Below are 134886 nucleotides of genomic sequence, written 5' to 3'. Positions count from 1 at the left end.
ACGCTTGTGTGCTAAGATTCCGGTGTCTAAGGCATCTCTGCATTGTAGCGGCTAGAGTAGGGGGTGGCTGAAGTGCCACCTTAGCCCGTTAAGGCTCGGCTTGTTATGGCTCGTCTGACAATGAGCTCCTTCGGCTTGGCTCGTTAAGACTAACAAGCTGAAAATCGAGATTGGCTCGCTTCGTTCAAATAGTTTGTGGTGGTTTATTTGGCTCAGGAGCCGAGTATTGTTCAATATTAATGTTAAGATCAAATGCGATATTAATCAGTATATAATATTTTAAGCAGTAACATGGTATCTAAAAATATTGAGCATAATGCTATTACTCCATAAGTTAATATAGGGCGTGCTCGCTTCGGGGTTTTTTCCTGTGGAGCAAGCAACAGCTACAGTAAATTTTACTTGCTGGATGCTGCAGCCGCAGCTACGGGCAGCTGAAGTGAGCAGGCTCATATTGCAATAACATAGACATTTAAAGACTCAAAATAGATTTAATAATAATACAAATATTTTCATATAATGTAAATTTGATATTATCACATTTATGAGTCTAATGAATTAATCAAACAATTTATGAGTATCAAGGGTTGGCTCTGGTTTTTTAAGAGATCGAGCCGAATCGAAGGAGCCCAACTAGGGATGGCAACATGTTGGATAAGGTGCGAGTAGAGTAAATATGTATCCACGACAACACTCGAAACTCTAAGGTATACCCGTGCCTGCGAAGTGTAGCGGGTAGAATTTTATATTGTACCCATACCCTTTCGGATACCCATCGAATCTATTAATGAGAGCATAAATAACATATATTTGGCCATATAGACTAGCACATTTTGAATTTATCGCCCATACAAGCGAATGCAAAGCATCAGTAAAATAGAGAACTAAACGGTTCATCCTGCAACTTTTTTTTATCTTCAGCATCTATTTTGTAGTTGTACGTAAGTAAATGCATTCAATTCTAGCTAAGTGTTTCATCTTAAAAAAATGCAACAATGATGCATAGACTTCACTACAAATAATAAGCAAAATGTCAATATCACTTCCACATCTGTTACTTCACACAATCTCATTATCAGTCTATGTAGTTCATACAATCATAAGAAAATGGGATATAAAATTTGAGAATGATATGAGTTCACTAGGTTATAATTACTGTATTTCGAGTACCATCGGGTACCCAACGGATACCCGCGGGTAAAAATTTTTACACGTGTTCCTGCGGGTAAAATTCTGTACCCGTACCCATACCACGGGTAAAATTTTATAGTCATACCCTCAGGTCAGGTAGCCGCCGGTAAAATTGTCATGCCTAAGCCCAACCAATAAACGAGTTGAGCCGGCTCACGAGCCTCCAGCTTTTTCTGCCAGCCCTACGCCGGAGAACGGCCACGGCGTAGCGTGCAAGCAGCGCCTGTTCGGCGGCAGAGACAGGCCCGCGATTGCGGCATGACGAGCACGTCGTGAGCTCGGGTTGGAGCAATTTCTCGTAGACCGCAACCGATGCACGACGGCACGCACACGAATCAGCCGAGGGAGGAGGAAGGGATGGGTCGGTCATGGGAGGCACACAGGAAGCAAGACAGAGACCAGATGCAGCCTTCTTCTTCTTCTTTTTTTCTTCAAAAAGTTAGATGCAGCCTTCCAGACTCTTCTTCTTCCTGAGGCCGAAGTCTTTTTTTGGTTTGATTTTTCTGTTTGCGCAAAGAGGTAAAAAGAAAGTTCTTCCACGTATGGGCAAAGGTCATCCTGGTTACGGATCACACAAAGCAATTAAACAAAGGATTATCTCACGTACTGATAAGAGGGAGAGGAACAAACCCGTGCATATTTATTGGACATTTTTGGTAAAATTAAAGAATAAACCTGAAAAAAAATTATTACAACAAAATACAGTTGCATGGATTGAACTACGATTCTAGACACATCCTTTGCTTGAGCTCGGGAGCAGCAGAACTACAGAAGCACAGAACACGCCATGGTGCTGCGGAAAAGAATCCCGTTCCGAACATTAGATTGTGATGACGCGCGAATTGCCAGACTCGAAACTGAAGTTAAACTGAAGTTCGCCATCTCCTCGTCAGCACTCGGCCCACTCGCCTTCGTCCTCGAACGACTTGGCCGGGTTGTCGGGGTCCATGTCGCCGAAGAGCGGCAGGTCGGCCGGCAGCGCCTCCAGGCTGAGGTTGGCGTCCTTGAGCGCGAACACCACCTCCTCGAACAGCACCCGGTTCCCGCGCGGCGTCAGGTGCAGCCCGTCCCTGCCGTCACGCACGCGCCACCCAGGAGAAATGGCGGAAAAGAATTTGAGTTCTCCATCGTGTTTGTCGGCTACTCAGCTCAGCTTCCTCTGGAGGAGCGGCCAGCCGGCCGGACGGAACAGAGTTCACGGGCGCGTACCTGAGGAAGGACTTCTCCCAGCCGGGGAACTTCTGCATCCTGGACCAGATGTCGATGGCCCTGATCCCGCACTGCCGCGCCACCTCCACGCACGCCCGCGCGTACACCCCCGCCGCCGCGTTGGTGCGCTCCGGCAGGCCGGAGTAGTCGTGCGCGTACGGGGGGTACCTGTATTATCGGTTCCGTTCCGATCGTGCGGCGCCATTCGTCAGAGAGTTTCGATAACCGTTGCGAATGCATTGGCTGGCTGGTAGAGCTCACCGGCGGCGGCCGTCCTCGTCGACGGGCGGCGGCGTGACGAGGATGACGACGACCCCGGGCCAGCGCCGCTGCAGCATCGCGCAGATGGCCCGGAGGTTGTCCCGGTACTCGCCGACGGGCACGTGCTGCGCCGCGCTGGCGCGGTCGGGCAGCGCGGCGTCGTTGGCGCCGAAGCAGATGGTGACGGCGGCGACGGCGCCGGCGACGGTGGCCACGGCGCGGCCGGCCACCCGCGCCGCCCAGCGCGTGTTGTACCCGCTGTAGCCGCGCAGCACGACGTCGGCGGAGCGGGAGTAGTGGTTCGCCAGCGACGAGCCCCACCCGCCCTCCCCGAACGCCTCCTCCGTGATGGAGTCCCCGAACAGCACGATCGACGGCCTCACCATCGCGCCGGCGCAAGCTAGCTAGCTAGGTCGCGGTCTGATCTGAGCTGATGATCGGGATCGTCATGGCCGGCGTGGCTTTATATAGAGGGTGGCAGCCGCGCGCATGCACCGTGGGGCGACGCGGCGCTTGGGTTGAGCTGCCCGCAATTGCTGGCGGCGGGCGTCGGTTGCTGGTTCGGGGTCGCGACGGCATGGCGGCAGCGTCCGCTCTGCCCTGCTCTGGCGCGGCTACGATCGACCAATCATGGAGCGCGCTCCCGTCACCCGGTGCGTCGGGGCGACACGCCCCCGCGCGCCCGTGCGTGCCGGCAAGCAGGTGGCGCCACCAATGTCGGCGGCGGCACGGCGTGTTGGGGTGTTCCGGCAAGGGGGCGTCACGCGCGGCCGCGCGCTCGGGTCCCGTGGTCTCCACAGGGCCACGACCACAGCAGGCAGCCGCACAGGCGAGGGCGGGGCGCGTCGCTCCAGGCGCGCGCGGGCAAGGGGGGATCCGGAATCGGGGGAAGGTGCATGCACCGGCGGCCTGGGTGGGCCGGCCCGGCGGAAGGCGGGCGAGGCCGTTCACAACGGTCAAAGAGCCGCGAGCCCCACCTCTCAGCATGTCCGTGACCACGCGCGCGCGCAAGTGGCCTGCCTTGCCTGGGGCGGAGTGCTGGCCGGCGACCAGCCAGCCTTCTTTTCCCCCTGCCGTGGGCGGATGCGCGGCATCTACGTGCCAGCCCGCCGTCCGTCTGTGGCTCTGTGCCGAGCCAGTGTGCCGGCCCGCGGGGGAGGAGAGATTTTTTAGAAAGGGGATAAAAAAATTAAAATTCGAAAAAGGAGCCGGATGGGAGAAATTAGGAAAATGGGTACTTCCCGCCCTTTGAACGGGCGGTAAACGTGGGGCCGGGGACCTCCCGCCCACCCATCGGGCGGGAGATTCCAAAAAAAATTTCAGGGATCTTTTCGCGAATAAGAAAAAAAATTTATTAGCGAAGAGGTCTCTGAAGCAGGCGTCCCGCCCGGCCAGTGGGCGGGAGGCATCCCGCCCGGCCAGTGGGCGGGAGGTCCCCTGGTTATGGTTTTTGTTATATTTTTTTAGAATTTATGTTTCACAAACTATTTTAAATTCAGACTTTTTGCAAATATAAGATTTATTCGCCATACTCTTATGTATGCATATAAAATTTTAATTCAATTTTACGAAGAAGATTACGGTATGTAAAGCTCGTACGAAGATGGTTAAACGATACCGTTTTGCAACGTAGAATCCTAATATTACGATAGTACAATACATGAAGCCATTAAAAATAAAATAATATGATAACAAACAGTACAAACATTACAAATATTACAAATACATGAATCCAAATATTCTGTCTTTAGTCAATGCGGCAAATATTACAAATACGCATCCAGGTCTGATACAATCTCAACGCGGCAAATATTACATATGAGCAAACAAATAAAATTACAACTAAATGATGCCTGATGACGTACTAGCACTCGATCGGCGACGTCTCCCACTCCTTGATGCAACCGGAGGTCTTCCATCTGTAGCATCACCTGTAGCGCCAGCTTCAGCAGAACTGGAGCCAGCATCATTGTTTGGACAACGTTTATACGTATGTCCAATCTGATTACATGCACTGCAGCGCTGTATCCTCGGACGGAGCTCTGACTCATCCATATCATTACGAATACGCCGTGTCTGACGGCGCCCTCTCTGAACCCGTGATGATCTTGGGTCTGGAATATATATAACAGGATTCGCTGTCTTAGTGAACGATCCAACCAAACGGAACCCATAGATCTCATACTGCCAGGTGCTGGCAATTGTCTCCTTTCTGAAGTAATGGGAAACATATATATCGACAGGATGTCGAATATCCGCACAAGCAGCCATTACATGAGAACAAGGTAAAGTGTAGCAACTTGAGCCTCATGCATGAGCAACAACAAGTTCCATCAAACTTGAGAATGGACTCCTTTATAGGAGTTTGACGTCTCATGCCACGTCGCGCTCAGTCTTTAGGAGATACCTCAAACTTGAACTCCTATGTACCACATTACCGTACGTGGTGTAGCCGGGCGCTTTCTGCCTTCTTAGTCATATATTCTGTTATCATTTTTCCAAAATATCTGTCAGGATCTTGCATGAATACCTGATTTTTAGTGAACCGCTCCCTAAAGTAATCGGTACACCCGCGGACGATAAATTCCACAATTGCAACCAGTGGAATCAGCTCCCAGATCAAAGCGTGAGTGGTACGATTTATGACGCACTGAATACTCACAGTGTGTGTCTCCTGATTAATCCTTAATCCCCTCATTAACCAGTTGCATAGGGATTCAAATATCCTCTCGTGCGGTCTGGTAATTCCTCTGACCGCACAGTTGAATTCACTTAAATCTACCCCATTCGGCCCATAAATCATATTTCTTTCTCCGTAATATATACTGAAAATACCTTTCTCAGAAGATATATCTGTCAATAATTAATAAACTAGTTATACTACATATTAATACACAACGACGACCTTAAGTTTCAGCGATTCTCAGATTATATTTTACGGATTCTAAATTATTCAGAATATAAATTATACTAAAAACAAATGAAAATACTAAAAACTATTCAAAATATAACTACTCTAAGAAATATTTCCTACATTATAGTTATTTTCATGTAATTATACGGCTAGAATGAGAATATACCTCCAAATCGACGTGTTAACAGGGCTTCGCCGCTTTCTCTTCTCTCTTCCTCTCCTCTCTTTCTTTTTTTTCTGATTTTTGCTGGATAAAATGAAAATTTTAGGGCAGGTTGGGACTTATATAGCCGGGGGACCTCCCGCCCGACCAAAGGGCGGGATGCCCCTCAGGACCACATCCTGCCCGTTGGGTGGGCGGGATGCCCCGCAGGGACCTCTTCGCGAATTTCTTATTTGTGAAGAGGCCCTCGGGGAACCTCCCGCCCGCTGGATGGGCGGGAGGTCCCCGGCCCCACGCCTCCCGTCCGATCAGCAGGCGGGAGGTACCTATTTTTCAAAATGTTTCCAACCGGCACCCCTTTTCCGAATTTTATTTTATTTTTATCTTTTTTTAAAAAAAAGTCGGGGGAGGAGGCCTGTTCGGGCTGTTTGCTGCTTGAAACCAGGCCCAGGAGTCCAAGATGCGCACGGGATCGCGTTGCTTCTCCGAGCTTATTGGGTTTTTTTACTGGGCCGAGATATACGTACTGCAACCCAACTAGTGATGATGAGGAGTTGAGGACTGCGTCTCCTCGAAGAAAAAAAAACATTGATGAGGACTGAGATCAGGGGACTAAGATTTATTTTTTTAGAAAAAACAAGCATTTGCAGAAGCGGAATGTAGTACATATCTCTACTGTACTACTGCAGATATGTAATATAGCGGTCTTCCTTTTTGCACTTTCGAGTATTCGACTCATATACTCCTATGCTCCTTTTTTTAAAAAAGATCCCTACGGTTCATCCCGAGCGCGAATCGCGAGGTGATCCAGCGGTAGCCATCGGGCTGCTCAACATCTCAGGCAAGAAGAGAGACCCGGGACATCACGCGCATCTAAAGCTTACGCTGCTCCTACGATCCTATCTGTTTAGTACTGACGTGCTGAAAGGAATCGGTGTTTCTAGTTTACAAGAACACACAGTGAATTAGATAATTTTAAAATCTTAGAATAATTAGATGATTCTGAATCTTAACCTATATGTTGGCATAAAATATAGGTAAAACATATTATTTAGATGTGCAACTAGAGTTTAACTAGCGTAAAAATGTCATCCTAAAATTTTTTATAATAATTAATCTTAATAAGATACTACACACTAAAAATGTAAAAGCACATAAAACTGTAAGTAGAAATGCGTAAGCATGTTAAAGCCATGGACACGCACACGGCGGAAGAGGAAAGCCAGACAACTAAACTAGACGAACCAAAAGCTGATGGCTATGTGTGCACGGAAAAGCAGGGCCCGCCCGCTGCTAACCACCCGGAAAACTCCAGCTCGCCAACGCGCTCGCAACCCCGATCTCCAGTGGATTCAGAGCATGCGAGCGTGGTGTACTGGTGTGCGCTCCCTGGTCCTGGCGCAGGTCGCTGAGTGTTCGGAACTGCTCGTCGGCGAGGACGGGTCAGCACGAGGTCAATCAACTTCAGCATCATCATCTTGCAAGGAAGCTTGAGAAGGTATATACCCAGCAGAGTAGGGCCATGGCTCCCTGCAGTTCTGCTTCGGCGGGGAACCATGATCGGCAGCAGGCGGGCACAGATTTTTTTTTTAAGACAATGGAATGGATTATCCGGGCACATTGCCATTTAATCATTGTTAGCCTGTAATTAGCCTGATAAAAAAAGTGGAAATCATACAATGAAAGTGTGTCCCATCGTGCCATCATCAGTCGCGAACTCGTGAAGCCCACGATGCTGACTCGCAAGCCATCCACCGCGAAGATACGTGACGAACTGACGATCCGGTGAAACACAGCCATCGGTCTGCCGGCTCGCCCAATAGCCAGTTCTCTGATACCCTCTGGATCCTCTGAGCCTTGTGTTGCTCCAAGCGAGAAGAGGGCGGACGACGGCAGCGTGCGGGGCCTACTGACCTGAAGACAAGCCACAAGCCAATGACGGGTCGACAGTCTTAGCTTGCACTAATCTTTGCCACCCAACCCAACCCAGACCCTGCAGGTTCAGACGTTCAGAACAGGCTCAGAGTTCGGAGCACCGGAGGAGACGCGCCCTGCTCACTGCTCTGTGCAAAGATTTCTGCTCACTGCACCGGTAGCAGAGGCCAGGGAGCACGGCCGGCGAGCCACCTGGCCGAGCTTCGCTGGGGCTGCACGGAGACGGCGAGCTGCTTCGGAGGCGGTGATGGCGGGGGCGGCGCCTTTATGACGGCGCGGATCGGAGCCGTCGGATGCGGGATCGGACGGCCCGGGTACGGCGAAGACAGGCGGCGTCAGGACCGCTGATCTCGCCGGTGATTCGTCAGAGACAGCACGCTCATCCGGCGGGTCCCAACCTCGAACTGCTGTCCGAAACTGCCCCTTTGTCGGTTCGCTTCGCCGTCCCCATTTTTTGGTTAACATGACTGTGATTCCGATTCAGATGAAGAGAGTTTACTGTTGCCCCATTCAAATCATGAGAGTTACTGATCAAAGATCCCGGAAGCGTCATGATGTTAGGGCGACTGCTTATCATCAGGCTGACGCGGCAGGTGTTGACGTGCCGTTGACCACTCACTGGGGCACGGCTCCACAGTATCTCGTCCCGAAACGTTGCTCCAAAGAGAGTATCTTGTCAGAGGAAGGGGATGCACGTTTGGTTTTCCCTAAGGACAACACGTTTCAGCACGCCGTCGTGGCATAGGCACCGGCAGCAGCTCCGGATAAGAACACACAGAGAGAGAGAGAGAGAGAGAGAGAGAGAGAGAGAGAGAGAGAGAGAGAGAGAGAGAGAGAGAGAGAGAGAGAGAGAGAGAGAGAGAGAGAGAGAGAGGAACGGAACAGAGAAGGTGCCGTTGGGGAAACGGAGCTGTCCGTGACAGGAACATCGTAAGCTGCAGTGCTAGCTAGCCACCGAAATTCCGAGTCCAAGCTGGTCAGCACATGAAGCGTCTAATCGCAAGCACTCACCGTCAGAGCTGTACGGCCGGGGCGATCAGCGTTCAAGCTAACACAAATTATCAGCTGACGTCATCACTCCAGCAGACGATCGAGCTGGTTGTTTATAGGTGGAGCGTTGGTTGCAGTCATGCAAGCACAGCTCTGAACTGACGTGCAAACTGTCTCCTGGCACTTCTACATCGTGCTCCTTTTAACCGTTTTATTTATTTATTTATTCTGATCGCACATTCAGAAGCTGGAACTCCCAGAATTCAGGCTGCAGCCAGTAGTAGCCTCCCGCCCTCCAGTCTCGATCATCAGTTGCGCGCAATCAAGTACCCATGTTTTCATGACGCCAACAGGCCACCGGTTGGATTAGCTAATGGTACAAGTACAGAAAAAACTGGACAACACAGGCGCCTCGTGTTCGTGCATGTTTGGTGAGAAAAATGGGTTAGCACACCTGACGTGTCCTTTTAAGAAAGAATATCAGAAATAGGCCCATGATATTCTGATGCATGAAGCCCCGAGCTCATGTTTCATCAGCTTTTTTTTTAACGAACAGGCATGAAATTGTGAGTATTTCATTGATAAAGAAGGGAGATTACAACCCGGCTAGCCGCTCAAAGAGCAAGTAAACAATTAAACTCGAGCTAACAAGATTATCAACTTATCTTACTCAGATGTTGCTGTGCTAAATCTTCAGAACTACAGTGTCTTTTTACCTGAAGAATTTGAAGCAACTAACAAGATATAGGACCGACATGCACACTGAACTAGCACAGCACTGAATTATTGCGGCAAGCAACGCATTAGCCCATTAGGTACTCTGAAAAACAATCCAGAAGTTAAACCCCATTAAATCACGAACCAGAAAAATTCATTCGCCACACAGTACGCACACCAAACAGGCGACGTTGCTTCCCGGACACTTCAACCCCGGCCCGAACCCGGGCGTTAGAGAGAAAGCGAAACGAATCCGGGCGTTAGCTCGCCGGAGGCTGCGTCGGAAGGTTCGCGCGCTCGCTTGCAGGACACAGCATCGCCGTCACGTCGCCGCCGGTCGACAACGACTGCCGGCGGCCCGCGCCTTTGGCGTTCGCGCGTTAGTCCACGCAGGAGGGCTCGTACTGGAGCGCCCCGTCCTCTTGCAAATCATGGAGAGGGAAGGAGGAAATGCTACCAGCTCCGTGCCCTGGAGCGGCGGCTAGCTCGAGTTGTTGGGGAGGGGGTCTTGATCGTCCGGTGACTTGATTGGTGCGCGAACGCATGTACAGGCTCCAATTATCGATGCCAGAGGTTGCAACCGATTAGATCAAGTACAGCAGGTGATTGTTTAGGAGTAGATGCGGATTCCGCGATGACGCGTATGCAAAGCTTTCTTGGAATGCGCGCGGCGGATGAAGGAGCACGGAACCAGCTGGCCGAGTCCTCAACAAACTGAAAAGACGTGCTTTGACGTCGGTCTCTGTCTCTCCATGGATGATGAGCCAGCCAGTCAGCCATGCGGATAATCTTGTTAAAAACAACTCCAAGTTGCTGAATTTTTTTGTAAAAGATAACTGGTAGTTGCTGAAACTAAATCTGGATACTGATGATTCTAGCTCTCCATTATCTTAAGATTCGTGAGGTTTTCTTTCAAAAAAAAAAAGATTCGTGAGGTTGACAGAGACCAGTCACAGCACTGCGACTGATGACTGAAGATGGTGTGTTCATCCAGAAATTCTCTGAAGAATCAAACAGTCTTCTGCCGACAACGATGTGCTAATCCGTTAGTTTGGTTACAGTTAAGCGCAGTTTTCTCCTCTGGCTCTCTCTGGATAATAACGGACTCGCAACTGCAACCGACATCGGCGTGGCCTACCTGGTGCCAAGTTCGCTGACGAATTGACATGGTATCCGCCTGCCCGCCCGCTGCGAACAGTGGCTAGTGCGTGTCGCTTCCCTCCGTGCTATTGGAGTTGTTGAGCCCTAGCTAGCTTTTGACGTTCAGGTGTAGGTGTCACGGAGATCGATCAGGCACTACCACAAATGTAACCAACAACGATTTCAATGGTTTTTTTTCTTAACTGTAAAGTCATATCAAACGCTTGGTATGGTGTTGGCAGATAGTGCCCAAGATGCTGGCCTCCCTGTCGCTGATAACGCTGCCTGACCTGCTACTTGTTGCCTGAACCGGGAAAGCAGGATGAGAAAGCGACGAGGGTAACGTCTAGTTGACACAAGCGCGAGCACGAGCAGACCCCGGTGCTGTTCAGCTGGCTTGATGGACGTAGTTGTAGCAGTAGTCACTAGCCAACTCTGTTTCGTTTTACGGAGAGTTTTATAGCATTAAATTCTATACCATACCATTAATTTTGCTAACATGATAAGTTACCTAGTTTCCAATTTTGCTAACTATACCATAAAACTGTACATTAAAACTGGCCTAATCAGTGCAACATTTTATGCCATAAACCCTAACAACCACTGCTTGGCTATTGGGAAATGGTACGAAGCCGTGGAATACGAACACGACGGTGCTATCTCCATGACAGACTACGGTTACCTAATCGAGGTCTCGAAAAATCGGTTTGGTAGTTACGTTGAGTCAACAGAAAGTGCCACACCATTTGTGACTAGCTAGCAACTGTTTCTCGCATTGTTGAATTTTTTTTTGAACGTCCAGGAAATACAGGGGGCAGACAGTTTTCATTTCAGAGTTTATAATATCTGTAAAAAAAAAAGAGGATGATTCCCAAGCGGTGTGTATGCTTTATTTGCAAAGAAGTCCAGAATCAAGGGCACAGGAAAGTTGAACCGAGGTGTATGAGGTGTCAGTTGCATAGATTATAGAAAGTTAGTGGAAGATGATTAGGGTAAAGCCAAAGGTGTTAGTCTCAATAATGAAGCACCCCTGCTAGACAAGCATCAAACCCGGCTGGTCCAACTCGAACGGTATACTATACGCGCGCCCATGCTTCATACGCTAATCATTTAGCTTTCATTGGGCAGCATATTAGGAACAGGAGGAAATGAAATACCTATCCCACATTTTCATGCACAGTGGACTAGTCTTTCTTGTAGCACCCATCCATGGCAACTGACCATGTTTAATATGACTCCTTTTCAAACTTATTTTTAGAAAAGATATGCAATACAGGTAGGGGAGGAACGAGATATCTTCCTGCTAAGTCGAAAATGACTCGAACCCGGGTGGTGTTTCGGCGAGCGTATGACAAGAGCTCCAACCACTTGGGCCATCTCAACATCTAGTGCCACGAGTGTACAAGCTTCTCTTGTAAACAAAAGATACATCTCAAAAACAACAGAGTAGTTACCAAAAGAAGAGCAGAGGATTTGATGTAGACATGATAAAACATACTGAGAAGAAAAGGAAAAGAGAGAAGAAAAGCAGCAGAAGTTTCCTCCAAGAAGGAAAAAAAAGAAAAGCAGGCCATGCATGCACAACAACCAAGTGGTAGCAGTAGACTAGTAGTCCTACTAGTTGTTAAGCCCGCCGAAGGAGACTGACACGAGGTGGGCTAATGGCGCAACAGCTACATCCCAACCCACGCCATGGCCGCCCTCTATATAAGCAGCGGAGCCCTGCGAGCCTCCTCACCAGCCGAGCGATCGCAGAGCTCAGAGCACTCGCCTACACACCGGCAATGGCGGCCCGGCTCGTCGTCGCGTTCCTCGCCGTGTCCTCTGGCTTCTTGGCCGTGTCGGGCCAGAAGTTCAACGCCATCTTCAGCTTCGGCGACTCCATGTCCGACACCGGCAACCTCTGCGTGAACGGCCCTCCCGCCGGCCTGACGCTCACCCAGCCGCCCTACGGCGAGACCTTCTTCGGCCGCGCCACCTGCCGCTGCTCCGACGGCCGCCTCGTCGTCGACTTCCTCGGTACTGCTTCGTCTGCCTTTAATCTTGACATGTCCACCTTTTTCAAGACCATCGTTTCCCTCCAAAAAACAGAGCACATTGTGCTCTGCTCGTTCTCTGTCAATGGAGACGTGGCATGCTGATCCGGTGTGGTGTTGTGCAGCCGAGAAGTACGGGCTGCCGCTGCTGAAGCCGTCGAAGCAGGGCGGCGCCGACTTCAAGAAGGGCGCGAACATGGCGATCATCGGCGCGACGACCATGGACTCGAACTTCTTCCAGTCGCTGGGCATCGCCGACAAGATCTGGAACAACGGGCCCCTCAACACCCAGATCCAGTGGTTCAAGCAGCTGATGCCCTCCATCTGCGGCTCCACACAGGGTACGCCATCAACGCCGCTCGCCGCCCTCTGCTGCTCACCATTAAACCCCGCCCTGCGTGAATGCGTGGTCCACCCTTCCAGGGAGGACGACGATGAGGTGGCGGTCGCTCTCGCCGGCCGGCCGGCCGGCCGCCGGCCAGCCATTAACGATGAACGATCTAACGTGACGCTGTTTTGCTTTGATCCTGACGACGACAGCCTGCAAGTCGTACCTGTCCAAGTCCCTGTTCGTGCTCGGCGAGTTCGGCGGCAACGACTACAACGCCCAGATCTTCGGCGGCTACTCCCCGGAGCAGGCGAGCGGGCAGAGCGGCACCATCGTGGACGCCATCGGCAAGGGCGTGGAGCAGCTCATCGCCCTGGGCGCCACGTACGTGGTGGTCCCGGGCGTCCTCCCCGTGGGGTGCTTCCCCATCTACCTGACGCTGTACCAGACCTCCAACGCCGGCGACTACGACCAGTACGGCTGCCTGAAGCGCTTCAACGCGCTGTCCGCCCGCCACAACCAGCTGCTCCAGAGCAAGGTGTCGAGCCTGCAGGGCAGGTACCCCGGCGCCCGGATCATGTACGCCGACTTCTACAGCCACGTCTACGACATGGTCCGGAGCCCCGGCAGCTACGGGTTCAGCACGAACCTGAGGGCCTGCTGCGGCGCCGGCGGCGGCAAGTACAACTACCAGAACGGCGCGCGGTGCGGGATGGCCGGCGCGTCGGCGTGCGGCAACCCGGCGTCGTCGCTGAGCTGGGACGGCATCCACCTGACGGAGGCGGCGTACAAGAAGATCGCCGACGGGTGGGTCAGCGGGGCCTACTGCCACCCGGCCATCGGGGCCTAGACGGGAGCTCCAGAGGAACCAAGGGCTGGCTGGCTGGCTGGTTTGGTGGATGGCTCATTGGCTCCTCAAGTTAGGGGAGGGGGATCGGATGATTAATTGTTTGGTTTCTCTAGCTGGAAAACAAGAAGATGATCTGGGAGAATAATCAATGAAGCATAATTTTCTTGCGTTCATCATGTGACAGCGATGCCAAGACCACTTGCGTAGTGTGCTATTAGGAGGCTGTTTACGTTGTTGGATTTTATTTCTAAATTCGGCTGGAATTCGGGACATGACATGCACAAATCGTACTAAAATCATCCTCATCTTTCCACTTTCTCTACAAGACACCCAAAGTTTTTGCATGTTCGGGGGAAAAAAACTGGCCGGAGACAGTGCACCTGCACCCTATGTTCACTGAAATGAGGAATAGTATGGTCCTGGTTCATGGCAGACCAAATTTGGCGGCAATAACAGAGATCATTAGACCGTGTCAGTACCAAAATGCTCCAACCCTTTTGCTTCAAAGCGTGTTTTGCCCCTGTCCGTACTTCTTGAGTGGAGAGGTTGGACACATGGACCATGTTGGTGTGCTACCCAAACCCAACTGCCAAAAATTTTCCTCCGGATAAGCAGAGTGGGGCGGCCCAGCCGGAGACGATAGTGCCAGAAGTGGTGGGCCTCCCGCACGCGCGCCGCTCCCGCCGGGCCCCCATGCAGGGCGCACGGCTGCGGCACCCACCAACGAACGGGCCTACTCTCATGTCCCACAAAAAGCGGCCCAGCTCAGCACGCGAACAACGGCGGCAAACTCGGGCCGCCCCTCGCGGCCCGCGCGGAGCTGCCTGCTTTCCCGGCGGGGGAGCCCGGAAGGCCGGAACCGACGCAGGAGCTGCGCCTGCGCGTCACCGCGAGCGCGAGAGCGGCCGGCCACCGCGGCGTGCGAGACGTACGCCGCAACTGATACAACTGGTACCCGTCCACCTCACGTTCCTCCCGAGCCCCAAGCCCCCAGCCCGGCCGACTACGGCGAGCTCAGGTGCCTGAAGCCGCTCAACGAGCTCTCCCTCTACCAGAACACCCTGCTCCAGCGCCGGCTCGCCGGGCTCCGCGTCTTGTATATTTCTGCTTGTGCACGTCAGCCAAACTAGCACAGACATATACTTACAGTGGAGCAGTATACGGAGAAAGCAGAGACCAATATCCAATTTCGCCTCCGGCCGTCCCTGCTCCGCGCCAGGCACCCGTTGGCGCGGATCGCGTACGCCGACTACTACTACGCCCATGTCGGGTGAATGGTGTGCAGCCGGCGGGGGTCGGGTTCGGCAGCGCGGCGCCATCCCAGCGTGCGGCGGCGTCGGCGGCGCCGCGGCAGGTACAACTTCGACCTCGACGCGCGATGCGGCATGAGGGCCGCCGGGCCGCCGCGTGCACGCTCCCAGCTGCTCCAACTGATGAACCAATCTCGACCGTCCGTTTTCCTTTCAAAAAAATATATTTATAAATTCTTTTTCAAAAAAAATATCGTCCGTCTGTTCATGACAACAGGATGGAGGACGGATCGGACATCGGAAGGAAGTGTTCGACTCGAGTCCCAGTCTGGAGTTAGGATGTGAAGGTCGGTGACTAGACCGCTGACACATGTGCCCTCGTCGACTCCTTCAAAGGCCCCCCAGGCCGGCCATCAGGCCATCGCGTAGCGTGATACCGTACAGCTCTTTGGACTCACGATCACGTCCATCGTCTCGCCGTCTCCGCTGCTAGGGCGGCGTCGTGTCGACGGGATGGCGAAGAGGAAGGCGCCGAAGCTGGACACGGCGTTCGACTGCCCGTTCTGCAACCACAGGGCCAGCGTGGAGTGCAGCATCGACCTCAAGCACCTGATCGCCGAGGCCTCGTGCGGCGTCTGCAAGGAGTCCTACTCCACCGCGGCCAACGCGCTCACGGAGCCCGTCGATGTCTACATCGAGTGGATCGACGCCTGCGAGAGCGTCAACGAGGGCGTCGACGCCCGCCGCCGCCGGAGTCACTGCACGAAAATAGCTCAATTTCGTTGATTATATTTATTTTCATCAGTCTGTAGCAAGCCGATGAAAATAAGTAAATTACGAAATTACAATTATTTTCGTCGGCCTGGTTAGGGCCGATGAAATTAGACTTAGAGCCGACGAAAATACAGTTGCTTTAAGTATTCAGCGAGCTCAGGTTTTATTTGTTTCACTGCCTCGTCCGAGTATTCCCCTGCCCCGCGCCGCCGCCCCCGCCCAGCCGTCCCCGCCGCTCACGTCATGGGGAGTACGATTGGAGGAGGAGTGATGTGGATGTCGGTGCCTTATACTCAAGCGGGGAAGGGAAGAAATATGGCAAGTTCAGCATGTTGAATGGCGTTATTGATACAAGTGGTGCTTTGAGTGAGGCAAGATCTTCTCAGTCCTCTCGGAGTTCTCGGGGCTACGAAAGGGAAAGTCGACTGCAGGAGGAGATAAGGCAGCATAGAGGTGATGCAGAGGCAAGAGGAGTGGGCAAGACAACAACATGAGTACATGTAAGGTTTTTTCGCTCAGCAACGACATCTTCAGGTGCTATGCAAGTTTGATATCTTTCAAGTCGTTATGCACTTTTCATTGATATAAGATACTTGATCTATTATCGGTTTTTAGGATATGTTAGCGGCTACCCTTGGATCACAATTTAATTTGCCACCTCTTCCTTCGCCTCCTCCACCACCGCCGACTTTTGTACCATACATGTATATGCCATCTCCACAAGTGGTAATTATTTCGTATAACTAGTAATGCTCAAATTTTCTTATACATTTAACTTTATCTATAATCAGGGTTCGACGAGTAGTCATCCTCGAGGAGTTTCTGGCAGCCTGTCCATACCACCATCGACAGCGCATAATATTTGTGGAGGTGACGGTGGCAGCGGACATAATATTACCCCTCATTTGGGTTTGGTTATATATATATATATATATATATGTCATTTAGACTATGGATTTCATGATTGCACTTATGGGATGTATTTCATGATTGCGTGATGATGTATAAATGCTGTGCTTATAGATGACTATTTTTATATTAATTAATTGCTATTTATAATTCTGGAAAACTATTATGCAGCAGGCGCCCAGTATTTTCGTCGGCTAGGGAAGCCGACGAAACGAACTACAACTATTTTCGTCGGTCTTCTCATCGGCTAGGGAAGCCGACGAAACTAGCTACGACTATTTTCGTCGGTCTTCGAGACGCGAAGACCAACGAAACAAACTGTATCTTTTTTATCGGCTGTGCTAGCCGATGAAAATATAGCATGTATTTTCGTCGGCTGCCTTGGCCGACGAAAAGAAATGTATTACCGACGAAAATATTATTTTTGTCGATTTTATTTCCGTCGGTGTATTTTTGTCGGCCGACCGACGAATATATATATTTTCGACAGCTTTCCGGCTATTTTCTACGGTTTCTGGCCGACGAAATTAAGCTATTTTTCTGCGGTGAGCTACGCTCGCCGCCGATGTCTGACTGATCGTGCAGCGCTACCTAGCATCAGTTGCAGGCGGTTGATCTGGGGCATGCTAGATCGTCGTTTCGGTTCTCAAGCTTGCTGCTTTTAGTTGCATCACACTGCTGCTTTTATTTGTCTGCATCACGCTGTTCAGCAGAAACTGTTCATCGATGGAACAGGGACGATCAGTGGAAGATGCATGTAACCTTGTATATCGGTTCGTCCTTGTTCTTGTTGTTTAATAATGTATATGATCGAGAAGTCCACATGACACCGTCCATTAGCTAGCGTTGTGTTCGCCGCTCTGCCGGCTCCGCGAGTCGCCGCTCTCCGGCAAGCCCTAGCTAGTTTTGCATCTGGTTGGTTGTTGGACATTTCGATCACTCGATCCGGCCGGGAAGCCTGCTCGGCGCACGTTTTCCTTTTTTGGCATGTCAAATCATCAGGAACTACCTCCCCGTGTTCTTGGACATTGCCAGATCGTTATCGCGTTCGACAGCTTGGTAATTAAGCAGAAAGCAGCAGTTCGTAGGATTGATGAGCGTTGATTTTCCAGAGGCGCAGCCAAAGTAGATGAAACCGGGGTTCTTACACAGTGATGTTTTGTCGTTGATATGTCCTTTATTGCCCCTCACGTCGTCCAACAAATTAAAACCCTCCTCTACTTACCCGGCCTCCCTCCCCCTCCCCCCTCCCCCTCCTTCTCTAGCTAGCTAGCCTCTAGCAAATTAAAGTCGCACAAACCCCTCGCTCCACGACCACGAGCCCCTGAATTCCCAGCTCCTGTGACATCCAATCGACGACGACGACTGTTGGATTTGATCTTGTTTTTAGTAAGTCGTCTTAGCATATAAGGAAAGGAGTTATACTAGTAGTATTTTTGCATGTGTATGCACGTAGGAAGCAAGGTAGGAAATATAGCTGATTTTTGGTTGGGCAGCGCATAACCATCGAAGACAGATGTCTTCAGGGCGCTGCTCCATTTCATATAAACGGATTCGATGCCTGACATGGAGGATTTCGAAGACGAAGACGAAGACGAAGACGGCGGCGGCAGGGAGATGATCAAGCACTTGCTTGTTGCCGCGGATAGGTACGCCATGGGAAGACTGAAGCGGGTCTGCGAAGCCATTCTTCGCAGGAGTCTTGAGAAACACTGGCTCTGGCTGACCAGCATCACTGCAGCAATCTGAGAAACGCGTGCGTGGAATTTATCGCATCATCGAGCAGGATAGATGATGTGGTGGCTAGCCAGGAGTATGCGCATCTCAAAAGATCATGTCCGGTTGTCCTAGTGGACATGCTGGAGAATGTTACCAGGCGGCTGCAATAGGTGGCTGAGAAGATAAGCTGCCTTGCCCTTTTGTTTGCATAAATCTATCTGTGCGAAGAGATTTTAAGTGAGCAACTAGTTTGTTACTAGTTATCTGTGTGACCACTGTAGTTGTGTGCAACACAATATATTTTCAGAATGTCACCCGGCCCTCGTATTTGTGTTTACTAGCCTATAAATCCGTACTCCCGCACGGGCTAATTAAAATTAATATATAAAAATAAGGTCTCTAGCTAATACTATCTCAAGCCCTCTTCCATCTATTAAATATTCCAACACATACTCTAAAATACATATTTATCATTTTTTAGTTGCATTAGGTTTCATTTTGCATCACACCTCCATATGTGTTTGATATATATTTACTTGAACCATTTGTTTGTAAGTTGGTATTCTTATCTCTTCCATAGTACATGAATACATGGTGACACATATCATGGTGGGTAGTATTTTTATATAAATAATAATATAAATAATGATAAAAATAATAATTTAGAATTCTATATTGGTGCACTTTAGTATTTTTTATAATTATATAATTTAGATTCAGATTTAAGGTTACTTTAACCTTTAATAATGATATAATTGGATAATTCATATGCAAATTTAGGGGGTTATTTGCGTTGTTTTTATAATAGCATAGGTGAGTAATTTATATGAAGATTAGGGGTTACTTTAGTTTTTTATAATGACAGAGGTGGGTAATTTAGATTTTAGGGGTTACTTTAGTTTATTTTTTATAATAGCAGTGGTGGGTAATTCATTAGGAAAGATAACATGTCCAATGACTATTATGATTAGAGTTGTCGGATTGATGTCTAAATGTTTCTGATTTTTGTGAGAATTTCTAGAATTTCTCTATTTTTTTATAGTGTCCACGTAGAATTCTAGGTGGTTTCACGTGAAACTTTGTTGTTGCCTAAAAATACTATTGTTTTTAGTCGATCTCTCATCTTATTGCTTTCAGCCACGTAGCCACATAAGTTAAGAAGAGGCGAAGAGTAGTTCCTCATGGCATGAAGCATCTCGACAACAAGAAATAATAGGCAAATCTTTTCTCTTTGCATAAGTTTTTGCTTGAGCTCAAATTTCACACCGTATCACGGTAGCATGCTCTATGTGCATCCGTAATTTTGCCAGAATTCTTTATGCACTTTTAGAGGTGCATGTTGTGGTTGGTAATCCAATTCCACTTTAATCCGCTGTATAGCACTATATAGAATTCCAAATCCACCATCCATCTGGCCGCTTTAGCGACCATGAACGAACTGACTCGGTGCATGTCTGACTCTACTTGTAACTAGCGGCGGCAGGATCGGTCACACCTAGCGAAGTAGAGACCTGAATCGCCACGCTTCTCCCCGACGCCGTCGTCGATGCTGCACTCGCTGCACAGACGGCGATGCGTGCCTGGACTCTCCCCGCCTCCCCGGCCTGGTCACGAAGTTTCTTCGAACCACACGTGCTGACTTGAGGTTGACGAGGAGCTGGAGCTCTCGCCGCTCTGAAAGATTTTTCTGTCCTCTCATCGTCATCGATCAACGCGGGAAGATTAGTCCGCGGAACGCGATTGCTTGACCTCTCGAAAAACGAAGATTGCGTCGTCTGGAATAAATGAGTTATATAGGATGATATGATTACTGTCCTTTCCAGGCAACTAGAGCCAAGTCATCACTCGAGACATCGAGCTCTGCTCACCGCGCACCGATCGAGTCGCAGATGACGCAGTGCGGCGGCGGCACGGCGAGCATGCTGTCGCCGGTGGTCTCCTGGCAGCTGCGCACCTACCGCGACTCGATCCGGAGAGCCTCCGTCCCCGGCGGCCGGTGCAGGCCGGCGGTGCGGTTCGTCCCCGCGAGCAGCGACTCTGCGGCGGGAGAAGGGGCCTACTGCTGGTCGTCGAGCGCTAGCTCGGCCTCCAGTCCGGCCTTGGACGCGTCGGCCCGCTGCTCGCCCGTGTCCGTGTCCGTGTCCTTCTCCTCCGACGGCGACCTGTGCTTCTCCGGTTGCCTCGATGGAGCCGAGGAGCTCCGCGCCATCGCGCTGCGGATGGTCCACGACGGCTACATGAAGGGCCTCATCCGAGCGTTCGGCGCTGCCGGCGGCTCGTCGTCGGCGCACTGCGGAGGCCTCGGTCTCAGCCCCGGCCCCGAAGAGCTCCTTCTGGGGAGCTGGTTCTCGGAGCTGGACGTGGAGTGGGTTCTCCATGCCAGGGAAGGAGACAAGCTGCGGCCGCACCTGGAGGATGGATGCGCCTCCCTCCTTGATCTGATGGAGAGCTGGATCAAAGCTCTCAAGACCATGGTGCAGGTGCTCTGCATCACGCAGCTGGAGCTACGCGCCAAGTGGCCGGCCGCCGGCGGCGTCAGGAAGGCCGTCAGGTACTTCCTGCTGCTGGCCACCGGGAAAGCGGCGGAGCGCGAGCAGGAGGCGGCCCTGCTCGCGCGGTTCGCGGAGGCGAGCGTCCTCAGGATGCTTGACTTCGTGGACGCCGTCGCCGACGCCGCTCTAATCGACGACGACCAGGCGGCGGCGGAGACGCTCCCGGGGATGCTGCAGGTGTACGCCTGCGTCGTGGATGACTCACCGGCCGTCCTGGCGCTGTTCAAAGAGGCGCCCGGCGCCGCCTCCACGTTCGACGCCATGAACGGCGTCTTCCTGCGGAAGAGGAGCAAGCTGAGCGACGCCGTGTGGAGCATGGTGGAGAAGGTCCGAGCTTCCTTCATGGCGGACGACTGCTGGAGAGTCTCGCCGGCTGAGGCGGGCGGCGTCCACGAGACCGCCAGGCTGATGATGAACTACGCCATGCTGCTATGGCGAAACGAAGGTGCACTCAATTTGGTCCTGCAGGACCAGCAGCACCGCTTCCGAATGTTCTTGTCCGAACACGATGGTCACTGCTCAAGCTCGGTTGCCGACCTCATCAAGAACCTGATCTCATCCTCGGAGAAGCAGCTCGAGAAGGCGTCCAATTTCATCTCCGACCCCGGATTGCGGTACATATTCTTGATGAACAATTGCAGCTTCATTTCAGAGAAGGTTTCATCCTTGCTGCTGCCGCCGTTTGAAGATTGCAAGATCGAGAGGTCCAGGGGTTCCAGGGAAAGACTCCCCCCAATGGAGGATTGTGTTCGCCAGCCTGATCGGAGTATCCGGGCAAAAATAGAAGCGGATTCGAATCTGGATGGCCTTATCAAGATCCAGAGCTTCATGGAAGCTTACCTCGAAGCCTCTTGGGAGCCGGTGATGTCTTGCTTGTACCATGACATACCTCGTGGCTTCTTGAACTGCAGCGGGGCGCTGGATGAATTCGAATCGGAGTTCCAGAGAACATACACCATGCAAAGGATGTGGAAGGTTCCAAACCCTGAGCTTAGGAAGAGATTGCGCGAAGCCGTCACTGAGAAAGTCATCTCGGGGTACAGCAAGTACATGTCGGAGAGGATGGCGAGAGGGAAGACCAACAGACGCCACTCGAGCACTCCCCTTGAACTGGAGGAGCTACTAGAAGAGTTGTTTGAAGGATGAGTGTGTTGGTGACGAGACCATCGATTTCCTTGGTGTATTATATACACGTGTACACTTATATTAGGGGGAGAAACGGAAACAGGGACAAATAATTATGCATTAGACAACGCCCCTACTTGCAAAAATTTCATTTACAATGAGTAAGTTCTTTGATTATTACCATTTAAACAACTTAGTCAGGGAAGCCAATGACAAAACAGTTATTGATCATAACATGTCTGTACCTTTTGCTATGCAATAATAATCTGGGTCACCACTATGACCAAAAAGTACCTTTTTCCTAGCAATGGAGGTTAGAAGCAAGATGGTGAGAGGTCGACTAAAATGAATGATATTTTTGAGCAACTCAACTAATTTATGATATATGAGAGTGAGATGCTGATAATATGTTGGCCTCGTTAGATAATGAACAATTGCATTTGGACCACAATGCTGAGATATTTTGTTTGAGAAAAATGTGCCCGAGTACCATGCAAACATAGTAAAAAGCCTCTTATAGTATTACGGTTATATGCTTCAACCATCTCATCATACATGATAAGCGCAAGCCCATAGCTAGATGGACCTACAAATATCAAGTGATATATGTCGAAGAATGAATCGAGTCGATGAGTCCATATTAGTTGTCCTCGAGGTTAAGGACTTGGGTTGAATTTCAAGGTTGAACCTTGGTCACGTCAACACCTAGTTCAAAGTGGCGTCGAATACTCTGAGTTCAAGAGGCGAAAAGCTAAGATTTTAAGATCTTGAAATTCCTTCGGCCACTGGAGAGCTCATAAAAAAAAACTACTCCGAACTACTCTCTCCATTCTATAAATTATTAGTCACGTTAATTTTTCTAGTTGCATAATTTTTAGAATAAACTATGCCCGTCTTACATAAACTTGTTTGGTTGTATCACTTTAATCTAATAAATTGCAAAATGTACAAATAAACACATAAACTTGTTAATTGTGTGCATATACGGTCACGTGTACTCCACTTATCGTATTTTTCCTTGGTGACAGGCTGCATGGACTTCATCTTGGATCTCAACGATTTGTTTTAAGCAGGTGGAAAGATCAAAATGTAAAATTGACATTCCTAAGCCCTTCCGAGCTCATCCAGTTTCTAGCTCCGCCATCCTACAAAGTCCATCAATAGATGGCAGCCTAACGCCTAACCGTTGACGCAGCGAACCTCCACTCCTCCCGATTTGCTTGAGTTTAAGGGGTATCACAATGTCGACGGAGACTTTGTAGGGTTCTTGCCGTATGCCGATACGGACCATCCACACCGAGCCAACCATTATCGCTTGTCCATCCGGAGCTGCCTTTAGCTCCTTGCTAGCAACTGTTTGTTGGATTATTCTTTTAGAGTAAAATGCACCGCCGGCCCTCTAACTTGGTTCGGGGTGTCATCCCGCTCCCTAAATTTTTAAAATACATATTTAGATCCTCATACTTGCTAATCGTATCATGTGAAGTCCAAATTATTATTTTTAAGTTATAAAATAAAAGTGTTCAACTTATATGAAGATTATATGTGGTTTCAAATTTTATCTTTAAAATTTTCTGCTCAACTCTTATAGTTTTTAAAAAATTCAAAATTTTGTTTTAAAAAATTATACCGAATTTTCTTTGCCAATATTTCCTCCAAAAATTATCATTTTTTTATTTTCTATATTTTACAAATTTTATCATATAATTTTCTTATTTTACAATTTTTCTATATAGATCTTTTGTATTTGAATACATTTGTACAAGTAAATTGGTATGAATTACTTTTATACGTATATAATTTTTTATTTGAATAAATTATATAACTTTTGATTTAACTTAAACAACTAATTTGGACCTCATGTGATACAATTAGTAAGTTTAAGAATCTCAATGTGTATTTTGAAAGTTTGGAGACCGGGATAACACTTCGAGCCAAGTTCGAGGGACGGCGGTGCATTTTACATATTATTTTGTGTTATGTAATGTAAGTTGGTTGGGGCTAGTTGGCCCTGGGGAAAATATGGTTAAAAAAACGTAAGAGCTAGACCAGGCGCTATAATATATATCCATTTATACTTATTTGACCTATATAAGCATAGCTAAATTCAAAAGTTTTAGAGAAAATAGAATGAAATTATTTTTTTCTAACTAGCAGAAATGTTAAAGTCCATGAAACTTCAATAAAATTTCACCGAAAATTTAAAACTCTTGTTGGCACTATGGCAAAATACCCACAAGAGCTACACATGACGTACATGCACACAATTGACGAGTTCATGTATCTGTTTTTTACAGCTTGTTGGACCAAAGTGAGATAACTATACCAGTTTTTTATGGTGGATGCAATTTACTCTAGTTTTTATTATACATCTAGATATATACGATGTCTAAATTCATAATAAAATTTACGTATTTAGAAAAGTTAAAACGACTAATAATTCGGGACGCAGGGAGTATATATTTTTTAAGCTAAAAATCTTGTTTCAAGCATCATGTTTTGATGACCCGTGAACATAAATTAATCTTGACGAATCAAAATGCCCGTTCATAAATCAACTTGCATTAGCCCGTCAAGGACACTTTTGACAAACTTTTTAAAAACCTTGGTACAGTGCTGCCATTCTCTTCGTATTTCCGTACGCCACGCTGATTCCTTGGGCCGGCAGCTGCCCAATAGGATCTGGCACATGGGCCATAGTCCTTTGTCTTCGGCACTTTTGTCCACCCCACGAGGGCCGGCCGCATAAGAAAAACGAGGCGTCGCACCAACCGGGGCCCCACGGCTCGGCTCGACCAACTGGGCTTCCAAACGGCCGTGGCCACCCCCAACCCGCTCCGCCTCCTTCCTTCCCCCACTCCCGACTCCCGAGCTCCGATCCGACCGACGCCGCCCGCCCGTGCCGGCGTCGCGCGCAGGGGAGGAGGACCGGCCGGCCGGCCCCGCCCGCCCGCCGCCATGCCGAGCTCCCCCAAGGTCTTCTTCGCCTCCTCGACCCCCTCCTCGCGCCGCGCGGGGGCGCTGCGCCGGCTGCTCTCCTCGCCGGCCTTCTCCGCGGCCTGCCTCCTCTTCGGCCTCGCCGGCTTCCTCGCCGCCGCCCTTACCCTCTCCGGATCCCCGCCCGCCGCGCGCAGCCGCTGCCCGGACTCCTCCCGCCCGCTCTCCGTCTCCGTCGCGTGGGACCGCCGCCCCGGGGATGTCTCCGCCGCGGGCTCCGCGGAGCTCCCGGCCCACCTCGCCACCGGATCGCGCGGCCGGCACAAGGTCATGGCCTTCGTCGGGATCTTCACCGGGTTCAGCTCCATCGGGCGACGCCGCGCGCTTAGGCGGACGTGGCTCCCCGCGGATCGCCAGGGCCTACTTCGGTTAGTCGCTGGTATCACGGCTTGCTAGTTCGTTTTCTCTTCTGCTGATCGGGATCTAGCTGTTAGGAGCTTGAACTGTTGATGTCGTTGTTTACTGCTACTCTGCTGCTGTTAGTAATGTGGTGTGGGATTTGTTGCAAACTTGTATTAATTGCTTATAAGAGTTGGTTTGGTAGTTTCCATATATTCATTTCTCTTATCTGGAAGTAACTGCGATCCACTCAAATATTCTGTTATTTCCAATTGGTTCTCAGATCATCAAAAAGGCAAATGCTGATGATCTATATATACCGGAACTCCTGATAAATTATTTGCCAATATAGAAATCACTGTATGGCAGTAGAATTGTCTATGCTTGGTGACTATCCACTGTCTTTGATTTTCTCTAATTTCACTTTGCTGTCCAATTGTTCCAACTATGCTTGGTGATTATCCACTGTCTTTGATTTTTTATCATTGTTTTCCCTTTGGTGATGCTTTCTATCCCTTACAATGAATGGTTGTCCTTTCTGTTCTCTGCATTGCAGATTGGAGGAAGCTACTGGTCTGGCATTCCGGTTCGTGATTGGGAAAAGCAACTCAAAGAACAAGATGACCGCTCTTGACAGAGAAGTTGAAGAATTTGATGATTTTGTGCTTTTAGATATTTTGGAGGAGTATAGCAGGCTCCCATACAAAACGTAAGGAAATAGAGCTATTTACATATGATTGTTCTGTATCAATTCAGGATGCTGATTTGTCTTATGTTTTTAGGTTAGCCTTCTTTAAGGCTGCCTATGCATTGTATGATTCTGATTTCTATGTTAAAGCTGATGATGACATTTACCTGCGACCAGGTGAGTGATAATATCCCAATATCTCCTTTTAATGACTGCCTAATAGGCATCCTTCCTTTTGAAATGTTGATGCTTACACCAGTTATTTCTCTTTGTGCAGATAGACTTTCCTTGCTTCTGGCTAAAGAGCGGCCACATCCACAAACATATATTGGATGCATGAAGAAGGGGCCAGTTTTCACTGATCCTAAGTTGAAATGGTTAGTCTTATTATTTAATGTTATAATGAGCTCCTCTTTTCGGAGTGTTTCTATTGGAAAGCTGAATTGATCCCCCCAGAGGAAAAGAAATGCCTAGAGTATCATGCTAACTATGTGTAAAGTAGCCATGAACTGATGATTAATCTGAACTTCCATAGTTGCATTCTTGGACCAAAACTTTTAATTTAATTCATTATGTTTCTGGATACCCAATCTTTCAGCTTGAAATTAAATGTTTTTCTCCATTACTAACTGTTGTGATGTCTGGCTCTAGAGGAAACCAGCCAGGAGCTCTTTTACTTGTCTGGGAGTTGTAGTCGATTGATTGGATAGTTTTGTTAATTAGGAAAGAAGATTTGGGCTAAGGAGTTAGTATATTAGGAATGCTTGATTAAATTAGAAAAGCAGAGCCCTAGGGGTGTTAAGTGTCCTAATTAAACTAGGAGGGGTTGGTGTGCTTACAAATCCTTCATATGTTTGGTTGTGCCTGAGTGCACAACCGTTGCATTGTATTTGCACATAAAGCCCCCTTGGATGGCATCATTTAGATGAATTGCTTGGTTTATCTGCGGGTTCATGCTCATAAGTGATAACTTATGAGCATCTGGGGAATAATAAGACAATAACTAATTATGTTGGTTGGTTCTGTTCTTTTGAGAGATGCAGGTATGAGCCCCAATCCTTCTTACTCGGATCTGAATACTTCCTTCATGCGTACGGGCCAATTTATGCTTTGTCAGCTGACGTGGTGGCTAGCTTGGTTGCCTTGAGAAACAACAGGTGAGTTGCAGTCAATGTCCTGCCCATCTTATCATGAAACAACAACTAAAGTACGTTCTGTTCCAAGTAGTTTCTACTTGCACATGTTCTTAATCTTACTCAGGAAATATGGTGGTTTGTCTTACCAAATTAGTCTTTGCAACACATGCACTAACTTCTGAGAAACTGTACTGGCTGGTATAACTGGGATACATGTACTCAGTACACACGATTACTGGTTTCGTGTCTGCTTAGAATTGAGACACAAATCTTGGTGTGGAGGCATTCCTCTTGCAGGACTGAATTTTGAGATGTTGTGATTGCCTGATGCTAAAAGTGTGCGGCACCACATTCTGTTATTTCAAGCTCACGCGACTAATTTTTAAGGGGTTATTGCGTTTTTACCCTTACTACGAACTACAATTGTGATTTTACCTCGTTTTCGTTCGCTTTGTGATTTTACCCCTACTTTTTAAAATTGAAGACTCCGTTTGCCCCTGTTCTTAACTCCGTTGGTTGCAAACAGAATAAACAAATTAGGGGAAAAAAAGAAAACCCTTCGTAATATGGAAAAAAGATAAGAATGCCCCTCATCTCTTCCTATTCAGCCAAATCACCGTGCTTCCCCTAGCCCCCGACCTCCCTGACCAAGGCAAGTAGGCACGGCGAGCGGCTGGCTGCGGCAGTGCGAGGCAAGGCAGGCTGCGGGGGTGCGGGCGCTCCAGCCGGCCAGGTGGGGCAGGCGCGCCGGTAGAGCGCAGGTGCTGCCGGCCGGCTAGGCATGGCGGGGCCTAGACATGGATGCGGGTGGCCAGTCTGGCGCGGGCGCGGGCACGCGGCCCGAGCAGGCGCGAAGCGAGCCAACCAGGGAGCTGGCGTTCAGGAGCAAGCAAATTAGCTTAAAGGGAGATTGGCTGTATTGTAGGTTGGGAGGAAGAAGAAGAGGAGAAACAGGAAGAGGCAGAAAAGCTTGTTCCGTTTGATCGGCTTTGATTTCGTTTGTCTTGCTTGTTCCCGTCTCGATTTTGATCTCTGTGGAGGCGATGGAGAAGGCGAGGCGAGACGAGAAGCCACCGCGAGCTGAGCCCCCCTGCCTCCTTTTGCTCCAACCGATGGGCTGCTTCCGCATCTGTTGCTTCAGCAGCAACGTCAAAAAGGCGAGAAAAGGCGAGAGCGGCCAGCAGCGCCGGCGTCCCTGGCAGCCGCCTTGTTCCCCTGCACGGTCTCCACGGGCGCGCGCTCCGACCTGTCCTTCTCCACGGCATCATCGGCTGTCGGCACCAGCCTGTCCGAGGACTCGAGCGCGGCGGTGCGGGCTGCGGCGAGCAGGTCGTCGGGCTCAAACATCAGGCTTCTGGCGAGCGCACCTGCACGGCTGCACATGAGTAGTTTTGGCCGGAGGTTAAAATTGGAAGCTGGCAAATTGCTAATCGACAAAAGAAAGGAAAACAGAGGATGCAAGCGACGGAAGGGAACATACTGCTACATATCTGTAACTTTGTGATCTTTTAATGCTTAATATCTACAGGGATGAATCTTTTGATGGTAAATAGCTAAAGGCTTGTTCTTTTAATGGTATGAATCTAATTTTCCCTTGTTATTTTTGTTGGACATATATGATGGGATGTTATTTATCTAGATATGTATGTGGTTTGGGTCTTTGGGACTTACTTTTGTGTTGGGTTGCTGCCAAAAATTTGATAAAATTTATCAATCATTGCTCAGATTCTAAAAATATGCTGGTGGTTGGCAAATTTCTTTTTGGATATGTTGGAGGGTTGTCCAAATATGTGATGTCAAATAGGGGTAAAATCACTAAGTTCTCATAAAAATAGGGTCATATTCGCAAGGGTAAACTTGTCTTTTCTTAGCTTATTTGACATCGTTACATTCTGTTCACAGAGTAGGGGCAAACTCAGTCTTCAATTTCAAAAGGTAGGGTAAAATCACAAAGCGGATGAAAATGAGGGTAAAATTACAATTGCAGTTCGAAGTAAGGGCAAGAATGCAATAACCCCAATTTTTAACTGAAATTTGGACCTGCTAATAATTGGTATGTCATGAGGACGTGCTTCTTTCATCTATAAAACAATGTTCTAGCATTAAGTTAGACCTTTTGTTTCCTATTTTTGGTCAAGTTAGCTGTGGGATCGATCATGAACAGATTGGTAATACTATATTGAAGTCACAAACCCTGGTGCCTGCAGTATAACTTCTACAAGAATAGCAAGTAAACCGACATTTTTAGCTTGAGAAATACCGGAAGATGTTGTGAGACTCAGTTTCTCATGTGGTAGCATTATTGCATCACTGTTGAACCTCTGATCGAGTCATTTTATCTGCTGCTTCGTGCTTACTAGATTCTTACATATGTTTTTGTCCAGTTTCCGTATGTTCAGCAATGAGGATGTTACAATTGGATCCTGGATGCTTGCCATGAATGTCAACCATGAGAACACGCATGCACTTTGTGAACCGGACTGTACAGAGTCTTCAATTGCTGTTTGGGATATTCCAAAATGTTCAGGTTCTTTCTTTTCTTTTCATATTTCTAAATAGTGTAATTAGCAAAAATATGAATTTCTACTACATCTATACATTTTCTTGCCCCTTGAAGTACTTGGCTAGCATGTACATTATCTTTTATCAACTGTACATTTGAAGACCGAAAACAGTGAGCATCAGTAACTTGTAAAGAGGTTCCACAGGTACTAGTGTCTACTGTCTAGTTCATAATAATGGTAAATAATTTTGAGAGATGTTTTTATAAGACTAGAAACTTATAGATGCTGGTCTTCGTATCCTTTCTTGTTAAACCTTTATCAGTTCAAAATGTGTATAGTTTATCATTACAGACCAAGCTGAGCCTTGCTAACATCCAAATCTATGACCCAGGGCTGTGCCACCCAGAGGTAAAAATGCTAGAGCTTCATCAAAGAAAAGAGTGCACGGGTGGTCCCACCGTGGCGGCTGAGGTGTCGGAGTCTGATGACCGATGATTTCTTCATCGGAAAACACCAAACACGAACTGCGGATCTGATAGTTGACATCTGCCCCTAACTCAATAGATGTGCTTGGAGTATTCATTGGATTCGTCAGGTACAATCATTGCGGGAGCACTGTCCAAGAAACCTATACAGGCGGCGTCATAACCTAGCGCTATAGCAGAGGCATCCTCGCTCAGCATTCTTGTCACAGCAGCCTTCATTGCTTTTCCTTTTCACAATGCAACCATGATGGTCGCTTGGAACGTTCATCCTGTCTCGTAGCAGAAGAGGAATTTTGTTGTATAGAAATTAGAGGGAAGAGAATGCATTAGCAGTTGATAGACCACACACACCTTCAGATGCTGTGACACTGGAAGTTAGCGTTTTACACGCTTGATTTTCGCTGATGTGAGTTCATTTTGCCAATGCTGAGTATAATTTCAGGCCGTTGGGTAATTAGGTTGGGATATCTGATCAACTGAACCCCTTGTTATGGGGAGTAATAATGCGGAACGTCATCTCCAGCGGTGTGGCATCGCCATCTGAGATTTGGATAAACATTAAATACGGCGCCAAACTGATTGCGCTCTAGCTGTTTCTGATCTGAAGTCCAGCCAGTCCGTAATAATTCAGGTCCACTTGCATCAGCAGCTTGGACGAACTTGCTCAGACGCAATGAATTTGATCCGGACGCCGCGGCTCGGATTCATACAGTCAAACGGCTTGAATCGTTGTCCGAGCACTGGAAGGTTGGCTGCAGCCATCAGCTCAGCGTATGCATGGACGCTTGTTCTGAATTTGCAGTTTCCTTTTGGTGCCATCCTGAATTGGTCAGGACTTAGGATAGTCATGGCTCGTTGGAGTCTTGTGCAGAGACCCATGTCAGCCAGGGCATCACGGGGTCTGACGCGTGACATGATAGTCTCTCTGACCCTGTCGCCCTGAGACAAGGTTACCGTCAGGGTGCGGCTGGCGCCGAAGCTTTTTCTCAAAAGCCCCGGCCACATGCCCCCCGCACAGGCAAAGCCAAGCGAGCTGCCGCGGCGGCGCCGAGCAAAAACGAGGCTCCTTTTACACAAACCCCACCATGATCGGCAGAAGGAGAGAACCTCCGAACCTATACCATTTCGATCGATTTGTGATTGGAGAACGGGTGACAGGTTACAGCGTGGACGAACGACGAACATGTATAGAGATTGTTATTCCACATGCTGCCGCCGCTGCCGATCGAGACGCCTTTTTCTTCTCTCCGGCAACGCAGACGCAGGTAATTAATAGTGATGATAAAAAATAAAGTATTTTTAATGGGTCGATCTTGATCGTCCTCTTCCTTCCTCGGTGATCCTGCTCAGCTGTGGAGGATTGCCGGGCTGCAGTAGGCGCCGTTGAGCCAGCCGTCGGTGATCTGCTTGTAGGCGGCCTCGGTGAGGTGGATGCCGTCCCAGCTGAGGTGCGCCGCCGGGTTGGAGCACGCCGACGCGCCCGACATCCCGCACCGCGCGCTGTTCTGGTAGTTGTACTTGCCGCCGCCGGAGCCGCAGCACGCCTGGAACGCCGTGCTGAACCCTGCACGCACAGCCAGCCGAAACCCCGGCGAGGGGGGAAAAGAAGAGTCAGACCAGAGATTGGAGATCGCGAGGGCATGGGCATGCCCAAGGTTCAATTCAGTTCGCATGTGTTGGTTGGGGGAGCAAAGCAAGCATGCCCGGCTCGGGGACATGCCCTGCCCGGAGACGCTGGGCACTTGCGACACCGGGCCGGCGCACCCGCCATCACCGTCCCATCATTGGGGGGCCTCTCGGTTGCTCGCCGGCGCGAGGTCCCGGCGCCCAAACAAATGCGCGTCACGAGCGTGAACGAACCCTGTGTTTTTCTATTCGCCGCCCCGGCGCACGACACGCCCACGTTCCCACCCGCGGCGCACGAGCAGCGCGGCAGCAACGGGCATGTCGTCCCGTCGCGGCAGCGACGGGCAGGCACCTCTGACCCCTTGTCGTGCACATGGCATGGTCGCGCTGCCGCTGCTGCCCGTGCACGGGTTTTCAACGCGGGATTCCCATTCCCCTGTCCGGACGGACTGCCAGACTGCCAGGACGGCGCATTGAAGGGGGCTGGCCGGCTGGCTCTGTGACTGTGCACGGGGGGTGGGCCGCCGGAAGAGCCAAGCGCGCCGCTCGAAAGCCGCCGGAAGCCGCCAAGCCGGCGGTCGTCACGGATGCTCGAGGCGCGTGACAACTCGCAGGCAGCCGTCCTGGCCTGACGTTCCCGTCAGCAATCCCCATCCGACCACACACATGCGCGTCGGCAGCGCGGCGGCCGAGACACACGGCACGAGCGCGACGGATGAGCATGAGCTCAACGGTTACGGCTGCCATGGCGGCAGCACGGAACGCCCGAGGAGGAACATGAGGAACGGAACGGAACGCTCACCGTAGCTGCCGGGGCTCTTGACCATGTCGTAGACGCCGGCGTAGAAGTCGGCGTACATGATGCGGGCGGAGGGGTACTTGGTCTGGAGGCTGGCGATCTGGGACTTGAGCTGGTTGTTGTGGTTGGTGGAGAGGTCGTTGAACTTCTTCAGGCAGCCGAGCCCGTCGTAGTCGCCGCTGTTGGAGGTGCCGTAGAGCGTGAGGTAGATGGGGAAGCACCCGATGGGGAGCACCCCGGGCACCACCACGTTCCGCGCCCCCATCGCCACCAGCTTCTCCACGCCGGCGGCGATGGTGCTCACGATCTGCGGTGTGTACGTGCTCGCCTGGTCGGTGTTGTAGTTGCCGAAGAGCATGGCGTTGTAGTCGTTGCCGCCGAACTCGCCAAACACGAACAGGGAGTTGGCCAGGTAGCTCTTGCAGTCTGATGATTTTGCAATTTGGAAAAGATCGCTGGCTCGTCAGGGCAGGCAGGGGCCCAAGGAAAGTAAAGGCTTCGGCAGCAGCAGGGGAGGAGCAGGGGGAGCAAGAAGTGACAGGCTTTCAGAAATTAAAGTCGGGCGCGTTGATGGCTGCGCGCCGGTGACTACTCACCCTGTCCGCAGACGGAGGAGGAGATCTGCTGGAACCACTGGAGCTGGTAGCTGATGGGCCCGTTGTTCCAGATCTTGTCGGAGAGCCCCAGCGAGCGGAAGAAGGGCGCGTCCATGGCGGTGGCGCCGGTGATCGCCATGTTGGCGCCCTTCTTGAAGTCCGCCGACGTCGACTTGGACGGCGGCAGGAACGGCAGCCCGAACTTGTTGCCTGCGTCGTTCGTCCCCGGGGGAGGAAGAAGAAGAAGAAGCCACCGTCAGTATCCACCCAATCCACATCATGAGAGAGTCAGTCAGAGCGAGAGCGTACTGAGGAAGTCGACGATGACGCGCCCGTCGCAGCAGCGGCAGGTGGGCGTGCCGAAGTAGGTCTCGCCGTAGGGCGGCTGCGTGAAGGTGATCTGCGACGGCTTCCCGTTGGTGCAGAGGTTCCCGGTGTCGGTGATGGAGTCGCCGAAGTTGAAGATGGCATTGTACTTCTGCGCCTCCGCCGCCGCCGCCCACGACGCGCACAGCAGCGCCGCCAGCGCCGCCGCGATCCTCATCCTCAGGCTACCTACGCAATCCAAGCACCGGCAGCTCAGACTCAGAGCTTCAGAGCAGAGCGAGCCTCAGTGAGAGTCTTGCGCTTGAACGAAACGGCCTGGCCGAGGCCAAATTTTATAGCCTCGGCCTCGTCAGCTCGGGGCGCCTTTCGCCTCGGCTCGCCAAAACTTTCGCCTCCCGCGCGCGCATACAGGTGTACCGTATGCCATGCCCTCCTCCACCTTTCCACGCCGGGCGGTATTCGGCGACCAGCGTCCCTTCTGGATCCGGGTCCCACCCGCACCGCCCGATCGGCATCGGACGGTCCGGATCACACTCCAACGGGCAAATCCCATCCCTCTAGCGTGATCTGAACCGTCCGCACGTCATCAACCTAATCACATGTCGTTTAAGGCTTTAAGCAAACGGGCACGACCGGATGTCGGTCGCGCCCGTTTTATTCGGCGGTTACTTAGCCCGGGTGGGCACCCTCCCCGGCAAGAAGCAAGAAGGTGCCAGGATTAGCTCATGTCCACGTGATTTTGTGGGGAGCTTTAATTTCCTTTCGGGTTGCCAATAGATGGATCAATGATGGGTCGATGGGTGCCGGTGCCGGAGCGAGGGCCAATCAGGCTCGGGTCTCAGCCGAATGATTGCGAGATGGGGGCGTTTTCCAGCCAGCTAATCGGCGATTAGCCAGCCCGCCGGTGGCTGCGGCGAGTCCCGTGCCGGGAAGGGTTTGCTCCGCCTCCGCTCCGCTCCCCTTTCTCTGAAAGTCCCCGTGGCCGCCCCGCTTTGGGTTGGCAGGTTACTTTCAGTTTCAGACTTTGGGTCTTCCAGGGCAGGAAGAAGAAAGAAAAGAGTTCATTCAGGATTTCAGGCCTGGGGGCTGCAGGCAGCAGCAGCAGACGTGAGCGACCGGCACCCGTCTCTCCCTTCACCTAGCTTGTTGCCTGCGTGGTGTGTGCCGTGGCTTTCCTTCTTCCTTTGCATCTGTAAAGGGGCGCCTACTGTGGCTAGGCTACGCATGGCGTGGCACGGAAAATGTGAGAAAGCTCAAAGATTGCGTGTGGTGATGGTAGATCAGTAGGCTAGATGTTCCAGGAAGCTGAGCACGAGATTTCCCTGCCTGCTCGGTTCTGAAAGCGGCGAGGGCGTCCAGCTCGATCGGTTTTCCTGTCCCTGTGTAGAGCGGTGGTAGACGCCAGCCAACAGTAGCCTACGCCAAAAAAGAAAAGAAAAGCTCTCTTCTTTGTTTCCACCTGTTTATGTCTTTCCTCCTTTCGCCGGTGACGCGTTCATCCGGACCAATGGAATCGGAGGCGAAGCTTGCAAAGGCCAGACCAGGTAGATGTGCGAGTGCTACAGTGCCGTGATGCTGCGCTCTCCAACCAGTACTCCGCTCGCCGATCGGGTTTCATGGCGCTGATGAGCCTATGGGCGTCGTTTGTCCGTGTGATTATTCTTCCTGCAAGTGCCTCCAAACCGAAGCAGCGCAGCACGTAGGTGGGCGCCCAGGGCCCGGCCGGCTTAAACTCGCCTGGTACTACAGTTTGTGCTGCCAGTGGGTGCCATCACGACGGCTTAACTGTGTATAGTAGCTAGCTAGGGCCCCCTTCACCAAGATCGCCACACCACCATTAACCCAAAACCTCACAATTTTTTATTCCTTTTTTTAAAAAGATCAAACCATCTGGCTAGTGTGGTTCTGCTTTGAAGCGTGCACAGGCATCATCGGCGCAGCGAGTGTGCACTAGCACTTGGATGGCTGATGAGAAAGTGATGGAACAAGGCCCAACCCAACCCAACCCAGGCCACTTGATGAGAGAGAGCACACGGCCGGCAGGGACCAGCAGCTAGCACCGCACCAGGATTTGGGGCCCTTATATATAGTATACGCGCATCACAGTGTCGGTGATCACGCTTTGGATGACAAGGTGGTGATTACAAAAGCCATTACCAGTTAGTAGGGAGGGAGGGTCGCTGTCTCGTCAGGGCGACTAAACAACGAGTCCCCTCCATGTCGTTTCGCCGCCCCCGCCGCCACCACCGCACCTGCATGCATAACGGAATACCACTACTCTACGTCTAGGACGTACACGCACCACACCCGCAGCCGATCTATATTTTAATTTTACTAACTCTCCCCGTTTCAAATTGTGGATCGTTTTGACAAATCTAGATGTTATGTCACACCGTATATTTAGATGTATAGCAAAAGCTATGTATTTAGATTTGTCAAAACGACCTGCAATTTGAAACGGATAGAGTAATTTATTAGCATTTCTTTTTTAAAAAATTTAGAAAATGTAATCAGCAAAAACTCTCTGGCTATGTATCGATAGAGGAGGAGGTTTTTAGCACGAAATGGGCCGGCACGGATGTGATCGCTGCTAGCTCCTCGAAGCAAAATAGGATGGGTCATAACAAGTGCTTTGTTGCAGTAGTGTACTGCGAAAACGAACCTAAGCTAGATGGTAGCTTCCACTGCTTTCCTCCAATCATTGCACTGTAATCCACTAATCCTAACGCCACCACCACCACCATCATCGCTCCTAAATGCCGTGAAAACTGAAAAGACGCGCGGCTTTTGTCCACCCATCGGACGCGAAAAGGCCGCAAACTAGACCTCGAGTCCGATCCCATCCGGTTATTCCGATCCTCCCGGGCGGCAGCTGCACTACTGCCCGCGACGATCGACGGCGACGACGACCGGCACCCAGGTCATCACAGGTCGCAAGCCACCCCAGCTGTGGAGACGGCGACACGCACCCGATGCCCGGCCCCCTCGTGGCGCGCCGGCCGCGCCACGCGACGACGCCCCCGTTCCTGCCTCGCCTCACGCCATGTAGCTCCAGCTCCGTCCACGTCTGCAGGCAGGCCCGACCGGCCAGCAGTTCGCCGCCGGCGTCACTCTACCCGGCGACCGGTCAACCCGCCGCCGCCGGCACCAGCCAGTGGCACGGGCATCTGCATGCAGCGCGAGCTGCTCACGGCACTGCGTTCGTTTGGCCCGGCGTTGCTTTCGAACGCGACACCACCACCGGTCCGCCACCGCAGGCGAGCGACGACGCAGACTGCCACTGCTTCCACGCATGAACACATGCATGATTGGGGTGGCGACGGGAGAGCAACTAGCTCGATCGGAGGGCACGGGGCGCTAGGTACTACGTGCTCCGGGGCCCAGGGTGCCGCGCGCGGCTCCCTCGGCAACCGGCTACTACCCTCCTCTCCTCGAGACGTGGCTGATCGATCCGGGGGGGGGGGGGGGGGGGGGCGTGGTTGTTGGGTATGCATCATCAGCTCGATCATGTCGCTGTTGGCACCGTTAAAATATTGTTGCGGGCCGATCGCATGCCGCGCGCGCGCCTACCATCCCGCGCCGAACGTACGGGAGGGATGACGTGCGGGATCGGACTCCATCAATCGGTCGAGTGGTTGGGTTCATGCTGTCAAGTCCCCATGCATGGACGACGATGATGCCATGGGAAACAAGCGAGATGCCGGTCGGGGCACGACGATCGATCCATCGACCTCCTGCATGCTGTCCTGCAACAACTTGCTGTCTCTGATCTCTACCTGCTACGTGCATACTCTCTGGCCTGTAGCGCCACTCGAGCTAGCTCTGAAGCTTCGTCGCCGATCATGTTCTTCTTCTATTTGGCGGTGTGGAACGGCGGCACTAGCACAGATGCTCTTCTTCTTTCATTGTCGTCGTCGTCCCTGCTTGGAAACGCGAGGGAAGTTTTTCTTTAAAAAAAACGGAGGACGATTTATGAATGATGGAGGAGAGGAGGAAGACGATTGCTAGCTGACGATGGTGCTAGTCTTGGACGATCTTTCAAGAGAACAACTCTCTCAACTGACGGTCAGCATATCTGGACCATGCATGTGCGGCGTGTTTTCCAACTGTTTCGCCATCGCCGGACCAGTCCTCACCGAAGGGTATTCAAAAGAGAGAGACTGGCTGGCTACCATCGTCGCTAGGTCGTCGTGAGAGTTAATTAACTCCCACTTGCGTCACGTAAATTCTGAACTTGTCATGTTCTCGACGGCTCTGACGGTGTCCGTATTCTCCCCCGGCCGGTTCGCCGGCGTCATCTGGAGGCTTTGCTTTTGGGCGCGTTCGGGATGGTGGTTTGCATTGGAAGCCAAGAGGGACATGGCCTTGTCACCAGCAAGTGGTGGTTTAGAATGTTCCAAAGGTAGAAAGCAGCCATGATTTTTGACGCGCGCTTCGGTGTGATTGCACCACACTTTCCCTTGTTTGGAGACTATTTGGGGGTAGCTAACTACTCTCCACCGAGAGCAAAACATGGAAATAAAATATCCACCGCACATCATATATAGCAAGCTACTTGTGCTCTCCTATTCACAGTGAAGGTGAGTGAACCCTGATCTCTATGAAAATACTGAAGTAGAGCCAAGAGCAATTTTGCCATACTATGTGCAGTAGTGCTTGTATCATCACAACCATACAATATAAATAGCATACAGAGGAATACATTTAAATAACAATTTTAAAAATATTGCATATACAACCTTTTCAGAAATTTTATATAAATAATATATTTGAAAAATAGTATGCATATTTTTTTTGAAATGTCATTTAAATAGCTTATCCATTTTTTTAAAAAAGCTATTTATTTTTTTGGAGAATTTATTTATACATCTTTTTCTGAAAACTTACTTTTTTATTTGGGGATCACTTTCTTTCTTTTTCTTTTGAAGAGCAGGCGATTACTTTCGTGCATGCAGCTAGGAAATTCACAGAATCTTGGAAAAGTACGAAATTTTGTGTGCTATAGCCGAGATAAAGTTCGTGTGTACACAAGTGTTTAGACCCATTCCTGCACCGTAGCTTTAATGTCCATGCTAATTTTGGATAAAAATTCAAAACATGCATTTTCATATGAACACGCTTTGCGCTGTAGAAAAATAAACCACCTATTACTTCCGTTGCATCAGCAAATCTTATGGTAACACTGAAGTAGTGACGGGACGCATGCGGAGTCGCTTTTTCTAGGGTTGAGAGTAGACGACCTCTGCAAGAAACACGCTCTTGATCAAAAGGTAGGGTGGAGCACATACATAAAGGGGAGAAGAAAACGAAAGGGTCTGTTTCATTTAGTTGTCACCTCACCTAGTCCCCGTCCTGGTACCTAACAGGGGCGTGTTGCATCAACCTGCTGGATAATGCCAGGAAGTAGGAACCTCCTCATTGCAAGTTCTGCGGGCCCACTTGCCAGGGTGATTAAGTCCTGGACAAATAATTCTGGTGGTTGGGGAAACCGGCCAAGGGTGATTATTCCCAATAATTCAGATTTCTAGGTTTCGTCCAATCATCGCTGTGGTTGTTGCACTCGAGGTTTATATAATGGTGACGAGAACTCGAAGAGTGAGCATCACTTTCCGAGTCCATGTAGAGTTGATAGCTCAGTATATTCCACTACAGTATGCATAACGGAACATAGTGGTGTTTGGTACATCCATTTGCCCCAACATGAACCAATTAATTAAAATGAACCCCTAATAACTAACTTCCTAGTGTTAAAAAGCAGCTAAACGATGCCTCAAGCTTGAAAATTACTAGAACTTCCTTTGTACTTGCTACCGTTGTATCTGAGTCAAACTATGAGCTTTAGATTTTTTTTTTTTGAGAGGGACTTTAGAGCCTTTATGGGACGAGGCTTGGGTCTGGGATTACTTGGCCCATGACTAGAGGCATTCATAGAGGCCCAGTCTTGGCTCAGTTACGTTGTACTACAGACCTTAACTTCTTCAAAGTTCTAATTTCATCTCATGCAGCTTAGCACCCATTCTAGGGTGAGAACAACATGGCCTGAGAAATAAACGCACGTGTTGGGGAAATTGATTGACTTTTTTTTACATGAGCTATTAATTTGTTTGTTTTCATATACATATAGTTACATCCACGTTCTAGTAAAAAAGGAAATGAATTACAGTCAACATGCCTCTTGCAGCTGCAAACATTCAAATGCCGATCGATCACTGGCAAAAAATGGTTTAATTTGCTTCTCTGTATAGCAGATGAAATTAAAAAAAAAAGGAGGACGGAAGATAGCACAAGAACATTTGATGGCGCACCGTGTCTGCATGCACGCATGCATGCGCTCATTCACGGGCCGTTCCACGGCCACCACCGTTTCACGTCCTCCTCCTCCGGCGGGAGCATCATCATCGTCGCACCACCGGAACTCACTCCAGAAGTAGTACTCCCGCCGCTCGCGACGGCGGCGCCACCACCCCTCCAGCTCGCGCCGTCGGCCACCACCGCGGCGCGCGCGGCGGCGGAGTCCTTGCCGGTGAGCATCTGCACGACGTCCTTGAAGCTGGCCTGGTCCGTGCTCACCTCCCTCGTGACGATGTGCTTCACCTTCACCTGCTGCTGCTGGTGCGCCGCCCCCGTCCCGGCGGCCCTGGTGGTGGCCTCCGTCGCGGGAGGAGCCGGCGGCCTCGACCAGCCGCCGCCGCCTCTCGGCCGTCCGTCGTCCATATCGATCGAGCAGCTTATTATTACCCTAGCTCCACCTCCTCGCAGCATGTAGCTTCTTAATTTGAGCTCATGGACGGATCGGACCTCCCCAGCAGTGACAAGTAATACGCTTTCATTTATAGGTAGATATAGGGCTAGCTAGCTGTGTGGTATGGTGATCACGATTTGACCAGCGCCACTGGCCTCCTGCGTGGAGTTGTCTTTTGAGCGACAGGGATCCAGCAGGGAGGGAGGGAAAGGTCGCAGCGTGCGGGTGGAAGAACCGGCAAAAATCGCCGTTGAACGGAGACGGATCGGAGGAGCGCGACCGGTCGATCTTCAGAGGACTAGTCGCCCGGCCTGTTCTAGCCAAGTTTCAGGATTTAATTCCGATCCTTCTGATCCATCCATGCAGCTAGCTAGCTAGATCACTGGTAGCTACCAGTAATGTCCTGTCGACCTCCATGAAGATCGGGCGCGTTGCAGGTTGCCTTTTCTAGAGAGCAACACGATACCGGAACTCTGAACCTTCTTCCAAACATTCTCGTGTGGTCGAAGCTGCACGGAAGCTAGCTGTTCCAGTTTCCTGCGCCGGATTGCCGGCTGGACCAGTCGACGGCGACGCAGCTGGCGGCCGGCCGGGTTTCCTCTTGATCGGCACGTCCGTACGGAACACGGTCGCGTGGCGTGGAACCGATCGCTGCACGCGCGGCCGCCGGAGATCTTCTTGTCCCGTCCGGTTCAACATCACCGGGATCCCGTTCCTCATCCGGGCCAGGACTTCTCTGCCTCCGTCGATCTGATCGTCGTGATCGTTGCTGTGACCTGGCACGGCGCGCCCTGATTGCGTCAGGCGCCGGGAGGGATCGACCCACCGTAAGGCGGCGTGCGTTCGTGCGTGGACCTAACGGTGACGACGCTAGCTTGTGAGCGGCCGAGAAAGTAAATCACGGCAGATCTAGGAGGCGGGGAGGCAGACGGTGACCGGCGGCGGCGCGAGTGCCGGGGTCCCCGTCTGGTCTTCTGTCCATCGCTTCCTTCGTCCCAGGTGTCGCCTCCGCGGCCCGTCCGCGTGCCGAGGGCAATTGGGCTCGAATCAAGCCATGCTGGGCTGAATATGCAAGTACGTTAGGCCTTTTCACCAGGCACGGCCTGTTCTTCCCGGTGCTAATTAATTGTGGGCCGGCACACCGTTACTGCCTGCAAAGGAAAGGAAATAGCAAAGGTAATTTCATCTACAAATAAAAGAAAAATGTGATTCACACATTGGCACTTCCACGTCATCGGCATGCCATTGCACATGCTTGATGGCCCGGGTGTGCCCTAAATTCACAGTGCAACTAACACTTGCCTCAGTCTACCAAAAAGATTCTTCTCATCTTTCTGCAATAGTCACCCCCTACCGTACCAATTTTTTTCCTCTTTTTTTGCATGCTGTGTGACTCCATTCTCTGTTTATTTTCTTGATTAACCCCAGAGCTTTGCTCTAGAAGATGATCAATCGCAAGAGCACATGTATTTTGTTAAAAAAAGTTAAAAAAACATCAGATTCATAATGTAGATTCGCAGAGCTAACTCTTCGCTAAAACAAATTTCGCTGGCTACTTTGCATGGCAAATATATTATGTGTGCCACATACACACACCGCATGAAGAATATGCATGACAGCGTACGCCTGCGCTATCATTTCCTGCGAAAAGACTTGCAAGTTGCAAAGAGCATCGCGGACATGCATCTCTACACATCCAGCCTTCCAGGGGCATCTTTTTTTCTCGATCCCCTGAAAGACTAGCTAGCTGGTTGCCATGTGTTCCTTAAAGCTACTAGCAGCTAGCTAGGCACTCGGTCCTCAGTTGGATGCCAGGCAATGAGATCCGATTCTTGGGCTCCCGTCCGGGCCGTCCCTGTCCAACAATGTGCAATGTTTTTTGAACTTTCGGTCTGCTCAGGCCGTCATCAAAATGATTCCTTTTTTTTATCCTCTTGGAAAGTTTGGAATCTCTAGGCCGGGCAAAGAAGACTGCAAGAGGGATAAGGCTGAGGCGCCGGTGCAATTTTTTTTTCCACGAATTGACTACTTAGGATTCCATCCGGCGCGGTTAGTTAGTTAGTACTAGTAAAAAGACACCTCGCTGACGAGATGGGGGATCAGGTTACCTCAGGCATAGCACAAGCTTATCTGTCTAGCTAGGTCTAAACGTACCAGTTCTCACTAAAAAAAGGACTAAAAAGGAGAACAAAAATATAATCATCGCCCACTCATGAAAAAGCCTCAGGCGATCGGGAAAATGAAAATATATTTTTTGTAGAATTTATTTGATATCGGTGCATTTTAGTTTCATAAGAAAACGTACCTTCATATGCATGCCTTTTTGTGTAAAACGAATACTTGCGTATGCATCTCATTCTTCATGAAACCTTGCATGACATGCAGATGGACGCAGCATGGCACATTCATTCGTTCCATCTAGAACAACAAGCAGTGACCCATGATGAAATGCCTTATGCCGCGGCATTCAGTTTCATCCAGCACGTACTGGTGCTGATTTGGCCGGCAGGCTGGGTTCTTTTGGGCGACAAGAACGACTGGTACGCATCCTCCCACGCCAGGTAGCCGTGCTGAACTGCTGTTCCAGCATGGTGGACGCGCCGCGCTGCGACACACACACGGAAGCTCATCGACACACTCCAAGTTGGGCCGGCCGGCCGGTCGGAGCAGGAGAATTCTAAAACGTCATGCGTGTTGTCATTAGAAAGGCACGAGGAAAAAGGGTTATACCTTTTGTTCCTGGGAAATCCATGCACGCACGTATGCTCCGGGGACAACGAACAGTCATGCATGCATATGCTGCTCTTTTTCTCTTTAAGAAAAAATAAAAATGAAAACGAGGTATGAGTAGGATAAATACGATGCTCGATCAGTGCATCTCCAGCGGTTTCTAAATATCAGGTGTGCCCTTTACTATTCACAAGTCAATGCGATTTTACCTCCAGTAAACGGTCAGAACAAGAGCAAATACTCAAAGATCAAAGGAAAAATTGCAATGACTTGTGAAAAATAAAGGGCAAAATTACAAAGTTAAAAAAATGAGGGCAAAACCATAACTGCAGGGGCAAGAACACCAAAAAAACCTTTATTTATTCTTTTAGCCTGTATAATATATTTGGGGTACACCTGATATTGTCTTGTTTGTTTGCTTTTAAACTTCTCTAGTTTTTTAGTAGCAGTGGAATAGACACCCCAAGTCAGGTTCTTTTTTTTTTTTGCGGGTACCCAAGTCAGGTTCTTGGCAAACCAACTTTTGTTCTAAATTTAGTAGCTGAGTCTTTGGTTCAGTGTTTGGCCTACCGTTTCCCAAAAGAAAAAAAGATTAGAGAGGCTCGGTAAAACTGGTAGACCGAAAATTGGCCAAAAGTCTCAAAATTACTAAACGAATTTATCTGAATGAAAACAATTACCGGTCATATGTTTATGTCTAGGGGTTGACCGGTAGAACAGAAAATCACTGATAATTTTCGGCGAATTGTAGCTGAAATTTTGAACCCTGCTTTAGCTACGGACGCGTGTGATGATATTGATGTTGTATAATTGAAAAGGACAAGGCCAGGTGGTAGAAAAAAAGACGGTGAAAAGTAATTGTAAATATTGATTCCCTTGAAACTTTAGCATCACTAGCCAGTTAGCAAGTAGGTGCATCATGCCTCGATAGAAGGAAATGTCGGTACAGGATAAAAGGACTTGACTTTGTGTTTGTGCCGTAGCAAGATAGATGATGCCTTTCTTTTCAAGTCGGTTAAATGTATGCAGACGATTGGATGCTCCATTCACGATCAGATAGGACTCCAACGACTAACGAAAACTGAAAAACAGGCAATAATGATTGGGTTTAATCTTCTACACCTGTACGTCTCTAAGAGACGTCATCAGCCACTTTTCTTCCCACGTGTGATTATACCAGCATCGAGAGACAGGGCGTCTAAAAAAACAAAAAGCAAGAGATATGGGGCACATGTATGGCACTATAGCAGTGCCGTTAACTGTGATCTAGGGGTCTCAAATTAGGTCAGATCATCGGCTTCTAGGCCCATATATACCCTTGAAGGCAAAACAAAAAAAAAAGGCACAGAAAAGTAATGCGATCGAGGAGCCAGTTGATGTAGTTACATGGTTGTTTTGTACTGTGGTCTTAGTCTGTATATCGTGTATTTCTATATATAAAGATTTTTTGGTAGCACTAGCCACTACTACAGAAAAAGACCCTTTAGTCCCGGTTGACTCCAATTAGAACTAAAGATTTTAGACATCAACCGGTACTAAAGAGTGACTTTTAGTTCCAGTTGGAGCCTCCAATTGGAATTAAAGATTCCTACCGCTCCCTAGCCATTGGACCTGAGACTAATACCTATATTAGTTCCGGACTCAAATGTGGCTGAGATAAATCCATGAGATCGATATGGAGTAGTGAGCGCTTCATACATACCTTTTTCTTAGAAATTCATCAAAGGACAAAATATAACTCATTACCCACAATTTTGCAGCTGGTTATTAGCTAGCAAAACGTACTAGCAGAAAGCAGTGTTGGGCACCTCCAAAAAACTGTGGGAAAGTATCAGATCCAAAGTGGAATGAAGCATCTTGTCAGTGTCCTAGGTTCAGCTGCCGACACTGTACTAGCTCGCATGTATGCATTCTCGATCTCTTGCAAACTGCTCCTCCTCTCTGAACCCGTTCGCCGCCCTTGGGATCGACGGTGGCGCGCCATATTCTTGAGGACCGGCCGGGATAAAGATCGGAATGGAGCCTGCTTTTAACCTATTACGGGCGTGCGTCATGTCTACGCCTTACTCAATATGGCAACTGATCTGACATCGCATGTGCTGCGTCGTCTTCATCCTTTCCGACCACGCCCAAGCCATGGCCGCCCCTTGGCACCAAATGATTCTAGCTCCTCCTCTCTCGCTCGTCCTATGACTATCCAAAGTTCAGATCTTGTTCGCCTTTCGACATCGCCACCGTGCACATAAACGGAAGCTTTACGCCACGGATCGATCGACAGCAGGCCAGCCCTGCGCTGAGTAGTGTCGAGCGTACACCGTCTGCAAAGGAGAGACCCTATCCTGCCTGAGCAAATCAGGCGGCTAAGCACAATCACCACCATTAAATCGCCGCGTAATTGGCAGACATTCCCTCGACCATACCGTGCGCCATGGATCGAACATGTTGCTGCTTGTTCGATACATCGAGTCCGAGACGCAACGTATAATGGAGAAGACGGGTCGAGCTGCTGGTCATATGCATAGCATCAGCATCATCATTCATCAGCCAGCACCCAGCAGCAGCAGCTAGCAGCAGCTTGTGTAGAGATGATGGATTTATACGGCAGCTAGCTAGCACTGACGCTGCTGGTGGGTGCACTTGCGATCGATAGATCGATCTCCAATAGGAGCTAGGGAGCTCATCAAGTCGCCACTGCTTTGGCGGGTGCGTCGTCGAAAGCCGCCAGCGATGCCCGACCGGCGAGCGTGCAGTGTCACGTCCACATGAAGATAGAAAGGGACGCGAGATTCTGCTGCTCTGATCAGCAGACCCGGGAAAGCCGTACGCCATGCTCTTGTTCAGCACCCAGCATCGATCAGGCAAGTCGATCGATATATACCGGCCCTGAGCTTGACCGACTCCTATATAAAGTGGGTGAGACACAATGCAAGCATGGACACCAACCAACACAAGCCAGTAGGCCAGATCGAGCTGGCTCGAAGATCTACTAGCTAGGTACTAGCTGCAGCTGCAGGTCTCATCAGCCGGCTGGTACGGTCATCACCCAGCTCGTGCCAAGTAGCTACTAGCACACATCCCTGTTCTTGCGAGTAGAGAACAATACGTTCCTGCTCTCGATGGCCGGCGGCAGGGACAGGGACCCGCTGGTTGTTGGCAGGGTTGTGGGCGACGTGCTGGATCCCTTCGTCCGGACCACCAACCTCAGGGTCAGCTTCGGCTCCCGGACCGTGTCCAACGGCTGCGAGCTCAAGCCGTCCATGGTCGGGCACCAGCCCAGGGTCGAGGTCGGCGGCCTCGACATGAGGACGTTCTACACCCTCGTGCGTACTACACGCCGCACATGCTTTCTTTTCTTTTCTTCTTCTTCTTCTTCTACATTCCAGCAGTGACTGTTTCGTGTAGACTAATGAACCGTGCGTGTGCTTCTTCTTCATCATCAGGTGATGATCGACCCGGATGCTCCGAGCCCAAGCGACCCCAACCTTAGGGAGTATTTGCATTGGTAATAATATAATAAAAAAGAAAGCTTGTTCAGATTAGTTATTCTGTCACTCTTTATGTAGTGTACTAGCTATATGCTAGACAATTACAGGCGCTAGTGCAGCATGTATCTTGTCGTCACGATCGATAGATGATGCATGGTGGCATACGGACCGATTGATCCACACTCTGTCTTCTCATGCAGGCTGGTCACTGACATTCCAGGGACTACCGGGGCAACGTTCGGTGAGCCATCAGCTCCCTGTCTTAATCTGCCGTCTCTACCTCTGTCAGACAAACTTACATTATGACTTTTACTCAGAAAAAAAAACAGAGCAAATAAATCAGATGGGCACGGCACAACACATGTATCGTCTTCACTTGTTGGGTTGCATATATAAATAAAGATGGATTACTACACGCATAAGGTTAATTAGTTAAAAATAAATAAATCCACACATAGTAATTAATAAGGTATATACTATACTTGCTGATAATAATATAATAGTGGTGCATACCATGCATGTGATTATTGACTGGTGGATATCGGAGAGCGCGTGCATGCAGGGCAAGAGGTGATGTGCTACGAGAACCCTCGTCCGACGATGGGGATCCACCGCTTCGTGTTCGTGCTGTTCCAGCAGCTGGGGCGGCAGACGGTGTACGCCCCCGGGTGGCGCCAGAACTTCAACACCAGGGACTTCGCCGAGCTCTACAACCTCGGCCCGCCGGTCGCCGCCGTCTACTTCAACTGCCAGCGCGAGGCCGGCTCCGGCGGAAGGAGGATGTACCCTAACTGATGTATCATCCGACGACCCAAGCAAGATACTAGGGTTGTGTGTGTTTGTGTGGCTTGCCACACCAACACAGCATTTAACGATGGCATAAGTATGATTGCAAGGAAATTGATGATGAACTAGGCAGCAGCTAGAAGCCAAGACGACGAAGCCTAGCTAATTAGCAAATATCAGTACATATAGTGCGGTGTCCACAATAAACGGCTAGTTCTGACATGGCATGCTGGCTGTATTATGTGAATCTTCTTCTGCCTAGTGCTTACACATCTATCTATAGGTACCCATGCTTGTATATATTTATCATATATGCATGGGAGACAAATTATAATTAAGCATGTAAATGGAATGACAGACTGCTTTACGGTACGTACGGTGTATATGCCATGCATGCTCGACGGTGGAAGCAGGAATGTGCAGGAAAGTTGGCGAAGCGAGCACACCGTCACGTGAGGCTGCTGGTGGGCGGCCTTGGCCCTTTTGAAGGGTCAGAGATTCACCGGATGCCGTTGCAAGAACAGCATCGAGCAGGCTTTCCCCGGTGGATCATGTAGGCAGGCAAAGCTCTAAGGATTCATCTTCCTCCTCTGCATACTTGCCTTTGATTTTGTTATTTAATTTCAGTGCAACATGATCGACTGGACTGTGCCCTCCTAGGCCCTAGCTGCCCGCAGTATGCATGAAAAGGAGCAGAGGTCGCCCAACGCGTCGATGATGCATGAGCTCCGGAGGAAGAGCAGATCATATGGCCGGCGTACGTACCTGCTGGTAGTTATTACCTAGTTGCGGGGACTACTAGTGCGCAGGCATTACGCGATCGAGTTCGCCGCCGCCGTCGCCGGCCATCCATCTGGATCTCGCGGCCTGCTCGCCGGTCACAACTCACAAACGACCCACCCATCACACAAGGTGGAATATTATTTTTGTATTGTTCATTTTTTATTCCACGTTAAGAAGATGTTCAAATGACTGGATCACACATGTAAGCTATTTGGACCAGTTTCTTGGGCCTGTCTGTTGGGCCGGTTTCAGGCGCAAACAGAGAGCGCGGGCCGCGGAACATGGAAGCCTTGGGCTGAGCAACGGCGGAGGCCTTCTGTGACGCGACAGCGCGCAGTCGCGCGCGCTGCCCGGAGCAGGCCCCTCTTGGGCCGGGCTGGACGTCGGCCGCAGCCTGGTTCATCATTTCACGCTTTTGCAAGTTGAAGTGAGTGACGACGCAGCAAGGCACGGCACGGCACGGAAATGGTTCGTGCTGCAGTAGGTAGGTTTGGTACCATGACACATTACTGTTTTTGGCCACCTGGCATATCAAATCATTTGATGAGATTAAAATCCTAACAAAATTTGCACCGAGAATGGCCTAGATAGGTCCATCATTTCGCACTCTTTAGTAGAAAACCCGCCTTAGAAGTTAGAACCCTAACTACGATAAACGAAAAACTCGTTGGACTCGACCCGAGTACCAGGTGTTTCCTCCGTTGGGCACCATTGTGCCAATCAAGGAGGCACTTTAGCCTTTACACCCAGTCGAACCCCTTTAACCTCCCAATCTAGCTATCTAGTATGCGTCAAATTCAAAAGAGAAGAAAGGTTTTCTCTGAATGACCAGAGAAGAAAGCAATACACCTACACGTCATCCAGGGTGCGGAGCTAGCCAATGCCGGTGTCATTTCGGTTTATAAATAGGGTGTAACAGTAATTTGCTACTGATTTTGGGTGCGTTTGGTTCAGCTGTGAGCTGTGAAAAAGCTGCTGTCAGATGTCTGCTGTGAAAAAGCTGCCGTAAGATGCATGCTGTGAAAAAATTAAAAGTCGTTTGGTTCAAACTGCTGTGAGTTATCGACCGTGAAAAAGTTATATATTGCCTTTATGCAAATTGATAGTATACAATAACTTTTTGTGATGACAAATTCTTTTTCGTTTAAATCTTTATTTATATATATGAAAATATTTGGAGTTAACTTTTTTGTATTTTTTTATTTTTATTTTCCTATATATGAAAATCTTTATTTTCTTATATATAAAAAAGAATTGAAAGGGTATATATGTGACCAATATTAAGTGTGTAGTTTTCACAAATTCGGAAAAGTTGCAAAAGTAAGGTACAACCTACTTTCAAATTTGTACTATAGAAAAACAGTTTTTTCAAAACAGTTGCAGAAAAGCTGAACCTCTTTAATTCAGCTTCCACTTCTGAAAGCAGAAGCAGGTTCAGAAAGCTCAAGGAAACACACGAATCATCGTTGTCAGCTGACATTCGCGAACAAGTCCTGACTCCGCCCTTGATGTCGCCGACCTCTCCTAGAATAGTATGGGCGAAGGCGAATGGAAGTTGAAAGCACACACCACGTTCACGAGTGTATCCATGTTACCTTATCTTCTGTGGACGCGTGATGCATTGACGAAGACGGTGAGCCCATTGCAGCAGACGACGCAGCCCGTACCACCGGCCGCCGCCCGCCCTCCAGCCGGCCTGCAGCGCGCGCGTCGACCGCCCGCCGAGGTGGCGCTCCTGGACTTCCAACCGGCGGATTGCCGTTCGCCGGCGAGCTCGACGTACTATTCCACCACCAACCTCAGCTCCGCCGGCATGGCATGGCATGCAGCAGCTTCAGTGGCTAAACTACAGGCGGCGGCGAGAGCTCGGTCTTGGCGTCTTGCCGGCGGCCACACCGCGGTTCTTGTCCTGGCCAGCATACCGGCCACATTTATGGGGGGCGTCGGTCGCGCGCTCAACCGGGTAACGCCGATTCGGTGGGTCGTGCCCCAATTGCAGCGCGGATCGATTCTCGCGGTCACTGTCGTGTGCCCTGTGTCCATGCCGCTACGCTCCAAGCAGAGCTCGCGAAAACGCCTGCGCTTGATGTGGACGACGAGGTCTGCGGAAAATCTATGCCTTTATTCCGTCCCATCTCCAAATATGGTCGTCAGGCTATCTCCACCGGCATCCGGTAAAACGACCTGTTCGCTATTTTGGGGAACACTGTAGCGTCCTCCATCGCTCCAGTGGTAACCGCTATACGGTGCGGTAAAATGGAGCACCACCTCTCCGTCCCGCACAGAGGATGCGTCCTCCATCCCGGTCGCGGGGCCCGCATCTTCGCCAGCTTCCGCGCGGGCGCGGGAGAGGCGACGGGCGGAGGGCGCCGAGGCGGAGGGGCGCGGGACGGCAGGCGCGGCGCGGCAGGGGCGAGGCGGAGGGGCGGCGCGCGGGGCCGGGGCGGCGCGGGACGGCGGGCGGCGTGGCAGGGGGCGGCGCGGGCGCGGGAGGGCGCCGGGCGCGTCAGGGGAGCGGCGGGCGGCGCGGCAGGGGAGCGGCGGCCGGCGCAGGAGGCGGAGGAGGGAGGGGCGCGGGGGAGGAGGGGCGGCAGGGGAGGAGGGGCGGCAGGGGAGGCGCGGAGGAGGAGGGGCGCGGAGCGGCAGGGGGGCGGCGGGCGCGGAGGGGGAGGGGGCGCCGGGCGCGGAGGGGGGGCGGAGGAGGAGGGGCGCGGAGGAGGAGGGGGCGGAGGGGGGGCGGAGGAGGAGGGGCGCGGAGGAGGAGGGGCGGCAGGGGAGGCGCGGAGGAGGAGGGGCGCGGAGGGGGAGGGGGCGCCGGGCGGCGGAGGGGGAGGGGGCGGCGGGCGCGGAGGGGGAGGGGGCGGCGGGCGGCGGAGGAGGATGGACGGGCGGAGGAGGAGGGGGGCGGCGGAGGAGGAGGGGCGGGCGGAGGAGGCGGGGCGGGCGGAGGAGGGGCGGGCGGCGGAGGAGGGGGGGAGGAGGGGCCGAGGAGGGGCGGGCGGAGGCGGAGGCGCGGGCGGAGGCGGAGGAGGGAGGCGGAGGAGGGAGGCGGAAGGGCGGCGGGGGCGGAGGGGGGCGCGGAGGAGGAGGGGTGCGGAGGGGGAGGGGGCGGCGGGCGCGGAGGGGCGCGGAGGGGAGGGGGCGGCGGGCGCGGAGGGGCGCGGAGGGGGAGGGGGCACCGGGCGCGGAGGAGGAGGGGCGGCAGGGGAGGCGCGGAGGAGGAGGTGCGCGGAGGGGGAGGGGGCGCCGGGCGGCGGAGGGGGAGGGGGCGGCGGGCGGCGGAGGGGGAGGGGGGGCGGAGGAGGAGGGGCGGGGCGGAGGGGCGCGGGAGGCACGGCGGTTGGGGGTTGGGGAAAGAGCAGTTGGAAGATAGGATAGAAAATTGAGATTGTGGGGTATAGAGGATGTTGATAGAGGATGTTGTTGGAGTAAAAATTGGTATAGAGAATGAAGTTGATATGGAGGATGGAAATAGGGGATGGAATTTAGAGGATATCCCTGGAGATAGCGTCAGAGGCATCCATCCACCCGATCACTGCCGGTGTCTCTCCGTGGGTTGCAGCCGGTGACATTTCAAACGTGGGACCAAAAGTGAGACCGAACGGACGACGAAAACAAAGATTTTTAAAACAGGCCCACCCAAACACTCAGTAATGCTCTCTATTTTTTCAGTTCACAATGACACAAAGGGCTCTCCTTCAGATGGGCTACAGCTGGGCTGAAAACGGGCCACCGCGCCCCGTTTAGTAATGGGCCGGTTAGAACTGGCCCATCTCTTGGACTGGGCCTGAGAGAGCACGAGCCACATTTCACGCACCACGCGCGCGGTGGCGTCCACGGCCCACCACCGCGCACCCCTTCCTTTTCCGATCGCGCACACGAGGCGACGCGAGGGCCGGACGGAGAAAGGGCCGCGTCGCAACTCGCAACAGCACGGCAGCGAAACCATGGCGGCCAACCACTGCTTCCGCCGCCTCGCCTCCGCGTCGGCCTCGGCTCTCTCCCGCCGGTCGCAGAATCCTAGTCCCCCGCCAGCCCTCCTCATCCGCCTCGCGCTCTCCAGCTCCGCGACGGATCCGCCGCCGAAGGCGGAAGGAGAGGAAGCGGCGGGAGACAAGGGCGTTGCCGACGCCGGCGAGCTGAAGGAGAAGGAGGAGGAGGAGGAGGACGAAGACGGCGGCGTGCACGTGAACAAGGCCACCGGCGAGATCGGCGGCCCGCGCGGGCCCGAGCCCACGCGGTACGGCGACTGGGAGCGCGGCGGCCGCTGCTCCGATTTCTGAACTGCTCCTGCTCCGAAGCGATTCCCGCGAGGTGAGACCACGGGCAGCGGGTTATATACACTGTGCTGTTGGATTCGTTCTACGGTGATGCTAATCGTGTTAGTAATCTGTGCAAGGATGGTGTGATATACAACTGTTAAAACTGCCTTTTGCTTTGTTCTCTTGGGAATAAAATGAGTTGACAGTACTCGATTCAGAATGCTCAGAGGATCTCGGTCCTCCAATTTCATGCTGCTAGGATGAACACATGCGGTTATTTGGTTTCTGCATCCTCATTACATGTTCGGCAATTATAAACAGAACAACGGAATGAAGAGCAGATAACTGTGATTTATTGAATTACAAGTGGGGGAATTCCTTCCTCCGGTTTGCGCCTCGTTAAATTGTATTCCTAGTCATGTTTTTCTCTACTGATTTTGCATAGAGCTCCCGTATTCAGAGTTGAGCCTTCTGTTGATAACTGATAAGCTGAGGGTTACTGTTCTTGGAGCGAATTGGGGTCGCTCCTTGTAGCGTGTTTCAGATTGGGGAACTGAAAGCTGTTGATAGTTGAGACTGTAGTGGCAATATGCATCGATGTTTTTATTCGGATCATTCGTCAGTTGGGTGTTGAGCTGTGTTCTGTCTGCAATGGCAAATCTTGGCCAGACGGCCAGCCGGTGATCCTGAAGACTGAAGTCTGAAGTTCAGAGTTTCCCCATGTAGAGCCATATTTGATGCTCGTATGGTCTGTAGCCTGAACCATGAGAGTCCTTGGCTCCTGGCTCGCACCACGGATTGTGGGCAACAAGTGATCCAGGTAGATGGTTATTAGAGTTCAAAGGCTGGCCGCTGCTATCTACCTCATGCTGGAGTACTAAACAGCATGGTCAGTTTCAATTGAATGGACATACCCATACTAGTCACTAGGCATTGCTTATCACTATGAACTTGAGTATACCAAAGCATCGATCTGTGCCACTATCTCAATCTAAATGCTGGTGATATGTGCCATTGATTATCTACTTAATTCGTATGGCCCTTTTGTGCGCCGCGATGTGAGCGCGTTTCTTCAGCAGTTGAGAGCCTTGTCACCTGTCGGGTTGGGTGACTTCTCCCGCTCCGTGCCATGCAGACTAAACACGGAGCTTTTTATCCGTTCCCATAGTGTTGCTAGGAAACAAATGGTTTCCGTTCCAAGAATAGGAAATAATTCAAAGCTTGCAAATTACAGCTGGGAAAGTCCGAAGGAACATTCCATATGTAACCCTGCTGGCGATCTCACTATAAACAGAATATCCAAAGCACCGTCCCATCCTCGTCGACGACTGCGTAGATCTCAAGTCCAATGGCGCCAGCCCGGCACGCGTCGTCGGCGATCATGGCCGCCGCCGCGGTGGCGCTCCTCGCCGTCCTCGCCGCGGCGCGGGACCACGATGCCTGCGAGACGGCGCAGCAGGCCTTCAGCGAGTGCGTGCCGTACGTGGTCGGGCAGGCGCCCGCGGCGTCGCCCCACTGCTGCACGGGCCTCGGCGACCTCCGGGACATGGGCGGCGGCGGCGTGGCGGCGCGCGCTCTGCGCCTGCGTCCTGTCGGAGGTGCAGGCCGCCGGCGAGATGGAACCCCGCCGCGCCGCCGGGCTCGCCGCCGCGTGCAAGGTCCCCGTCGGCTTCGTCCCGACCAAGCCCGACTTCAACTGCTCAGCGTAAGGGCGTCACGGTGTGCTCGCTGCAATTTCCATTTTGTTTGGACGCAAACAATTGGTGTCTCTTATCCTCTTCTCCATTTGATGCAGGGTTCAGTGAGGAGATCGAGGAAGGTTAGTGTACGATTCCACGAAGAACACCAGAGGAGATGGCATGAGAGGGAGAATGACAATGCTGTGTCGATCTGGTTGTTTCAGAATGAAGGCCATTTCGTGTTTTGCCACGTCATTTCAGTACTGCTTCATGTGAAACGTGCTTTCGAGCTCCAACGTGTCCTGCCTTTTCTTTTCCGCAAATGTCCCACTGTGCGTGAACACTTGCCCATTTCCTCTTTTTTTTTGTTAGAAGAAAGGAAAAGGCCTGCCGTCCAACAGCTTCATATAGGAAATCACGAAGGTTGTGTGCTCGTCTGGTTGCAGTCCTGAGCCAGGCAGCGATCCTGGCTCCAGGCCGACGAAATCAAGCGCCCGGATGCGGTGCCTGGCACAGGCAGCTTTCCTAGGGCTTGATCCAAACAAGGCCTACGTGCAAACAGAAATAGTCTCCAGACAGTAAATCAACACGTACGACACGTATTGCAAGCTCTTTTTTTTTGCGAGCTGGCCTGTCCTGTGATCCGTACGCACACGTAGGCATTGAATCTTCTTCCCAGACTCTGGTTGTTGTTCCCAAAGTCCAAGGTGTTTATCCGTTCATCAGCATCCATCAGGTCAGCTCTCGCACTGCAAGCCATCATATTACGTGTTACAGTGTATAACAAGCAGCAGGGAGTCATCAGCCTCTCCCTCCATGTATTTCGGCACCATATTAAGCTCGTCCATACGAACATAACTCCTCCTGCGTGTTCAGGAAAAAAAATTAATACGACCTTTCGGTCAGAACAAGCTCTGTTCTGCTTCTGCATGACAAGTCGACATTGCCCAAGTCAAGAGGCCGTTTGCTTGGGTAACAGCCCTGAGCAATTTCTTTCTCCCCAAGCCCATGTGAGCAGTGACGGATAGGGAGGGAAGGTCAACGGTCAGCGCAAAACGCAGGGGACATCGCCGTCGCCTGGGTGGCTATATCGCCCTGCTCAGGCCTCTCGCACTGGGTAGCTAGCGAGCAAGGTAACACGGCAGCCTCCACGACCCATCCCTCCTCCTCCTCCTCCTCCTCTCTCGTCTGATCGGAGAAGATGAAGCACCTGGTGGAGGTGGAGCCGGCGACGGAGACCGCCGGGCCGGCGTACCGGAACGCGCGGGCCAAGGACGGCCTCCTGCAGCCCCCGCCGGGGCTCAACAGCTGCTGGGACATCTTCCGGTGAGTGATGGATCGCCGATCGGCATATTCCAGCTCTTCGTTCGCCGCTCTCTCGGCCTTGTCAATCGATATCCCCCGTCAGCTCGCCGGCCGGCGAACCAATTTTACGCCGGAATGCACTCCGGCCGCCGTGCGTGTGGCATGCTTGGTTGATCAATCGCGATGCGGATGCGGATCGATCATCTTGTTTGCGCCGACCATACCCATACCATACGCATGCGTGGTCTGCTCCGTACGGCCACTGTTGGTCTTGGTTGTTGATCGGGTTCTGATCAGTTCTGACTTGGCACGCAGGACGGCCGTGGAGAAGTACCCCAACAACCCGATGCTCGGTCGCCGGAGCGTCGTCGATGGCAAGGTGAGAACGAAGCACTGCGAGCAGCTTCCCGTTTCACATTTCTTTCCTTCTTTCTGACCATTTGCTTCACGCTCTAGAAGGATAAGCTGTAGCTATCTAGAAAGTACCACCAGTATTATTCGATTGGAAGGTTGAAAGTTATCACCGAAAGTGACTTCCTCCTCTCCGTTTAGTACGAGTCAAACACAGGAAAATGGACGGTCGTCTATGCAGACGGTCGATATGATGATTGTGTAGTTCCGTACGTGTCATGGCGTAGAACAAGTCAAGAGCTCGTTTAATTTGAATTCGCCCATATATATGTATGCTCATATCTGATGTCAAAACCAAGAAAGCAAGCAAATATAGAATGAATAGTTTACTGGAAAAATATTTCTTTTTTTGATTTTTTTTAAAAAATGATGGGCTTAAAACTGATGCAGTGGTTTCTGAAACAAACTGCAGGCAGGTGAGTACACCTGGGTGACTTACAAGCAAGTCTACGATGTCGTGATGAAGCTTGCAGCCTCCATCAGCAAGTCCGGAATCAAGCAGGTAACTGACAACACTGCATGTTCTCTCATCCACTATCTCTGCACAGCGATGCACTTGCACACGCAGCAGCGACGCGCGCATCTGGTCATTAGCTAGTTCGTCGGATGCATGACTCTGCTATGATGATGAGCTGCCGAGTGCCAGCCCAAGTCCAAGCTGTTCGATACCGGGGGCGTTGCAATAGTGGTGGCTCTTCACCATCAACTCTGCAGGCAGGACATGATGGAATTGTTTACAGGGGATGGACGGGTTCAGAGATCTGAGTTGGTTGACCCAGTTGGTAAGGCAGCCTCATACTGCTGTCCGAGTTCATCATCAGAGATGTCAGAGCTCGATCATAAAGTCACTTCTACCTTGCTGAGATCACGACGAACTGACCGAGTATCACACTAGAGATTAACAAGTTCCGACCCTCTTTAGTATAGAGTTACAGTTTAACCTCCGTCAGGTTGACGTACAGGGGTGCATGCGTGAGCTAGCTGACTTGTGTGCTTGTTCCGCAGCTGAGAAAGTCCACTCTTGGAATCGTTTGACCGTGAGCTGCAGGCTGGCATATCGATCTCATCCCTTGATCTGTTCGGCCGGAGATATCATATTGCAATCGGCAAATCAGATTGCACAAGCCGCTCCATGATCCTTTCGAATCACACAGAATCCAAACCTGATCACGTCAAATGTAATTAAATATATATCTGAAGTGGCTTATTACCAATTTGTTCAGGGTGAATGCTGCGGCATATACGGCGCGAACTGCCCGGAATGGATCATCAGCATGGAGGTAACTACGTTCCAGTTTTTTTTTTACCTTTTCTTTTTTTTTTCCTGCAGCGACTGAAAAGAGCTTTTTCTTTTTTTAAAAAAAAAACTAGCTAGCTTCTGATTTTACATGTTCAATCTTGTTCTGCAGGCTTGCAATGCGCTTGGGGTTTGCTGCGTGCCGCTCTACGATTCCCTCGGTAAAAATGCTCACCGGCAGATCAACTGGACGGCAAAATCATTAGCAAATCAAGATGAGGCTGCGACTTATTAATTGTCAGTTGCAAGTACTAATCATCTGCTCCGATGGGACCCTCTATGTGCAGGTGCTGGGGCAGTAGAGTTTATCATATGCCATGCCGAAATCCAGGTCGTATTTGTGGAGGAGAAGAAGATCGCAGAGGTATGGCAGCTTGCCCCATCATCATACATCCCTTATCCAACAAGTTAAATTCCTCGGGAAACATCTTCAAACTAGCTGTGAAAACTTCTCCAGCTCAAACCAAGCCTTGGCATTTTGCGAGTTTCCTCCGAGAGAGGACAAATTTAGCTTTTACTTTTACTTCAAAAATTATTTTTTTATTTTACATTTTATAGACGATTTTCTTTATATTTGGATTTTCTTTATTTTTTTTTGCGCTTCGAAGGGGAAACAACGTAGTAGCTTTTCTCCTGTTCGGATCAGCCCAAAATGGGCCCAACAAAAACGATCCAGGCTATATGCATGCCACGGCTTGGTCGGGCCGAAATTAGATGGCCCAACAAAAGCTTTAGCCTTATGCTGCCGATCAGGCCGTGATTAGTGCCGGGCGGCGCCGCAGAAGGTGCCGCAGGAGTCTGCTCTGTGCCTCTGTCCTACGAGGAAGGCGAGGACGGCAAGCTCTGCCTACCGGCGGTCTCCGCGATGGCGAATCCTCCGGGTCGATGAACTGAAGCGTCGGGGTGAACTCTGATTTCCAGGTGTTGGTTTTGCCCCGTTCCTACTCCGATAGCCGAATAGCCCACCCTACAGATCGAAAAATGGATTCACGAAATTTGTTTCGAGGAAATGTGCCTGACTGCCTGCAGTATAGTGATTGTTGCAGTGCAGTACTACTGTTTTCTGGACTAGCTTTATAAGTATTTGACAGTTGTTTGTTTAATTCTTGTAATGGTGGCAGCTCCTGAAAACTTGCCATGCCACCTCAAAGTATCTGAAAAGTAAGTTCCTCCATAACATGATGTTGATTTTTTTATAACTAACATAATATTATTGGTTAGATGGTTAATCAATGTGGGCCTCATATGATTTTTCTCTTGCTTTATTTGCCAGCAATCATAAGCTTTGGAGGAGTCACTAATGACCATAAAGAGGAAGCTAAAAACCATGGCCTGTCCATTTTCTCTTGGGAGGAATTCCTGATCACGGTAAGCATAGGGCTTCTTTGGCCTATGTTGTAGATTACTAAGGTGTCCCAGTAGAACCTCATGGGTTGTTTGGATACTTTATTTTACAGAAACCGGTTTCCATTAGATCTCCGTTCTAACTGTCGGAAACTGTTTTATGTGAGGATAAAACCTGGATAAGGATTCCTATTTTTCCAAAGACTAAAAATAAGTTTTGTGACAAAAGTTTCCGAGTTTTTTATGTAAAATTAGATGATGGAAATGTAACCCACCCTCTGCAAAACAAGGTACTCATTAAGCGAGATCGTGACTAACTAACAAATCAAAATCGATTTTCCTAGAACCGAGAAAAAACATTTTTATTTAAGCTGATCTATAAACTCTTGTTCCAAAGAACCACTTAATAAGTACCTCAGGGTACATTTTTTCTGTTAAAAAAGTTGATATTACTCTCAATAAATTGGCAAAGAAAAAGTTATTTGCCTTATTTATACCTGAATCATGGATGCTTAATTTCCTATGTACTAAAGGTATGTGCAAACAAGTGATGTGTGAAGAACCACATCCCAAATAGTGAGTGGAAATTCAACATATCAGCAAAAAAATAAACTAGTACATGCCAAGAGCAAAGACTAGCACGTGGTCATAGTAGCAAACCTTTTCCAAATTTGTGTAGGTACATCATATCTTTCACTTAATCCAAACATAGATGTGCCTTTTATTTTACCAAGAACTCTCTAGTAGTTACTTAATCCTTGTTGCAAAGGCCCATACTAATTTTATCTAACTCGTGTTAGATATTGTATAATAGAAGTTTGTTTAGAGTCCATAATTTTACCATCATATTGTACTATGGAAAAAGATAAATTTGTGCAAGTGCTTGGTGCTTTGTGTTGATCAAGCTCAAGATTATCTTGACTCCTTGCACAAAATCTTGACTCCTTGCACGCTTATAGGGTGGCTCTCATCAAGTTGATCTGCCTGAAAAAAAGAGATCTGACATCTGTACCATAATGTACACAAGTGGCACAACAGGAGACCCTAAAGGAGTTATGTTATCAAATGAAAGCCTTGTTGTAAACGTTGTGGGCCCTGATTCTGTACTTCAGTATGTTGGTGAAGTTGTAAGTACATAATTGCAAATTTTCATTGTGAAAGAATTCATGGTGTCTTCTTGCATAGAATTCATGTTGGTTGCTCTCATTCTCTTATTGCAGTTTGATCAAGACGATGTTTATTTGTCATATCTTCCACTAGCTCATGTCTTTGATAGAATGTTTGAGGAAGTGTTCATTTATCATGGGTCGAAAATTGGATTTTGGCGTGGGGTATGATTCCTGAGTTCTCCTTGTCGACATTTAGGAAAAATGCATATTGATATCAGTGTTATACATATGTAGGATGTCAAACTATTGGTTGATGACATTGCAGCCCTAAAACCAACAGTATTCTGTGCTGTTCCACGTGTACTTGACCGGATATATTCAGGTAAATTCCAGATGTCAAGTGTTAACAATGAATGTTTAGCTATTCAATTGTTTTGTCAATGAATTGGTTCTAATTGATCATACATTGCCTATGAAGTAAACAGGATGATACTATTTTTCTGGGAATAAAATACCCTCTAACTGATTCAATTCAATACCCTGATATATCTGAGTCTAACAGTCTGTGATGTCAACATGTTTATACTACAGTTTTCTTATGATTTCCCAATGTCCAAAGCCATTCATAAAATTCATGCTTCAGTTGATTCATAATAGACGTAAACTCCAACTTAGGCTGCAATAGACCATTTTAGGTTGATAATGAGTTTATTTGTAGCACAGATAGTTGCAGCTATTATGAATATCATACTTGAATATCTGTCACAATTATATTTCAAGTTTAAAAACTGATAAGCATTAATCATTCAACTATTGAAGTCCTAAGGTCGTAGGTAATTTATTCCTGTGCTGGCTCCATCCTATTGAATTAAATAACGTTTGATGCATTTATTATGTTTACGTAGGTCTTACAGCCAAGATCTCTGCTGGTGGTATACTGAAGAAGACTTTATTCAACATTGCTTACAAGATGTAAGTTTGCATATAATTAGTACTGACACTGCTATTTCTTTTGTGAGGAGCGCTCAAAGCTTGCTGGATGGCCACTTAATATCTTATGGTGTTCTTCTTATGTTATTTTCACATTCTTTGTGGTTTTATTTTTTTAATTTAACCGTTGTCATGCCTGTGCATAAGTGCATCCAGTAAACTTTGTTACATGCATGATACAATTTCTGAGTTACTATAAATTAGCATATCATCAGGAAACTGGACAGCATGAGGAAAGGAATTAAACATGAGAAAGCGGCTCCATTCTTTGATAAATTAGTTTTCAGCAAGGTACAAGTTGATAATTCGATAGCAATCTTTTAGTAACTCACCAGATGTAATTGAAATTGTCGATGCAGCTTTGACAGTACATTGTTATGCTAACTCAATTCTTATCTTTAAGGTGAAAGAAAGGCTTGGTGGAAGATTAAGAGTTATTGTGTCTGGTGGTGCCCCTTTAGCTGTACCCGTGGAAGAATTTTTAAGGGTTGTGACTTGTGCTTATGTTGTTCAAGGCTATGGTATGCGTTTTTCAGTTTCTTTACTTAGTTAAGCACCTGAGGAGATAAATGTTTTCTTATTACAAATTGATGTTTTTAGATAATGCTATGCACGTTTTGATGTTTAGGACTGACGGAAACTTGTGCGGGCTCTATAGTTTCAATACCAAATGAATTCTCAACGGTTGGGACTGTTGGTCCACCAGTCCAACATGTAGATGTACGCCTCGAGTCAGTTTCAGAGATGGGTTATGATGCTTTGTCCAGCATCCCACGTGGAGAGATATGCATAAGGGGAAGTGTTCTATTCTCTGGATACTACAAAAGAGAGGACCTCTCACAGGAAGTCATGATTGACGGATGGTTTCACACAGGTTAGTTATTTCCATAACTTCAATATAATGTGTCAGTTAAAATTCTTACGCAGCTGGATATCATGAGCTTTTCTTTTAGATAATGTTTCTAAGTAAAACATCATTTGTTATGCAGGAGATGTTGGTGAGTGGCAACCAGATGGGTCCTTGAAAGTCATTGATAGAAAGAAGAATATATTCAAGCTTTCTCAGGGAGAATACGTTGCGGTGGAAAATCTAGAGAATGTGTATGGTGTTCTTCAAGAGATAGATTCGGTAAATAACATACTCAATCTCTCAAAAAGGCACCACCCTATTTTTTCAACTACATGATGAAATTTACATCTTCATTTGCTTTGTATGTTTATGGCACTTACTGAAAACTGTCAAGGTCATCTGATTAGGAAATTTCTAGAAACTACTAAAGGGTGTTATTTGGTTAGAATAAGCTCATTATAAGGCTAATAATTGTTGATGCACATACTGATTTTAAATAAGTTTCTGATCACTATAAATATTTGCTATTTCAGATCATTGCTCTATATGTTAGTATCGAAACTCTTACTCTCATCGAGAGGATGACACCACGAGTTGGTGCAATTTTCTGGTTTACTTCTCACACAATACCATACCAACCTGAGGGGTTGGATTACATATTTATAGCTGGTCAAGACAGCTAAGCATATGCCGAGATGCTAGTCTAAGATGCTAGTCTTAAAGCCAGTGATGCTTAGTCTAAGATGCTGCCCTAAAAGCTAGTGATGTTTAGTCTAAGATGCTGTCCTAAAAGCTAGTCTAAGATGCTAAATGCTGTCTTGGTTGGGGCAGCAAGACCACCATACCGGGGATCACAAAGACCAACGGTACAAAGACTTATCCCATCACTGTAATGTTTATCTAAAGCGAGATTATACTGAAATACAGTCCTACAATAGTAGTTTGTTGGAGCATCCAAGTCAAATGTGGAGTTATATTGTCCTAAATCTGTGAAGCAGGAAATTAATTCTCTTGTGTGGCTGTCTCCCATGTCCTTTTTCTTCCAACCATTTGATAGACATCCAAGGATTAATTTATTCTTCGGTATCTCTTGTATCCACTTTACCATATGCTCCACTTTTTTATGATTCTATTAATCTATTTCAGATATGGGTATACGGGAATAGTTTTGAATCGTGTCTCGTTGCCGTTGTCAATCCGAACCAACAAGTTCTTGAGCATTGGGCTGAACAACACGGTATTACTGGAAATTTTGCTGAGCTATGCAAAAATTCAAGAGCTAAAGAGCATATTCTCACAGAACTCACAAAGATTGCGAAGGAAAAGAAGGTAAACTATCTTGATTAAGATTAATACTATTGTTATGCATCTAGATTTCTAATATGCAAACAATATTTTAAATGATTGGCGTGCAATTTTTGCCTTGCCAGCTGAAAGGCTTTGAGTTCATAAAAGCTATACATCTCGACCCGTTACCATTTGATATCGAGCGTGACCTCATCACCCCAACATACAAGAAAAAACGGCCACAGATGCTCAAGTACTACCAGGTTAGATACCATGTCTAATTGTTCCACGCCCTAATTTTAGATTCGTCTTCTTGTTTCTTAATTTATAACCTTCTGGGTTCAAGTAAGACAAATCTCTACCCGCTAGGCGCTACTAATTTTTGTTTTAACATTTTTCAGGGGGAGATTGATGCGCTTTACAAGGGCTTGAAGTAAGGTGGCGGCATTGCTAGGCTGTCGATGGCTTTCATGTGATCCACCAATTTGCATTCATGTTATTTCAGCAGTGTATATTCATATTTGTGATTGTATGGAATGATATCCATGTGTTATGTTTGTGTGTACATGTAAACCTTACAAGACTATGCATTTCATACGCTTGGAATTAATGAGTGCAGTTGAATGTTTTGAATTACTTTGATTCTTCCCTGACCTTTGATCGCTTTACAATTCGACACAATTTACTATCAATTAGACTCGCTGGCATAGCGCTTATTTCCAAGTTCAAACACCGTTTATCTTTAGTGCCATGACCCTAATTGATGTAGTTGATAGCAAGGTGGAGAAGAAATGATTTTTAACCAATGAAGAAACGATTTTTCACGAACATGTAGTCCTGCCCCTTCACTAGACTGGGGGTATTTAACTATTTATCATCCTGACATCTCTTCGAAAACTATTTTTATTTTGGTTTACATATTTAACACTCATCTACGCGTGAAAATATTTAACACTCATCTACGCGCGAAGCTAATAATTTACTAATTTTGTTGACGTGGCATGACAAATTAGCTAAGCCAGTACGAAGGGGGTATGCGAAAAGACCCCACTCCAACATTGAAAGTGGGGTGCGCCTTTCTTCTACCTCCGGCTCTCTCTTTGTTCTCGCCTCCGCCTCCCTCTCCCCAACGACGCGTGCCAGCCACGAGCGCCTCCTGGACGAGTACCGCGGCCGCCCGTCGGGGCCCCTTAGAACAGCATCGTGGCCGCGGCTCGAGTGGGCAGCTGCTCGAGTGTCTCGGAGTAAAGGACGGGGGCGCGGTCGCCTACTCGCCTGTGCCCGCCTCAGGCCTCCCTCTCCCGCTCCTCGCGGCGGCCGCCCGGCCGGCGTTCGTGGCCGTCCAGTCCACCGTGCTGGAGGGGTACGACCAGGCCAGGTCCAACGGCTACGAGGACTACCGCAAGGACAAGCTACGGCGGAGCCCCTCGGCGATCGCAGCGTCGGGAACATCTGCTGCTCGACAATCACGCCGGGCAAGATCCCCGTCGACCATATCGGCAGCACACGGATGACGGCCTTCGTGTCCTCCACCTGCTGCACCGTGCACAGCCTCCACGGGTCGCACGCCTTCAGATATGATGGCGCTTACATCCTTGCCGGGTTCGTAAGCACGTAGGCCCGGTTCAAGTACCTGCGCCGTGAGCACAACCATATTAATTAATGCCACGCTTCACAATTAGCATCATGAAGAAGAATTCGGTTTTGTGCAGTGCCTCAGGGTCAGATTTTTGTTTGTAATAGTGTACCGTACCTTAGCTTGTTAGTGGGAGTCCTGGGCTTGGAGCCGGCCTTGTTGTAGAAGCTCGAGGCGTCGGCCGTCTCCGGCGGCATGGGCTCGTGGCGGTTCTTGTAGCTGGCGACGAGCACCTGCACGAGGCCGACGATGGCGCTCCTGTCGGCCGCCGCCTTGAGGTAGAAGGGCGAGCCGAGGAGGAACAGCGTGAGCGCGGTGACCATGAGCACGACGGGCACGGAGAAGCCGACGACCCAGCCCCTGGCATGCTGGATGTAGACGATGACGGTGGCCGCGAATACGATGGAGAGGCCCAGCACCGTGTAGTACTGATCTCCGCGCCCCCGCGGCCGCCAGGACGCCCAGCGCGCGGCGCAGGCCCTCGCGCATGTCCTCAGTGGCGGATCTAGGGGGTGGGCCGGCCCACCCTAACATTGGCGAGACAGCGAGCTGCGCTGCTGCGACTGCTGCGGAGGCACAGCGGACGGCGGCAAGCAGAGACTGAGACCACATCATTTGTCTGGAGATGGTCGCACACTTCCATAGGCCCGATCTGCGCTGCTGCAATTGCGAAGAACGTGTGGCCCGGCGGGCACCATAATCCATATCCCCGCGGCGGCGCTTAGAGATTGCGTTCAAAGCAATCGAGCATCCTCACCGCTTCACCGCAATTTGCTTATTTGCAAGCACCCAGCAGCAAGTTAACGGTAATTTGGGAATTTACGTTGCAATTTGGTAGCTTGCACATCGGTAGCAAGTTTGCGAAAACTTATGCCATTCGGTCAAATATGATTGCTGAAAATTTTTAACTTGTGTCATTGCAATGCATAATTGTTGTGAAACATGAAGAAATATGAAGGCACGTGATTTTTTTCTTTTATTGGACCACCCTAACTTAAAATTCTAAATTCGCCACTGCATATCCTTCCATCCCGGTCCATCACATCGAGGTGGGACGCGATCCGCCGGTGGTGAACTTCGGCCATCTCTCTCAAATTCCTCGCACCCATGGCAACACAACCTCCCTAGCTCACTCCCCGACGCCTTCCGCCTCCAACTCAGCCACTCCTTTACCGGTAATTTCAGATAGTGCAGCGCCATTGCCATCCAAGCCGAGCTCCATTTACCACCGATGCAGGACACCTCCAGCCCTCGTCCTCATCATCCAACCCCTCAAATGGAACCCAGTGAGCTCCTATTTCTCATGACTTCGCTAACTCGCAACGTTCGCCGCCATAGCACCGGGATCGCGGCCGTGCTGCCATGGCCGGGCAGTTCGAGCGCACGGCATTAGCCATGGGATCAGACGCGGGCATACCAATAGCGGGGTGCCGGATCCCAGCCCGTCGGCATCGGCGTCACCGTCGTGGCAATCCAATCCGTGCCGCTTCCACCCTTCCCCTTACTGGTCATCGTCGTCGCTCTTGGTTGGAGGTGGAAGAAGATGGGCGGGTCCCACCAGTCATAGAGATAGAGAGAGCGAGAGAGCACTGTTCTAAGGGTGTGATAAAAGATGCAGGGGCAGTCTGGTCATTTTATGTAGTTGATCCACGCATAAGGAGGCGGCTTGCCATGTCAGCAAAATTGGTAAATCGCACATAGAGTAGTGGTAAATATATAATGGTAAATATGTAAAAGGTGCCGCTTGTAAGGATGACAAGTATGTAAATACCTGTGGACCGAGTCGTCAAACGGAAATAAAAAACGACCTGCACTGTGAATCCGAGCCGTAGGCTCAAAACGACCTGCACTGTAAATATATAATGGTAAATCTCTGCCTCACCTCCCTAACGACGGACGTTTTGCAGCACGGCCCCCGGCAAGAAACCCCCGACTCCTTCCCCTAATCAAATCAAGGCCCTTCGTCTTCTTCCCCAAATCGCATCCCTCCGACTCTCCCCGTCTCCCCCACCCAAGCAGCCAAACCCTAGGTAGGGCGCGATGCTGGGCGGCCTGTACGGCGACCTCCCGCCGCCGTCGTCGGCCGGCGACGACGACAAGGCCTCCACGGCCTCCGTCTGGTCCAGCGCCACCAAGATGGCGCCGCCCACCCTCCGCAAGCCGCCCACCACCTTCGCCCCGCCCCCGTCGCTCCTCCGCAACCAGCACCTGCGCCCGCCCAAGGCGGCCTCCGCATCCACCTCCGCGGCTCCCGCCACGGCTCCCCCCGTCGTTACCGTCGAGCCCGCCCCCGCCGCGTCCTTCCAGCCGGCGTTCGTGGCCGTCCAGTCCACCGTGCTGGAGGAGTACGACCCGGCCAAGCCCAACGACTACGAGGACTACCGCAAGGACAAGCTCCGGCGGGCCAAGGAGGCCGAGCTGAGCAAGGAGCTCGAGCGCCGCCGCCGCGAGGAGCAGGAGCGGGAGAGGGAGCGCGAGCAGCGGGAGAGGGAGGCCCGCGAGCGCGAGGAGAGGGACTACCAGTCCAGGGCATCCTCCCTCAACATATCTGGCGAGGAGGCCTGGAAGCGGAGGGCGGCAATGAGCGGTGGCGGCGGAGCTGCTGCTGCGCAGAGGACCCCCTCGTCCCCGCCGCACGGGGATGGGTTTGCCATCGGGAGCTCATCTTCCGCTGGGTTGGGCCTGGGTGCCGGCGGACAGATGACTGCTGCCCAGCGGATGATGGCCAAGATGGGGTGGAAGGAAGGTCAGGGGCTTGGCAAGCAAGAGCAGGGGATCACTGCTCCTCTAGTGGCCAAGAAGACCGATAGGAGGGGAGGGGTTATTGTTGATGAGAGCAGTTCAAGGCCACCAGAAAAGAAGCCGAAATCCGTCAACTTTGATGGGCCGCCAACACGAGTTTTGCTGCTACGCAACATGGTAAATACCTTTTTCAGTAGTGCTACATCAATTCCACCATAGACTACATTTTGTTAGTGCATTGTTTTGTATGGATTTTTAGCTAGCATGATGATATTCCTTTCTAAGGATTTGGATCAGCCGATGAGTTTCAGAACGTGTGCTGGTCCTGGAATTATTATGCACACTTCTAAGCTTGCTGAGCAATTATATCACATCTACTACTGTCTGCATGTATGGTTTACTAGTAAACTATGTGTGCATAGGTAATCCTTTCCCATGATTTGGATCAGTCGATGAGTTGCAGAATGTGTGCTGGTCCTGGAATTAGTGTGCACACTTCTAAGAATGAATTAGCTTGTGGAGCCATTATATCACCTGTACTACTGTCTGCCTGTAGTGCCATAGTTACTTTTCTCTTGTATATCACTAGCCCTTTCCTTATCCTTGCCAAGTATTGAATGTGTTGATATCTTAAGTTTGTAGTTGAGAACTCTGTTTCAAACGATAATTAAAATAGTTTGGATTACATGATTTGCTTGGTCCATTAGCTTATAAACACAGCCAAGAGTAGCAATGTAAGATACCAGGCTTATATGTGAATCTGTCTGCATGGTTTCCCAAACTTTTTGTTTACAGTAAATGATTATTTAGACGCATTATTGGGGTTTTAATTCAACTTATTTCAAAGTTTCCAATTTGAGATCCCCACAGGAAGAAAGCCTAGTGCATAATGAATTCCATGTAGGATTTGACTGTAGCACTGCAATACACCATCTGATATTTGGATTTGGCAGTTGTCATGAAACCTGATTTACATGATTGAGGCTAATTCTGGAATGACTTCATTATCGAGCACACAGTGCTCACTCAAGATCATGGTAAATGAATTGATTAATCTGATAATAAATACTTGATTGTACATGATTGGTAGAATTCTATCTTGGTGTGACCCTAAAAGAAGTCTGAACTGTATGTCTGTTTTTACTGTATGAGTACTTGTGAAGTTATCTTGTTGAACTGTATGTCTGTTTTAACTGTGTGAGTACTTATATCACGACACTGCTTAAAGTCGGTGTGAAGCATTTTTTTGTGACTGCAGTAGAGGGGTGATACGTTAAAGTCTGAATTATTATTCATTTCCACTTACTTGAGTGGGCCTGAAATTGTCCTGCAGTATCTTAAACAAAATGCAAACTATTCTTATGCATGAGGATGAAACATGTGCAGGTTGGTCCTGGTGAGGTTGATGACGAGTTGGAAGATGAGGTGGCATCTGAGTGTGCCAATTATGGGACAGTGACTCGCGTACTGATATTTGAGATCACACAGACAGGCTTCCCAGCTGAGGAGGCTGTGAGGATATTTATACAGTTTGAGCGAGCAGAAGAAGCAACAAAGGCGATGATTGATCTGCAAGGGCGGTTCTTTGGTGGGCGTGTGGTGCAGGCATCCTTCTTTGATGAGGAAAGGTTTGGGAGGAACGAACTTGCTCCTATGCCAGGGGAAGTACCAGGGTTTTTCGACTAAAGTAAGAAATGCCGATGCGGTATCAGATCAGAGGTTCACAATTCTTTCTCGCCCCCAAGATGGATGGACCATACCAGTTGGATAGTTGTAGTTTTGTAGTAGCTAGTGCAGAGATGTACGCGAACTATTTTTGATACAAGCTGTTGCGTTTTTTGTGTATGTCATCGGCTACTGAACTTACGTGTGTTTGTACATGACCTTTTTGACAGCTTTCTCGTGCTTTACAGTGCAGTTATCATGGTTTTGATCTTTTTGAAATGCAGAAATCTCACGTCTTCGTGGTACTTTCAGTAGTATGCTGTCTGGTGGAGATGTAATTATAGCTCCTGACTATATTCTGAAATAATCGCTGGTATTCTGCAGAGCATGAAAAGGATCCCCATTCCGTGCGACCGACCGGTTTCTGTCTCCTGCCAGGTCGGCAGTCAGCGCTTCAGGCTCTGTGTCGACAAGGCACGAACATTCCTGTTCCAACTGAAAATTGGATTGTTCCTCGCGAGATCCCTACCTGTTCTCGCACGAGAATTGAATCGTTCCACCAAGATGTGCATCGAATCACAAGAAGGCTAGTCGCATGCTCATCCGAGGTAAGAGTGCAAGACAAGTTCGTCTGATCGATCCATCCCTACTCTGAATTTCTGCACAAAGTTCCTGGGAAGGAATCGTATTCGGCACTACCAGAAGAGCATTTTCAGACTGGCAACCTTACAGAAACTGTTCCCTGTGCGGCTGGCTGCCTCCTCTCATCCGGTCAAGCACCCGGGCGTAAGCACACGCTCCGACACTTGCGTCACTGTCGCCTGCTCTTACTCCCAGTCCAATACGCGGAAACGGGTCTGAAGATTCGATGCCAGTTCGTGTTCGTCCACCCTTCGCCGTTGACCTCCCCCCCCCCCCCCCCCCCCTCTCTCTCTGCCAACACGTACCATTCGTGGTCTCTCCTGCGGGGTCCTTTTGGGTACTCTGGACCAGTAGGATTGCAGGGTTGAACGGTCAGCACCCGGTCGGCACTGCCTGGTTTTGAATGTTCCTAGGTCTTCGTCTACCGAACTTTCCAAAAGCGATCCCTGGTGAGGTGAGTGAGTGCCACCACAGACCGCACGCAGGGATCGGAGAACACGGCGTCCCTGTCTCAGTGAGAATGGGCGTACCAGTAGCAGTTCAGGGGTACTAGCAGCAACAAGTGAAATATGTGTGCGTGTCAGTGTGCACTCGTCCGTTCCAAATTATAGGTTATCTTGATTCTAAACATAACGTATATATTTAGAAAAGTTAAAACGGTCTATAATTTGTAATGGAAGAAGTATATGCGATACAACTGGGAAATAAGGAAATAAAGCAGCACAACGATGCTTGAGATTTCTTTCTGAATTTTTCGATTGGGACGTGTCTGGTCTGAAATTTTCATTGTACTATGCGCGTGCTTTCAGATAGAGCAGGAGACAGCCGGCCAACTTCAGTTTCTTCATCCTATCCAGGTGTTGTTGAGCGAATGATCCCATGGCTACTTGGATGAGCGCCGGCTCCGATTCTTTAAGCTCCAGAAGTTTCTCAAGAAAGTTGGCTCTGGTGGAGGTGTTACCATCAGAATACATGGTTATTCTCTCTGTGGTTCATTTTCGTGCTTTGACTAGAGATTCTACTCGGATGCAATGAATTTTCCCCCCAAAACCTCCAACACGAAGATGGTACAATTTTGTATTCTTCCACTTTTTTCCCACGGTCATGGTAAAACTTTACTTTACCTGCTGCTCTTCATACTAAAATTGCCTCTATGGAAGCCACAGATCCAAAGCAAAGCTAGCAACAAAAACTCAACTTGGGAACTCAAAAATTCTAACTTTTACACTGATGTGTCAAAAGTAAAAATAAATAATTAAATCATAAGAGTTTACCAGGCAAAGGAAATTAAAGCAGGTCACCGCGCCCCGAATTTCCTGCTCCACTAAAAAAGCTGCCAAAATTTTTCGGCAGCGGCCTTCTCCTTTTCCCTTGCCAAGTAGTGGCCGTAGCAATTTCTCCCCCAGCTCCTCAAGTACGACGGCGAGGGTCTGACCAAAGACCGGTCAATGGACGGACGAGAGCACCCAAAACGGAGAAAAAAATAGGCCGGGATTTCACTCGGTTTCCCCCGGTCAAACGTGCTCCCTCTCACCAACATCTAGAAGACCAGAGGTGTAGCAGCAGCCCAGCCTGCACAGCACCAGAAACCAGCTTGGGCTCATGGCCTTAAAGCCCCAGGCATGCATCGTTCTGCAACTGCAATCCTTTCTCTGAAACAAGCATTGCTTCCTTTCGTTTCGATCGTCTTCTCCGTTACTCTCTTACCTACCTGGCTACCCTGCAAGCTTGCGCGCTCGTCGTTGCCGCCATTGTTGGGACAGACCGACAGAGAGGCCGGCTTCAAGAAGGTGGCCATACTGCCACCTGTTCGTAGAGATCTTTCCTGTGTTCATATTGCCATCTTGGCCGGCTCTTGAGTTTCTCCTCTGTTTCGCTGAACTTGTCATGGTCCTTCCGTTGCTCCTCCCTGCTAGCCTCGCTCTTCAAATCGGCCATCAGTGCTATACTGTGTCGCATCATCCGAGCTGTTCTTCTCTGTCTCCGACAGTTCATCCTTGCTGCTGAATTGTTCACAGATTAGTCAGCTGATCGTCCAAGAACCGGAGGTCGCTGCATAGTGCCGATCGGATCAGTGGCCGTTGCGCAGATCGAGGTGCGAGCTCGATCCTGCAGCTCTCGTACGCTTTGCAGCGGCGCAGGAGAGCCATGCTGGACGGTGCGGGAGCAGAAGGGGGCATCCAGCTGCTCCTGACGATCCTCGCCGACGGCGAGGAGCAGGCGCGGCAGCTCGGGGAGCTGGCGGAGGACCCGCGGTCCCGGGCGGAGCACTACCGGGGCGCGGCGCGGCGGCTGCAGTGCACGCTCGGGAAGGCGGTGGCCGTCGCCAAGGCCGTCGAGGCCGCGCCGGGGTCGTCGCGGGGCACCGACCGCTCCGACTCGCCGCGGTCGGCCGACGAGAGCTCGGGCGGGACGGCCGCGGTGGAGGCGCCGGAGCGCCAAAACCTGGTGTGCAACAAGAGAAGGTGCGTTCACTTTGAAGTTTAAACTCGAAAATACTCACATCACATCGTGGTACGTCCGTACGTGCCGCCAAATGAGGTGCCACACGCTTCTACGGTGAAAACTGAAAGTGACACAAAATTTCGATAACCATCGAAATTCACCGAAAACATTCTTAGAAATAATTTTTTAAAACTTTGTACAACTCTAGTATATATGGTCGTGTTCGATGTCCACGCAAATATGCAAGTTCAGACTCGATTAGAAAACAAATATCAGGAATAAATAGAACTAGTAGCATGACTAGCGTACGTTTTTCTTTTTCATCTCTCTCAAAAACTTGGTCATCTTTGAACTTGAGATTTTACCTACATATAGAACACGACCTCACCTAGATCTGCACAAGTTCATATTATTTAAAGGCCTTTGCATATGTTTTTTCAACAAATTTGCTCATATTTCAACAATTACACTATTTTTCATCTGCATCCACCCGAGGTTTGGCAACGAAACAAATATTATTCATTCATTCTTCAACCTTTTAATAGATGCGCATATATCATACGTCTAGTGACTATTGGTAGCTAGTCCAGCGATGAGGCACACGTATCTAAGGCTATCAACTTGCGTCGACTGACACAAACAACACGTCTTGTGCGTCTCTAAACCAAATTACTACTACTTATTATGCGATCACACACACTCACTGCCAGAGGCACCGGCGATCATAACATTCTAACATCATCTGTATGTTCAGTTCAGATAGATACATGTAGCTGTCGATTGTCCTCGTAAAAAAAAAGATGTTGCTGTCAACCGCTGTCTAGTTCAGCTTCGTGTGAAACCCGTTTCCAGATATCATTTTTCACAACAAGAGAGGCTTCAAGTTTCATTTTTTAAAAAAACAACAAACAGAAAACAGAGGCTTATGGATGTACAATAAGCACCTAGCTATAGAGGTATATTGTACCCATTAAAAAAAGATGAAAGAAGTATCTGAACAAAATTTCTGTACTAATCTGTCACATATAAGCAGTAAGTCCACATACTAATATTACTCCTCAGTAAACCTACTATAGACTACTGTAGATTGGTAGTAGCATTCTTCTTAGACTCATAGGCGATGGTCATTTGGTCAAAAAGAATGGCATTTTTTGATCATAGGCAGCACACTCAGTCAAACATCATCATTTTCAAGTCAACGCAAAAAAAAGGAGATCTGAACATCTGGCCCCTCATCTTCTTGGTCATGAACCATACAGGAAAGGTCTGCCGAGATGGACCGCGAAATTCCGAGTCCCAGACGCAAACTTGGAGGCCACACCTGACGATGGCTTCAGCTGGAGGAAGTACGGCCAGAAGGACATCCTCGGCGCCAAGTTTCCCAGGTAAAAACCACTTCAGACATCAACATCCAAAATCCGCATAAATTTCATACAAGATTACAGGTTACAGTACATGAAGTTTGAATAGCATATGGATCTCACAAATTTTGCGCAAAATTTCGTAGGAAACAACTCAGTTCCCATCACCAAAGTTTCGAATTGAGCAGCTTCATTTGTAGTGTCTCACACTGACAGTAGTGTGGCGTGTTCTCGCAGGGGTTACTACCGGTGCACGTACCGCGCCGCCCAGGGGTGCCCGGCCACGAAGCAGGTGCAGCGCTCGGACACCGACCTGTGCGTGTTCGACGTCACGTACCAGGGCGAGCACACCTGCCACCAGAGGCAGCGCCACGCCGCCGCGGTGACCGCGCACGGCGGCGGCGGGAGCCAGTCGCCGCCGCCGCCGTCGCATCACGAGCAGCAGGACCCGAGCATGCAGCTGGTGGTCATGGGGTTCAAGGACGCCCTGAAGGTGGAGACGGAGGCCCCGCTTTATCACCAGGACCACGACTACTACGACCACGGCCCGGCCTCCGCGCCCGCCGCGCTGCCCTTCTCCTTCCCCTCCGTGCCATTCCACCACCACCACGCCGGCGAGCTCGAGGCGCCCGACAACAATCCCGCCGCCGCCGCTGCGGCCGCCTTCTCGCCGCCCGGGTCGTCGAGCTACTTCTCCGCGCCGCCGCATCACTGCCCGGCGGTCGCCGGGAGCTACGACGTCTACGACTACGAGTCACCGGGTGCGCGCATGCGCGGGGCGGAGTCGTCGGAGCTCGGCGAGGTCGTCTCCCGGGCGACCGGGCTCGACTACTCGTCGCTCTACCACCACACCGAGCTCGACCCGCACCTGCCGTTCCCGCCATTTGGCGGGTCGTCCCGTGGCCCATACCAGTAGGAGGAGGTCAAAACATGGAAAGTGAACTGATCAGAACTGGCGGCTCGTAGGACACGTCTCGCTTCGTTCCTCTTGAGGATTTTGCTTTTGCGGCCAGTAGTTTTCACTGTCTTTTGCCACCTTAACACGGCAGGTAGTAGTAGACGTACCTTAGTTCAGTGTCCTCAGCAGTCAGCGCTTGTTTCTTTTAGTTTTGTTGATCATTTACTTGGAGCATGGCGGTTTCTGTAAGAGGATTGATGGATCAGTTTTATCTGTAAATCTGCGATCTAGGTTGTAAGAATCTTAAATGAGTCCATACAATAGCACTATACTACTCCCTCTGTTCTAAATTATAATTTATTTTGTCTTTATTAGATACATAGTTTTTCTATGCATGTAGATAAAGTGTATATATAAGTTTATAGTACAATATATATATGTAGAAAAGTTAAAATAAATTGTAACGAAGGTAGTATTAGTAGGAGGGAACTTATTGTTTGGATTATTCCAAACAAGACGTATAAACTTTAAGGGCTAATTAAGAATTGCTGAAAGAGGATTCTAGTCAGTTAAAGTATCTGTTAAATGCTCAAATGAAATATGGGTTTGACCGCTGGTAACGGCGCTGTCACCGAATGGCCGCTCGTCAGATTCATCCCCTCTCCTACCAGGTGACTGATGGCGACGAGAATGATTCAGAGATGCTGTTGAGTGGTAGAACGAACAAAGGCATGCAGGCTGACTAGACTGGCAATAAGGATAACAGTATATTACTATTATATCGTGCTGCATGCCGTCTCAAAAACTATTATATTGTGCCGTCGCAGTGGCAGACTGGCTGGCCGTTTTTCTGGTTCGTGTGTTTCAGTATTTGTTCCTACCTGTAGTTTTTGGGAGCATGTTTTGTAGACTGCAAAAGAAATGGATCTAAAAACAAAAGACTGCTAAAACACTACTCCAGTCCCAGATACAATTGTTGCTTAAAACACACACCAATGAACTACTCTTCCCAATTCCACAATACTAACTTAGAGTGAAAAAACAACCAACCAATTCTGAATGGCATCAGCATCACACTGCTCACGCGAACTTCTGAAACTTAAACTGGAAAAAATTCAGCCCATCCTCCATTATCAAACCGACCGATACTTCAATTAAAAAAGCTTTCATTTCTCGAGAAAAAAGGATGTATAAAAAGGTTGCATCAGAACATGGACGCGCACCAGTTTTATTATCTTTCTCCAATGCAGCAGCAGCAGGACACCGATGACACCACAAAGTTGCGGGACAGGAGCCCTGATTGGTGGGTAACCATCGGATCCATGGATCCTCCGTCCACCGGACGGCACCAGGCAGGCAGGCAGCGAGAGCCTGAATCCGGCAGCTCTGCTTCCACAAAGCGCCCACTCACTTCCTGCGCCAACCAACAACCAACCACATGCGGCGAGGCAAAGGCCGCCCATCACGAGCTGCAAGCAGGATTGCGGCTCAACAAACAACCAAGAGCTGGAGGATTATCGTAAGCTCCAGGGTAAAGGCACCGGTCACATGTTAAATCCCATGGAGGAGAGAGGACATGGCGACCGTGGATCTCCATGTCTGTGAGTGTGTCAACTGTCAAAGGCAGGCGTCTGACCCAGGTGGTTTATCCTCACCTAGTTCGGTTGGAAACCAAGTCTTTGATATTTTTTCTTTTTGAAACTAGTCTTTGACATTTGTTTGGTACCGAAATCTTGTAGAGCTGACTGTTGGCAAGAAAAAAAATAGATTTTGCAGGGCTGACGGACGTTCTGTTTGTTTGTAGGAACGGGTTAGGCATGCCAAACTTGTTGCTTTCAGGTTGGCCCCGTGCATCAGGAAGTGAAGAAACTCAATGGCAAGATTGCCTGGGGAGCAATCTTGTCTCTGTACTTTTCTTTTCTTTTCTTTTTTGATAAGTTTGGCTCTGTACTTGTGGTTGTGGGTACCTTACCAAAGCTGAAGTTCCAGTTTTTCACCATGATCTTAGATTAGGCTCGTAGTACAGTAACATAGAGAGAGAGGACACGCGCACCAACCAATCGTTGCACGAAACGGGGGAGTACCGCCGGCACGGCGAGATCCACCGCCGTATGGGGCTGCGCTGCGAATCTCGGAGGCCGACCCCGCCGGCCGAGGCCGGACCGGCAAGTGGCTAGGAAAAACTGCCGTTCCCGCCGCGCTTTCCCACCACCACCACCACCGGCCGCCGCTGCCCACTATTTACGCCCGCCTCGGCCCCGGCCCCGAGAGCGACCGGCACTAGCGCAGCTGCGCGTGCGACCGAAATAAACTACACGGCCCGAGCCGCGGCGCGCGCGAGGGAGGGAGAGCAGAGTCGGGCGCGCACGGGGACCGAGAGGAAAGCGGCGGGTGCCGGGCCGCCCGCGCCGGTGCCGAGGCAGGCAGGCCTGCCGGATGCCGCGGCGCGCGGAGCTGAGCTGAGCTGTGCTGCCGCCGCCGCCGCCGCCCCCTCGCGATCCTTCCGTTTCCTCCTCCCTCCCACCCACCAGTCCACCGCACACACCGTTTATAACGCCCGCCTCCGTCCTCGCTCTCCTCCACTTCCGTCGCCGCGGCGGTCTCGTGCCCGCCCGCCCTCGCGCCCTCCTCACGTGCCCCACCAGCGCCGCGCTCGCCCGCTGGATCTGGGCGCCCCTGGCGAATCGATGGCGGGGGCGGCGCTCGGATTGTTGGGCGTCGGCGCGGTCGCGCTCCTAGCCGTCGCGTCAGGTACGCCGCGCCCTTCCGTCTCGGCTCCTGCTCTAACCCCCCGGCGCGTCTGAATTCTGCTGCGCGCTGTGTTGATTGGATGCTTCGTCCGATCGGATCGTCTCGGCGTGTGTCGTGTTGCCTCGTCCAGCTGGGGGAACGCACTCGCTCTGATTCCCGATGGTTATGGGCTAAGTAATCGCTCGTTCTGGTGATGCAGTGGCGCTGCTTCCACTCGTCAGCTCCGACGACGGGTACAGGCACTGCGAGGGGGTCGTCAGGGGCTGGGCGGATTCCTCTACTGGGCGGGAGAAGGATGGGGACAAGCTGAGCCTCAAGGATTTGCTCTTCTTCCTCCACATTCCTAGGACTGGAGGACGCACCTACTTTCACTGGTACGTTCGCTGGACTAAACAACAGTTTGGTTAGGCGTGTCCTGTAATCCTGCTGACGCTTCATGTCTTGGCAGCTTCCTGAAAAAGCTGTATACAAATGCGCAGGAATGCCCGCGGTCTTACGATAAGCTACGGTTCGACCCAAGGTGAGCAAAGTTAGTACTCTGCTCTGATCAACTGCATTGTCATGTTGATCGGGCGATTCGATAAAACATACCTGTTTCACGAGCACTTCTTCTGAGTTCTGAACTGTCTGAATCAGTAAAAAAAAGTGCCTTCTTTGAATGTTGACTGGCATTTGAATGTTGGCTGGCATTTTCCCCGATTGGTTAATTCTATTTCCTTTATAGAAAAGTACTGGGGAATTGATTGCTATGGAAATCATCTTCTTTTTCTCAAATTTAGATAATCTATTCACTGCACTTTCTGTCTAGTGAAATTGTATTGTTAGTGCTTATCTTTCTTGGAACTTGGAAGTCGTTAATATGTGTTTTTGGATGGTCTCCCTTTATGCTAATTACTGCATTCTAGTATACGCATAGCAACTAAATCTTGAAATCTGTACATGACATTTTTACATGGATGTTGTTGCCTGTCTATGGGCATGCCAACAATTTTAGGTAATTAAGGTGCAGTTTTCAGTTTCAATTCCTTAGGAATTAACTGTTGGCCAGTATTTATCCTGAGTTCAGTTCTAAGATTTTTCTCAAGATAATTTGCTTAGAATTACTAATGACATTTATGCTGTCTTATCAGCCATCCTGACTGCAAGCTGGTTGTTACTCATGATGACTATAGCTTAACTTCCAAGCTACCAAGGGAGAGAACTTCTGTTGTAACGATACTGAGAAATCCAGTTGATCGTGTATTTAGCACATATGAGTTCTCAGTTGAAGTTGCAGCTAGATTCCTTGTGCACCCAAACCTAACTTCTGCAAAGTTAATGACTACCCGTGTGTTAACAAAGTCTCGTGCTGTGAGTACTTTGGACATCTGGCCTTGGAAGTACTTGGTTCCATGGATGAGAGAAGATCTGTTTGCCAGGGTATGCCTATTCACTTCAATTCAACCTTTTGCTTTGATTCATACTTCATAGTGGTAGTAACATATGATGGATACTGTTGGGGCTCAAATTGCAGTTGTTCAAATGCAACAGTTTTGACAAAATGCTCTGTCGTATACTTATTTTCTAAAATCTGTACCTTGTAATTTGGGATCTTGTGTTTTATATTCAACATTGAACACAATCTTGGATAGATTTCTGTATCCGGTATTCACATAAAGCAAACACCAATTGTAATAGATATAAATCAGTTGATCCACTAGATTTTCCTTAAATTGGTAGGGAGCTTCTGGATATTACTGTTTCCCTACCATCCATTACATTTTTAGTGTCCCAAGGTAGTGATTCAACATCCCAGTTTTGTCAGTACAAGTGTTTCAAGTGTGACCCTTTTAGCTTCAATAGTAGTTACACTTAATCTGAACTTTTTAGGCATGTTTGATTTGCACAACCAGGAGCATAGATTCCAAATTATCTTGGGATCAGTGAACTTATAATTATGATTCTTCCATTGCCTGTATTAGAATATTCCTTCAATAAGTGCAACATCTGCTGTAATTTTCCAGAGAGTTGCCAGGGGGTTTGACAAAGTGCATAGTACCAAGAAGGTTAATGCATATGATGTGGAGGATATGGTTATGCCATTACACGAGTACATCAATGATCCAGTTGCCCATGAAATCATTCATAATGGCGCTACCTTTCAGGTATGATGACTTGTCCTTTAACTTCTGTTGTACTATTCCTGCATGGCTTCCTGTGATTGAAAACTGTAAATTGTCCTCCATGCATTTTAGCTGGCCTCTCTGAGGATTAATATTCTACATGGTAGCAAATTACATTTGCTGTGGTGGTGATTTGTGATTTCCACCCACTTTGTCAATTTTGTATATTTTAAAATTTTTAATTATTTTCTGAAGATGATACATTTACATGTGTAGATCTGTGATGAAGTGCATATCTTGCTACTAATTTTCATGGATATGTGATCATTCCCTACTTGAACTGTCTGGATAGGTCATGCGATACATCCAGTCAATAGTAAACAGATGCGTGCATACTTTTAATAATTTTATTACTGCAAATATGTTCTGACTTGAAAAGGCCATTTATTGCCTTCAATAAAGGCTGGGGATAATTGCCCAGAACTGCATCGTACAAAGATGCTATTTGTTACTCAGAACTCAGACGACGATGATAGATACTGAATAGACCAAGGAAAAGTTATCCATTATTTTGAGCTACAGAATGTCAAACATACTTCATTCTTACTAGCACACAGTTATACTGTATATGATATACCCACCATAGTTAAACTTCTATTCATCACCATGTGCTCTCTACCCATGACAAGTATATCAGTTCTTTTTCATGTTCCTGCATAGCATCAGAAAGTTGACAAGAACTGTTGGGAGATTGACCTGAAATTATAGTGTATTTTTCCGTATCAATTTGCCAGTACACATTTTCCTGTCAAAACTGATCAACTTGTTTGTTCAGTAATTCTGTTGCAAGTCTGCACAAGTACTGTGTTGTGTCCCAGGCATATTTATGTGTTGTATCTTCTTTCACAGGAAGAAGCTGTAGTAAACATCTGCCTGCAGATGATTTCCCAGTCAGCTTCAGTGATCTGGTTTCTAATTTGTTTGTGTACTCATGTTGTCTTGGCAGATTACTGGGCTAACAAACAATTCATACTTTGATGGAGCACATGAGGTTCGACATTGTGTCAGACAGCATCCAGATCTTGGTCATATTGTGCTTGAAGTTGCTAAGGTATGTACCAAAGAGATGAACATCATGATAGACTGTTTTCGATGTGCATTCCAATGGCCAAAGCACATGATACTTTATTGCTTTCTCTGACATGCAAAACACCAGCATTGACTATACTGTCATGCAGAAGGAATTTACAGTAGATAAATGCATTATGCCAATACAAACATATCATTCACTATACAAAGGTGGGTCTGGAATTTCTTATATACTTCCCTCCCAAAAGTGATGCCATCATTTTCAATTACAGAATAGGCTGGACCAAATGCTGTATGTAGGACTTACGGAGGATCATGAAGAATCCGCGAGGTTGTTTGCTCATATGGTAGGAGCACAGGTGCTTTCACAATCAGGGACATTGAACTTAGATCTGAAGGAAGATCTACCCAGTGAGAATGGTAAAAATATGTTACAATCTGGTGTTCCTAACTTATAATCATGCCTTCCGTAGTTGTATTTATGTTACTTTAGACCGAAGGGCAACAAATCCTCAACTTTTTTATTGAAACAGAAAGATATTATGCCTTTTTGGTTCAGACATTCCCTAACAAATTATGCATACCTGGAATTCTAGAATCCCAAGCATAGAATCATACAGCAATACAGAGGCACAGTATGTGCATCCCTCGTATCAAAAAACCAATTACTTTGAACTTGCACGACATTCAGCAAAGTTCGAACTAGTGGAATGAAACTGCTCATCGACCGCTAAATGCATAAGCAGCACTAATTGTGGCTGGTGTAGCTGTTGAAGTGGCAAACTTTTGCGCTGTGCATGATTTGCTGCACATTGAAAACATTGGGGCAGGAAATCAACATGTCTGGGAGAAGGTGACTTTAAAAAAATTAACTGCATAAAGAAATCTTATGTTTATTCTGGTTATATAGTTCTCCACTATATACTTTTTGCCAGCGCAAAAATGATAAATGAGGATCTAATCTCATACTTCTGTTCGCAGACTCTCACCCATCCATGGTGGAGCCGGAGGAAGAAGCAAGAAATGAACATCTGGTATTAGGGTGGTTAAATCTTATATTGCATTATTTAGCTTTGTGTGATTAGATTGTAGAATCTGTACAGTTGCCCCATCTCATATTTCTGTTTTCTTGATAGAATAGCACCCATGGTTGGCAAAATAATGAAGCCCTGAACTCCACGAGCGATGAACAAGGAAATGGAAATGTAATACACTACCTGAAGTGCTCAATTCTTTGTGTAGAGTTTTCTATTATTATCTTGTGATCAAAATGTTAATTTATTGCTGATGCCAGATGACTGTTGGTAAACTGATGGAAGCTTATGAAACTTGCATTGCTAAACTGCGAAAGTCTCAATCTAACCGTCGTAAAATATCCCTAAAGAAAGTTGCGGAAGCAAACTTTTCAAAAGAGGTAAGATTGTGAGGTTTATGCACACTGAAGATTGTTCTTGATTTATTTTCTGTTTTTCTAGTGATACAAATTTGCACCATATGTGGACACCCGATTCATTTCTATCAATATTGAGCACTAACTGAGGCCAAGAAAAAAGAAATAGGATACAAGTGCTAAGGCTGACGTGCTCAAAACTTCACAATCATGCATGTGCTTATTTTTTTTTTGTCCTAACAGAAAACTCCAATAATAGTTAGAAATTTCTGCTTGTGTTTCTATGGAGCACTTTCATGTTAGAATGTTTCAGCAATGACATAGGAAGTTCGTTTGCAGGCACGGAAGCTGGTACCTGAGGCAATATTGAAGCAAATTATCTCGTTGAACAGCCTTGACATGGAACTTTATGATCATGCTAAGAAAATTTTTACCCAGGAACATTTGATGCTTAAAGCTCAACAATCTGTGGTGGGACATCACAGACAGCTGGCAGAACAAAAGGTATGTTTAAACTCGAAAAAACAATTTTTTGTTATTTGGTTCATTTTAGTTTTACAACCTTTCCTGTCAGAATTCAGACCCTCAGTTATTTGTGTTGGAGAGCAATGGCTATACATGTTAACTGTTGCATGTAGTTTTGTTAAAAGCATTGCAGTACTATCTTGATAACTCTAGAAAAATAAGGGAGTCAGGTTCATTCATATTAACAATCACCAAGCACTTGATCATGTTAGTTCAGTTGATTTGATATAACATGAACATTTCAAATTTGCCTGTAGAATATAAGATTGACCTTTCTCGTGCGCAGGGAAAGGTGGAAGAATTACTACTACTGCTATAGCTGTGCTAAGATTAGCAAGCCTCATGCGCCTTGGCTTATCTCTTTCAGGGCTGGACAGACATCATCTGCGGCGACGGGATTTGCTCTCCTTGGATGGTGGTCATGCTTGGCCTAGGGATCGCAGCGATCATAGCTTTACTCTCATTTGCTGTAACGACGAGAAGAAGAACGTCAAAACTTAAGGTCTAACAATGATTCGTGAGTCGGTCTCTAGATTTTTGATGTACAGTCTGATGATGCCCCCCCCCCCCCAAGACGTTGCCCTTGGCATTCTTTGGGGGCAAAGATGTTAACATCCACAGAATCATCATGTATACAAGTATGGGTGTTAACGATTTAACATGCCTCGTTGATAGGATGGCTGGAAGGCTCCAAGGATTATAGAATGATCGAGGATCCCTTACAAAAATGTCTCAAAGTGAAGACATTTGAATATGATGCTATGGAAACTGAATGCATATCGAGTTATTCCGCTGTAGATATTGGTGAACTCCAAATTATCAGTCCATTTTCTCAAATTGATCCCGCTCCATCCGGTGATGTGGATTTTAACTGGAAAGAAACTTCCATTAGCCATTGGTGCTACACAAATCACTAGCAACCAGATTACGTGCTACATTCTCTAGACAGCCATGAGCGGCTGGGTCATGCGATGCGACACCGTATTACATCTCTAAAGCATTAAGTAGTCTTCCAGTCGCTAAAGTCTAGAGCTAATAACTGCAGGTGTTTGATCTCACAAATGACATTTCCAGTTGCAGACAAAACATAACCTTGCTTCACCATGGTAGCATCAGTTTCCAATTTTCCATTGTATGATATGATCCTGCCCCTTCCAGATTCCCCTGCAGCCTGAACTCCCTGCAGAAAAGCCACCTGGGATCTTTCCTGCATCTGAGAGCACCACATCACCCACATCAACTCTTGCACAAGACCCCCCAAACTCCCTGTATTGATGCTAGCATGAAAAATGGACACGGATCTGCCCCCCTGCAGTTGAAATAGCGTCGGTTTTGGTCTTTATCGCTTCTCCCTGCATTTTTGAAGGTGTTGACAAGCAAAGGAGACTAACAGACCTAATAAGACAGTAGGACATGCTCTCTTGAGGTGCAAATACTCCTGGCTTGCTACACAATTATCTGCTCTGCTCAATTAGGAGATGAATGCAGCACAAGCACTCCTGAAGAATTGGCAACCTCAGTTCCATTAGATTTGTTTTACTTTTTGCTCGAGCTCGCGGAAGGCGTCGCAGTGGCATCCGTGCCGTGAGCCGGCGTCGGGCGGCGCCTCAAGCAGGGCCCTTGACCGCCGGCGCGAGTCCCGGCCCGTCCGGAGCCTTCTCCACGGCCGCGGCGTCGACGGCGTCACGCACGCTGATCGAACCCTCATCGGCAGCCGATGCGCACGCTTATCGCAGAGAGCTCCGAAACTTTTCGACGGCCATCTCGTGTTGCCTTGGTCGACGTCGCCGTGGCGGAACGGAGCACCGGGATCTCGCCGCGGATAAGGTGCGCGTGGCGCGCCCCCATCCGGCGAGCAGCGCTGGGAACGCGGCGGCGCTCTGGCAAGCCGAGGAGCTGCGTGCCCATGTTCAGGGTGGACGGCCCTGGCCTGGGGTCACCGAGAGCCGTCCGATCGGATATCTGTGGCCCGGATTTGACAGAGCAGCGGTCGGACAAGCTCGTTTTCTGGAACGGGAGCCGCAGGGCCATGGCGGGAGGGGAGGTCCGAGGCCGCGGCCCAGGTTGGGTGAACATGGAACGCGCGGCGGCACGAGCACGGCGTAGCGGCAGCGGAGCTCGACAGAGACGATCTTTCGGCCTCGTGTGTTAGCAACCTAGATCGGAGGAAGAAGAAGCAAGGGGATCGAGGAAGAGATAGGTCGGAGGACAGATTCAATTCATCAGGAATTATCTCAGTTCATACATGATGCGTTCCTCTTCTCCTGCAAGCCGAGCACACACACGGGCCGCACCCACTCTTGGCCCGACACACGTACGTTGGGGACTCTGGGCCGAGACGACTGGCGAGGCCCAGCTGGTGTAGCATGTCCTGTGTTGGCGATGGTAACATCGTGCTAGCAGCAGATGCTCGCGGCGCGCCTGGCGACCGCGCTGGTGACGCCGTCGCCCGGCCGGAACTTGATCGAGGCATCGAGCCGCCGGCCTCGGCCAGCGAAAGGCGGAATGGGCTGGCTGGGCTGTAGCACCGCCGCGATCTCGTGGTAGATAACGTGGCGTGGAGCGCTGCGATCCGGCGAGCAGCGCCGGGAACGCGGCCGTGATCTGGCGAGCCGAGAAGCGAAGCAGAGGCCGCGCGCCCGCGGACATGCCTAGGCTGGGTCCCTGCGAGCCGTCGGATCGCGCACCTGTGGCCTGGATCTGGCAGAGCAGCGACCGGACTCGTTCGTTTTCTCGGTCAGGAGAGGAGGGCGGTGCCGCGGTGGTCTTGAGTCCCAGGTGGTGCGCGCGGTTCGCGCGAGCGTGGCGCAGCGGCGGAGGTCCACGGCGACGGCTCTGCTCGAGGACGCCGGAACCCTCGCCGCCGCTTCCTCCGATGGCAGCTCGCTTTTGGTGGTGCTTTCAAAACGCCGCGCCGCAGCGGCAGGAGGAACTCGAGCCGGTGCGGGGCGTGAACGCGGTCGGTGATCGAACGACGCGCGGCGCCGCCAGCGCCTCCCTTGTCCGCGAGCACGCATACCCCAGAAAGGCGATGTCGACGGCGTCGCGGGCGCGCGGCGCCGGCGAGGCCTCGTTGGCCGGTAGCCGACGCGCCCGCGAGATCGTCGCTTGGTCGATGCTGAGGGCCTACGTGCCGGTGCGCTCGAGTCTCGACCTGGGGCCCCAGGACGTACGACGACCTCAACGGCTGCGGCGTCGAGGGCACCAAGACCGGCGAGCTTGCTTGGTTCCTCAAGGCGGAAGTCTCCTCCTCGGCGATGACCAATTGACCATGACGTCGTCAGCTGCAGCTGCATGTCTCTCCTACTCGAAATTTCAAGTAAGATTTCCAAGTAAGACGCTGGGGCTAACTTTACTGTATAGTTGACAGCAACTGGCGTTGGCAATGACATCCTTGTGGTCAGTATCTGGTGGAACAGGGGTTGCACGAGATTCGACAAAAGAAACAAAGACACAAGAACTGAAGAACACTGACGCTGAGACACCGAATTATTCCATGAAAGACCCAGTCAAATCTGGATGGTATTTCAACATCAGGTGCCTCACCAGCAGAATGGTCATAACATTGCATGAATTTCATGCACCAACCACTGCGTAAAAGAACCTAGAATAATAATCATGCGCCAGCAGGGTAGCCACTTCGTCTTACACGCAAATAAGTATGATGGCTACAGGCTAAAAGCAATATAAAGTGGCAATTTGACTGACAGATGATCAGGCCAGAGATGTCTATGAGTTGCTCTAATAACCACGAAACAAGACTAGTACACTTTAAGAGTATCATGGTACGTAGATGAAATGGAGAAGACTGCAGCAATTCACTTCAAATCATACAAATAGTATTGAAATTTCACCTGCCAAAGATGTACATTAACCTTGCTGCAAGCTAACTCATACACTGCAATAGAATATAGAATGGATGATGGAACTGACTTCAGTACATTCTACAGTACAGCAATTGTTTGCCCAACTGGCAACTAAAGATTAAAATGAACGATTTCTGTCGAGCCTTAGCTACTTAGGCATACTCAGTTACAATATTCCATTTGTCACCTATAACTCTCGGATGATTTGGATGTGTCTTCACGCATGATACCACTTTGCTCACCACAGATGATATGATGTTACCAAAGAACTCTATCTCCTTCAGCTTCTGGAGATATTTGAGACCGGAGATCCCGTCCTTTGGTTCTTGTAGGAATGACAGTGTCAGTTTCTCAAGATTCGGCAATGAACCTTTCTCACAGTGCACTCTATCAATACTATCCAGATTATCAATCACCAGCAAGCTAAGTTTTGTAAATTTCCCGAGGGGAAACACTATGCAGTCGTCAGCATACGACTTGTGATAGAGCTTGAGGCAGAGTAGGTTTGGCAGGTCTCCAAGAACTTCTATGGCCTCGGCATGGAGTCCAGTGTTACGAAGACTAAACCTGGACACGCTTCGAAGCGACGATATCCAAGGAGGTAGATTGCCCAACTTGCCCGTCAGGCTAAAATTAGTGACGAGTAGGGGAGGTGACTCTACAAAAGCTAGAATGTCCAGTGATGAACCATACTCCTTTCCATCTACAATGTGAATAGTGAGTGAGCTTAGAAAGATTGCCAACTTCCCCAAAGACCCAACAAACTCCTTCCAGTTAACTTCCACATTACGGATGAGGACTTTAAGCTTCCTTAGATTTTGCAACAGACCAATGTCCCGTAGAACCAAGGGCTGGTCTTTGACCACTATATGGGCAAGTGATTGCAGGGACGTCATATTCTTGACCACCCCAGGAGCCACCTCCAAACCTGAGCAATGTTTTAAGAACTTGACGCTGCCTGTTCTTGTAAGTTGTTCCTTGTGCCCAACTAACAGATGCTTCATACAACTGAGGTTTTTTGCACTGGTCGGTAGTTTATTGATGAGTGTTGATCTAATGTCCAGCGTCTCCAAGTGTTTCAGATTTCCTAGTCGCCGTGGCAACTTGGAGATATTAGTCTTTCTGAGGCTTAGGTACTTGAGCTGGAAAAAATTGCAGATACAGTTCAAGGCGTTGTTGCTCAAGCAAATGCAACCTTCCATGTCAAGTACTCTTAGCAGATGTAGCCGTGGAAAGAAGACTGGGACTTCTTCGACAGAAGCTGACATTGTGAAGGAGCGAACATGAGATACACTGGTACTTGTATTTTGCACCAGGTTTTGACTACTGTGGATGGATAAGCGCCGAATTTTATCATGGGACACTAATAAGCTTCCATTATCACGTAAGAACGATGCAAAGTTCTCCTCAAGTGACTTGGAGATGATGACTTCTAGCATTATATCATGTACTCTGCAGCTCCTCACTTTGCCATTCCAGTCGATTCTTACAGGCTGCACAATGCTTCTGGCAACAAACTCATCAAAGTAACTTTCAGCGATCTGCTCCATGCTTAATCCATACCTTTGACTGACAAAACCTTCTGCTATCCACCTTCTCACCAAAGGCCCCCGCTTGATCTCGTAATTTTCAGGGAAGATACTTAGATATAAGAAGCAAGCCTTCAGATGGTAAGGTAGATCATCATAGCTCAAGGTCAAGACTTGCTTTGCACATTCCAGAGTAGGATTACTTTCAAGTTCAGAGCCCAAGTTGTCGCAGACCTTCTGCCACTCTTGCTTGGTTCTATTTGTCTTACTTGCAAGAAGGCTGCCAATGCTCAGTATTGCTAAAGGCAAACCCCCGCATTTCTTCAAAATAGAATTTGATACTTCCTCCAACTCATCATTTGGTAATTCATCTTCAGAGCCAAAGATCCTCTTGAAGAATAGTTCTCGTGATGTAGCATCTGATAGTCGCTGGATCTTGTATATCCAATCTTGGGGATGAGAACAACATGTTTTGGCCACATCTTCATTCCTCGTGGTTACTATTACCCTGCTACCCTTCTTGTTGTCAGGCAATGCACATCTGATGCTCTCCCATGATGATATGGACCATATGTCATCGAGGATTATAATGTACCTAAAAGAAAATAAATAAAAAATATAAGGGAACTCAACAAGCCAATGGAACAGCTACAAACCTGATATTTATAAGGTTCCTTATGTAATTAATGTGTGCCTATGGCATCATGGCAATGATGGTAGACTAAGAACACTGCTATTAGTGCAGTGATTAACTCATACCTGTGCCTTTTTCAGTCAAAAGAGGAAAGAATTGTAAGCAAAAAAGTTGACACTCCTTTGTTATTCTGCGTGCAGGTTTTCTGCTCATACTAGACGTTGTCACTTTTTACATTCCAGTCTCCAGAGAGTGAACCTTTGTTAGCTCGTAACTCATAACTATAGTAGAAGTGTATTAAATCTTGTGCTTAATTTCAAGGGGAAGAAAGCATGTGATCTTTGGTGTTATACTTGGATACTAGGACTTGTTTTTTTAATTGGGGGGGGGGGAGGAAAATAATCACAAGAATCCTTTTCTTTTGACCAGACAGTAAAATGTTTCACATCAAATGTCCCGACAGTTTAATTACAGTCAACGACCACCTGAAAGTGCTAGCAGGCAGTGTGCAACTGCAAGTCGTACTATCTTCAGAAAAGAACAAGGTCGCAGTTCACTTTTCCAAATCAATTCCAGGATTCAAGAGCGCAGTACAGGGAAACATAGATACCTTTTGCCAATTTTCAGACAGGTATTAAACTAGATTTAAGAGAAAAGGACCAAATTCCTAGGCATAGCTGAACTAAAAGTAACTTTATATAGGTAGAAAAGTTATAAGTGAACTATTTATGTTGCATGTTTCGCAATAATATGTTGATATTCGATTATTCTCCAGATCAAAAAAAATACTGGTTCATTACAAGAAGCAATATAACAAAAATTGCTGATGTACCTTTTGTCTTGTAAATATCTCCTAAGCATTTCAGCCAGTACTGCAACCTCCAGCCTTTCGATTCCCTCCAAGTTTTCCTCTGTGAAATGGCCGTACTTGCCTCCTGCTATTGCCATGGCCTTGTGAGGTCGCTGGATCAACTCCCTTATCATATGCTGAAACAGGGTCCTGATGTTGAAGGTCTGTGACACAATGAACAATGGACAGCACTGAAAATCAGCCCCTTTCACAACTGGGCTCTCGCACACCATCCGTGCCAGTGTGGTCTTGCCTAGGCCACCAAATCCAACTATGGCTAGCACGCGAAGCTGGGGATCATCTTCCATTAGCCATCTTACAAGCGTGTTCCTCGGTTCATCAATGCCTACAAGCTGTGCCTCCTCTGTAAAGAGAGCATGCAGCTGTGGGTCAAGATGAAGAGAGGCATGCTTCAAAAGTTGCGAGCCGGATTCCCGAATTAGGGCCTTTGCAAGCATCACCCCGTAACGTGAGCGCCGCTCACCAACATCCCGAGCACGGGTCTTCAATTCTTGCAGCTGGATGGCAATGCGACGACGGCAACCAAGCAGGTCAAGAATGCACATTAACCAACGACGTAAGCCCAATCCTGATGAGTCACCAAAGTGATGTATGAACTCATCAATGCAGTCCTCAGCATCATAGGCAATCTCCCTCACTTGCTTCATCCAGATTCTCACTTGATCATCATGGCCCTCTAACATGGTGAGGGTGCGCAGGAAAGCATTCATACTCTCAAGCTCATCTTTGATGAACTGCATGTCTCCATACACACCTTGTACCAACCACCTCTCCTGGGAAAGAAGGCAGCCAAGCTTGCACAGAAGACTCCTCACTGCACCCTCAGTCAAACTGAAGATAGTGGCTTCCATGTCTTACTATGGAGAATGGAAATGCAAATGCTTCTTTTGTTGGAGTCTGGTTGCTTAGGCTACATATATAGGACATTTAATTGGATAAACTCTGATATGTTCAACTCAGTCAAACTGAAGATCGTTTTCAACCACAATTTCCTGATAATTTCAAGCTCTGAATCGCTTCACTTGGAAGCCATGATAGTAAATTGCATAAAGGGGAATTGTACTGATTGCAGTCTAAGTTGATGACAGGGCAATGAAATGACATAGACTTCCAGTTCATGGCAGATTGCCTGCAGAATCCCAACAATAGTCAGGAACTTGAGTTATGTGCAACTTTGTTTATAACCTACTCAGCAAAACATATTATTTTTGTAGTCCCAAAAGATGTCAGTATACAAAAGATCCCATTCACATTCCAGCTAACTGACAAATGCTTTAGTCAATGGTGAGCTTGACAACAATACTGAAACACTGGTACCTTAAGTCTGTTAAATATACACAACGATGGAAGAGTGACTCAAAAGATACACTTCCAAACAAAACATCGACAAACAATATCACCCAGTCAACAAGACAAGCTAGCAAAGTGGCAATAATGAATGAAATTCAGCATGGAAAAGGTGAAAAGCAAAGGTTGATGTCAAATATACACACTCATGGAAGCATGAGGTAGTGTAACCAATAAGATACACATCCAAAGACAATGCTGTCATTCAACATGAAAAGGTAAACACCATATCTCCTGATATACTAAAAGTAATGCCAAAAGACTGATACCCTTCAGTCTGTTAAATATAGATGATTATGGAAGAGTAACGCAAAATTTACACATCCTAACTAAAACATATGTAAACAAAGTCACTGAATAAGAAAGGGCGAGAAAAGATGACTGGCACCCACTACGAAATCAGCATACTGCAATTCAACATTATTTAGTCAATTTTGAAGAAAAGTAAGCATACAGTGATGATGAATTACCTGCTACTTGAGGTTCTCAAGAATTCAAACCTGGACAACCAGGAGAGCAACCAACTATTGAGTCAAAGTTCTCCATACTTGTATGTCTGCACCCAATCAGATTAGCAGTGCTTACTAACCTAGAAGGAGAAGAATCATTCACACACAAAATACAGAGCTAACAAAAGATGTCACTAGCAGTAAGCGTAGTTGCACACTATATAAAAAAGGGTTGAAGCGTGGTAGTTCCATTTGTATCTAGTTGCCAACTTGACATACATTATAAGAAAATTGCCAGCCAAGAAAAATACATATATAGACAAATCAAGAGGATCTTTGGAAATAAAGGAACATTTTCTTAAACTTAAGACGAGGCCCATTCCTTTACTTACTATTAATCTCGAGACCAGGTGTCAGGTGATGTCCGTTCTTGCATTGAACTTTGAACATACAAACAAACTCAGTGGCACCTGGATTGTTTGTGAAGTTGACAACTTGACATCACTCCTTCGGGAACTTAAAAGAGAATTTCAAGAGTAAGTGGCAACAAAGAAGATAAGTACCTGTCTTACGAGGCATTTCATCAAGTGACACGCGGCTTTGGAGTGCCGGTCTGTTGGATGGAAAGCTCGTCCGACAACACAACTAGCTGATGCCATCAGCTCGTCTTCTATATGATGATGGAAAGCCCTCACTTAAACCATCCACGCCCAGCTGCTCACCATCAGCTCTGTTGCTTCCCATGCCTACAGCAGTCTGAGACCACGCCATGCGCTCACGGAGGCATTTCGTCGAACAACAGGAGCGCGTCGCCCAGAGCTTATTTGCCAGGAGAAGAAGCCACCATGCCTCTCCAAGTGAAATTAACCCTCCTTTCTCCGGCTGCCGCGCACCATCGGGACTTGATCCTTGATCAGAAGGCTGTGCTCGAGAAAAGGCGGGGTCTCCTTGATGTGCCTTCCTAAAGCCGGCGCGCTCCGTAGCCCGTAGGCAGGCGGTCGCCGCCTCGCCGGGGCCCCTGCGGCGCTGCTGCTTGCGCGGCCGCGCGGGCCGCCGGGCCGGGTAGTTTGTCCGAAACCGGGCCCCACATGTGCTACAGGCCAACCAACGCAGCTCTACCGGGCTGCTCTCTCTCAGAGGTTCCCTTCTGGCCCATTCTGAAAAGAATGGCGCGTTATCCGTCGCGACGATAAATTGCATGGTGGAGTCTTCGCTAAAATGACCCTCAATTTAAAAGAGGCATGCATCACAAACAGAATCAATGTTCCTCTCAAAAAAATTTAGAAAAGAAAAGATAATTGAAGTCACCCCCAATTTCAGTTTTGAATTTCTGTCATTGATAAACCAACTACATCTACAACTAAGGCAGCTTGATACACCAGCAGAGCAGAGCAGCAACTTCATACAGACCGGGAAACAAAGCATATTTGCTGAAGTGGCAATACACTGAGGTGTGAATTTCATTGATCAGGTCAGGTCAGTAATGTTCATGAGGTTGCTAACATGACCCTCAGACAATGTGAAACTACTTTTAAGTCTTAATTGGGATTTCAAGATGAAACGGGAAAGACCGCTGTTCACTTCAAAGCATAAAACTACCATCAACTTTCACTTGCTAGAAAGGTACACTACTGGTGGTGCAAAGTAACTCATATAACACTTTAGTATCATATAATACAATGAACTATACTGCAGATTAGCTTACATAATTCTATTGCTTAGAGCAATAAACTACTTCTATGAATAGGGCGCGTAATGCCAAATTATATGCTACTGGGTTTGCCACTTAAGTGTATTCAGTTACAATATTCCACTTGTCACCGATAACTCTTGGATGGTTTGGATGTGTCTTCACACATGACACCACTTTGTTCATCACAGATAATATGATGCTACCAAAGAACTCAATCTCCTTGAGCTTTTGGAGGTTCTGAAGACCTGAAATCCCATCTTTAGGTTCCCGTAGGAATGATAAAGTCAGCCTCTCAAGATTCGGCACTGAACCTTCCTCGAAGTGCACCGTGTCTGTGTTCTCCAAATTATCAATAACCAACATGCAGAGCTTTGTAAATTTACCTCTGCAAAAGACTATGCAGTCATCAACATACGAGTTGTGATAGAGCTTGAGGTAGAGTAGATTTGGAAGGTCTCCAAGAACTTCTATAGCCCCGGCATGGAGTTGGGTCTTTCGAACAGTAAACCTGGACACGTTTTGAAGCGATGATATCCAAGGAGGTAGACTCTTCAACTTGCCCGTGAGACTAAAATTGGTGAGAAGTAGTGGAGGTGACTCGACATAAGCTAGAATGTCCAGAGATGAGTTATGCTCCTTTTCATCTAGAATGTGAATGGAGAGTGAGCGAAGGGAGCTTGCCAATTTCCCCAGTGACTCGACAAAAGCTTTCCAATTCACTTCCACATTGCGGAAGAGAACATTGAGCTTCCTTAGCCTTTGCAGCAAACCGATCTCTCGCAGCACCAATGATTGCTCCTTGACCATTATATGGACAAGTGATTGGAGAGCTGCCATATTCTTGACCACCCCAGGAGACATCTCCACGCCTGAGCATGGTTTTAAATACTTGACACTGGCTGTCCTTGTAAGTTGCTCCTTGTGCCCAAACAATAGATGCTTCATGCAACTGAGATTTTTTGCACTGGCTGGTAGTTTCTTGACGAGTGTCGCCCTAATGTCCAGCGTTTCCAGGAGCTTCAGATTTCCTAGTAGCCGTGGTAACTTGCAGACCTTAGTATTTCTGAGGCTTAGGTACTTAAGCTGAAAAAATCTGCAGATACACTCCAATGTGCTTATGCTCAAGTAACTGCAGCCTTGCATGTCAAGTACTCGTAGCAGCTGTAGCTGTGGAAAAAAGAATGGGACTTCCTCGACAGAAGCCGACATTGTGAAGGAGCGAACATGAGATACACTGACACTAGTTGTCTGAACCAACTTGTGACTACTATGGATGGAGAGGCGACGAATCTTGTCGTGAGAGACCAATAAGCTTGTGTTATCCCATAAGAATGATGCAAAGTTCTCCTCAAGTGACTTGGAGACGATAACTTCTAACATTATATCATGAACTCTGCAGCTCCTCACCTTCCCATTCCAATCAATTCTCACAGGCTGTACAATGCTTCTAGCCACAAACTCATCAAAGTAATTTTCTGCAACCTGCTCCATGCTTAATCCATGCCTTTGACTGACAAAACCTTCAGCTATCCACCTTCTCACCAAAGGTCCCCTCTTGATCACATAATTTTCAGGGAAAATACTTAGATATAAGAAGCAAGCCTTCAGATGATAGGGTAGATCATCATAACTCAAGGTCAAGACTTGCTTCGCGCCTTCCAGAGTAGGATTACTTTCAAGTTCAGAGCCTAAGTTGTCACAAACCTTCTGCCACTCCTGCTTGGATCTATTTATCTTGCTTGCAAGAAGGCTGCCAATGCTCTCTATTGCCAAAGGCAACCCTCCACATTTCTTCAAAATGGAGTTTGATACTTCCTCAAACTCATCAGTTGGTAGTTTATCTGCCGAGCCAAAGATCTTTTTGAAGAATAGTTCACGTGATGTAGCATCAGATAATCTCTGGATTTTGTAAATCCAATCTTGGGGATGAGAACAGCATGTTTTGGCCACATCTTCATTCCTTGTGGTTACAATTACCCTGCTACCCTTCTTATTTTCAGGCAGTGCACATCTGATGCTCTCCCATGCTGATATAGTCCATATGTCATCAAGGATCATAATGTACCTACAAGAGAAGCGTATAGGAGGAAAGTTGGATTTGAAGGCATGATATTCAATTCCTCGGCCATCGCCAAACTGAAAGTAAATTTTTTACAAATGAAAAACTAGAAGAGTGCCTTCACATGATATTCTGTTCTAGACCATCCCTAAACTGAAAGTAAGTTTTTTCAAAAGAAAAATTAGAATTAAGTATGCCTTCGAAAGGCGCATTATTATTTTTGTTTCAGTTTCCACAAGAATATACTAATAATTTGGGATTTTCGCAAAACAACAAAATTATAATGGTCCATTACTGGGGAAGAAATATAACAATAACTCTGATGTACCTTTTGTCTTGTAAATATCGCCTGAGCTTCTCAGCCAATACTGCAACCTCCCACCTTTCAATTCCCTTAAAGTTTTCTTCTGTTAAATGGCCATGCTTGCCTCCAGCTATTGCCATTGCCTTTTGTGGGCGCTGGATCAGCTCCCTTATCATGTGCTGAAACAGGGTCCTGATGTTGAAGGTCTGCGACACAATGAACAACGGACTGCACTGAAAATCAGCGCCTTTAATCATTGGGCTTTCACACACCATCCTTGCCAACGTGGTCTTGCCGAGGCCACCGAATCCAACAATGGCTAGCACGCGAAGCCGGGGATCATCTTCCATAAGCCAACTTACGAGTGCATCCCTTGGTTCATCAATGCCTACCATCTCAGCCTCTTCTGTAAACAGAGCATGCAGCTGTGGATCAAGGTGAAGAGATGCATGCTTGCTGAGTTGTCGGCTACCTCCTCTACGCACAGTCCTTGGAAGCACCACACCGTAACGTGATCGCCGCTCACCAACATCCCGGGCACGGACCTTCAGTTCTTGTAGCTGGATGGAAATGCGGCGGCGACAGACTAGTGTACCAGGTATACAGATTAATTGTCGAAGGAACCCCATTCCTGATGGCTCACCTAGATGATGGATGAACTCATCAATGCAGTCCTCGGCATCATAGGCAATCTCCCTCACTTGCTTCATCCAGGTTCTCACTTGGTCGTCATGGCCCTCTGATGTGGTGAGGGTGCGAAGGAAGGCATTCATGCTCTCGAGCTCATCCTTGATGTATTGCATATCTCCATGGACGCCCTGAACCAACCAACTTTCCTGGGAGAGAAGGCAACCCAGTTTGCACAAGAGACTTCTCACCGCACCCTCAGTTAAACTGAAGATAATGCCTTCCATATCTTACTTTTGCGAATGGAACAGCTGTTCGAGTTATGTTGCATGCTATACATATATATTGGTCTGCTAAACTCTAATAACAGAATAAGAGTGTTTCAGACCAAACTTTCCTAATTATTTCTTGTCCCCAATAGGCTTCACATGGAAGCCAGAATAGTATAATTGCAGAAAAGCAAATGACACAGGTTGCAATGTTAGCTGATGACAAGACAATGACACAAAACTGAGACTTTGTCCATGTCTGATGGCCAACAGATTCCCAAAACATGCTGACGTGGAAACTTGGATGATATTCAACTTTGTTTACTATAATCTTTTCAGCTAAACATACTATTTGTAGAGTGCATAGCAATGTCCCTTTCCAGCAGATCCAATTCACTTATCATGTCAGGACAAGTAATTGCTCTATCTAGATATATAAGCCATCATGGTTTAGTCAACTGTACTCTAAAATCAATACTTGAAGAGTGATACCTGTAAGTCTGTTAAACATACAAAATGGTGGAAGAGTGACATAAGATACACCTCCAAACTAAACAAATACAAACAGAATCGTCCCCATTAAGTAACACCAGGTAGGAAAGTGGCACTACTGCAATTCAACAATAAAAGGAGAGAGAGCCCAGGTTGACTTTATAATACATGATGATGGATGAGTGAATAAAAATATATACATCCAAATCAAACTAAAGAAACAAAACTACTCAATAAGTTAGAGCAAGAAAAGAGAACAGGGAGAAAGGCAAGGTAACAGCTACAGAATTGGCCATGCTGCAATTCAATGTGAAAAGGAGAAAGCCTACGTCGTGTGTAAACATAACGCTGAGGGAGTGGTGCACTGTCACCCTCAACTCTGCTAGATATACAGGATTATGGAATGGTGACACAAATGATACACGTACCAAACGTATAAACGCGCAAAAAAAACATTGCAAGCAAGGCCAAGAAAATTTAACCAAAAAGAGCTAAAAAGATGGCAATTGTCTGATTCTGACATATTTTAGTCAGCTCTAAGCAAATTACAATAAAGAATAAACTGATATTAAGGCTGGCAAAATGGAAAAAAAAAAGAAAATAACTCCAGACTATAAGGACAGACACCAACTACCTACAGAGATGTTCTCCATGATAGTATGTAGCCCCAAACAGATCAGCAGTGGAAGTGCTTCTCATTTTTAATAGTATGAACCTCAGGTAACTTCGTATATAAATAGTACCAGGCAGAAAAACATGCAACAACACAAAAATTATAACTAGCAGAAAATTCTGCTAGATAAGAAGGCTTACTAATAGCATACGTGGCAATAACAAGATAAGACGTAAGTATTCAAGAAGAGAAAGAAAACACAGTATCGAACATTGACTATATGACGTGGACAGGTAATGTAAACCCTAAATGATTGTCTAGCTTGACATTGAGACCACAGATTGGTTCAGACTGAAAGAAAGTTGAGTGCGGGACACTGTAAACCAGAAGAGCAATGGACACTAGGCTACTTGAAGGGGTTCCATGTACTTAAAAGCTTAACGAGCACTAAAAACAAAGGAACGGATGAGCGTGACTATTTCATTGTATATAGTATTTTCCCTTGTATAAGAAATATGGCTGCCCACCCTAAGAAAAGAAATACGTCTGCCCACAGAATTAGATAAAAAATGAACTTTAGACAAGGACCATTTCAGTATTGAACTTTCAATGCAGCATTTGACTGATTTGCTTAAAGGTAACACCAAAGATGGTGACATAACATGATTCGAGAATAGACAGGAGATGTATCTTTGCATTAAGAAGAAAGTTCGTGGTGAGTTGGTGAATTACTCCATTCTAGAGTCTCGACAAACATTTGGGTGTATTTGCCACGAAAGCAGACAGTTACCTGATTATTGAAGCGTTCCAACTGGTCAGACTGTTGCACGGAAAGCCATCCCAAACCGTGCCGGCGGGCTTTGTCTTCGACGTCATCTCTTCCTACACACTGAACCATCCTCTCCCAGCTCTGCGTGTCACTAACCACTCGTGAACGAAATGTCGACAACCTTCGCACGCCCGCCTGCATCCGAGCCACGCTCTCGGCGAGGCATTTCATCGAACACCTGGAGCACGGTGCCTCTGGGACGGAGGAGCTCGCTTACTTCGCGGTCCGAAATTTACCCGGCGCTTCTCCGCCTGCTGCATACGATAAGGACTTGATCGGCAAGGGCGTGGCGCTCCGGAGGCAGGCCATCGCCGGCGCCAAGGAAAGAGCTACTCGCGCTGCTGGTATGCTGTTGGATTTGGAGCCCGTGGCATGGGAAGCTACAGCAGAATTCACTTGTGAGTTGTGATGCTTGGGCTTGTGGCCCGGCCGGCGGAGCATGGATCAGAGGTTGCGGGCGCTGGCACAACGCCTGGGTGTGTTCGGTCTACGGGAATTGCTCAAGGCGCGTAGCGATGGGGTTGCCGGCGTCCGGCGCCCGCCAATGCCAGTGGGACGCCGGGATCTCGTCCACCGCCGTGCCGCCGGACAGGAGACTTGACCCCAAAAAAAAACTATTTTTCAAAAACCCCCTGTTTAGGATCGCGATTAATAATCGCGATCCGGTATTATACAAATGCACCCATAACTTTTACAAAATAGCCCGTATTTTGGATCGTGATTAATAATCGCGATCCGAGGTTTTTCAAACAAACCCCTACATTTTGCAAAATACTCCCTAATTTGGATTGCCATTATTATTAGTAACGATCTAGTTTTTTAGCAGATAAGCCCTCTTCCACCTCCGTCATTTGGCTCCCGCCTCTCATGACGGCGCGCCGCCCCGCACCTCCCGTCCAGCAGAAGCGCGCGACCATCAAAGGAAAAGACTCCTGCAATGGGGGCCGAAGATGCGCGATTAGCCGGCGGCTCCGACGTGCGCGCTGCCAATTCGCCGCCCGCGTGGGACGAGATGGGGGCCTCTCCCGGCGCCCAACGGCGTCGTGTTTGCCGGCGACGTACGGCGGGCGGCGTGGGCTTAAGGGCTAAGGGGACGAGCCAGTTTTGAACTCTAAATAAGAATTTGCATTTGCAAGACCTGTGCTCTTGCGCCCAGCGTGTACCATGCTTTGCATTGCTTGCACTGCCCGAATCTGTGCTTGTTCCATGGCTCCAATGGCATCAGGCTAAAGAGGCAGATCCTGAGATCAGGTAAAAACAAGGCAGGCTGTAATTATAAAGTGAACCTGGCACCAGGCTAAAGAGTTCAACAACCAAAAATACAAGGGAGGGTAATGGAGATGAGGAAACAATTTCATTCAACTCCAGCTCAGAGCACGAACTGATCATGATGCCACATGGCAAGGAGGATGAAAACAAACTCACGTTCTCTGACATTATAAAAGCTACAAATAACTTCAACAAGGAACACATCATCGGGTGTGGACGTGTGGTAGTTACGGGGCTAGTCTACAAAGCTGAGCTGCCTGATGGCTGCAAGCTCTGAAGCTCGCCATCAGGAAGCTCAATGGTGAAATGTGCAGAGGTTGAAATGCTGTCCACCATGGCTCAACATGACCATCTGATCTAGTGCCGTTGTGGGGATACTGTATTCAGGGAAACTCCTGGTTCCTCATATATTCTTTCATGGAGAAAAGTGATCTCGATGATTGGCTTCACAACAGGGATGATGATGCGACACATTTCTTGACTGGCCGACACGTCTAAAGATAGCAAAAGGAGCAAGCCACGGCCTTTCTTACATCCATAATGTCTGGAAACCTCACATTGTCCACCGGGATATCAAATCCTACTTGACAAAGAATTCAAAGCTCATCTTGCAGATTTTGGGCTATCAAAGATTGATCCTTCCCAACAAAACACCCATTATGACCGAGTTGGTTGGCACTCTCGGCTACATCCCCCCTGAGTATGGGCAAGGCTCGGTGGCCACTCTGAGAGGTGGTATGTACAGCTTCTGAGTTGTCCTGCTTGAGCTGCTCACAGGACTGCGATATCAACATCAAAGGAACTTGTCCCACGGGTGCTAAGATGAGGTCTCAATGGCAGCAGATTGAGGTCCTGGATCCAACACTCTATGGCACAAGGAATGAAGAGCAAATGCCGAAGGTGCTTGAGGATGCTTGAAAGTGTGTGAACCATAACCCTCCTATGAGCAGGGGCGGAGCTTAGTGCAGGTCATACTGGGCACCGCCCCCCCCCCCCCCCCCCCCCCCGATTTAATAGCGCATTCATAGTCAGAACCCTCCAGTTCCTTTGAAGCACCATCCCATATCTCATTTTTACTTTGTAAACTGCGTTTGTATGGTTTGATGGTTCATTTGCCCCCTGCCCCCCGGGTTTCAAGTCACGCTCCGCCACTGCCCTATGAGGCCACCTTTCATGCAAGTAGTGTCATGACTGGAAAGCGTCGATGATAGCCTGGAGATAAAAAAAAAAGTCAGTCAAGACATAGTCAAGCATTGCAAGTAGCCAATTAAACATGGTAATTTCGTAGTTCAGTGCATAAAATAGATGTATTTTCAGTAGAGGTACTAATTTTGAGTTTGGCTAGTGTCACAGTGCACTGTATAGTTGCTTCCGCATTTTCAAACTACTTTTGAGAAGAGTATTCATCCTCCAAGCCTTTTTTTCCCTCGAAGTACTATGTAACATATATAATCAGACCAGTTTCTAGAACACTCTGGCAAAGCAAAAAAAATGTGAAAAATGGTTGTGTCCGTTGAGTTCCTTACTAGCTCAAGTAGTGATACTAATGCATTGACCTGCTGTAACTCACGTCTTCGCACTGATCGGTAAGTTTCAGAAACCATTGGAGCTAAGAGTAAAGAAAAGATGCAGAGCACGGATGCAAACAAATGTTTGGTTCTATGAAATAGTGTGGCAGTGATATACTTACATTGTTTACGACCTCAGCCTGGCCGGCTAGCCATCTCGCACGAGCCTTTCGACAGCCACTGTCTCAGTCAAACTAACGAGCCCAACTGACGGGAACTGCCAGCGGCATTTCGTCGAACAGCCTGAGCACGAAACTTCCGAGACGGCGGCGTCGCGTTCCGCGCCCCCAAGATCGGCATCGCGTCGCGGAGCACTGGGCTCCGAGGAAGCGCGCGCACGCGGGCATGAGCACGCGATGCTAGGGTCTTCTCTGATCCTCTGAAGCATGATTTCCTCAAGGAAATACTTAGACTTCTCTGACCATTTGAAGCATCCAAACCGTGCGTTTAATACTGTGTTACTCTCAATTTACCGGCTTTTATATGGCTGACTGCATTCCGGTTCGTGATCTTGCTTATATATTATGGAAAAAAAATCTGGTCTTTGATCAAGCCATCACCTACATTTGCTCGCGACGCCGTCCAGGTTCCTGGCCTGATCTGGGATGCTGCTGCTGCTGCTGAGTCTCTGAGCGTTAGGGACTCGAGATAAATTGGAAACCCCGCAAAATGCACCAGCGAGCTGAATACCCGACGAGCATGCTGAGCACTTCTTCTGTCAACCTGACCTCGCCAATAGCAACTATGGCATCACACTTTCCAATCTGTATGCTAAATTTTCCTTCTTTTTTCCAAACAGGTTAGACCTCGAGACTCGGATCATACACGGAGCTCAGAGCCTCTGAACATGTTAAGAAAGAAGAAAGCTACAGCACCAACAGATACAACTGGGCAGCCAAGCCAACGGCGGAAACAGAACAGCTAGTAAATTACTCTAAAAATTTGGGAAACACTGTAAACAGAAACTATTACATTTCAATGATAACAATAGTAACATCATCGGCTGGTGCAAGACTTATATGTTGTTACAGCAAGCTCAACAAGCACAGCAGCATTCTTGTCCATGATTCCATCATCAGTGCAAGCGGCAGCTTCAGGCAAAAACAGTGACAACATGAACAAGCACCGAGTGCGACAGTGAAGTTCACCATATCATGTTTATGCTCATCAGATTCTTGGCGCTGCAACAGGTACCGACACATGGATCAGAATATTGCTAACTTATATAGTTATGATACAGAAGGAAAACACAAAATATCTAACACAGGAACATATTGCATACCTCCACCAACTGTGGCTTCAGGGAGCCGTTCTATCGAGTACCTGTGTCGAGTAATATACATGATTGGAACACCAGGAACCTGCGAAATTAAAAAAATGCAAGTCAACATGCAAAGCTTCTGCCAAATCATGACCAAGTCCTGAGCTGCAAGCAGTAAACGCTCCACGTACCTTCCTTATCCTCCTTTTCAAATCTCTATCACATGTGGCAACAATGTAGCATTTGTGCTGTCATATAAAATGCACGGTTTAGAACAAATGAATCAAATACTTAAGACACAAGGTAACATAAATAAAAACTATCATGGGAGCTATTGCGAAGATTAACTATATAATCCAATGCAATTGAAATGCATGATGAGATAGAAAAGAGGCCACCAGATTCCAACATGTTAACACAATATGCACATCAGACTAACCAAAGCTAAATAATAATCAGTACCCAGTAATTTTATACCATGTATATACATGATATTTTGAGAATAAAATAAAAGGAAGTTCCAAGGGGATGTAAAGAGACAAGTACCCTTTTTGTTCAATTTGGAACAGATACAGTATAGTCTTCAACTTCAACACTCCCACCATTCTTAAATATATGATGTTTAGCACAAGCTAATTAGTTCAATTTTTTTTAACTTATGAGCTTGCCCTAAACATCATATATTAAAAAACGGAGGTAGTAACAAGCCAAAATGCATCTTTCAATTATTAGCTAAAATGTAAATATTAGTAAAAAGAAAAGGTAAAATATGCTTAGCCAGAAGTTTCTAATTTCAGAAGGATACAGGCATACAGCCTATATTTGGGGGTCTGTTTGTTTGCCTTCTAGATTAATCTAGCTTATGGTCCAAGGACAATATGGTAAAAGGCCACCATCGACCACCAAAACAATCTGAAATAAGCTTAATCTTGGGAGTAAACAAATGGGTCCTTAATAACTCGCACATATCTCTAAGAACATACAAAAAGGAACTAGCAAGGTACATTACAATAATATACAACATTACTTAACTTCTCTACTCAATGTCCATATTAAGCATACACAATATTTCACTAAAGTACATTATATGGAGATTATACAGGAAAAAGTCACAAATCCCCTAACAGTTGATATCCTCCTAATCTCCCATAAAAGTTAGCCCTTAACAGGGTAGCCCTCAAACTCCAACAGGAAAAAAAATGATTCAGGAAGATCATGTTTTACTTGAGTAACCCTCTCCACAATGCAGTCATCAGCATAAGTTCCCTTGTGTGTGCATGCTAATCTTTGGAACCTAGGGTCCTTGGCAATTCTGTAAGAAAGGTAAACTAGGTTATACAAACAGATGAAAGCACGGAACGTACCATGTAACCACAGGAAAATGCAATAAACACTTGTGTGAGTGGAAGATGAAGAGTACAATAGAATGAAAAAACTAGATTAAACCCTTTTTTATGGCAATAAAGCTAAAAATGCATTAAACACAGTATGTCCACAGAATTGAGCACACCTCAAGGCCACGCGATACTTCTGTCCAAGCTTTTCAAGCTCAGCCATAACACAATCAGTGATACACGGAGTGCCTTCATAACAAGACATCAGAATTTGTTACCAAAGGCATATGAAGTCAATAATATGTTAAAGGGATATGAGGGGTCGAGGATAGATCAAGTCACTAGAGAAATGATGGGAAGCAAGGTAACAGAGTTGCATGCTTACATTTTGCATAAAGGCAGTCCATCATTCCTTTCTCCAAATCCAGCTGCATAGGGGAAATGAAGGATTTAGTCACACAAATGAGTGTTTATGCTCTGACAGTTAGGTTCTTTATCATGTGTGCTAAAGAATACAGTGCCAACTTCCCCTTCTCTACGCGTATCTTGTTCGTTCTGGAAACACGTCTTCCTATTCCATCTTTTCCCGTCCCTTAACGGTCGAGACTTATCGGGAACAGTTGTAGACTCAGAGATGTAAGTTATGGTTGTTGTTTTGTTCCTTTTTTTTTTGGCTAAAACTGGTCATTGTTTGTGCCCTAAATTAATAGCCACCCTAACAATTTGCTCCAGGATTACCTATGGATAAATCCTTCGCTGAAGGAAGCAAATATGCATCCATATATACTAAGCACATGTACACCGTAGTGGAGTTTTCATAGAGTAGAGGGGGAATGACCCACCCTGGCTTCCATGAAACTGCACCGCTATATTTACTTTCATGGTCAATAAGGTTTCAGACTTTCAGTATCTTGCAGGAATAAATATCCATGTCAGTGTTGCTTCTACTCACGTAGACATATGAATTTATTTACTTCTACATGCTATAACCAGGCAAAATTGTGTGCCACCGTTCTTATGAAAGCCTAGCATAGAGCTCAGCTAATGTTCCTACAAGTAATCCAACTTAGGTTTGGAAAACATTACATGTAACTTGATTGCTCAAATTGTCTACTGACCAAATGAGGAAGTTGGCAAAAATCTCTGATAAAATACTAATTGATGGGAGACAGCAATTATGCTGAGCTCACGGAACCAATTAGAAGAAAAGGAATCAGCTAATTCAACAGCAAACCTTGTTCTGGATGGAGAAGTTGATGAAGTTGGTGTCCACAATCACCCGATAAGGTGGCCCGAGCGCCGTGTTGTAGCTGAAGAAAAGAGCCGACGAGACCTGCGGCCTGCGCACCACAAACCGAAACGGCATAACCAACCCAAACTAGCATACGAAACACAGACCCAAAATCAGAACGAAGACAGGCACTCACACATTCCGGCCGAGCTTCTCCTTCTCCGCGTCCTTCTTGTTGGGGTTCAGCACATCCTGCTTGTACCTGGCACACACACAGACAAATTAGGGTTTTGGGTGGCAAAAACCGAACTGCAGAGGAGCGGATGCGGAGGGGGGAGATGGCTGCCTTACTTGTTGACGGTCTTCTTGGTGATCATCTTCTTCACCACCGCGAACTTGGGGCCCTTGCTCTTCGACCTCCCCATCTCAACCCAAACCCTAACAACCGCAGGTACCTCGCTCTCGTCACTGCACCCGGCGGCGGCGCCTCCTTCTGAAACCTCTCGAGGACGGCGAGCGAGAAAGGGTTTACGGCTTTGCGCCTCTGCGAGGAAGAAAGGCGGCTGATGGTGGGCCTAGTTGTCATAGACGCTCTTATTGGGCCTTTGCTGCTCAGCCCGGCCCAAGGAGATGTTCTTTTGGGCCGTTGATGCGAAGGAGGCTGTGCGCACTGGTCTTGGATCTGAGAGTGTTGTTGTGTGCGTCGTCGTCTCGTCGGCAAGCGGAGAGGTGGCGGCCGCGGATGGCGGCGGGGGCCGCGACGGCGACGCTCCGGTGGGTGCTGCAGCTGCACAGGGACGTGCCGCGGGCGGCGCGGTTCTACGCGGAGGGGCTCGATTTCAGCGTCAACGTCTGCACGCTCCGCTGGGCCGAGCTCCAGTCGGGGCCGCTCAAGCTCGCGCTCATGCACACCAACGACAGGTTCGATTGCCGCTCCGCGCTCTTCTCGGCGTGTTCTCTTGTTCGTAACAGTTCGGTGTTGGGGGTTAATTGACAAAATGCGGCTGAGGGGGTCCGATCAAGTTGCATTTTGCCGCGGTGGAGCTACGTGCTATGAGTTTGATGTGTTCGATGAAATGCGTATGTGGAGCACTCGCTTTTGGTCAGATGCTGTGAACGTTGGTGATGGCATCTGAGAAATGCGCACTATGAGATGCTAGGGGTAGTGGGTTCAAGGAGAAATGCAGTCAATTTTCATCTGAGCCAGCCGTGGAAATTTCGTTCTGGGATTCTTTCTTATCCTTTGCATACAAACTGGTATTCAAAATTCCTTCTTTTCCACCTTATTTGTCATCGGCCCCTTGCAGCTTAGATGAGTAGCTTGGCAGGTTAGATGGAGTAAGCACTAAGTGATTGTTCTCTTGCACGCTTGTCCCCCCTTGAAAAAGTGGTAAATTGGTCTCCTTTCAGTGTGCAGGAGTGCTTGACAAATGTCAATGGACCCTTCGTTTCTGGGCAATGATTTGCACTTTACAGGTTATTATTGCACTTCACAGGTTGAGCCTTTTGGAGTAAAAGGATCTTTTTATTGATGTGCTTGATTAAACACTTAGCTGTCCATAGGATGTGTGCCTGAGTCCAATACATGTTGCACATTGCAACCCTAGCTCTAAAGTCTATGGAAGGAGTGTTGGATCTGTGAGGTTGCCAATTCTGGAGAAAACAATGACCAAGCTGGGTGATCACCTTACATTCCAAAATATACTTCAATCCATTTTTTTGGGAACAATTACTTAAACGTATTTTCATAGTGCTTCTTGCAGTCTTGCTAGATCAAGAACAGTTATGGTACGCAGGTAGTGTATGAAAACTAATAATTACTTATTGAAATATTTTTTCCTCCTTGAAGCTTTTACCAGTTTTTCTCATGAACTTAAAAGTTTTTCATCATATGGATATAAATAGGCAAACATCTTATTCATATGGAGTATGGGGCACTTATATGTTAAGAAAGAGAAATTTTCAATTGCAAAATCTATGTTCTTTAGAGTTGACTAGTGTATGAAATTGTAATGGTGTCCATGGTTTTCATGGCGTCGCCTAGGCGACAAGGCGCTCTCCTTGTTTTGGGCTAAGGCGTCACCTTAGCCCGCCTAGGCGTCGCCTTAGCCCGCCTAGGCGGCTGGGCGGTGGTGACTCGCCACGCCTCGCCTTACCGCCGTAAGAACCATGACTGTGTCTAATGTTTCATACATATTTGCAGTAATATTGCATCGCAGAGAGTATATTCTTCCATGCTATCGTTCACTGTACCAGACATTAACAGTACAGTTTCAAAACTAATGGCACTGGGAGCTGAGTTGGATGGACCAATCAAATATGAGATCCATGGAAAGGTATTGTGCCTATATGCCCATAATTCCCCTATCTGATTAATTTCCTTGAGAACATCTTCTGGCATTATATTTACTTGGAATTCCTATTTGTTTCTTTGCAGGTTGCAGCCTTACGATGCATCGATGGGCACATGCTAGGTCTTTACGAGCCAGCTTGAAGAACTCATGCCACAATGAAAGTAACGAAAAGCTCCTTCAATCACTTGCACATGACTGATGTGAATGTTCATTTGTTCCCGACAAAAGGTCTTTTGACACATGTCTACTGACTGAACCTGATGTTTCTGAAGTGCCAGGGCTCCTTAATTAGCAAAATCATGTGAGAGACATTGTAGATAATTTACAGGAACAGAGCATGTATCATTCTCTGCCTTGTATTGCTGGTTGTGATGCACATGTCCTCGAACTGAATGCACCTAACAGTTGAGGACTATCAGTTGGTTGAAGCTAAGTCCATCCAAAGTAGCATATCCAGTGGCTCTGCTTGTTCATGACCTTGGCTGGTCGATGCGGCAATGCATGTAATTCAACGTTCAATCTAGTGCAGGAGTGTTCTGTCCATGTTCATTAGTGCAATGTATCACCTTTGGATATCATGTAATTGGAAATCTGATACGAGCACTTTGACAATTATGCGCCGAATAATTGCTTTTCACTTCAGTCATCCTTTCCGCATCTAATTAAACATGCAATCTAGTGCACTGGTCTTTTTTTTTCCCACTTCAGTCATCTTGGGTGAATGGGTGACCTTTTCGCTTGAGGTTGCCAGAACAGAAAGTGTGGCTCTGCAGATAAAACGCATCAATCCATGTGTCTGCTCTTCTGTTCTTGGTCTCGAGAGCATCATGGCTGTACGAGCATGCCACCCTTCTCATGTCATCAGAAACCTTGGGTGTGTGCTGTGTAGGTTGCGGCCAAACACAAACGGGCACAAGTATTTGCAGGGTACGCGCTCCGGGATTGCAGCTGACCCCAACCTCTGTCCACGCAGAAAACAATCACAAATCCGGGCTCCAAGGCATCGGCATCGAGCAGCCAACCTGCTCCCACTCGCATCCCATCCCATCGTCAACGGAGCGCCGACCAGCAAATGCCAATCACTTTTACCTTGGTCCATGGCCGTCATCTCACATAAACAAAGCTGCCGCGTCCCAATCATTCTGCTGCCTCCTACTGCACCTGCTAGGCTGCTGCAAATGATCGCAAAGTTGGAGGAGCATAGAGGAGTAGCATCAACTACTCCTCAATAGAACAAAAAAAAAAGAATAGGTGGTTGTCTTGTCGTCAGATAGGCTCCCCATACTAGCTGAAGACAACGGGGTTGTGTCGCTCGCTACCGGAATCGGCGGCTGGTTTGGCCACTTGTTGCCGGAGGGAAAAGCTAGTTTGATCAACGCGCCCGCCTCTGTATCTGGTGAGGCCAAGCACCAGCTCTCCTGCTCCTTGCTGCTCAGCGAGCATGAGAAGCTCAGATGAAACCAAGCCGGGCTGCGTGCATTGACACTAATCGTCCAGGGCCATTGGCACCCATGGCCTCCTAAATAAAGCAAACTCAATTCCCTCCTCTGCCCGGCTTGGCCACCTCCTCTCCTCTCCAACCACCACCACTCGATTCCTCGCCGTCGGGATGGCGGCTTCCTGCCGCCGCCGTCGTCACACACCGCCGCGGAGCTAGCCGTCGAGGAAGACGAGGCGCGCCTGGGGGGCGTCGATGGCCGCGACGTCCTTGTTGCCGTCGGTGATTGTGCACGTCGTCGTCGTCGCCGCCGCCGCCGCGCTCTTCCTGCGTCCCTGCGCTGCCCAGAGCCGCGCCGCGAACATCTCGGCCGTCGAGGCCGCCGTCCGGGACCGCGCGCTCGAGCTGCTCCGCGGCGCGGGACATCTCGTGGACGTGCCCCTCCCGGCGAACCTCTCCGACGCGGGCGTCCAGGCCTCGGCGCTGCGCATGCGCAGCAACGCGCTCTGGGCCGACGGCGTCAGCGCCGCCGCCGGCTCGTCCGGGGTCGTGTTCGCCATCCCGCCGCGCGTCGTCCCGGCCCCGTTCGCGCGCCGCGTCGCCATCGTCTTCGAGCGCTTCGCCGGCGACGGCGGCACGACAGCCGGAGCGGCGCTCTTCGCCGCGCCGCGCGGGTACGCGCTGGCCGCGCCCGTGGTCGGTCTCCTCGCGTACGACGCGTTGGCGGGCCACGACGCCCGGGTCTCGCTCCGGGCGCTCGGCGCGCCGGTGCGCGTCGAGTTCAAGAACCTGTCGTCGCCAGCGGCGGGGAATGGGTTCAACGCCAGCACCGCGCGGTGCGTGACGTTCGCGGCCAGCGGGGAGGTCGCTGCCACGCACTCCGTGGCGTCGGGCCCGGCGTGCGCGGTGACCGGCACGGGCCACTTCGGCATAGCGGTGCGGGTGCCTGAGACGCCGCCGGCAGCCTCGGCCTCGATGTTGAGGGCGAGGTGGTGGGCGTGGGCGGTGGGCGTCGGCGCCGGCGGCGTGCTGGGAGCCAGCGTCTTGGTGCTCGCCGTGGCCGGCGCGGTGAGCTGGAGCAGGAGGCGCCGGAGGGAGGAGATGGAGCTGCGGGCAATGGCCGGGGAGGAGCTGGGGAGGATGGCGGTGCGTGGGAGCACGATGCCGTCCGGGAAGGTGATGAGGACGCGGCCGGAGATGGTGGAGAGTCCGTCGTGGCGGTAGGCGTACCTGAGCGGCTGAGCTCCTCTCCGAGTTGCACCGGCCGGCGCCAGCTCGTGACCGTGGGAGATCTTGCAACGTTCTGCTTCGTGTTTAGGTGTGTTTTTCAGCAGCACAACAGCATGAGATACTTGTATAGCACAATGAACTTCATCCCAACTTCCATTCCGATTGGAATGGAGATTTTGAAGTAAGATAGAGATTCTTCAGTACACTGCAATACTTCAGTCGTCCCATCAATGGCATAAAGCTCTTCTCAAAAAGGATGAACACTTAAGAAGAAAATAATTACCGCCATAGAAATATCATGCATCATATGGCTCCAGTCACTGAAGGCATAAAAACTGAACACGGGGGAGCTGAGAAGCCTTTGTTGCAAATATATATACACACACACACACACACACACCGTGATTTATTAGAAGCCATAGCTGCAGACTTGATGATGGCCTCTCATCAGCCTTTAGAAGCTTACTATTAGCTCAGGTTTCGTTTTGTTTTGAACGAAGCGAGGACCACTGAAACAAGCTGAGCGCACGCTGCGCAAAATTTCAGGCACAAATTTCTGTACCTCTTTCTAGAGACTCAGGGAGTAAACATGCATAATCGATAACTTTAAATGTTTCCGTTTGATGTGTATGACCAGTATTCTTTGACAAGCTCACGGAAGAGAGATCCTTCGGTTTCCATGAGCTTCATGGGGTTGTCATACTCCACTACTTTCCCTGAAAGTAAATTAAACTCATTAGTATGAATGGTTATGTATAAATATGCTGCATTACTGTCTTGAGAAAGACTGTTTTCATGACCGATACAATGGAGAAGAAAAGCATAAAAAGTCCATCTCTTGCTTCCAAGAAAATAAAAAAAGATATTTCAGTGGGCAGCTGCTGCAGCCGAATTAGTGAAGAAAAGGCTAAATTAGTGAAGAGGAAAGGGTTTTTTTTCACTTATACCAACAATTTATTTGGTTTCAGCCATACTCTAGACTTTGAGTTGTCCTGGTTCAGTACACAATTACTACAATGGGATCATTGTATTTCTACTAAATTGTTGAGAAGAAAACATACCGTCACTCATTGCAAGTACCATGGAGCAGTCCATAACGGTTGGTATACGATGTGCGACCGTGATAACAGTGCAATCTTTGAATTCTGTCCTGATTGTTTTCTGAAGTATAGCATCAGTTGCATTGTCTATAGAAGCTGTGGCCTCATCGAGAACTAAGACACGACATCTTCTCAAAAGTGCACGTCCCAAACAGAACAGCTGCCTTTGACCCATGCTCCAGTTCGACCCATCTTCGACAACTATACAGCAAGATGTCTGTTAGTACAGCATCAAAGATAATTGCAGGTATCATGTTACTCGAGGAAAAAAGACACCATCCCTAAAAACTTGCCAAATATATTGTGTCATTTAACCAGAAGTTCTTTATACCACTTCTAAATCATCAATACAGACATTTGCCTGTTCTACAATTCTTCCCCCAAATGAAATGACGGCTCTCTGCATGTGCCTTATAAAGGATGTTCAAAGCAGATTATAAAGCAAAAGGTTCACAATTTTTGTGGCATATGTAATTTCACCCCCTAGTCTGGATCTAAATATTCGTATAAATATAGGGTAAGGACATCCATTTTCAGTTTGATAATGGAGCAGACACCACGGCACAATTTGTTAAGGACTCGAGAAACTGAAGTACAAAATTACAGAGGAAACAAGGTCTCCTACCAAGTGAATCCAATCCATGTTCCTTCTCCTGGACAGCCTCAAGCAACTGACATTTGTCGAGAACCTGTATCAGAGTAGCAACTAACCACTTTAGTGATCGCTTTGAAGTTTGAAGTTGTACAGATGTCAATCAGAAGATGTACACATGCCACAACTCAGTTTATTCACCCCATTTCGATAGTAATTTTTGAAATTTCGGGATTGTTGACCATCATCTCACAGTAACTGAACTAAATTGTCTAGGGCAACAATAGAGGAAGTGACCTCACTATTTCAACATTACATACGGTTCTATCAAAGTAATTCTTTATCACTGTAACTTATCTGAACAGCTAGTATGCTGAGAGGAAAAAATACAAACAAGCAAGAAAATAACATGTTACCTCCCATATTTGCTGGTCCGAGAACTGCCCAAGTGGATCTAGATTATATCTTATGGTGCCGTGAAAAAGTGTTGGGTCTTGTGGAATGATGCCCAAACGAGAACGCAGATCGTGTAACCCTATTGTTGTGATATCTACAGAGTCTATTATTATTTTGCCTCCAGCTGGCTCAACTAGACGAAACAATGCGCCAATTAAAGTTGTCTTGCCACTTCCTGTTCGTCCAACTATGCCAATCTTATCCCCACCTTCAAATGTGCAAGTGATTCCATGCAAGACAAGAGGAGCATCTTGCCTATACCTAATCTGTCGAGTGAAAATAGTTCATGTTAATTTGCTGGAACCTGAACTCATAAAGTGCTTTGCTATATGAGGCATACATATAAATATTTATCTTTCTGTTACCTTCAAATCTCTAAGCTCCACCCTGCCAGCTTGGGGCCAGTCTGGTGATGGTCGATTTTCTTCAATAGTCTCTGCCGCTTCACTTGGTATATCCATGTACTGGTTCACCCTTTCCACAGAGATGATTTGATTTGCAAGCTGGCACTGATTTTGGATGGAGAAAACAAAGGACATATTTAAGGACAGGCCATACGACAATGCCATTCCTACAAAGCCTGCACAAGTTCAAATTGGAATAATTAATATTTCTAGTGGCAATACTGCAATCTTCATAACATGAATAATACAAGTGCCTATAGTTTTGTATTTGCCAATTCGTGCATAATGTTTTGGCATTTTGTACTTCTTGGGCCTGAATGTTAATGAGACAAATCCAGTCAGAAGAGGGAAAACACTTGCTCGTGATTCGGCATTATCAAGCACAGATAGAAAGATCTTGATATTCATGGCTTGCTTCCAGGAAGCTATTGAGAGTCAGAAAAAAAATGCAGTGCATCTAAAATTTCGTTGCAGATCAAATCTAAGAATGAAAGGCTAGGCTTGCTGTTTTTTTCACACACACAAGAAAAAATTACAGCGCATCTAACAATTTGTTGCAGATAGATGCGAGAATGAAAGGTTAGGCTTGCTGTTATAGTTGCTCACCAGGTCCAAAAGTTCCGGGAGGAAGAAGAGCCATGACAAAGGCAGAAAAGGAAAGAACTGCAGCACTCATTATCTCCAGACGTTGAATCAGCCATTCAGTTGCTGCAAAGTTATAGAAGTATGGACCAGCATTCTTGTCTACAAGCTCCAAATTTTTCTGAAAGAAACGATCCTCTTCCTCAAAGGCCCTTATAGTTATAGCCCCTGCAACCGATTCGCCCAAGTGATTAGCCAGAGCAGATTTGGTAGTGCCATTGATCCTCATCAATTCCTTAGCTGAAGCTAAATAGTACCTCTGCATGATCAAAACCAAGATATTTCAGTCAATTGCAATTGTGAATAGTAAACTGTTCACCTTTTGGACGAAAATAGCAGCAAATAGCACTAATTGATAAATGGTATATGAATGAAGTAACCACGAAATTTTAGCCAAACAAACCACACAAATTTACCTGCAGCCTGATTGCCAAAATTATCATTGGCACTGAGATGAACAGAACTTGCCAGGTAACAACAGCCAGTACCCCCAGATTGCTATATGCATTTAAGCTGGCACTAATGCTAAACATGAAGGCAAATGGAACATCAAGGTCAACAATACTCAAATCTGAAGAAACCTGCATGGCAAAATAGCAAGTCAACCAATGAATAGAAAATTTCCAAATGTAAATAGAAGTTGTCTTTCCAATTCATTTCAGGATTCTTACCCTACTCAGTACCCTTCCTAAAGGGGTAGAATCAAAAAAGGACATCGGTGCTCGAAATAATGAGTTGAGTAGCTGGGCAAATAAGGACCTTGATGTCCGAACCCCAAGAAGAACCATCGCTAAAGATCTAGATAGCAAGAAGAACATCGTACAAACTCCGATAGCGATGTAAACAGAAATCAACTTCAGTGTACTAACATCAGTACTCTGGACATTAGCTGCCATCCATGAGTTTTGTGATATTTGCCCAGCTATGAAAATCATGTGGGAAATAACACAAAGAGAGGCATATAGGTAGCCTTTACTCTGACACAGGTAGAGGATATAAGGCTTCAGACCTGTATCACCAATTTCCCTTTCTTCTGTCTTGATGAGTTGATCAGCTGGTGATGGCTTCACAGTCTCTCTATATCTACTTCCATGAGTATCATTTGTCTCCTTGATTGAAATTTCCTTTGCTCTGTTGGTGGGTACTTTGTTAAGATCTGAGCCACCAATAGTATCTTTGTGGGCATTTACAAGGTTTTGAAATTCTTGACAGTATGCCAATAGATCTTGATAAGGTGCAGATCTAATGATTTCACCATCTGACATTAACTGCCAAAAAGCAACACTAGTTTTAGATGACATCAACAAACACAAGTAGTTGATAAAATAAATATAAATCATGGTCCCGTGGAGGGACTGAAATTATCTTGCTATACTTTTTTCCTCTAAGTGTTTATTGGTTCTGAAATTCATCTCATCATGCTTAATGCTGATATTTCTATTATTGTTCAGTTATTAGCCAGAAAGTTGAACCAATAAATTCAGCTTAGGTATGAAAACTTGCTTCCTGCAAAAATGCACATCCACACACAAACTGATCAGGATAACATGCGAAAGCATACCAGAATGGAATCAAACACAGGTAGAAAATCGACTTGGTGCGTCACCAGAAGAACAGTCTTGTCAGATAGAGCTCCCATGACATATTCCTATAAAAAGGGTCAACATTTTAAAACAGTCTACAGTCAAATAGTATATTGCAATTCATAATTATTCTGTGGTCCTTACATTAAAAAGACTTGTTGCTGTATGGGCATCAACAGCACTGAAAGGGTCATCAAGAAGATAGATGTCTGCATTTTGATATAACGCACGAGCAAGCTGTACACGCTGCTTCTGGCCACCACTGAGATTTACCCCTCTCTCCCCAATTTGAGTAAGGTCTCCATATGGCAACATTTCAAGGTCCTTTACTAAAGAGCACCTCTCAAGCGTTTCTTGGTATCTTTGCTTGTCTATTGAAGATCCAAAGAGAATATTGTCTTGCACAGTTCCTGTTTGGATCCATGCATTCTGAGAAACATATGCAATTTTTCCACAAACTTGAATCTGAAATATGTGACAACAATTAACCAGTTTGAGTTTAAGTTGCTAGGAAAAGGGAAAAAGAATTAACATCTGCTAGCACTATTATCGAGCAAAATAATTGTAACTACTGAGCCAAACTTATGATGCTGTTGTCATGTTATATATTTTGAGAAAGAAATTAGCAGCTAAGGTTCTGAAGTGCACTCTGATAAAGTAACATATGTTGGCACTAATATCAAGCAAAATGTTTATTGCTCAGTTATATGGAAATGTTGTACTTGCAATTGAGTGGTAAAGCATATAAATAAATTTGCACTATGACAAAAAGGAACTCAATAAAGTGTCATTTTCTTGGAGGAAGCGAACTATATCATAAAATTCAAAAACATCTAGCATTTTCTATTTCATAAATATGAAGGTAACGGAAAAGCATACCGTGCCTTCAGTTTTTGGGACCTCTCCGAGAACTGCAGCCAAAAGTGTTGACTTTCCTGATCCTACCTCGCCACAGATTGCAACCTTCTCTCCAGCTTTGACTACCAAATTTATATTCTTTAGAGTTGGTTTTGATGGGTTCTCGTCCCATGAGAAACTGCAGGAGTTCATCACTATTGGAAACTCAGTGCCCACACAGTATTTCTTCCTTACTTGTCCATTCAGCTCAGGTGCATCAAGAAACTTTATTATCCTAGTGAAAGCAACTTTAGCTTGTATCACAACCCCAATAACATCAGGTATCTGCCTAATTGGATCTTGAACAAGGCGGAGAGTTGCTACAAAGGTGAAGACGTTGCTAGCATCAAGAGGAATGTTCAACAGATAGCACGCCAAGAATGTTGCAGCCGAAACCAAAACTGGTGATGACCAGAAGAGGAAACTGTTGTATGCTCTCCTAAGCTGGAATGCTGACAGCCACTTGTATTCAACCTCTCTTAATCCTTCAATGACCTTCTTAAAATGAGCTTCCCATGCATAAAGTTTCAAGACCTTCATATGAATTAAGGACTCTGTCATTGCCTTCAGTCTCACGTCTTGTGCTTCCATAAGTCTACTCTGAAATTTGTGTTGCAGCTTGGCCAGTGGAGCATTGCAAAGTACAGTGATGATGATGACAGCAAGTGATGCAATCATAGCAAGACCAACTGCATTATATAGAATTGCTAGAGCAATGCAAAGTTGGACACTTGTTGACCATGTCTGATGGAACCAGTATGGGAATTCCCCAATCCGGTAGGCGTCGACCGTGACATAGTTCATGATCTCTCCAGAAGAATGTTTCATTTTCGCTGAGTTTGATAGCTTCTGTTGTTTCTTATAGATAGCAGCTGATAGGAATGATCTCACTTGAAGTCCTAACCTTCGAGTACGGAAGTACCACTGCCGTTGTGACAAAGATTCACAACACTTGCAAACGAACATTGTAGCAGCCAACACATAGCCTTCATATTTAAAGGACCCTTTCCCAAGTGAAACGTTAATGAATGCTTTCAGAAGCAATGGACCTGAAGATATTGTGAGGACCTTAAGCAATGCAAACAAACCTGAGACTATGATCCCACTTCTGTGACAAGAAATGATGGTCCAAAATACTGACGGAGTGCCATGTGGCTGCAACTGCTTCTTCTTGTTCAGCTTCTCCAGAAACATCACGTACTGATTATATGCTCGATCTGAAGCACCTAAAAGTGGCATGTCTTCCTCCTCAAGGGGTTTCTCATAACCCATCTTCATCAAAGGATTTAACCACCAAAACGTCATAACACTGAAAAACCCAGCTTTAGCAAAAGGGGTTACATGAGTCCCAGAATCATCTGTACCATCAACTGCCTCCGCATTCAGGGGCTTATATAAAGCACTTCCAATTCTTCCATTACCATCTTCCCTGCTGATGTGCCGAATTCCATAGACAAGGAGTACCAATGCGCCTGGAAGCAATAGAACATCTAAACAACCCTTCATGGTGACAACCTTTTCTGCAACCATGTTAACAACTGAGGAGCAGCAAATAAATGCAGCATATATGGTAAGCAGAACTGACCAAATCCGAACAGATGTGGCTCCAAGGAATTGTGCTTTGATGCTGAAAGCGATGCTGATAAGTATCAAACTGAATCCCTGAGACAATGCTACCAACCACCAATGTGGCAGGTAAACAGCGGCATCCTGACTGAAGTTCCTCCCCAGCATCCACAATCCAAGGCCAAGATAAACCAGACCCAAGCAACAATTGAACACCACACCCACCAACTGCAGGGGAGAACTGTGGGCGACAAGCTGCCGCGCAGATGCTGTGCTCTTTGGAATTCTAACAAGTAGCTGGACTGCAAGTACAATGGCGATCAGAGCAGCAACGCCAAACACCAGAATATGATTCATGCAAGTGGAGGCGTCGAATAGTTCCTTCCACGCGCAGGAGAGTGCAGCCTGCTTGGAGCATAATGGGCTCCCGCACAAGTCCACCATCCAAGTACCTGACAAACAATTTCAAACAAACCCCTCAGAATAATCATTTTAAATAATCAGTATGGCATCGCTGTCTTGCAGAGGTTCTTAACAGCTACCAGCACAATGATCATGTAATAATTATGTAGTAAGAAGAGAAAGGAGAGAAGAGGACTAACTCGTTCGGGAACCCATGTGTGATGCGTCCAATACTCCAATCTTTATCGCTCTGTCTCGTGTGTTAGGTCCCCTTCAAGCCCTGCTGCGATCATGATGAACAGGAGTGCAGTTAGGGGGAGAAGTGGAGAACAGATAAAAAGATTTCAGATTCATGCGAGGCAACTTGCTTTGCGGCACACAAGACATGAGGGACGCGTGCAAGAGATTCGCAGTAAACGGGGCAGCAACTTCAGGGTACTGAACTCACGACTGCAGCGTTCTTCGCAATCCATTATCACAAGGAAAAAGAAAGAGAGAGAAATACATGCACCATGCATCAGAGATGATCGATCTGCCTCGCGAAGAAAAAAAAACCCGGTAATGCTAGCACTAAGACTTCCGACACATTAATTAAATATCGGGCGCTACGTGTTTTCTTCCCGTGTGGACTGCTCTATTTTAAACTCTCCTGCGTCCTTATCCTATCCTGCTCCTCTCATCGCTCAACCACCCATCCCCATTCTCTCTCTCACGTGGCTCTACACTCCATTAACACAGCTCTCTCTCTCTCGCTCGCCGGGCATTGCTGAGCGCGCCGAGGCACGGGTGCCGGGCCCGGCGCGGTCTCTGGCGAAGCGGCAGGCGCAGGCGTGTCGCGCAGGCGGGAGGCGGTGGTGGTGGTGGTGGTGGAGATGGAGGTGGAGGTGCGGCGGGGCCGGTGGCGCCGGGAATTTTTTCTTTGCATGTTGCATGCAATATGGGATGCATGTTGCAGCGCAATTTTTTCTTTCCAACCGTTCGACGCCGGCGCCCTGGATCGGACGTCCGGACGCTGGCAATTCCAAAAAAAACACGGGGTATCGCCTCGCCGCCCTCAGCGGCCGCTGGCGGATCCCAACTGGAAACTGTGAATCGAAGGCAAAAAAATGCGCGAGCACCTGACGCGGAGGAAAACCCCAGCCCAAAACCCCGACTCCCCGAGATGCCGCAGCACGACGACGGGAGCGGGGAGCACGACGAAGTAACCTGTACCTGCGCCGCCGCCAGGAACAGGCCATCTGCGTGGACGGATGACCCAGGATGCCGTCCACGCTTGTGTCGTCGACGGCGTCGGGAACTCTCGCGCGGTCGCTGCGCGACCGGAACCCGGACTTGCCAGGCTATAGGCTATCGACATCGGGCCGTCGAGGCGCGCGGCGTGCATCGTCTGGGCGGCAACACGACCCCCCACGTCTGCGTGGCTGCTCGGCGGGGACCAAAGCCACCGTGGCGGCCTCGTCTCCGGACCTTGTTGCGGCGCATCCCTTGGTCGCTGCAAGGCAAGCCGGGGGCTGGGCGCCCCCCGCCCAGCGCACGGGGTGGACGGTATTTCATCTACCGTCCACCCCTTGGGTCCTCGACCGCCGTCCGATCGGCCGTGGCCGGCCCAGATTTGGCAAGAAAGCAGCCGGGCTTGGCTTTTCCTAGCTCGGGCGACAACTCGACCCGGCGGCGGTGTCCCCGACGGTGTACCTCACCTCAACGCGGCGCCGCCTGGTGCATCGGTAGCCGGCGCGTTGGCAAGGCCGCTCGACGGCCACCGTGCTGCCTCGCCGCTCGAGGACTCCGGCTTGCCTGGGCGGTGCTTTCCTTCACGTGCTGTCTTTTGGTCGGCCGTGGATGGCATCGCCGCTCGATATCCCCGCCCCCCCCCCCACCCCCCCCTCCTGACCGGGAGCCCCCGGCCCGCCGCCGCTACGAAGACGATCCAAACGAAGCAGCGGCCGATCAACGATCGGAACGAAGGGGGGGAAAATCATTCCCAAATCCTGAAGCTTCCAACGGCATTTATACCCTTATGAACCAAACACGAATCCCAAAAAACCGCTTACTTTTTATGTCGTCGACTCGTCGTCGTCCTCGTCGTGGCGGGGAGACGTCCCCCCGCGTGCTCTTCCTCGTGCGCGATATTGTATTCGCGACGACGGTGGTGGTGGGGTCGAACGCCGCCTCGTCGGGCTCGCCCGCCCTCGAGGTGTTCGGGCTTGGGTTGTCTTCTCTCTCACGGTCTGGTCCGGCTCACTGGACCAGTGGGGAGTGGAGCTCGGCTGCTTTATTATAGGGTAGGAGGAGGAGGAGCGGTTGTCCCCGGCTGGTTATTCCCGGAGACGACGCGACGCCGGCCGGAGGTACGGTGCGCCGTGGCCCGCGTCACCGCTCACGTCGCCGCGGCTGGTGGTGGAGGGGGGACAGGGCAGGGCCGGGGGGGGGCCTCGTCGCTTTATTCATCCGCGCGGCCGATGCGATGCGATGCGACGACGCCGACGCCGACGTGCCGTGCCCCGCATCGCTTCCCCTCCCCCTTCCCCGCATCGCCGTCCGTCCAATAGCGGCGGGGTTCATGGCCTCGCCGCGCGTTCTGGTAGCTGGCAGCGCCCGGGCACGTGCTTTCCCGGTGGCCCTCGCGTGCCGGTGTTAGGTTCGGCTGGCTACGGGTTCGAGCCGGCCGGGGCTGCGTACGACTGGCCGGTCGCGTGCCGGCCGTGCCAGTGTCACGTACAGCCCATTGCAGGACGGCAAGTGGGTTCGTGGCAGCCTTGACCTCCGTACGTGCGCTGCGACACTGCAGCGTCGTGACTCGTGACTGCTGACTACTCGGGAGCGGCTGCTGCTACGAACAGAGTTTTTGTCCCTTGGGTCGGAGCGCGGCGTGGATGACTGGCAACGGCGTGGCACGCGTGTGCAACCGTGCGTGGCGTGGGGTGTGGGTCAGTGGGTGTGGCTGGGTGCCGTGGGCCACGCGTGCTGGTGGTTCTAGATTCGGTCGCACGCGCACGATCGATGAGATTCGGTGAACGGGTGGTCCGGTCTAGAGGAAAATTTTGCTCTACGTAGTGATGAGGTTGGTAGCGATGCATGTGTTCATGAGATCAACGAACGTATCATTTTGGGGAAAGAAATATTGTTCCGTCAGCAGGGAACAAATGTTTTGATGATCGAGAAATAAAAACTATCTGGGGTATTATTAACATGAGTCTACGTCTAATACACTTGTATAATAACCTATCATACTTTATTATTGGCAGTAGACGACGGAACTGCCCATCCTCCAACGGAGGAAACGTATTTGGCCAAAATTACGTGCCGTGTAGGATCGGAGTGCCAAGTTCCTGCACCGCTCCTCTCCTCCCGGCGGCCATCGTCATCCACCGCCGCCGCCGCCGTCGTCTTCCCGGTGTAGCAACCGTCGTCCCAACCATTTCTCTAGCCGGAGGATAAACAACAACTGCGACCGAGGGCGGCGACAAACACTGGATCCGACAGTCAACCCCACCCGCGTCAGGGCTGAGGGCAGCAGCGACCACGACAGCGACCACGAGGTGGCAGCTCCAAAGCGCTGGCCGCCGCCGCGGCGTCGTCGTCTCGCCATGCATGCGCGCGTTTTCCGGGGCGAAAGGAACCCCACGCCGCGCGCGAGTTCCACGCGGCCAGCCGCGCACCCCACCCCCACCCCACGCAGCGTCAGGGTACGCGCCCGGCCGGAGGCCAGGCGCCACGCCCCCACGGGCCGCGGCGGCGATCCGGCACGGCGGCACGCCACGCGCAGGTGGCGGCCCCCGCCGTGGGCCGCGCCGTAACCACCTGGCCGTTAGTCAGTTTACGTAGCCCGGTGGTGTGCCGTCTCCCAAGAAAAATCGCATCGGAGGAGTTCGACCATGGACCAAGCACATTCGCGGGGATCTATACGAGCGAGGCACTCACCTTGGGGGAAGTGTGTCGGAGTGGAGACCTCAGGTGCTGACGAGAAGGCCGGGCAGAGACGACCTGCGCGGCTGATGCTGTGGGTGCCGCGACCGGGCCGGCGGGAGGTTGTGCGCTCTAGGAGCCTGCTGGGCGGGCGCTCCTGGGAAGACACAGACGGAGGCGCGCCATTATCAAGCTCAGAAGCTGCCGTGCGTACTTGAGGAATGAGGACGACGGGTCACATTGGGATGGGATCATTACTGCTGCGTTGGGGCTTTAAAACCCGAGTCAAAATATGAGAGGCTTTAAAACCTGCTTGGTTGGGTTCCGATAATATCTTGGTTTTGGCTGGACAAAAATTGGAATCCAACTAAACAGGCTCTTAATTTCGTAAAAAGAAATGTTATTTTCTCTAACTTCGGTCAAGTTGGCGGAAAAGTATACTACCATATAGTACAAAACAAATAAATATATCATCAAGGCATAGTTCGTGAGTAATTTAATATGATATTATAGATGTCAGTGTATTGTCCGTAGACCTTACCAAAGTTAGTGATGACGTGTACATGGGTCACTGGTCGAGATGCAAGCGTCAGCCTCAACCAACCGAATTCAATGGAGCAGCTGCCACTGCTTTGCCCATATCTGTTTGTCTTATCTGCTCCATGCTAGCAAGACAGCGAAACCCAAACCATCAGCCACTACAAAGGTTTCTTTTTTCTCTCCCCGAGAACTAGGTTTCCCTTTTGTTTATTTTTCTTCAGGGCTGGTTGAGCTTTGACTTTGGAGTGAGCAACGATCAAGTGCTTTCATATTATTTATTTCTTGAATGAAGCTTTAGCTACCACCACACCACTATAAATCTATGGTATTTGACTACCCACAATATATACGGATGTCTGTAGTATATTCGCAACCATATATACTACCGATGCTGAATACCCTATTTATATTTAAAAAGATACCGAATACCAACAATGCCCACGATACACACGGGCGTCACGAATACGTATTTGTGTAAAAGAAATGCAGATTCAAAAGGTTAAGAACCATGATACGGCTCCATGATGCGAGCTAGGTAGCTATAGCACAGAGAAGATCGTTGATGGCGTGCAGTACCCAACTTGATGTGAACGGTGTCTCTAGGTGGATCAATATTATAGTACCACGTGGGAATCCGAACATGACAGTGCTTTAGAGGGTGTTTGATATTCTAGATTAAACTTTAGTCACTGTCACATTAGATATCTATACACTAATTAGGAGTATTAAGTATAAGCCAATTATAAAGCAATTACATAAATTTCTATTATTACTAAAGCAAGCAATTATTCCTTGGTCCAGAGTCCTGATCGGATTTTGAGTTAAGAGTTTGAGACCGTTTAAAATTAGTGTTTGGTGGGTAAAATAGAAAAAGACTGAAGCCCTACACATACTACATGCTATGCTAATCAATATATTTATATAACTTCCCGTAGCAACGTATGGACATATTAGCTAGTGGAGATTAATCTGTGAGATGAATCCATTAAACTTAATTAGTCTATAATTTAGCAATATTGTACTATAGTAAATACGTGCTAATGATAGATTAATTAGACTTAATAGATTCGTATCGTGAAATAGTCTTCATCCATATAATTAGTTTTATAGTTAGACTATATTTAATATTTTTAATTAATATCTAAACATCACATCAATGTGACGGAAGTAAAGTTAGTCGTATGGATCTTGGACCACAATAATTAGAGCCTGGCCCGGCGTCCCCATAGACTAGGAGAGTTCAATTAATCCTGTGTCCGGTCGATCTCCCTATCATTTACAGCGGGCAGTCCCGCAATCATCAGTATATGCTCTTGTAAGATGTAAGAATCTGCTTCCAACGACAAGAAAATTCTGCTTCCTATGGTGATGATAACGGATCTACTTATTTTTCGCAATACGATGCAAGCACTCACAGTCTCACATACACGTACATACACTTACCTCTATAAACATACACGTATGTGTACATACTTTACCTCTATAAATAGCTCTAGACCAGACCGGTAGATTTTAATACAAAGAGTGGATATTATGAGGAAACAGGTATGATCTTATTTTGGCAATTCGACGCAAACTCTTACGTACACGTACATACATTCACCTCTATAAACATACACGTATATGCACATACTTTTACTTTTATAAATAACTCTAGACTGGACCGGTAGATTTTAATACGAAGAGTGGATATTACGAGGAAACAGGTCGGATCTGATTCAGCTACTCTCTTTATTATCAGGGAAGCAGGTTGTGCAATAATTCACATATGCATGCGTCTAAGGACCAAGCGAAGGCCAGTAAAGAGAAGCATCGCTGTCGAGCTCAGCTACCCTTACCAGTGCCACATACTAGCAACGTGTGAAGGAACACCAGCGGTCGGTCGTCCGTGGCTAGGCGACCCTGCAACTGCAAGTGGCTGGCACCGGAGCTGGCCCTCGGCGCAAAGCCATAATGCATGCGAATGGGGCTGGCAGACGAAAAGCGACGCGTCGGGACCAAGTGGCACCAGGTGTGACATGTTCCGCGTCAGCTTCATCCGGCAGCCGTACGTACGTGCAGACACAAGGCTGATGGGTCTCTGCGCGGCGTCGTTAGCTACCGCCCGCTGATTGCCTCGAGTGATCGGCATCGCGTTATTAATTACTCGCCGACGCCAAGCCGATCGGCGCACGCGCGTACGTACGCGTTGCCCCCATCAAGCTGGTCGTCGTCGTCGCGAACACCAAAAGCCCGACGGGGACGCGCGGCCGGGGAGTGCTTGCGACGATTCCCCGGCCGGCGCGGTGGGAGCGAGGCTGCTGGGAGCGGGCAGCGGGCCGCCACCGCTGTCTATCTCACCGCGTCGATCACCAATAATTCACCACCGCGCGTAGTTTGGTGGTTTCATTTCACGGTGGTGCGCCGCCCGGCGGGGGGGGGGGGGGGGGGGGGGAGGTCCGGGGCGAAAGGAACCCCGGCCCTCGCCGTTGCGCGGCGCGCGGGGGCGCCAGACGCAACGTTCCCAGGGCCCCCAGCCAACTGCCACCGTCGGCAAGGCCGGAACGCTCGCCGGCGGCGGTATGCAGCTTCCGCGCGGCTGGACCCGGACCGTGCTTCGTAGCCGTAAGCGTACCGGTCTCTCGCCGGCGACACTCTGCCCGGCCGGCCGGCCCCGTTGTTCCGGAGGAGGACGGAGAGGTTCTTGTTGCACGAAACAGCAGCGGTCCGAAAAGCACACGTGTCAGAGCTGAGAACGCCGTCGGCGTATGGGCAGTTTCAGGCGCGCGCAGCACGTGGCTCGGACTACCTGCCTGCCTGCCTTCACGAAATAGCGCGCATGAGCAGAGTTCATTTCTTCGGTTCTTCTTCTCTGCACCGATCGACATGATCGGGACCGAAAAAACACTATTTGAACATGAATAATAATAATAATAATAATAATAATAATAATAATAATAATAATAATAATAATAATAATAAAAAAAAAAAAGAGAACTTCACCACCACCACCACCATAATCATAATAATAATAATAATAATAATAATATTATGACGAGGAGGAGGAGGAGGAGGAGAAGAATTATTGTATTAATGAGCCTGCCTATTGGAGATGCTCGGCAAGACCGGGACAACTCTCTCCCTGTCATCAGTAGCTAGCGAACAACCTGAGGTTTGGGTGATTGGATCTCATTCGTACAAGCGGTCGAATCTATTTTGGTATCATCTGTAACACATCACGGCCTTTAATAAAACAAAGCGAATGCGACAGTTCATCAGCAGCAGACATATACCCGGCTCATCAGCTGATAATCTACGACGGCCTGATTGGATCCGGATGGAAACAAACCCTGCCACGGCGAGGCTTGTTCGGTTACGTGCGATTTATTCCGGATAGAGAATGATAGGTTATAGATATAAACTTATGATAGGTACAACAAGATATCAGAATTTATTTCCAATCAGTAATTTTGTTGCAATTAGTTCTTAATTTAAAATAAATTCCCATCTGTTGTTGTACCTGAGTCTTCTGTCGTATCTCTGTATCTGCCGGAATGAATTCTGTATAAGCAAACAAAACCTAAAAAGAATTAGCGGCAGCCCTTATCCTGTCGTTTCCTCGTCAGTCGTGCGAAAGGAGCCACCAGGCGCCAGCAGATCCAATCACCTCACGTTGGATGAAAATGCAGTTGGTTTTCTATCAGCGCCCAGGTACTGTGCGGAATTATTCCCACACAGGATGCGTCCAAACAGAAAGCCTACTAGGCAGCAGTCAATCAAGCCAACCCTACCGAGTAGTCCAGCAAGATCCAAATTTTGTCGAACGGGCAATGAGGGGGCCGGCTCACGAAAATACCCAATCTATGTCGGGGCATTGTATCCGCTGCGCACGAGCAGAAAGTGCTCAAATGCGCACATTGCTATCCCGCCGTCCAACTCCCATCCAAAGGTGCGAGCCGTTTTTTCATTTTAGCCCTCCCGCACACAGGGACCGAACCAAAACTCTGGGGCTTCTCGTCTCCCGCGAAGCATGTGGCTTGTCGTAGAAGGATCTCCCGTTCCCGCGCAAGAACGGAGCGGCGCGCGGGATGACGGGGGCCAAGCGCGACCGGCGGGGGAAAGAGCCGCGCGCCGACGGCAGGCGAGCGTGAGCGGCACGGCGCGCCGGGCGGACGGCGGGGGGGGCGGCGGGCGGACTGCGCGGCTACGGAAAGAGCGGCACACCAGCGGGGGGGCGGCGGGCGGACGGCGGACGGTGCGGCGGACGGTGGGGGAGGGCGGGCGGACGGCGCGGCAGGCGGACGGCGGACGGTGGGGCGGACGGTGGGGGGGCGAGCGCGAGCGGCGCGCCGGCGGGGGGCGAGCGCGAGCGGACGGCGCGGCGGGCGGTCGGCGGGGCGGATGGCGGGCGGCGGCGGCTCTGTTCCTAGGCGGCGACACTGGGCATCAGGGGCGGTCTGCAAGGGGAGGGCGTGGCGCGGGCGAGCGACGGGCGAGCGGCACGGCACGGCGCGGGTGGCGGCGGGCGAGCGGCACGGCGCGGGCGGCGGGCGAGCGGACATCTTCTGTGTCCGAGCTCACTCGCTGAGAAGAGCTCAGATAATCAGGATGCTTCACTTCTGTTCAGAGATCCAATAAAACTGCGACAGATTTGTATCATAGCAAGGAAACAATCGATACAAATAGAAATAGGAAACCTGTTTTGATCTGATTGATTATCTGAATGGCTGGATGAAGGCGTTACACCACCAGTGTGTTCAGATGTTTGCTCAGTAAAACATTCAGATGCATCCAATTTCTTCAGATCCTTCTTCTGCGTGAGACTTGGGACAAAAAGCATCAGCACAACATGGTTTTCCTGGCTAAAAAAGGATTACACTGTACATCAATGCACAATGCAGCTATGTTCCTCATATCGAAGGTTTGGTCATGAGGGTGCACAAAATACATAGGATAAGCATCAAACCTTGAGACCTCTCGAGGTCAGTTCTTGTTCATCCATCAGAATGAACATTGGACAAAAGGCTAAGGCTCTAAACTATTTCATGATGAAGTTAAACTCTGAATTTTTTCAAACATGAACAAAAGGCTAAGGCTCTGAACTATTTTCATTCTTGCACAAAATGCAGCAACCTACTGAGCTGGTGGCTCCTGTTTGACATTCTTCCGCTTCCGTGGCTTGGGCAATTCTTTAGCTTTCTTGATTCTTTTACAACTTCCCTTGGACCGAACTTTAGTTGGTGGATGTATCTCTATTTTTTCTGGAATTTGGCATCCAATGAAACCCTCGAACTCTTGTTGTCTAGTTTGAACTACGTTAGGTATAATGGAACCAAGAGAAGCTTCTATGTTCATCACACTTGAAACTAAAAAATCCATACCTTCTTTTGAACTCTTCGCGTGTTGAATCAAATCTTCCACTTTATTTCGCACCGTGGCTATCTTTTTTCTTTTCTCCAATTCATCAACATCTATGGGCTTCTCATCCAAAAGGTTGCCTTCCTCATCGTACACGTCATCTCTAAAAGAACAAGTAAATAATAAGCTTTAGAATGGTAGTAAAATAATATGACGACATGAAAAGAATAATATTTTTACCTTTTGCATCTTTTTTGAAATCTCTTTAGAATGTAAGCTTCAGGAAGTTTATGAAGCTTTTCACCTCTCGCCACTGAAATGAAATAACGACATGGAATTCCCATCGTCTCAAATAACATGCATGAGCAATTACCAAATATACTTGTTGTGCACCAGCGAACCACCCTATCCCTTTTACTCTCATCATTAATGAACACCATTTTTATACTCTCAAATGGTGTTATACTTACAACAGAGCAGCGGTCTCTAGCAGCTATCACCTCTGTTTGGAATCTTTTAAACACATTACGTGTGTATAGAATGCTACCTTGTTTCTCCATAGGCCACGGTGTAATCCATTGAGGTGTGGTATGTAGGCTCACATGATCCTCCTTTAACTCCTCTTGCCGTTGGCATTCCAAGGCTGTATCAAACCTAAGCCAAAACTCAACCAAAGACAACTTACGATGGATAAAGCGTTTGAAAAATGAATTTGCGCTTTTAGATCTCGAGGTGGTCCTGAGGATTCCTGAAAGCGGTATATGTTTCAAGTATGCTGGAACCCATGACTCACGGATGGCATACCTATTAGCCATCCACTCATTCCTCTCGAGAGCATACTTAGCTGTGAAAGCATTCCATCGCGTCTCAAATTCATCTTCATTTTCTGAACCCCACACACATGCATTCAGAAGAGGCCAAAATTCCTCTTGATTACTTGTTGCATGCCCAACCTTTTCAGAAACCTTCTCCAATATGTGCCACATGCATAACCTGTGAACTGTTTCCGGAAAAATAGAGGCAATTGCTACTTTCATGCTTGCATCTTCATCAGTCACAATAAGGCTCGGTGCTTTGCCCCCCATTGCCGAGAGAAATGTTTTGAACAACCACTCATAGGACTCGATCTTCTCATTCAATAGAAATCCAGCTCCAAAGAAGACACTTTGCGTATGATGATTCATACCAATAAAAGGTGTAAACTTCATGCCATATTGATTTGTGCTATATGTTGCATCAAATGATACTAGATCACCAAAATGACTGTAGTTTTTCCTACTTGTTGCATCAGCCCAAAATACATAAACCAACTTTCCCTCCTCATCCACAACAAAATCATAGAAAAAGGCTGAGTTTGCTTCTTTTTTTCTCTCAAGCTGTGCAATGAATAATTGTGCATCTGCATCCTTTATCTTCTCCCTAAGTCCTCAATAGTAGTTCTGAAAGTCACGTTTTGTGCATCCAATAGTGTTGAATCCACCGTCCGTGACTTGTAGAAGTCTATATGCAAGAGAGGTTCCTATGCTTGCTTTATGGCATGTAAACAATGTATTCTTGGCTCTTTGACTCACTGATCGGTTTGAATGAAGAAAATGTGTTTTACTAGGCGAGGCGAGTGCATGATTATGTTCTTCCACCATTGAAGAGATATAATATTTCTTATATGCACCTAACTTCACGTATATATGCGCATCGCATCCACATCTTTTCACCACACGCTTCTTTTTCTTTATAGAGGGCTCATCTGTCTCGTTGTCTTTGCTCTTGTTGAAACCGTTCCTCGAGCACAAAAACCTCTTATTTGTAATTTGACCATCAAGTGACAGATTACGAAAACCAACGCGAACTTCAAACCCTCCATCATGTGCATATGCCTTATAAAACTTTTCCACATCATCCATATTATCAAATGACATTCCAACAACAGGCTTCATTTCATCCGCACATATAGGCTTAAACGGCGAGTACTGCAATATAAGATAATGAATAATTATTATACACTAGCTTACAATCCTTTCAAAAATGAAAAATTCAAGCTTACCGTTGGAGGAATGTATGGTTTCTTTGTTGGTGTACTGAAACTAACAGAGGATGATCCAACCGGTTGCCCATATCCATGACCATCGTGCCCCTGCAGAAGGGGATCCTCGCCACTGCCAAATGCTCCCTGTGTAAATAAAAGACATCACAATGCATGGCCGAGTTTCCATCGTGGTGTTCAAGAGGAGAAGGGATCGTCGTACCATGGAGAGGAGGACACTGTGAGCCTCTTCCCATTGTGGAGAGGCCGAGATGTCGACGGCAGCCATACTGTGGTCGGCAGCCGCGCCCTCCTCTAGCTTGCCCTCCTCTTTCCGTAGCCGCGCCGTCCGCCCGCCGCCCCCCCCCCCCCCCCCGCCGTCCGCCCGGCGCGCCGCTCTTTCCCCCGCCGGTCGCGCTCGGCCCCCGTCGTCCCGCTGTAAGCATCTAGGCCCTTAAGGTATGTTTCGGTGATTAATGACAACCATTATTGTGACTAATGAGTTTGTGCAGCTTTATAAATCATTATTGCTCATTTGGTTATATGTCAAAAGAGGCCCCTAACTTTCATTATTCAAAAAGGCGATCTCGGCATTCAACTCTATAACATGTCAAGACTAAAGATCTTTCTAGTCCTAAGTGTCATAAGGTTGAGAAGGACACTTAGGTTAGTATAGGTTTTATAGTTTTGTAGTGATCGCACTATTAAGAGGGGTTTAGGCTTAGTAACTTGAGCATGGACATGGTCATTTGAAAATGGATGCACACAATGGTCACTCAGGTTTCTAGAAGCTCAAATAAGTGGTTCTCAACTTATATCTCAAAAATATTTGGATTTCATTCAAGACTCAAGTCAGAAAAGACAAAACCAGAAAAATCCTTATCACCGGATTAACCGACGCTCAATTTTCTATACGTCGGTTAAACGAGGTCAGCTGGTCTGGACAAGTCAATACCCGGTTAAACCGACGTTATTTGAAATTGGACGTCGGTGCAGTTGTCCAGAGACTCGGTTTTCAGTTGATCATTGGACAAATAGACTCACCGGTTAAACCGACGCTATTTGAAATTTGACGTCGGTGCAGTTGTCCAGTGACTTGGTATTTCTGTTGATCAATGGATGATTACACTCACCGGTTAAACCGATGCAACGACGGTTAATCTTCCCAAACAGTAACGGCTAGTTTTTCAAAAGGGGAGTTTTACATTCACCGGTTAAACCGACGATGACTATTGGAGGGACGTCGGATTAACCGGCGCTACGCAGTTTTTCTGGCAGCTTTTTCTCCAACGGCTCTATTCGTGTGAGCTGCTATATATACCCCTCCAATGGGTCATTCTACTACTCTTGACACTAGGCAACATCCAAACACACATACTATAGTCAAGAGCCACCTTGAGCTTCAACATTTCATACACTTGTTCATTCAATCATTCAAGAAGCAAGATTAAGGACTTGAGTAGAGAGAAGCTTGTGTGCATCCATTCTTGTGATTGGGTTCTTGCTCAAGTGAAGGCCTTAGCTTGTTACTCTTGGTGATTGGCATCACCTAGGCGATCTTGGTGATCGAGGTGATTCTCGCGGAGCTTGCCAAGATTGTGGAAGCCCGGAGATAAGATTTGTACGTGGCTTGATCTCCACCACACCGGGATGGTGAACGGAGACTCTTAGTGAGCGCCCTCGTCTTGGTGACTTGGGAGGTGACAATACTCTTTGAGAGTGTCACAACGTGGATTAGGGGTGTGTGCCAACACATCGATACCACGGGAAAAATCCGGTTGTCCCTTGTCCACTTTACCTTTTCAAGCATTATCTTTCATGCAATTCGTTCATGTGCTTGATTTAGGGATCACTAGTTAGCTCTACCTTGCTAGGCTTTATCTCTTTTCATCTTATCTAGCTTGTATAGGTTGTTTAGTTATCCGGTTGGTGAATTGGTGCCTTTCTAGTTTTGCATAGGTTAAGGTTGCTTTATCTTGTTTTAGAAATTGAAAAAGGCCCAATTCACCCCCCCCCTCTTGGTCCATCGATCCTTTCAATTGGTATCAGAGCCTCGTTGCTCATTTGGATCATTAGGCTTCACCGCCTAGAGCTATGGCCAAGATGGGTGGTTCGCCGCCTCACTTCGAGGGCAAGAACTTTGCCTATTGGAAAGTTCGCATGGCCGCATACCTTGATGCGATTGCCCCCGAAGTATGGTTGGCAACTAAAGTCGGATTCACCGGAGAACCCACCCCCGACCAATTAAAATGGAATGCTAGAGCTAGAAATGCAATTTTCGAAGCTATTAGTGAGGAGGTCTTTGCTAGAGTTAATGGCATGGACCTAGCAAGTGATATTTGGAAGGAACTCATTGAAATACATGAAGGCTCCACCAAAGTTCGTGAACAAAAATATCACTTGTTTAGAGCTAAGTATGATTCCTTCAAAATGCTAGCTCATGAAAATTGCAATGATATGTATTCTCGCTTAAACGTCATTGTCAAGGACATTAATGCACTTGAAATATCCAAAATTGACAGTGCATCCATCAACCGCAAGATCCTCATGCTCCTCCCAAAGCCCAAGTATAACATTATCAATGCTATGCTTCAAAAGGAGGATCTCGCCACAATGGAAGTAGGAGAACTTGTGGGGGAAATTCGCGCTCATGAAATGAGCATTCTTGGTATGACCGAAGAGCCAACATCAAGCAAGTCAATTGCTCTAAAAACCAAGACAAACAAATCCCGCAAGCTCAAGATGGTCAAACAAGACTCAAGCTCAAGCAATGAAGAAGATGATCATCATGAGAGCTCATCCGATATTGAAGATGATGGAGAACTTGCTCTCATGATGAGAAAGTTCACACGCTTGAATGAGAAGATCAACAAGAAAGGTTTCAACTTTGACTCCAAGAAGGGAATGTTCCGGCCAATGGATGTCAAGAACAAGATTTGCTACAATTGTGGCGAAAATAGACACATCCGTCCAAATTGCCCCAAGCCGGACAAAAGAAGCAAGGACAACAAGAGTAAGCATCGCCATGATTCAAGCGATGATGAAGAAGAGGAGAGGAAGAACAAAAACAAGAGATTTGGGAAGAAGAAGACCCATGACAAGAAGACCAAGCTCTTCCCAAAGAAGAAAGGGCACACCAAGAAAAGTTTCTTGGTGGAGAAACAAGAATGGGTGACCGATGTCTCATCAAGCGAAGACTCAAGTGATGAAGAAGACATTGTCACCATCGCCCTCACCAATGAAGAATCATCTCTACCTCCGCCTCCTATGTGCCTCATGGCAAAAGGTAACACCAAAGTATGTGAGGTAGATAGTGAAGATGATAGTGATGAAGAGCTTGATCCTAATGAATTTAGTAACCTCATCAATGAGTACACATCCGTCATCAAGAGGGAAAAGGGCAAAGTTAAAGTTCTTGAGAGCACTCATGCTAAGTTAGAGCTTGCCCACTCCGACTTACTTAGTAAGTACAATGACTTGCTCAAAAAGCACAATGAGTCACTTGTACTTGCTAAGCAAGTTGAAGAGAGCCACAAAAAGCTTAAACAAGAGCATAGAGAGTTGGCTCACAAGTATCAAGAACTCGAATTTGCTTATGAAGTAATTGACCCAAGTCTTGAGAAAGTTGTAAATGAAACGGTCAATGCTTCTACTTCATGTGATGACCTACTCATTGATGCATATGCCACTAATGTTGTGCCCGAGCTTGCCTCTTCTAGGGAAAAGGAATTGATGGATCAAGTGGCAAGCCTCAAGAGTAGTGTGGAGAAACTCTCAAGGGGAGAATACATCCACAAGGAGATTCTCTTCAACAATGCCCGTGACTATGGTAAGAGAGGTCTTGGTTCATTTCCGGAGCCAAACATGGCTACAACTCCTTCTCCGGAGATCAAGACAAGCTTCATCAAGGAAGTTGGTTCATATTGCCAACATTGCCAAGTCACCGGGCACCACACTAGGTAGTGCACTTTACCATCACGTCCTCTTCCTAAATTACCCAAGAATTACTCATCAATGTTTCAAAATAATCATTTTCTCTTGAGTAAAGTGAAGGGCAAGGTGAAGGCCAAGTTCATTGGCAAAATTGCTAAGGAGTCAAAGAAGAAGCTCCCCAAGCAACTTTGGGTCCCAAAAGCTCTTGTCACACATGTGCAAGGCCCAAAGCTTGTTTGGGTTCCGAAAACTCAAAAATAAATTCTCATGTGTGTAGGTGAACTACAAAGCCGGTGGAAAACATTGGGTACTTGATAGCGGTTGCTCTCAACATATGACCGGCAATGATAGCATGTTCACCTCACTTGAAGACCCCGGCGATCATGAACATGTCACTTATGGTGATAACTCTAAGGGGAAAGTCTTAGGTTTGGGTAGAATTGCAATTTCAAAAGATTTATCCATTTCAAATGTTTTGTTTGTAGAAGCACTTAGTTTTAACCTCATTTCTATTGCACAATTGTGTGATCTTGGACTAACGTGCACCTTTGATAAGAATGGTGTTGTAGTGACTTATGAAAAAGACAAGTCATTGGTATTCATGGGGTTTAGGCATGGCAATATTTATTTGGTGGATTTCTCTTCAAAGCAAACAAGCACCATGACTTGCCTCTTCACCAAGTCGTCTCTTGGGTGGCTTTGGCATAGAAGAATTGCTCATATTGGCATGAGCAACCTCAAGAAAGCCCACAAGAGAGGGATGATCACCGGCATAAAGGACGTCACTTTTGACAAGAACAAGCTATGCAAAGCATGTCAAGCCGGGAAGCAAGTAGCAACTCATCATCCTATCAAGACGATGTTGTCTACCTCCAAGCCGCTCGAGCTACTACACATGGATCTCTTTGGTCCAACTTCATACAAGAGCATTGGTGGTAACCTCTATTGCCTAGTAATCGTTGATGATTTTTCACGTTACACTTGGGTCATGTTTCTAGGCGATAAGGGTGAAACTCCGGAAATCTTCAAGACATTTGCAAGAAAAGCTCAAAGGGAATACAATTCCCCAATCGTGAAGATTCGGAGTGACAACGGCACCGAGTTCAAAAACATGAAGATTGAAGAATGGTGCGATGAAGAAGGAGTCAAACATGAGTTTTCCGCCACCTACACGCCCCAACAAAATGGTGTGGTGGAAAGAAAGAACAAGACACTCATCACCCTAGCAAGAGCAATGTTGGATGATTATGGCACGTCCGAGAAGTTTTGGGCGGAAGCAATCAACACGGCGTGTCATGCATCCAACCGTGTGTATCCTCACCGACTCCTCAAGAAAACTCCATATGAGCTCATCACCGGGAAGAAACCAAATGTATCATACTTTCGGGTCTTTGGTTGCAAATGCTTCATTTATAAGAAGAAAAGGCTCGGTAAGTTTGAAAGTAGATGTGATGAAGGTTTCTTTCTTGGTTATGCATCAAACTCCAAAGCATATAGAGTATTCAATCAAACCTCCGGGTTAGTTGAAGAAACATGTGATGTGGAGTTTGATGAATCTAATGGCTCCCAAGAGGAGGTTGTTGGCTATGAGAATGTAGGGGATGAAGAGATTGAAGAAGCCTTGAAGAAGATGTCCATTGGGGATATCAAGCCGGAAGAGATGCATGAAGGCAATGATCAAGGGGGAGGACCTTCCTCATCTACACCAAGCACCTCCACGGCACCCCTAGTGGATGAAGATCAAGATAAAATTGATCCACTACCTCAAGAAAATGTGTCAACGCCAACACCCCAAGTCCAAGAACAAGAAGAGCAAAATGTTCCACCACAAGCACAAGTCACTCATGATCCACCCCAACAAGCATCCACGCAAATACCGCTAGTGAAGCATGGTCGCATCTCCAAGGATCATCCAATTGGTCAAATCATTGGTAGTCCTTCCAAAGGAGTAAGAACTCGTTCTAAGCATGCTTCATTTTGCGAACATCACTCGTTTGTTTCTTGTATTGAACCCACTAGCATAGAGGAAGCACTTGAGGACTCGGATTGGGTGATGGCCATGCAAGAAGAGTTGAACAATTTCACCCGCAATGAAGTTTGGGTCCTCGAAGCTCCTCCGAAAGACAAGAACATCATCGGCACAAAGTGGGTCTTTCGAAACAAGCAAGATGAACATGGGGTGGTGGTACGCAACAAAGCAAGACTTGTGGCAAAAGGGTTTTCTCAAGTCGAAGGTTTGGATTTCGGTGAAATTTTTGCTCCGGTCGCAAGACTTGAAGCTATCCGCATCCTTCTTGCTTACTCTTCACATCATAATATTAAGTTATATCAAATGGATGTGAAAAGTGCGTTCTTAAATGGCTTTATTAACGAAC

At 48.3% G+C, this 134886-nt stretch overlaps 18 protein-coding genes and 2 pseudogenes across 25 annotated transcripts; 13 read left to right on the top strand and 7 right to left on the bottom strand.

The window, feature by feature from the left end:
* Positions 1-1808: 1808 nt before the first annotated feature.
* Positions 1809-3444, bottom strand: LOC112889803 (GDSL esterase/lipase At5g45920-like). The gene is made up of 3 exons (XM_025956572.1): positions 2662-3444; positions 2401-2568; positions 1809-2261 (listed from the first exon to the last, which is right to left on the bottom strand). The coding sequence occupies exons 1-3, from the start codon at positions 3045-3047 to the stop codon at positions 2081-2083; spliced, it is 735 nt and encodes a 244-aa protein (XP_025812357.1). The 5' UTR covers positions 3048-3444; the 3' UTR covers positions 1809-2080.
* An 8728-nt stretch (positions 3445-12172) lies between these two features.
* Positions 12173-14039, top strand: LOC112890983 (GDSL esterase/lipase At5g45910-like). The gene is made up of 3 exons (XM_025957872.1): positions 12173-12539; positions 12682-12897; positions 13097-14039. Exons 1-3 carry the CDS (start codon positions 12182-12184, stop codon positions 13732-13734), a joined length of 1212 nt encoding a protein of 403 aa, XP_025813657.1. The 5' UTR covers positions 12173-12181; the 3' UTR covers positions 13735-14039.
* A 5884-nt stretch (positions 14040-19923) lies between these two features.
* On the top strand, positions 19924-22214 carry LOC112891155 (exocyst complex component EXO70E2-like). The gene has a single exon (XM_025958089.1). The coding sequence runs from the start codon at positions 20276-20278 to the stop codon at positions 22082-22084; it is 1809 nt and encodes a 602-aa protein (XP_025813874.1). The 5' UTR covers positions 19924-20275; the 3' UTR covers positions 22085-22214.
* Positions 22215-24854: 2640 nt separating this feature from the next.
* On the top strand, positions 24855-30666 carry LOC112888751 (probable beta-1,3-galactosyltransferase 14). 2 transcript variants are annotated; one of them, XM_025955073.1, is made up of 7 exons: positions 24855-25428; positions 25956-26108; positions 26182-26264; positions 26365-26464; positions 27131-27244; positions 29608-29750; positions 30119-30666. In XM_025955073.1, the coding sequence occupies exons 1-7, from the start codon at positions 25022-25024 to the stop codon at positions 30220-30222; spliced, it is 1104 nt and encodes a 367-aa protein (XP_025810858.1). In that variant the 5' UTR covers positions 24855-25021; the 3' UTR covers positions 30223-30666. The 2 variants fall into 2 exon arrangements, with proteins under 2 accessions (XP_025810858.1, XP_025810859.1); XM_025955074.1 differs by lacking the exons at positions 29608-29750; positions 30119-30666 and adding an exon at positions 28149-28796.
* A 632-nt stretch (positions 30667-31298) lies between these two features.
* LOC112888753 (GDSL esterase/lipase At5g45910-like) lies at positions 31299-33915 on the bottom strand. Its single transcript, XM_025955075.1, has 4 exons — positions 33543-33915; positions 33234-33443; positions 32641-33063; positions 31299-31776 (listed from the first exon to the last, which is right to left on the bottom strand). Exons 1-4 carry the CDS (start codon positions 33775-33777, stop codon positions 31559-31561), a joined length of 1086 nt encoding a protein of 361 aa, XP_025810860.1. The 5' UTR covers positions 33778-33915; the 3' UTR covers positions 31299-31558.
* A 12190-nt stretch (positions 33916-46105) lies between these two features.
* Positions 46106-47541, top strand: LOC112889541 (protein HEADING DATE 3A). Its single transcript, XM_025956239.1, has 4 exons — positions 46106-46352; positions 46473-46534; positions 46718-46758; positions 47080-47541. The coding sequence occupies exons 1-4, from the start codon at positions 46149-46151 to the stop codon at positions 47310-47312; spliced, it is 540 nt and encodes a 179-aa protein (XP_025812024.1). The 5' UTR covers positions 46106-46148; the 3' UTR covers positions 47313-47541.
* A 4422-nt stretch (positions 47542-51963) lies between these two features.
* On the top strand, positions 51964-52574 carry LOC112889606 (flagellar radial spoke protein 2). Its single transcript, XM_025956328.1, has one exon. The coding sequence runs from the start codon at positions 52034-52036 to the stop codon at positions 52367-52369; it is 336 nt and encodes a 111-aa protein (XP_025812113.1). The 5' UTR covers positions 51964-52033; the 3' UTR covers positions 52370-52574.
* A 950-nt stretch (positions 52575-53524) lies between these two features.
* LOC112889605 lies at positions 53525-54697 on the top strand (annotated as a pseudogene).
* A 450-nt stretch (positions 54698-55147) lies between these two features.
* LOC112889019 (long chain acyl-CoA synthetase 4-like) lies at positions 55148-63257 on the top strand. Its single transcript, XM_025955477.1, has 19 exons — positions 55148-55353; positions 55648-55711; positions 56156-56245; positions 56967-57023; positions 57153-57201; positions 57328-57404; positions 58162-58201; positions 58314-58408; positions 59344-59511; positions 59605-59715; positions 59788-59875; positions 60399-60465; positions 60699-60774; positions 60887-61004; positions 61112-61357; positions 61473-61612; positions 62480-62662; positions 62764-62883; positions 63022-63257. Exons 1-19 carry the CDS (start codon positions 55229-55231, stop codon positions 63055-63057), a joined length of 1950 nt encoding a protein of 649 aa, XP_025811262.1. The 5' UTR covers positions 55148-55228; the 3' UTR covers positions 63058-63257.
* Positions 63258-64207: 950 nt separating this feature from the next.
* LOC112890632 (protein NRT1/ PTR FAMILY 1.2-like) lies at positions 64208-65456 on the bottom strand. Its single transcript, XM_025957486.1, has 3 exons — positions 65430-65456; positions 64374-64783; positions 64208-64253 (listed from the first exon to the last, which is right to left on the bottom strand). Exons 1-3 carry the CDS (start codon positions 65454-65456, stop codon positions 64208-64210), a joined length of 483 nt encoding a protein of 160 aa, XP_025813271.1.
* A 760-nt stretch (positions 65457-66216) lies between these two features.
* LOC112889020 (DNA-damage-repair/toleration protein DRT111, chloroplastic) lies at positions 66217-68942 on the top strand. The gene is made up of 2 exons (XM_025955478.1): positions 66217-67175; positions 68385-68942. Exons 1-2 carry the CDS (start codon positions 66297-66299, stop codon positions 68682-68684), a joined length of 1179 nt encoding a protein of 392 aa, XP_025811263.1. The 5' UTR covers positions 66217-66296; the 3' UTR covers positions 68685-68942.
* Positions 68943-70884: 1942 nt separating this feature from the next.
* Positions 70885-74343, top strand: LOC112889021 (probable WRKY transcription factor 53). Its single transcript, XM_025955479.1, has 3 exons — positions 70885-71770; positions 73010-73135; positions 73349-74343. Exons 1-3 carry the CDS (start codon positions 71454-71456, stop codon positions 74025-74027), a joined length of 1122 nt encoding a protein of 373 aa, XP_025811264.1. The 5' UTR covers positions 70885-71453; the 3' UTR covers positions 74028-74343.
* A 1795-nt stretch (positions 74344-76138) lies between these two features.
* LOC112889625 (protein-tyrosine sulfotransferase) lies at positions 76139-82653 on the top strand. Of its 2 annotated transcripts, XM_025956351.1 has the most exons (13): positions 76139-76760; positions 76960-77134; positions 77209-77280; positions 77891-78179; positions 78764-78904; positions 79869-79973; positions 80101-80161; positions 80252-80371; positions 80933-80985; positions 81088-81156; positions 81246-81365; positions 81681-81845; positions 82234-82653. In XM_025956351.1, exons 1-13 carry the CDS (start codon positions 76697-76699, stop codon positions 82372-82374), a joined length of 1575 nt encoding a protein of 524 aa, XP_025812136.1. In that variant the 5' UTR covers positions 76139-76696; the 3' UTR covers positions 82375-82653. The 2 variants fall into 2 exon arrangements, with proteins under 2 accessions (XP_025812136.1, XP_025812137.1); XM_025956352.1 differs by lacking the exon at positions 80101-80161 and having other exon boundaries at positions 76161-76760; positions 80224-80371.
* A 2960-nt stretch (positions 82654-85613) lies between these two features.
* On the bottom strand, positions 85614-91634 carry LOC112888386 (disease resistance protein RPM1-like). 4 transcript variants are annotated; one of them, XM_025954594.1, is made up of 6 exons: positions 91126-91634; positions 90955-91032; positions 90584-90669; positions 88728-89895; positions 85857-87856; positions 85614-85815 (listed from the first exon to the last, which is right to left on the bottom strand). In XM_025954594.1, exons 4-5 carry the CDS (start codon positions 89615-89617, stop codon positions 85885-85887), a joined length of 2862 nt encoding a protein of 953 aa, XP_025810379.1. In that variant the 5' UTR covers positions 89618-89895; positions 90584-90669; positions 90955-91032; positions 91126-91634; the 3' UTR covers positions 85614-85815; positions 85857-85884. The 4 variants fall into 4 exon arrangements, with proteins under 4 accessions (XP_025810379.1, XP_025810380.1, XP_025810378.1 ...); XM_025954595.1 differs by having other exon boundaries at positions 85766-87856; positions 90584-90702; XM_025954593.1 differs by having other exon boundaries at positions 85766-87856.
* Positions 91635-92112: 478 nt separating this feature from the next.
* LOC112888591 (disease resistance protein RPM1-like) lies at positions 92113-98025 on the bottom strand. The gene is made up of 3 exons (XM_025954840.1): positions 97410-98025; positions 94643-96014; positions 92113-94320 (listed from the first exon to the last, which is right to left on the bottom strand). The coding sequence occupies exons 2-3, from the start codon at positions 95530-95532 to the stop codon at positions 92349-92351; spliced, it is 2862 nt and encodes a 953-aa protein (XP_025810625.1). The 5' UTR covers positions 95533-96014; positions 97410-98025; the 3' UTR covers positions 92113-92348.
* LOC112890631 lies at positions 97964-99680 on the top strand (annotated as a pseudogene).
* Positions 99681-101054: 1374 nt separating this feature from the next.
* LOC112889287 (rRNA-processing protein FCF1 homolog) lies at positions 101055-104666 on the bottom strand. The gene is made up of 9 exons (XM_025955845.1): positions 104463-104666; positions 104308-104373; positions 104115-104220; positions 103266-103308; positions 103057-103129; positions 102771-102858; positions 101738-101794; positions 101568-101646; positions 101055-101466 (listed from the first exon to the last, which is right to left on the bottom strand). The coding sequence occupies exons 1-9, from the start codon at positions 104534-104536 to the stop codon at positions 101453-101455; spliced, it is 600 nt and encodes a 199-aa protein (XP_025811630.1). The 5' UTR covers positions 104537-104666; the 3' UTR covers positions 101055-101452.
* A 105-nt stretch (positions 104667-104771) lies between these two features.
* LOC112889289 lies at positions 104772-107107 on the top strand. Its single transcript, XM_025955846.1, has 3 exons — positions 104772-105032; positions 106315-106447; positions 106549-107107. The coding sequence occupies exons 1-3, from the start codon at positions 104854-104856 to the stop codon at positions 106603-106605; spliced, it is 369 nt and encodes a 122-aa protein (XP_025811631.1). The 5' UTR covers positions 104772-104853; the 3' UTR covers positions 106606-107107.
* Positions 107108-108087: 980 nt separating this feature from the next.
* LOC112889286 lies at positions 108088-109209 on the top strand. The gene has a single exon (XM_025955844.1). It carries the CDS (start codon positions 108159-108161, stop codon positions 109125-109127), a length of 969 nt encoding a protein of 322 aa, XP_025811629.1. The 5' UTR covers positions 108088-108158; the 3' UTR covers positions 109128-109209.
* Positions 109210-109412: 203 nt separating this feature from the next.
* On the bottom strand, positions 109413-119203 carry LOC112889285 (ABC transporter C family member 10-like). Of its 3 annotated transcripts, none has more exons than XM_025955841.1 (13): positions 118827-119203; positions 116976-117058; positions 114790-116825; positions 114055-114375; positions 113889-113975; positions 112999-113595; positions 112744-112908; positions 112292-112586; positions 111647-111861; positions 111242-111547; positions 110859-110922; positions 110195-110434; positions 109413-109849 (listed from the first exon to the last, which is right to left on the bottom strand). In XM_025955841.1, the coding sequence occupies exons 2-13, from the start codon at positions 116989-116991 to the stop codon at positions 109740-109742; spliced, it is 4452 nt and encodes a 1483-aa protein (XP_025811626.1). In that variant the 5' UTR covers positions 116992-117058; positions 118827-119203; the 3' UTR covers positions 109413-109739. The 3 variants fall into 3 exon arrangements, with proteins under 3 accessions (XP_025811626.1, XP_025811627.1, XP_025811628.1); XM_025955842.1 differs by having other exon boundaries at positions 116976-117055; XM_025955843.1 differs by lacking the exon at positions 118827-119203 and adding an exon at positions 117988-118288.
* Positions 119204-134886: the final 15683 nt, after the last annotated feature.

Source organism: Panicum hallii, chromosome 4 (assembly GCF_002211085.1).
Source record: "Panicum hallii strain FIL2 chromosome 4, PHallii_v3.1, whole genome shotgun sequence".
Lineage (NCBI taxonomy): Eukaryota > Viridiplantae > Streptophyta > Magnoliopsida > Poales > Poaceae > Panicum > Panicum hallii.
This window is presented reverse-complemented; position numbering and strand designations above follow the sequence as displayed.

What these genes read in the sequence shown, in the direction of transcription:
- LOC112889286 (XM_025955844.1), top strand. Translation starts at nt 108,159, where the DNA reads ATGGCCGCGACGTCCTTGTTGCCGTCGGTGATTGTGCACGTCGTCGTC.
- LOC112888591 (XM_025954840.1), bottom strand. Translation starts at nt 95,532, where the DNA reads ATGGAAGGCATTATCTTCAGTTTAACTGAGGGTGCGGTGAGAAGTCTC. An exon ending in CGATATTTACAAGACAAAAG is followed by an intron (nt 94,321 to 94,642) that starts GTACATCAGAGT and finishes CTTCTCTTGTAG; the next exon opens with GTACATTATGATCCTTGATG.
- LOC112890632 (XM_025957486.1), bottom strand. Translation starts at nt 65,456, where the DNA reads ATGGCGCTGCACTATCTGAAATTACCG. An exon ending in TGCACTATCTGAAATTACCG is followed by an intron (nt 64,784 to 65,429) that starts GTAAAGGAGTGG and finishes CGCCAATGTTAG; the next exon opens with GGTGGGCCGGCCCACCCCCT. An exon ending in ACTCCCACTAACAAGCTAAG is followed by an intron (nt 64,254 to 64,373) that starts GTACGGTACACT and finishes CTCACGGCGCAG; the next exon opens with GTACTTGAACCGGGCCTACG.
- LOC112889021 (XM_025955479.1), top strand. Translation starts at nt 71,454, where the DNA reads ATGCTGGACGGTGCGGGAGCAGAAGGGGGCATCCAGCTGCTCCTGACG. An exon ending in CTGGTGTGCAACAAGAGAAG is followed by an intron (nt 71,771 to 73,009) that starts GTGCGTTCACTT and finishes TGAACCATACAG; the next exon opens with GAAAGGTCTGCCGAGATGGA. An exon ending in CTCGGCGCCAAGTTTCCCAG is followed by an intron (nt 73,136 to 73,348) that starts GTAAAAACCACT and finishes GTGTTCTCGCAG; the next exon opens with GGGTTACTACCGGTGCACGT.
- LOC112889541 (XM_025956239.1), top strand. Translation starts at nt 46,149, where the DNA reads ATGGCCGGCGGCAGGGACAGGGACCCGCTGGTTGTTGGCAGGGTTGTG. An exon ending in TGAGGACGTTCTACACCCTC is followed by an intron (nt 46,353 to 46,472) that starts GTGCGTACTACA and finishes CTTCATCATCAG; the next exon opens with GTGATGATCGACCCGGATGC. An exon ending in GACTACCGGGGCAACGTTCG is followed by an intron (nt 46,759 to 47,079) that starts GTGAGCCATCAG and finishes GCGTGCATGCAG; the next exon opens with GGCAAGAGGTGATGTGCTAC.
- LOC112889606 (XM_025956328.1), top strand. Translation starts at nt 52,034, where the DNA reads ATGGCGGCCAACCACTGCTTCCGCCGCCTCGCCTCCGCGTCGGCCTCG.
- LOC112889625 (XM_025956351.1), top strand. Translation starts at nt 76,697, where the DNA reads ATGGCGGGGGCGGCGCTCGGATTGTTGGGCGTCGGCGCGGTCGCGCTC. An exon ending in AAGCAAGAAATGAACATCTG is followed by an intron (nt 80,986 to 81,087) that starts GTATTAGGGTGG and finishes TTTTCTTGATAG; the next exon opens with AATAGCACCCATGGTTGGCA. An exon ending in AAGCAAACTTTTCAAAAGAG is followed by an intron (nt 81,366 to 81,680) that starts GTAAGATTGTGA and finishes GTTCGTTTGCAG; the next exon opens with GCACGGAAGCTGGTACCTGA.
- LOC112889285 (XM_025955841.1), bottom strand. An exon ending in TCCCGGAACTTTTGGACCTG is followed by an intron (nt 111,862 to 112,291) that starts GTGAGCAACTAT and finishes GAACTTGTGCAG; the next exon opens with GCTTTGTAGGAATGGCATTG. An exon ending in ACATGGATTGGATTCACTTG is followed by an intron (nt 110,435 to 110,858) that starts GTAGGAGACCTT and finishes CTTGCTGTATAG; the next exon opens with TTGTCGAAGATGGGTCGAAC.
- LOC112889020 (XM_025955478.1), top strand. Translation starts at nt 66,297, where the DNA reads ATGCTGGGCGGCCTGTACGGCGACCTCCCGCCGCCGTCGTCGGCCGGC. An exon ending in TTTTGCTGCTACGCAACATG is followed by an intron (nt 67,176 to 68,384) that starts GTAAATACCTTT and finishes AAACATGTGCAG; the next exon opens with GTTGGTCCTGGTGAGGTTGA.
- LOC112890983 (XM_025957872.1), top strand. Translation starts at nt 12,182, where the DNA reads ATGGCGCAACAGCTACATCCCAACCCACGCCATGGCCGCCCTCTATAT. An exon ending in CCTCGTCGTCGACTTCCTCG is followed by an intron (nt 12,540 to 12,681) that starts GTACTGCTTCGT and finishes GGTGTTGTGCAG; the next exon opens with CCGAGAAGTACGGGCTGCCG. An exon ending in CATCTGCGGCTCCACACAGG is followed by an intron (nt 12,898 to 13,096) that starts GTACGCCATCAA and finishes TGACGACGACAG; the next exon opens with CCTGCAAGTCGTACCTGTCC.
- LOC112891155 (XM_025958089.1), top strand. Translation starts at nt 20,276, where the DNA reads ATGACGCAGTGCGGCGGCGGCACGGCGAGCATGCTGTCGCCGGTGGTC.
- LOC112888753 (XM_025955075.1), bottom strand. Translation starts at nt 33,777, where the DNA reads ATGAGGATCGCGGCGGCGCTGGCGGCGCTGCTGTGCGCGTCGTGGGCG. An exon ending in CGTCATCGTCGACTTCCTCA is followed by an intron (nt 33,444 to 33,542) that starts GTACGCTCTCGC and finishes CGAACGACGCAG; the next exon opens with GCAACAAGTTCGGGCTGCCG. An exon ending in CAAGAGCCCCGGCAGCTACG is followed by an intron (nt 31,777 to 32,640) that starts GTGAGCGTTCCG and finishes CTGTGCGTGCAG; the next exon opens with GGTTCAGCACGGCGTTCCAG.
- LOC112889019 (XM_025955477.1), top strand. Translation starts at nt 55,229, where the DNA reads ATGAAGCACCTGGTGGAGGTGGAGCCGGCGACGGAGACCGCCGGGCCG. An exon ending in AGGAGAAGAAGATCGCAGAG is followed by an intron (nt 57,405 to 58,161) that starts GTATGGCAGCTT and finishes TAATGGTGGCAG; the next exon opens with CTCCTGAAAACTTGCCATGC. An exon ending in TGACGGATGGTTTCACACAG is followed by an intron (nt 61,358 to 61,472) that starts GTTAGTTATTTC and finishes TTTGTTATGCAG; the next exon opens with GAGATGTTGGTGAGTGGCAA.
- LOC112888386 (XM_025954594.1), bottom strand. Translation starts at nt 89,617, where the DNA reads ATGGAAGCCACTATCTTCAGTTTGACTGAGGGTGCAGTGAGGAGTCTT. An exon ending in AGATATTTACAAGACAAAAG is followed by an intron (nt 87,857 to 88,727) that starts GTACATCAGCAA and finishes ATTTTCTTTTAG; the next exon opens with GTACATTATAATCCTCGATG.
- LOC112888751 (XM_025955073.1), top strand. Translation starts at nt 25,022, where the DNA reads ATGCCGAGCTCCCCCAAGGTCTTCTTCGCCTCCTCGACCCCCTCCTCG. An exon ending in GTTGCCTTGAGAAACAACAG is followed by an intron (nt 27,245 to 29,607) that starts GTGAGTTGCAGT and finishes GTTTTTGTCCAG; the next exon opens with TTTCCGTATGTTCAGCAATG. An exon ending in GGATATTCCAAAATGTTCAG is followed by an intron (nt 29,751 to 30,118) that starts GTTCTTTCTTTT and finishes TCTATGACCCAG; the next exon opens with GGCTGTGCCACCCAGAGGTA.
- LOC112889803 (XM_025956572.1), bottom strand. Translation starts at nt 3,047, where the DNA reads ATGGTGAGGCCGTCGATCGTGCTGTTCGGGGACTCCATCACGGAGGAG. An exon ending in GACGAGGACGGCCGCCGCCG is followed by an intron (nt 2,569 to 2,661) that starts GTGAGCTCTACC and finishes CCGATAATACAG; the next exon opens with GTACCCCCCGTACGCGCACG. An exon ending in TGGGAGAAGTCCTTCCTCAG is followed by an intron (nt 2,262 to 2,400) that starts GTACGCGCCCGT and finishes GCGTGACGGCAG; the next exon opens with GGACGGGCTGCACCTGACGC.
- LOC112889289 (XM_025955846.1), top strand. Translation starts at nt 104,854, where the DNA reads ATGGCGGCGGGGGCCGCGACGGCGACGCTCCGGTGGGTGCTGCAGCTG. An exon ending in CTCATGCACACCAACGACAG is followed by an intron (nt 105,033 to 106,314) that starts GTTCGATTGCCG and finishes ACATATTTGCAG; the next exon opens with TAATATTGCATCGCAGAGAG. An exon ending in AATATGAGATCCATGGAAAG is followed by an intron (nt 106,448 to 106,548) that starts GTATTGTGCCTA and finishes GTTTCTTTGCAG; the next exon opens with GTTGCAGCCTTACGATGCAT.
- LOC112889287 (XM_025955845.1), bottom strand. Translation starts at nt 104,536, where the DNA reads ATGGGGAGGTCGAAGAGCAAGGGCCCCAAGTTCGCGGTGGTGAAGAAG. An exon ending in ACTTCTCCATCCAGAACAAG is followed by an intron (nt 103,309 to 104,114) that starts GTTTGCTGTTGA and finishes TCCCCTATGCAG; the next exon opens with CTGGATTTGGAGAAAGGAAT. An exon ending in TTGTGGAGAGGGTTACTCAA is followed by an intron (nt 101,795 to 102,770) that starts GTAAAACATGAT and finishes TTTATATGACAG; the next exon opens with CACAAATGCTACATTGTTGC.